This window comes from Talpa europaea, assembly GCF_964194135.1.
Source record: "Talpa europaea genome assembly, chromosome: 9".
Taxonomy (NCBI): domain Eukaryota; kingdom Metazoa; phylum Chordata; class Mammalia; order Eulipotyphla; family Talpidae; genus Talpa; species Talpa europaea.
The window spans coordinates 61,252,039-61,394,296 of record NC_140076.1 but is presented as its reverse complement, the minus strand read 5'-3'; the positions used below and the strand labels follow the sequence as shown (position 1 = coordinate 61,394,296).

The window sequence follows — 142,258 nt, the reverse complement described above, 5'->3', positions numbered from 1 at the left end:
ATCCAACAGCTAGATGAGAGCCAGAGTTTGTATAGTTGGAGGAGTGAGAGATACAAGCAAGACCAAAGAATTGAAGACAACCAGGAAATCCAGGGAAAAATCTGGTCCCAGTCTCTCCTTTCAGGTGTGAGAGCACAAATTATGTAACAGGTCACATGTGAGCAAGTCAGTTCATTTACAACAGTCACTGCCCTTTGTGTCCGTGTCCAGGCATTTCCTCCACTTGAATGCTCACTTAGTTCCCAGGCCTTTCTCACTGGGGCTGATGGGCTGGTGATGAGCATGGGAAGCAGTCACTCATGTCTTCAGCCAATGTTTCTTGAGCATTTTTTCTGTGCTAGATGTTCTTCTAGGCCCCGGGGGTTACGGTGATGAATTATATAGACACATTAAAAACAGACTGCTTTCATACTATTGGAAAAAAGAAGAAAAGTAACACTTGAATATACGGTATTATTTCTTGCAGCAATTATTATTGTATAAAATGAAGTAGAATAAGCGTATAGAGAGAGACATCATAGTGTTGGAGGAAGTGGCATATGAGAGGAGACTTAAATGAACTGAGGCAGTAAGCCATGTGCAGGTCATGGGGAAAGCATGCACCAAGCATTTCTGATGTGGTGAGCATTTGGGATTATGATCTGGTTTGAAAAATATCAAGGAGACCAGTGTGGCCAGAGTAAAGTCTAAGGGGTGGGGGGTAGTAGAAGATGAACTTGGTCATGTCACACAGAAATTGTACGCTAGAGGAAGGAATGTGGATTTAAATCTGGGAGAGACAGGAGGACTGGAGAGTTTCACGGAAGGAATATTGTGGGTGTCCATAGTTATGTTCACATTTATTTTGCTGCCTACCTGTGGTCACATGGCAGGGTTGCATTTCCAGCCCACTATTAAGTTAGACATGGCCAAGAAATGTGGGCAGAAGTGACATTTGTCACTTTCGGGGAAAAACTGTTATATTGATGTATAATATACAGATCCATAGATCTTTATATATGCATATAAAGGTATATATTTATATATTTTTTCTTAAAACTCCATTGAGAGCAGTTATATATATATATACAGCAGTTATATATATATAGTTATATACATATATACATATACATATATATATATATATATATATACACACCCCAGCACAGATGGAAGGGTAGACAAAAGCAGATAATAAAAAAGGAGAAATTTTAAAAAATGAAGAGCAAACAAAGGAACCCACCTTATTGCAAATGAACAAAATAACCTTACTGAAAGGGGAAAATAATCTATGTAATGTAAGAATGTAATACGCAACTACATACTCCCAGTCTTGGGTGGAGTGGGTGGGGAGAAAGAATCTTAAACTTTTGTCATAGTTTTACTATTTGGGGGTGAACAAAACAATTCCTGAAATATTTTAGATGCATTGTAAAATTGAGTCAATGAGTAAATAAGCTTCATTTGGGGAAACAATGATTCTCACTGTAAAACAAGATATACAAATAAGGAATGGAGAAAGGCATGAAAGAATCCAGTGGAGATGGATGAGAATTAGAGGAATCCATCTGTCCTCATGAACTCTAAGATACCTTAGAGGTATATGTATATATGTATGCACAAGTGTGCATATATGTATATCCAGTATATATAATGTATTTTTAGTATATTCTCTTTATATGTACATATGTGCATATATAGAATGTTTGGTTCATAAATAAATGGAATGTTCTATTTATAATGCATAAATATGTGCATTTCTAATATGTAAATAAAATAGCATATGTTATATATCACAATTGTGTGTGTATGTGTGGAGAAGGAAGGGCTCATGCTTCTAATAGAATGTTAAGTGCTAACTGGTGGATCTCAGCAAGTGCTAGAGCTGGAAAAATTTGCAATATCCTCATAATAAAGAATCATAAATGAATGCTACATAGATGCTGCTTTAATGAGGTGATATTTTAATGAGGAGCATGACCTTAAAGTATCTCTCCACTTAATGCTTTTTACTTGCAAAGGAAAAAAATGGCAACCTGAGAGTTGTGCAATATTCGAGCAAGTTATGGAAATGACTACAAAGATACTCTTTGCCTCTGAATTTGATACCCTCACAATGATGGAACATCACTTATGATGTTTTCAGGACTGGAACATACAAAGTTAATCTATGTGAAGTCTTTTAATGCCTTAAAAGTAAATGAAAGACTGTAGAAATATCCCAGCTTAAAGGAAACTAAAGGAAAGGTCATATGGGAAAAAAATGCTTTCACAAAAATATCTTGCTTGTATGTATCTAATATTTCTTCTGAACCATTTGAGGATAAAATTACATACATCATGACCCTATGCAACTTACATATATAATATAACTTATATTATACTTATATCATATAACGCATATATAGAGGTACAGACGCATATACACATATGTGTTATACATATACATACATGAGGACTGAGAGAGTGAGAAGGTTCAGATGACAAGAAAAAGGACAAATTGGGGGCCTCCCTGGTGGTGCAAGGGGTTAAGCACAGCACTATGAAGCTATCCGCAGCCATTGCAGCATGAGTTCTATCCCCTGCCTGCCAGGGAGCTACCCACATGGCGCAGCAGACCTCTCTTGCCTCGCCCGCTGCTCCCCTCAGCAGTGTATTTCAGTCAGTCTGCCTGTTCTGTTCCCCACTCTGTCTCTGGTGAATCCTCTCACCCCCTACACCTCTGGTCTGTACCCCAGTTCTTGTATGCATAAATAAATAAATCTTTAAAAAAATGACAAATTGGGCACAATGTAAACTGCAGGTAACTAGTTATAGCTATTCTATGAACTATTCTTATTATAACTTTTCTCTAAATTTGAAATTAATACCAAATAAAAGGAAAGGAGAAAAAATAACCCCCAATTTCTGCCGAGCTATTTATTTTGTGGGTCAGCACTGCCCATGGTCATATGTGAGTTTATATAGAATATTTCATACAAATTTGAAATTTTTTTTAAGATTTATTTACTTATGCACACAAGAACTGGGGGGCAGACCAGAGGTGGGTGTGTGTGTGTGAGAGGATTCACCAGAGACAGAGTGGGGAACAGAACAGGCAGGCTGACTGAAATACACTGCTGAGGAGAAGAGCAGGCGAGACAGGAGAGGTCTGCTGCACCAGGTGGGTAGCTCCCTGGCCAGCCGGGGATCAAACTCGTGTTGCAGAGATTGCGGACAGCTTCACAGTGCTGTGCTTAACACCTTGTGTCACCAGGGAGGTCCTGAATTTGAAATTGTTGTGCGTTCTGGAATATAATGAAGACAGGTGTGCTTTTCACCTATTGCTACATTTGATTTTATAACGAGGCATGTAGTATTTTACAAAGACCAGAAGACTGTATTCTTGATTGTTCGAGCTTATGGCTATGTTTTTGTCTTTTTATCCAAACTCATTTTAATAGGCAAAATAATTTGCAGGAACCACAGGCATTTTCTTTGCATTGGTGTGAGTCACTGCACAGGTTCTCTAAATGCTAATTAATTCCAGTTTTACCTGCTGTTTCAAAGGCTGGCAGCTTGTATTCATCATCTGCATGACAGCTGTTTCTGACCTCTTCTTCTCAAAACAAAATAGAAAATAAAAATTAAATTTAAAAGGAATGTAGCAGATCAAAACACTGCTGCAGACCCTCAAACCTTCTCTCCAGTGAGGGGTGGAGCCTTTATGTCCCCTCCGACCCTTGAATTGGGTAGCAGGTGGACAACTGAGCAGGGCCTGGTAATGGCGACTTCTGAATCTAGGTGATACAGCTTCTGCTTGGCTTGAAAACATTGTTCCTTTTGCTCTGATCCCCTAGTTAAGGAGTCCTACCAATCTCAGACTACCAAAGCCACTCATGTGGAGAGACCAGATGGAGAAGACAAAGATTACCTTGGGAGAAAATCCTGACTTACCCCCAATCACCTGAGACCCTCCACTGCCCTATTCCTGCCACGGAACTGTTTGCCTAAAATTGCATGACAGCCAGACATTCCTACCTGGGTGCTTCCAGAATTCCTGGCCCATAGAACTGTGAGAGAATATAAAATGATTGTTTTCGTTCGAATCTATGAAAGACAAGAAGACAGTATTAGCAGAGTGGAGAGAGCTGAGTAACTGGTCCTGCAGAAAGGGAGCCAAAAAATTCAATTCATATGACATGATTTGGCTTGTGTCTTTTGTAGTGTGTGTGTGTGCATGCGTGTGCGTGTGCGTGTGTGTGTGTGTGTAGGACTCAGGTGTAGGCCAGAGGTCCAAGGGGTGACAGGATTCACCAGAGACAGAATAGGGAACAGAATCGGCAGATATACTGAAATACACTGTTGAGGGGAACAGCAGGCAAATCAGGAGGGTTAGCTCCCTGGCTGGGGATCGAACTTATACCTCTAAAGTGATAGTGTTGAGACTTAACCCCTAGGCCACTAAAAATGTTCCTATTTGGCTTGCATTTTTAAAGAATAACTCTTCATGCCATGCGAAAAGACAATTAGTCTTATGGAGGGATGTAACGGAAACATGGAGCCAGCTGAAATCTATTGTATTAATCTAGGTGAACGACGATGAGAGTTGAGGACAGACTCATATTTGGAAGGTCACGAATAGGCCAGACTGAGCATAGATTTTATTTTGAGTCTTTGTGAGGCTTGCTGATAGCACAATGCGGAGGATATGAAAAAACAGAGGAGATGAGATCAAATTTTTGTCTTGATCAGCTGGTTTTCATTTTCTGAAAGGACATGGAACAACTTTGGAGTGGTGATGGTGGTGGGAAAGGAGCTCATTTTCGGAACTCCTAAATTTGAGATATTCTTATGCAAGTGAAGATACTGAGTAGGCGCTAGATGTCTGCAGTTCAGAGGAGAGGGGAAGGCCACAAAGATAAACTGGGAAATACCTGGTGTAGGTGGTACCTAAAGCTTGCTCTTTTCTTTTCTTTAACATCATCCAAAGGCCCTTTTGGTCAGTCTTACTGTCCTTCATGGAGCCTTGCTACATCCTGGGTACCCCCCAAATGTTTACTGTTTGCTTTAATTGAATCATCAGAGCAATCCTATGATATATTTTTTATTTCTACCGTTTCCAGTTTACAGGTCAGGAAACTGAGGCTCAAATAGATCATGCAATTGGTAAAAATGAATAAGTGGGAACTAAATACAAATCTGTTTGATGCCAAAGTCTATGTTTTTTTCTGCTTTATCACACTGATGACAGATATACTGTATGAAAAGCAAACACATAGTAAAAATGCTGGTGGTTGCTGGTGGGGACAAAATAGGTTTTGCTACGAAAAATTCAGGTGGGGCTGTTTAAAAACAAAACAAAACAAAATAAAACAAACAACCAAAAATTAGTAAAATCATCTTTGCAAAAATGTGAGTGCCAATGAAGCCTGGTTCTGATGTAACTGTCTTCACCCATCAACTGATTTGACTGAATTCACTGGGTAGGACACAGGCAAATAGCATACATTTTTATCCATATATTGTCACAAAAACCACCTATGGTTGATTTTGTAAAACTTTTTGGGCGGTTGTTTAGCATTGTGAAATCATGGCACTTATTCTCAGATACTGTCAGTGTGGGTGGTTGAAAGGACAGTAAATAAATCTTGAAAAAAATATTTTTAAAAATTAAAAAAAAAGGAAAAAAAGGACAAGCTCTTTAGATTAAGGAAATCTGAGCTCTTCAGGCAAAACTGTTCCCTGAAGCAATACTTCTGCAATTACAGTATATATGCACGCTTTCTCTTATTTCCTCCCATTGAAATGTGACCTTGGCCTGCTTCTCTGAACCAGCCAGCTTTTGAGAAGTTGTAGTTTTGTGGTTTAGGTTGAGAACTCCAGACATAAAAGCTTACACAAGTTTTAAGAATGAGCTGAGATAACGGCTAAAGAAAGCTCTTGCTGGAGGAGCCGCAAAGCCAGGAACAAATCTCCAGGCCATGTAATCACAAGGGGTTTATGCAAACCTCTTAGAGGTTTACACAAAAATACATCCAATTTCCTCTTTGGAAAGGGCTGTTCATTTCCAAGGAGTCAGTGTTTAGCAGAGCTTGGCAAAGCATGTGCCTGCCGGATGGAAAAAGATGAGATTTTTAAACTCGACCTATTCTTTAAAGGAGAAAATAACCCTTAAGCTGCATTAACAGGGCCTACTACGAGCAGCAGGGATGGGGATTCTGTTATCAAGGTATCTCCGGGCTGGTGTTTCCTTTCCAGGCTGACTCCATCTTTGCTTGTCTGCACCTGCCTTGTTATCTGCCTTCTGCAGACGAGACTGGCTTTGTGTGTGGAGTCTCTGAGCACATATCTGTGAGCAAGGCTCTGCTTTCTGGGCTTTAATTTTGAATGAGATGGAAAACACACTCAGCACAGCCTCTGCCTCCTGTGTCTAAGTTGTGGGGCAAAGTTCACTTCATGTTTCTATCCCATGAGAAGAAATGGGCTGGGTATTGGACATGGTGGGATTATGTTGTGACATATTTGTTTTAAGTATGGGGATTTTGGCCTTTTGGGGTAGTATCATACTAGTTTGTTGGCATTTTAATGTATCTGACTTCTGAATCTTTAGTGTCTTGAGATCAAGAGCAAAGACTCAACGTTTTCAATGCGTGTGAAAAGATGAACTGCCAGACCATCTACCAGCCCAGCTAGGTGTGCATGCCTCATATTCAGTTAGACCCTCATGTCATGGTATCACAAAACTTCTATTGCAAAAATAATTTGTCTCTGGGTGTCTGTTCTCCCTAATGAACAGAATGCGGACTACAAGTGATGCAGGTAACTGCACTCGTGGGGATCTATGAAAACATTAAAGGCAACAGAGTGGCCTCCCTGGTGGCCTCCCTGGGGTTAAGGCACAGCACTCTGAAGCTATCCACGCCTCTGCAGCACGAGTTCAGTTCGATCCCCAGGCCAGGTTGGTAACCCACATGACACATCAGACCTCTCCTGTCTCGCCTGCTGCTCCCCTCAGCAGTGTATTTCAGTAGAACTTCCTACTCTGCTCCCCACGCTGTTTCTGGTGAATCCACTCAACCCCACACCTCTGGCCTGTGCCCCAGTTCTTGCATGCATACATAAATAAATCTCACAAAAAATAGAGGCAACAGAGACAAATCAGAAATGGCTTGTTTGAAACCAGCACTATAGCCCTCAACACAAGGTTAGTGGATCTGTCTTCCCTCCCACCCCCCACCAATTTTTAAGAAAGATTTCCAAAGTAATTAAACAGGAGGTGGAACTGAATGGAATCAGATGAAAGAATAGGTAAGAATTTGACCACAGAGGCTTTTTATTATTCCCTTTCTCCTCTTTCTTGATACTGTCCTCTGTCGTGTCAAAGGGACTGTCTCACCACCCCTACTTCACTTCCATCCCCTCTTGGTCCCAGCTGTCTCCTACAAATAAAATTGAGCCCTCTTAGCAGAGGCAAGCCAGTGGGGTGCTTCCAGAGCCTGAGTTCCAGGGAGGAGAGATGGGGGTGGGAGAGGGAACAGCCTGACAGGAAACTGGTTTCTGGCTCTCACTGAAGAGGCCTCCTCCATGGGGATTCCCAGCTGAGCCACTGGGCACCCAGTTCTCTTCATCTGTCATTGGTTGCATGGATAGAATCTTGTGTGCAGTTCTATGGGCAGCGGCAGCACAGGCAGAGGATGGAGTTGCAGCGGTGGGGGCGCACAAAGACAGCGCTAGGAAGACAGGGCCTGCAGATAGGAAGAGGCAACTTTGAGGGAATCTCCCAGCTGCTCCATCCTAGGTTGTAACTCAGTGGCTTCTGCCAAAACTTCTATGTTCATAACCTTTTGAAATTATCAGGAGCTTTAATCAGAAAAAGATGATGTTCTATTGTTACAGGGCAACCCCAATGTGAAGTGGGTTGGCCTGACTGTGGGTCCTCACCCAAGTGCTTAAAAGGGACTTATTTTTTTTATAAATTTTATTTTTATATCCCCATACAATTTCAACCCCCTTATTTTGACCCCAATCCCTCCCCTCCCTTCTCCCCACCCCCCACGGAGTGTCTCTGGTTCATAGTTGTTTGTTGATTTTGATTTTCACTTTCTTACAGTTATTCATTTTCCTGGTCCCTTATTTAAGTTTTCTAGATTCCTGCTATGAGTGAGACCATCCGGTATTTTTCTTTTTCTTTCTGGCTTATTTCGCTGAGCATGATCCCTTCCAGCTCCATCCATGTTGCTGCAAATTGCATGTGTTTATCTTTTTTGAATGCTGAGTAATATTCCATGGTGTATATGTGCCACATCTTCTTGATCCAGTCATCTATTTTTGGGCATTGGGTTGATTCCAAAGCTTAGCTACTGTAAACAGTGCTGCTATAAACATAGGGGTGCAGGTGCTCTTTGGAATTGATGTTTCTGTGTCCTTTGGGTAAATACCTAGGAGTGGAATTGCTGGATCATATGGCAGCTCTATGTTTAGTAGGTCCAGAAATCTCCACACAGCTCTCCATAGCGGTTGGACCAGTTTGCACTCCCACCAACAGTGCAGGAATAAAAGGGACTTATAATGAAACTCAGCTGCAGACACACACAGAAAGGCTAATAAAGGGTTTATTTACAAAAAGGGGAAATGAATAAATGAATAACTCAGGGAGAAAGAGAGAACATTAAATTGGTGAATGTGTCCTACCAGTTCTGCTGGGCTGGGACCCCAATAGCATGCTGAAGTCTGGTGAAAAACCAAGAACCGCCAAGACCCACATGTCTGTTTATATACCAATCCTGCCTGCTTAACTCCACCCTCATTCCCAGCAATCCTCCCTGGTGGTGATGACATTATGGGATTCATAGTCCTTGGTGCCTTGGGTCTCTTTGGTCTGGGGTGGGGGTGGGGTCCATAAAACCTATTTGTGGAGTTTTTTCAGGACATTCTATCCTCTCCCCCAATACCATGACTCTATAATGAGCAATAAGACAACTGTAATTTTAGAGTTTGATTTCTATATGTAAGTTCCTTTTGTTATAAGGATGCTAAATAAAGGCAATAAAAAACAAACAACTCCATGTCTTTTGTTCACTCTAGGCTTGTTGAAGACTGACCTGTTAGCATGAAGGTAGAAAACCAGGAGGTCAACACTTTATCTACCGAGTACAACAGATGCTCAAAAAATGCTTGATAGAAGTTTGTTTCAGGGAAATGTTTTATAGTTACTACTTTACTATGAAAACCTAATAAGCCTGCGAGGTGGCCAGATTTCCACCAGAAATGGATCGGGTGATGACACTATGTTAGAGCTCTTTGAATGTTAGAACTGAAATAACCTCTGACCTTGGGTTGACAGCTCCTTGCCCAGAGGGTGAGAAAGGATTTTTCCAGTGACCCCCCCCCCCCCCAGTGAAGAAAGGAACAGTTGCTTATTTTGCCAGGCAAACCCTCAGGCAACATTGGCATAAAGCAGGAGAGTGGGACAGTGGTGGGTATCCCGGCGACTTGGAGAGTTGACTCAACTTGCTATCTGACCTCAGGTATTACTAGTCTGAGTTACTCCCCACAACTGCTACATCCTGCCCTAGTCCTTGTCCCTGTGGTCAGAGTTGGAAGGGTCTTTCCACTTCAGAATCTTGGGGCCTGGTCTAGCAACATATCTTCCTCTGTGTCTTTAGCACAGCTGAAAGGATGCTGGGGGTGGGAGGTTTAAATAAGGGTGTACTAAGGCCAGGAGACGTGGGTCACATTTGCCTCTTTCCTGATTGACATCAGAGAAGGAGGAGTCAGGCTTACCTAAGTGTCTCTAAGGGTAGCCCCCAACTGGAAAGGACCTGGTGGGACATTCAAGCCACAGATACAAAGATACAGCAGCAGCAGGGGTTGGGGAGGAGCGAGGGGGTGGGGGTGAGAGGCCTGGGTGGGCTTTTTTATTTTTTTCAACAGAGACACTCTCTTGCTTTCTCCTCCACTCTGATCTTGAGTTCATTTCCCGCAGATTTCTGTCTTTTTACACAAGAGGGCGCTGGAGCCCATGTTTCGGCGCTCTCCACTGGCTTGGGGAATCGGATCCAGCAAAACGCACAAAAGCGATGTGGGTGTGTTCCAGATGATGGCACCAGTCTGCCAGCTCCAGGCTCAGGGACTCCGGGTACTCCCTTTGAGGCAGTGACCGACCGGTAGCGAGCCTGGGGCAGTGCCCCCCATTGAGAGACATTAGGGGGCTCCCAGGGTGTCCTCCAAAAAATGGCTGTGCAAGAACCTACCTAGGGATTAAGCACCTTTCAGTTCAAGGAAAAGAAAATGGGTGTTGGGGGGAGGGGAGAACAATGGAACTGGCTCTGAATTTCTGAAAGGCTTCTGTTTGGCTTATTTTATGTGGCTTTAGCAGCAAAACTGAGGCTTACAGATAACATCTATGATGAAAGAGGTTGCAGCTCCACATAGGAAGAAATTTGAATGTGTGGAAGTCACCTTGGTTTAGGCTGTAGGCTTGTGGGCTGTGGATAGAGGCCTGAGCTCTCCTCTGGCCTGCCATTCCTGGCTGTGTGACTTGGGGAGGCCCTCCTTGACCTCAGCCTTCTTACTTGCAAAATGCAGCTAATAACGTCACCTTACAGGGTTGTTGTAGAAAGTCAATAATTTGAACACAATGTTCAGTATAGTGGCTAGCATGCATTTTTAAAAAGAAACTTCAATAAAGAAATCGTATTAGCTGACCTCGAACACTTAATCTGTGAAAACAACTGTGCCATCTCCCACCCATTATCTCTAAGCCCCCAAACATCCGGGGAGGTCAGCGTTGCTACTCTGGCTTTACAAATGAGGCCAGGAGGGTTCAGAGAGGGTAAGAGATTCGCCCACGGTCTCAGGCCCGTGCAGTTGCCACGCTGAGATCCCCAGCTTATCTTCGGAGCCGCTCTCCTGCCGGGACACCATGCTGCCTGCCTGTGTCAATGTGGGGTCTTCGCCCAGAGGGCCCCTGGGTCTGGCGAGCTGTTGGCGGGCTTATCTATCACGCACAATGATGCAGGGGCACATATGTTGTTCTGGCAAAGGCGAGGCACATTTTCCAATGTCGGTCGAAGCCGTGGATGAATAATACGGAGAGGGATCAACAGAAGGGGCAAGGGGAGGCCAGAGTCGCATCAATTCCCCTGCCCCCAACAGGGGCAGCAGAAGGTGCAGCTGGCGGGGCCCCAGAGTGGAGCCGCCAGCCCAATCATCTGGCCGCTGGGTTTTGCACAGCTTTCCTTCTCCATTCTTTCTCGTTTTTGACACTTGTGATTATTACCAATCCTGGTGGCGCTGACGCACGGGAGTGCAATGGTTACCATGGCATGCTTAATAGCGAGAGCAGATGTTTGGCAGGCTAACTCCATGCATTCTAAATACACAAGGCAAAAGTCGGTGGAGGGCGTAATTGATTTGCTGACTGCATTGGGAAGCCAGCCCATGCCCTCGTCGGGCCAGGGCACCTCACTGCATCCTCTCTCTAACACGGCACAGCCTCATCACAAGCTGACCCCTTGTAGGCCCTCCTGGCCTCACATGCTACTAATTCCCACCTGCTCTCTCCTCTTCTCAATGGCCCAGCACCTGCAGCTCCCAAACAAGCTGTGTTCGCTTTCCTGTCTGGGCCTGTGCACAAGCTGCAGCCTCTCCCCAGAACTCATCCGTGGGAAGTACCCACACACGTGCCCCTCTGTTCTCTGTGTGGACCTCACTCTCTAGCAGACTCCAGGAAGTCCCAGGTGGCACTGACCTCCTGTGTCTGCCATTTTTTCAAAAATTTTATTTTTTTGTGTGTAGAAGAACTGGGGTGTAGGCCAGAGGTGGGGGGTCAGTGAGAGGATTCACCAGAGACAGAGTAGGGAACAGACCAAGTGGATCTATTGAAATACACTGCTGAGGGGAGCAGCAGGTGAGACAGGAGAGGTCTGCTGTGCCATGTGGGTTAGGTCCCTGGCTGGGGATCAAACTCAGGCTACAGAAGTGAGAGTGTGAAGACATAATTCCTAGGGGCATCCCCGGTGGCAGTGGCACACCGGGTTGAGCGCAGCGCTGTGAAGCTGTCTGAGGCCTCTGCAGCACTGGTTTGATTCCCGGCTGGCCAGGGAGCTACCCACATGGCATGGCAGACCTCTCCTGTCTCGCCCCCTGCTCCCCTCAGCAGTGTATTTCAGTCAGTCTCCCTGTTCTGTTCCCCACTCTCTCTCTGGTGAATCCTCTCACCCTCCTGCTCCTCTGGCCTGTACCCCAGCTCTTGTATGAATAAATAAATCTTAAAAAAAAAAGACTTAATTCCTAGGCCCTGTGTCTGCCTTTTCATAGAACTCACTGCTATAATTGCTGGCTCAATAGCCTATCTTCCCAGCAGAAGTTGGGACCTGTAATGTGGACAAGAATAATTTGGACTAAATTTATATCCAAAATGACACCAAATAAAATGTTCATCCTTTACTATTAGTACCATGTTTCTTACAGAGGACTTCACATTGGTCATGACAGCCAGAGCCCATGTTCTTCTGAAAACAAGACAATAATAAATATCATCATTATGATCTTCAGGACACTTTCCTAGCTCTGGGCCTCAACTGGCAGCGTTCTTCCCATTTAAAAACCTGGCATCTTTCTCCCTTTCATCTTTTTTTAAATTTATTTATTTACTCTTTCACATTTTAAAAAGACAGTTTTATTAGGGAAGGAGAAAGGGAAAGAGAGACACCTGCACAGTCACAGGCAGGCAGGAGAGCCGCGCTCTCATTCATTTTTACCTTCTCAAATCCCGTTCATCAAGGAAGACACCTCTCAACTGCCACAGAATCTTCTTGGACACACCTTCCTCCAAGCACATGCGATTACTTCTATCCTTATGCCCCTTCCCTAACACCCCCATGTCCACCACAGGCTGAACCCCACCACACACCACTTTTCTGTATTCTTGACTTTCCAAGATGCAGCCAAGTGCAGTGGAGAGACCAGGTGTTGGCCTCACGCCCGAGTTCATCTCTTGGATCTGCCACTTATTTGTATGTATAACTGTGGACACGTTCAATGACCTCTCCCAGCTTCATTCCACTCTTTAATGAAATTATCATAATAAATACAGTCATTGGGCCTCCCTGGTGGCGTTAGGGGTTAAGCACAGTGCTGTGAAGCTATCTGCAGCCTCTGCAACACGAGTTTGATCCCTGGCCAGGGAGCAACCCACATGGCACAGCAGACCTCTCCTATCTTACCTGCTGCTTCTCTCAGCAGTTATTTCAGTTAATTTGCCTGTTCTGTTCCCCACTCTGTCTCTGGTGAATCCTCTCACCACCACCCCCCCCCCAACATCTCTGGTATATATACCCCAGCTCTTGTATGCATAAATACAATAAATCTTTAAAAAAAAATACATGTAGTCATATCTACCCTACTAGGGGTTGTATGGGTTAAATGAGATACTGAAGAGAAAAGAACATATAGAACCCAGTAGGAACTCATTGAATAGTTGCTGTGATTAAGTTACTATTTATACATTTTCCTGATGCCACCAGCGAGACTCTGTCTTCTCGAGGTGGTTGTCATCTTACCTGTGTGTACTCTGCAGCGTGGCCCAGACTCACAGGGGGCAGGAAGGACACCCCGAGGGCTCCATGTTCCTTGTCTATAAACTGAGATCATAAGATATTCAGGTATAGTGAATATTTGGCTATTTTTTTAAACTTCAAAGCTCTAAAACAGTTTGGGTCCATTTAAAAGGGCAAGTCAGAGAGGAAACCACAGGGCAGAGGCAGATCCTGTTTCTGCTTTTCTTTGAAGATGCTGGGACTCAAGGTTACCACCAGGTGATGAACGCTTTGTTGTCACCTGGCCAGAGTTCCTAGTCAGGTAAAGAAAGTGGTAGAGAAAGGAGAGGGATGTGCTTGTGTGTATGAGTGTATGCGTGTGTCTGTGTGTGTGCTTATGTGTGTGTATATGTTTGCATGTATATATTATTGGGGAGGGGGGAAGTAAATAGAAAGGAATTTTCAGGGACAGAATCACAGAAAATTTGCCTGGATCAAAAGAATACACTTGGTTATGATATTATTTCCCAATAATCACATTTAAAAGTAAAGAAATGACCAATTTTATGGTTGTGATTAAGATAAATTATTCAAGAAAAATACGTAAGTTTTAATCCTATGGTTTGGTGTAAGGTATTGACAAATGTGAACATTTATGAAGGTGTCTGAGCTGAACCACAGTTGGGGAGGGATTGTGGGATGAGGGGTGCCCTGTCACCTCAGTTATACTGAAGTGTTTCTTGTTGTTTTTCTGTCATAATGGAAATTTGTGATTAGAAAAAATAAATAAAATAAAAACCCCTTTCTATTTTGAAAGAAATGTAACTGTGGCCCAATACTTCTCAAGTTACATCACATTTTCAACATTGACAATTTTCCCCACTTTTGGAAAGTTACAAGGAGCACATGATCCCTGATTGCACCCCAACAGCCCAGAGCTTCCCTGAATCTGTGCTTATGTACAGGAAGCTCAGGTGTTTCTCAGGGTGGTGTAAGCTAGAGGTAGTCAGCTGGTTCCCACTGCCTCACTGTAGTCTCGTGAGGGCCATCAGTGAAATCTCTGATTATTGCCCCTCGAAACTATGAGGACTTTCCTGCCTTCCAGCATCCAGTGGCAGCCCCACACAATTCTGAGGTCTGGAGAGCTGGATTCTAAATAGAATTTGTTAGTAATTTGGATCACAGGAATATCTTTTCTCTATTTTGGGTCTTAGGCTTCTCTTCTGGAGAACATCGGTGTATATTCAGATCATCACAAAGGTTTTCCTTTTAGTCTGTTGATAGGGTGATTGCATTAACTTGTTTTTCAATCCTTGAACTAACCTTGCACTCCCAGGGCAAACCTCATCACATAGAATACTTTTAGTGTATAGATGCATTTGATTTGCTAATAATTGCTGGGTTTTTGAGCTTGTGTTCATATAGATTTCTCTGTAGATTTCTTTGCTTACAATGTCTTTGGTTTGGTATCTGAGCAATCTCCAAAAATGAATTGGACAGTGTTCCCTCCTCTTTTATATTCTGGAACAGCTTATGTAGAATTGATGTAATTTCTCCCTTAAATATTTGATATTATTTTCCAGTGGACTCCCTCACGTTGAAGGTTTTCTATTTTAGGCAACACCAGGATAACTCAGGGTCCACCCTGGAGAGAGTTTGGAGGGGACTTCCACCTCCGGCCCTAGGGAAGCAACCTGAGAACAGAGGAGCAGGTGAACCCCTTTTCTCTAGACCACACTTGCTGTGCTGTGCTGCCAACCTGCAGGCCCACAGTGGATTCTGAATGGTTTTTCACTTTTGGAAGGTAGTATGTGGCACAAATCCTTGGTGCCAGTACACACCTGTCTGGTAGCCTAAGTTCTGTATTCCAGACCCTCTGAGAGTTGCTATCCCTATAAGCAGGCAAAGATAATTAAGCTCATGAGACTTTTGCGAGTATTGAAGAAGATAATACATGAAAATGCCTGGCAGAGTAGGTTTTCAATAAACACTAGCCTCCTTCCTGAGAAAACAGGAAGACCATGTAACATTTTACTAAGAGGGTAGGACCATCTGGGTAAAAAGCCTATTTGCTTACCCCTGAATTTAGGAGGGAGTTTTTCTGAAGGGAGTCAGAAATGCAAAGACAGTGCTTGACTTTTTTTTTAACCATCTGTTCAACAAGACAAATGAGTTTACCTTGAGAACAGTCGCATTACAATGTGATTGCTGGATGGGAACGATTTGTTATAATGCTCCAATTCCACTGCTCTTTCCCAGTGGAGAGAATGCCCTCCTCAGTTGCTTAAGCTCTCCAGAGCCTTGCTTCCTAATGGGAAGTGGAGAAGAAGCATCTATTCAAATTCTAACTACAGCCTAGAAAGATAGTTCCTTTTGATTGAAAAAAGAAAGTCATGAGCCAGCTGTTTAGGAAAATGCTCGCTGATGCTATTAGTACATAGAAGCAATTTCATCAGTCTGGGGGGGCACTTTTTCAAGAGGCAAGAGTAGGAGGGCAGAAAGGATAGAATCGTGATCTGTCAGGTCTTGCTATTTCGGTTCTGGGCGGCAGAGGGAGCTGTGTCTCCCGCTCCTTGAAATCAAGATTTGGCAGGAAGGCCCTCATCAAGTAGTTTGGGGGAACTGTGTGGTCTCTCCCTATTGGCTGTTGCAGAGTTCCATGATTTACTTTTATTTGGTGGACTTTTTACACTTTCCTTGGAAGAATCAGATTCGTTTTGACACTGAAACACCCTGTACAGAACTTGCTGTGGGCTAGGCACTGTTGTAAGTATAATGAGCATATTAACTGAGTACATCCTCACAACGGCAGTATGAGGCAGGGAATAATATAACTATGCTCATTTTGGGGATGAGGAAACTGAGGCAGAGTGAGGTCAAGGTCACAAAGCTAATAATTGTCCTCTTAACCATTAATAACAATTTGCAATTGCACTTTTGATCTTATCCAATCTTACAAATAGTTCTATGATGTAAGTACATTTGATTACTGTTCTCTTATTTTTTTTAAAGATTTATTTATTTATTTTATACAAGAACTGGGGTACAGGTCAGGAGTGCGGGAGGGTGAGAGAATTCACCAGAGCCAGAGAGGGGAGCAGAACAAGCAGATGGACTGAAGACACTGCTGAGGGGAGCAGCGGGCGAGGCAGGAGAGGTCTGCTGCGCCATGTGGGGTTCTCCCTGGCTGGCGGGGAATCGAACCGGCACTACAGAGGCTGTGGACAGCTTCGCAGCGTGGCGCTCAACTGCTGCGCCACCAGGGAGGCCCTGATTTCTCTTATTCATGGAGAATCTGAGTTGGGAGTGTGTGTGAGAGAGAGAAAAACTTTGCAAACTTTGGGTCTGAAGTGTCCTAAAGACACATTCAGTGCTAATATTCTAGGTTCCATATGATTGGGCAGTAACACAGAGAGCAGGATTCAATCCCAAGTGTGACTCAAAGTTCTTTGCTTTTTATTGAACCCTTTTTCCTGCACACTTCTCTCCTCTGTGCATGACTATGTGGGGGTGAGGTGCCCTGGGATGAGAAAGCCTAGTCTAGATCTGGATTGTGCATTAGTTCAGGTCTCTGGATTATACTGACCTCCTCCTTGCTTGAGATTCTCATTCAGTGGCCCAGATGCAAGGAACGTAGTTCAGCGCTCTCACTCGTAGCCTGGTGACACTGACCTTGGATTTTTCAAATCAGTTTGGGGAAGTATGCTTTCAAGATGCAAAACTAAAGGGCAGTAAAGACAGAAATATCATTTCCAGCACTAGGTGGGAGATGGGAGCTAGATGCCCCTCTGTGGTTACTTTCATTAAGACAGGTATTTGGATCCCACACCCCCAAAAGTCGCTTTTGGGCTGATTTGTTCTGTGAAGCCACAAGGTTAGGGAAAACCTTAGCTGTGTTGTTTAATCTTGATCTGATGACAGACGACCTCCCAGCAAAGGAATGTTTTTAATGCAAAGTCTCAACAATGGCACCACTGGTATTTTGGGTTGGATGATTCCTTGTTGGGATTTCCTGCTGTTTAGTAGCATTCCTGCCTCTGCTCACGAGATGCCACTGTCACAACTTCCTTGAGGTTGTGACAATCAATATAAACCCCCGAATGGTGGAAAACAAACACTGTGGCAGACCATGAGGACAGATGCTTCAGGTTGCTGCTGATAATGATAATAAATAACATTTCTCCACTGCCTATTACAGGCCAGACCCTGTTCTCCACAGTCACGTGTATTTGCATTTCATTGTCGCAAACACCCTATGAGTTTAGTGTTGTAAACTCCATTTTATCAAAGAAGAAACTGAGGCACAGAGAGATTAAATGGGTTTGTTCAAGGTCGCACAAAGCTCATAAGCAATGAGCTGAGCCTGGATACTTCAGCACTTACACCACCTGCTTCCCTCCAGGTCGTTGAGGTAGCAAGAGTAGAGTCAGTGTGTGGTTTGCAGGATGGTATTGCTCTATGGACTGTTTGTTCTCATAGTCTGGAATCACATAAATCAGCTACACCATTAGTTCTGCTATATTTTTTTTTTTCCTAGTCAGAACATGAACTGACTCTTTGTTCTTGGAACTATGAACTGTGCATTACCAAACCCCGAAGCATGATGCTCAGGAGAGTGGAGGAGCCAAGCTGGAGAAGGTGGGCTCAGCTCTGAAAGACCTTGGTTCCCTGCAAGGACAGAGGGCAATAGGTTATGATGTGATGAAATGAGTATTTTGATTGCTCTGGGGTCACTTGGGGGAAAACTCTGAGACAAGAAGAGAGGTAGGAAGGACTCTTACATACTACTTGTGGGAGTGACTTAAGCGACTTGTAAATGTCACTTAATATCGTTGAGTTTCAGATTCAAGTGTAAAGTAGACTTTAAAGTACTTACTTTGTGGGATCATCCCAAGGGTTATGAAATCAAGATTTGGCAGGAAGGCCAAATCCTGTTTTAGGAAGGCATGGCTTTCTCCCAGATGAATTGTGCATTAGTGATAAAAAATTAGGTCTAAAAAATACAGTAGCTAACACTGAACAGATCTCATCAAATGGTCCCCTGCAAGGACATATATTTCATAATGTTCATGTTTTATAATAACCTGACCACAAAGATAAAGAAATTTGCAGTGAGAACAGCCTTTCTTAGGAAGGGCATGAGGGATAACAGCAGAACAGCTTCAAGGGAGCCATTGACACTGGCATACCCATGAGTAAATAATTTATGTGTTGGGCCATTTTTTAGAAGCCCCATTATTATTCCTACCCCCTGCTTCACAGTGATGCTGGTAGTCTCAGTGCATTAGTTAATTTCGGGCCCTGTTGTGAATCTTACAATATTTCATCCTCCTAATTCAAAATATTCCTTCCAAGTGGTTCCAACTTCACAAATAAATAATTCCTGTTGGAAAGTGGAGTTTTTCCATCTGCCCAGCCCATTTTCCATCTGTTCCTATGAGCTTATGGTCGATGAGAGCTGGGTCTTGGGGCCCTGTTGATGAGTCCTGATTTAGGAAGGAATGGCTTTCTCCCAGATGGATTGTGCATTAGTGCTAAAGATTACTTTTCAATGTTATTAGTTGCTATGTTCAGAGACAGTTTTAGAGATCGAGAGTAGATCAGAAACGACATGCGAGATAGAAGGAACACTGACTAAGTTCCTCCCATGCTTTTGACCTCCTTCTAGGCACTGAACACACATAATTAGAGCCCTGCAAACCAAAAGGCAGAAGTGAGTACATCCATCTGACAGATAAGGGAACTGAGGGATAGAGGGGCTTAAAAGGGTGCCTAAGGTCACATAATTTATAAATAAAGAAGCTAAGGCTGATTCTAAAACTCAGGGGCTTTCCATCACCAGAGAGTCAAAGAGCACTGTGGTTTTTGAATGGAAAGCACATTAGTCAGAGAATTGTGATTTTGTGTCTTTCTATAACCACATCATATTTAATAAGAGAGTATCCCAGGAAATATAGGTGCTCATTTTTAAGTCTTTATAATGACAGAGAGCCACTTTCATTATGACTAGCATATAGACGCCCTTCCTAGAAACAATAGTGGAACAGGAGTAAGGAAATTTGGACTCATACTGAATTCTCAACTTATTATCTTACCGATGTGGACAAATCTCTTAATTTTCTGTGCCTCAGTCTCCTCAACTGAAAAAATGACAGTGTTTATTTGGTCTCTTCAGTAAACCTCACAAGATCTGGCAAGGCATGTCTATTAGGAACTTATGAGAATATAGCAGGGAGCAGGATTGGTCAATGGTAAAGTTCTGCACAAACTTTAGATGGCATTTTCATTTCTGTGTCTGCTTGCAACAAAGCACCTGCCTGCAACAAGATAAGGGTCTTGTACTCTAAGCACAGTGGGCAGTTTTGCATGATGAACTGACGAATGAATGATGGATGAATGAATGGATGGATAAGAATGGCAATGCTCTCTCCTGAAGCATCTGTGTGGTATGATTGTGGTAATCATGATGGCTTTGGGTCAACAACCAAGATTTCCACATATGAATAAGTCATTAATGCCTCACCAGGATCCCAGAAATGACAGAGGGAAGCCATGGTGTTGGCTGTGTGGTGTTCTCAGTGTGAAGGACTGAGCTGGGAGAGAGGAGTATGGAGTGGACATGAATTTTCTGACCCACTAAGTGTCAAGGAGGGAAGCTACCAACAGACCAATTTCAGACCAAGGTCGCTATTGAAAGGAAATCCAAATCAGTCAGTGGTATTTGGACAAGAGCATTATTTAGAAAATCTGGAGCTACTTTAGGAAATCCATTTACATTGCTTACCAAGGCTTGACCAAAGTCCGTGATCAGTATATACTTGTTAGTCAAAAAGAAGACAGCACAGAGCTTGGCTCCTCTTTTCCGTCCTCAGACATAGGAGACCCGGCATAATTGGAAGCCCAGCAGCACTGAGGCCATTTCTGCCCCTTCCAGCTTGCCCAGATTGGGTGTAGGTACAGTCCCTGGGGCTGGCAAGGTCTGTGCTTAAATCACGACCCTGCCACTCTTTTCCTGAACTTTTGAACCTTAAGGATTTTCATTCATAAAATAGAAAGCATTCCCACATCTGGTTCACCGCATGTCAATACTAGGAGTTCCCTTCCCCTTTCCTCAGGTTCAGTGGCCCTTGGCACCGGGCAGCAGGAAGCAAGCTGCAAGCCACATTGGTGTGTGGGAACACAGTTGTTTTCACTCTGCCAGTCTGGCTCCAGGAATGGGGCAGACCTGGGCTGTCAGCTGGATCATAAGCCAGGATGGAATAGGACTGGCAGGCTGGCTAAGAGGAGCCAGCAACTGTGCTTATCTCTGTCTCCCTGCAAACTGAGCAATGTCACGGAGTTCTCTGAGTTTCAGCCTCCTCATCTGCAGGATGCTCACCATTCTTCGTGCATTGACGCCACCCCTGGCCCATCCTTGTATTTGTTCTGTGAATCGAGGGCATGCGTGGAAGCCTGCCTAGGCGCTGTCCCTCCAGGAGCTGGAGGAGTCTCAAATCTCTCTCCAGAGGCAGGTGTGGTCTGATCCACCTCTGGGAGCTCCCATTGTGCACGGGGCTGTATTTTAGGTCCACCTGGGAGACAGCAGGTGCCTAGTTAGACGAGGCCCTCTGGACCTGCGTCAGCTGAGCGAGATGTGGATGTGATTACAAAGTGATGATGGTTACAAAAGAGCGGCAGAGACGAACCCAATCTAGGGGCAGTGCTTCCTTCTCTCTCTTTTTCTGTCCTGGGGATGAGGTGGCCAAGACGGGACAACCTCTCAGATTTTCATGACCTAAATGCTCTAGTATCCAATATTTAAAAGGAGTCATTCATCTTTCCTATTGCTCATAGGTTTTCACCAACCTCAAACACTTCCGAGGGCAAAAAGATACTTATATTTTAGAGCAGCCTACTTCGTCGTCCATCCGTTCTGATTATTAGTTTCTTCTCTCAAATTGAATGAAAATCGACCTCCCTGTAACTTTCTTTTTATCCTTCCCTTTACTCTTGGAAGTAGCGGGAACAGAATACTTTACCTATCTTCCTTTCTGCTCCTCCACTCTCTCTCCCACATGCCGACTGAGGGCGGGGTGGCGGGGTGTCAGGAGCAGGAAGTGCTATGACTCCAGGTCATCCCTGGGGGCGCTATTCTAAGGTTGTGATAGCGCTGTTGGGATGGGCTGGTTATTCAGAGCTACACACATAGGTAGTTAACAATGAAGACAGGAGGTCAGGGTTTGGGTGATGGAAATTTTTAAAGTGAGGGACATTATGATTTTGATCCTGTAGAATATAAAAGAATTCAACAATTAAAAGTCAGTGAAAATAGTACTTTAAGATAATTGCATGTGCAGAGGCAAAAAATGACAAGCTTGCATAATATCTGTAGGGAGCAGTAAGTGGTCTATGTGGCTGAAATAAAGAGGGGGAAATCGTGGCTAATGAGGCGAGAGATGGGCAGTGGTAAGACAAAAGAATGTAAGAAATTGCTTATTTCTAGCAAGATATTAGCCAAGCTCTAGTTGGTCATATTTGGGGGGTAATGGTAATCACTTAGTTACTAGGCGGCTTTGTGACACCTTTTTCATTTATTCAAAACTATCTGTCTGATATCCCGTCTAGGCCATGCCCTATTTAGGGTCCCTGTATGTTAATAGCACGGGACCTGGGACATAGTATATGCTTTCTGCCAAACAAACATGTGTGGCAGATGGCTTGTAAAACTTAAGGTATTAGAACTTCATTTAGGACAGAATGTTTTAGAGTGTCTTGCATAGGCCTCTAGTTCTGAGGGATGTTAAAATGTTATTTGAAAATAAAAAGTACTTTGGTCAATTGAGTTGGGATTAAACAAGGGTAAGAGCATTATTTGTGTCAATTGCATATACATTGGTCACTCGGACTCACCATGGGAAGTTAACACATGGTGCTTCCCAAAATCACCTGTACGTAGAACACTCTCTGGAGGAGCACCACCTAGTCTTCGTGTTCCAGGGAGCATGTTATGAGACACATAGATCTATCGGTATCAGAAAGTAGGTAAAGGGGCAGAATGTTTTTAATCATGAAGAGCCACACAGAAGGGCAAGGATGTAGTGGAGGAACCCCAGTTGCTCCTTAATCTAACTAAGAAGGAATCCGCCTGACTTGAGTTCACATTCCATGCCTGAGGATTAGTCCTAAAGCCTGTTTGCAAGAAGGGCTGCAAAGTGTCTCTTCCAGCCAGCTGCTTTCTATCTGCAAGTCCCCACTGAGAAGGAGGAAGTAGTTCCAGTCTTGTGACTGTCAGAGGTAAAGCCCTGCTCTCCACACCCCTGGGGTCCTGTGCTCAAGACTCTCAAGGACAGCACCCGTGGTGAAGAAAGATCCCCAATGCTGGTTTATCGGGAGACAAGGGAAGAGTACATACCACTGAGGGTGTGTATGCATGCTGCAGGGGAGGGCAGCATGTCTTGAAAAGCTGTCGGATGGAAAAGAGACTAGATATGATTGTAAATGCTCTTCCCTTTCCTAGAAAGACCATCTCCCTTCACTCTCCTGAACAATCCAAGCCGACATCTCTCAGGTGTCCTCACTAAGCACAGTGTCTTTCCTCCAGGAAACTCTCCCGATCCACTCAGGTCTCAGAGACAGCTGATCCTTCTCTTGTGTCTCTTTTATTCCCTGGGCAAATCTACAAAAGTGCTTACCACACACATACAATTATTTTCTTGCTGTTGTGGGTTGCAGCATATCCCACATGAAAGCTATATTGGTAACTTAAGTCCCGGTCCTTCAGAAAGTGATCTTAGTTGGAACTAGGGTCTTTGCAGATACAATCAAGTTAAAATGGGCTCTAATTTAGTATGACTGGTGTTCTTATAAAAAGGGGGAATTTGGAGGCAAAGAGAGATATGCCCAGAAGAAGACTCCAAGGTGAAGATGAAGGTGGAGATCTGGCTGATAGATCTACCAGCGAAGGCACAGCAAAGACTGTCTGCAGACTGCTTGAAGCTCAGAGAGGCTCTGATGGATTCTCTCTCACAGTCCAAAGGCCCAATCCCGCAGACATGGGTTTGGGGTTCTCTCTGGAATGCTAATGCAACAGATTTCAGTTGTGTAGGTCACCCTATTTGTAGTGCTTGGCTACTGCAGTCTTAGCGATCCACTACACTTGCTTATGCATCTGTTCCCCAATTTCTGATTTCCTTCACCTCCTTTTAATTCCCGCCCCAACTTGAATCAGTTCTGGAGGAAACAGGTTTCCTTCCTCACTTCCCCTCCATCTCCTCTCTCTCTCTCTCTCTCTCTCTCTCTCTCTCTCTCTCTCTCTCTCCCACTCTCCCTCCCTCCCTCCTTCTCCCTCCCCACTCTCTCCTCTTCCTTCTTTCCGGACTTCTTACAAGGGCCAGGCACTGGGCTAGTGCCTTCATTATTACAATGATTGATCCATTTTTATGTTCTCTTTTCTTTGACCGCTGGGGGGTAGCGGGGGGGGGGGGCGTAGACAAGGGAATAAAAGGAAAGACCACTTTTAGAAGAACAAATTGGAACTGTCTGACAGGAAAAGAAGACCAGTAATGCAGTCATCCCTGAAGGTGTTCAAACACAGGGAGACTGAAGGACACTGCTTAGAGCTGGTTCTATAGGAATAGCGAGAAACAGCTTTGTTGGTTGGAATTTTCCAGGGATTGGCTTATTGAGTGGTGCTTTGGAATTCCAGTGAGACAGAACCTGGGTGGCAGTTCCTTCATGGAACTGTTGGTTTGTGTGAGGAAAGAACAGGACATGTGCTCAGAGCAAGGGCTTGGTACAGAGTGCCGATTGCTTGCCACCAAATAAGTCTTTGTCGGAGCTCAATCTGCTTCTGAATTTGTCTGGAATCCATTCTCAGCAGCACCATCTGTCCACGATTGTCCTGCCATCTGACCATTTACCCTCTGTCCAACTCCCTCCTCTGGGCACTCCTTGTGTGAGAGTCCACCCATTGTCCAACCTGGATAAACTGAGGCTGAGGAGACTGGACATGGGAGGTGGGAGTCCTTCCAGTGTGTTGGCATTCAGGGCCAAGATGTGTCTGGGGAGACCCACCCAGCCTCACACAGAACCAGGGGAGAGACCATGTGGCTGAGCCAGAGCCAGATTGTGCCCCAGGCAATGTGATGGCTTCACAAATAATATTGATGCCTTTTGTTTGGAAACTCTTTGTGGAGGCTTCCCACTTCCCAATGAGCCACGCTAAACTCCCCCAAGCCACTTGGCCTTTCGCTCAGTCCTGCAGCCAACTGTGCAAGCAGATGAGGGGCTCTGAATGCTAATGACAGGAGCGGCTGGCATTCCTGAGGCACCCCGGCTCTGGGAACCCCGCCTTTGTTGCTAAGGAGTGTTGGAACTGTAGCTGAAAGGCTCTCAGAGACGAGGGAGTGAAGAGAGGGCGAGAAGAAAGACGAGCATTTGTTTTCAGAGCTTCACAGTTCTCTGGCCAGTTCCAAAGCTGTCCGATTTCTGATCCAAATTAGAATATCAAACATCGTTATTGTTTCTCTTAATGATCTTGGGAAATTCCTCTCAAGAGTCAGCAAGCTCTTAGCAAACTCTTTGGACAGCACGATCTGTGCAGTTGGGTTTCGACTTACAGCCACAAGTCCTTTATCCCCGGACCCAGTGGGGCTGGGAGAACTAGAACAGGGCAAAAAGCTAGAGGGTCATCAAAATATTCATGTGGGGGTTCCATTGCTCAGATTTTTTCTAGGTGCCCACTTGGTGGCGAATCTGGGCTCTGTGCTGGGGACCAAAATCAGGAACACCTTGGTCCTGCCTTGTTGTGACCTCTAGACTTGCTGAGAGTGAGCATACAGCTTCCTGCAGGTGACTGTTGGCCTGGAAGTTGTGTACTGGATTTTAATCCTGGCTCAGTCACTCACTACGTGAGTGTAAATCCTTTGGCAGGTACGTTTACCATCTGAAACTCAGCTTCTCATCTGTAGAATGGGCACAGTCACTCCAACTTTGTGGGTTCTGTGAGGAGTAGGTGCAGGTGAGACAATGGTCTCTCCGCCCTCCAGGACCACACAATCAGTGAGCCAGCTGTTGGCTGGAAGGTGCCTTTACCTCCAACAGTCACTTAATGATTTAATTATTGATGGGTAATCAAAAATGCTATATAAGACTAAATTAGTAAGCCAGTTTCCCCTTGTGGTGCAAGTCTATGTGTTGGGGATAATGCCAGGCAATTTGCACCTACTATCTTCTCTAACAGGCGCGCCCCCTATGGGGTAGGTGTTGAATTGCTGGGTCACACATCAGGGAGTCTGCCTGCCGAGCTGGGGAGCTCCAGCCTCTCTAACATTGGCAGTGCTCTTTCCATCCTTAGATGCTAAGGCTTTTGGGCAATTGGGGCGGGCACAGTTGACACCAAGTCTTTACAGGGCGTACTGGAGGTTAACCAGTTTACTGCACACAGACACCCATTGAGAGAAGATCTCCTGGAGAAAGCCGGCCAAGACCACAGACGCTGGACTTGCTCTGCCAGTGTTTATGAGAAGTTCACAATGACACTGCCATAGCTCCCTGCAAAACACCACTGATCCGAGAAAAAGAGCCAGAAAAGTAGCAGATTTCCCATAAGCAAAGCACATAGAAACGCCAGCACAGAGGTCATAACGATATTCTGAAGCACAATGACCTCAGAGCATTTTTCTGTTTTTGTCCAGTGGTCTGCCTCCTGGCCAGGCATAATATAACCTCTACTGCCCTATGGTCACCTTGGAATCTAAGCTTTTCTCTAAGTTGAATTTGATTTTCAATATTTACTCAGAGGAAAAACAACTGAGTATTGACTTCTGCAATGTACACATATTGCAAATGCACACACACACACACACACACGCATCCTAAGAGTAAAGCAATGGAGAACTCCAGAAAGATGATCCAGTAGCAATTGTCATTTGGCCCTAGACAGCACATGTCTCAGTATTTGCTTCTATGGTAGTGTAGCCAGACCTCCCTGTGTCATCCCACATGGACCACCATTTAAGCTAAAGCTCAGCCACAAAGGGAAGGCGCAGAAGCATGGTCCCCACCTCCTATGGGCAAGGGACTCCCCAGAGCTGTTGTTTCTAGTGTTCATAACACTCCCACAAATGCGTATGATCACTCCTGTTTTATAGATGAAGAAACTGAAGCTCAGGGAGATCAAACCACTTGCCAGCACTACCACCTATGAAGTGCCAAGCTGGGTTTTGGCTGGTTCTGAAGTCTACTGTTTTTTCTCTTCTCTGTTGAAGTGTGGGTGGTAGTGGGGTGACTGTGGTTCCAGGACTGGCTATGGTTGGTTCAGGCCAAGGAGGATTCATTCAGCTAACACCACAGGAACACAGGGCAGTTGACACCTTCAGGCTGTATTCTCCAGGACCCCTTCACGCTGTATTCTACCTTGGCGGAGACCTTCTACTTGTGTGGTTCAGTGGGTGCTCTCGTGCTAGAGAAGATGTTGGACCCCGAGGACTGGGCAAAGTATAAGCATTGCTCTTCAGGAGTTTATGATGTAGTCGAATAATCACAGTTTCATACTTAGGACCTCGCTTCACCTCACCTCCTTGTCCAATCCAATTCCCCACAGAGATGTAGGCTCTGCCAGGACATTCTTAATAGCTTCTGGTTGGTGCTTTCCAGAAGGTCCTGTCCCTCTGGCATTAAACTATCAAAAAGCTAGTTATCTGACCAATTTTCCATTTACTTCTCCGAACCTCTATTTTCTCCACCTGTGAAATGGAGCTGAAAAATCTGTCTTTTGTTTTTTTAAAGATTTATTTATGCATACAAGAACTGGGGTACAGGCTAGAGGTGCAGGGGGTGAGAGGATTCACCAGAGACAGAGTGGGAAGCAGAACAGGCAGATTCACGGAAAATAGACTGCTGAGGGGAGAAGCAGGGGAGACAGGAGAGGTCTGCTGCGCCATCCCTGGCTGGGGATCCAACTTGTGCTGCAGTGGCTCTGATTAGCTTCACAGTGCTGTGCATAACCCCTTGCACCACCAGGGAGGCCCCTGAAAAACCTGTCTTATTGAGGTGTTCAAGTTGGATGAAACAAAATATGTCAGATTCTTGGCACACAGTGCTTGCCCAATACATAATGAATTATTTGACACAGTCTAATTTTTCTCGTCTTGCATTTTTTTTTTAGCAAGTTATGTCTGTTTGTTTCCTTCTCTGACCTAAACAGCAATTGGCAAGGCCAAGTTTCTAGAATGTTTGGGAGGTGGTCAACCTGCCTCAAGAGGCATTTTTCTGGGCAGCTCAAGAATTATAAAAACTAAAGTAGGTCCATCTAAAAGAGATCATTTATTTTAGTTGACCAAGTTACTTTTTCCATAAGGTTTTGTTCCTAAGATATGAGACACCCCATTAAAGAATGTTGATAAAAGGAGATGCTAAGGGACTTTATTCCAGGAATCTCTTCTCAAAACTTGCATCCAGTACTCTGGGAAAATGTCCCTGGAGACAGTGCAATGTCATCTAGTTGCAGAAGGAAAATATTGAATTTGTTCAGAAAAACTCACTTGGAATTCTGCTTCTACTGCTTAGAGTTAAGATAACAAATTGTCAATACTTTTGTTTGCTTTATGATGTGAAAATCCTTCCTAGAATAGTCACTAGAGAAAGGACTGACTTATTCATCCCAAACAATGTTTTAGGTCTGCTATGTGCCAGGCATTTCTGGGAGTTGACAACATCTGCCTGTTTTCACTATGTGGACTATTAGGATTTGCAAAAATGATTTGATCAGCAATACAGAATTACATATATATATACACACACATATAAATAGGTACATATATAGAATATAGAATCATGTGATAGCAATAACAAGCTTTATTAGAACAGAAGGGGATTTTAAGTAATTGGGTTCTTGCCACCTCAGAAGAGAAAACCTGATCTCTCTGAGCTGCTCAAGAGTGACTATCATGGCCAGAAACCAAGTGCAAGTCCGAAGCGTCTACAATAGCTGCATCAGCCTCAACTCTGACAGTGCCTCCTCCATTACACTCGGGCTGGGGAGAAACACATGTCTGGGTAAAAAAGGAGATAAAGGAAACATCTGTTCTCACAATATGGGCTTGTTATCATAGCTCCTTTAAGTACCGAAGTGCTGGCTCCAAGAGCATATTTTCTCCCGCACGGAATCTGCGCAAGGCCTGGTCGATTTTCCGAGGGCTCAGGGACAGGTTGTAAATGAGATTGTAGTTGTGAATGAGGCGCTTGGCTCGTTCCTTCTCCAGGACTCCTGTGATTGGGTTGGGGTGGGAAGTTTTCGAAAGAGGAAGGAGGGTGGGGGAGGAAGAAGGCAAGATATTAGCCTGAAGGACTTTGGACTAAACATGAAATGCTAATATTTTGAAACTGTAAGTTTCATGAAATTAAGAGACACAGTAAAAACACCTGGCTACGCATCAGAGGTATCACGAGGAATTTGATGGTGATTTTGAGGAGAGGAGATGGGTCCAATAAAACCCATAGATAGACTCTAAAGCAATTTAAGCTTGGTCTTTGTAGCCATAAAACTTCAAAGGCTAATTTTTGAAACAGGTGGGGTGCCTGCTAAAAACAATTCCTAATTGTTCTGGTTTATTTTTATCTTATTGATATATCCAAACATGTTCCTAAACAAGCAGGATTTAAACACGCCTTTTTATGTGCTTCTGGAATGTATTTGCTGTGACTCCCTCTGGCTTTCAGTGTGATCACAGGTAAACGATCTAACTTGTCATGGTTCAGTCTAAGTTTGTGTCATAAAGATGGCAGTAGGGTAGACACTGTTGCCCATGTGTTATATATACCAGTGCCAGAGCCAATGTCAACGTACTTCCATGTTATTGTAGGCAATGGTGCTTTGGGAGTAGAGTTTAAGTGTTGAACATGGCACCAGCAAAGTTCGATAACTCATTCTTCAATCCCTAATTGCAAGTCTTCTTGTGTCAAATACTGTGCTTGGAAGGACAGGGGATTTAGAAAAATGTTCTATTACTTCAGGAAGCTCCCCTACCAGTTGGGGCCATAAGGTACAGGATATTAACTAAAGTGCACTCAACAATAACAACTGATAGTTAGATAGAAAATTTGACATGATTTAGGCAGCACTCCAAGCACTTTACTAACATTAACTCATGTAATCTTTACAACACTTCATTTTACAGAGGGAGAAACTGAGGCAAGAGATGGTAAGTCCTTGCCCAAGGGTTCTTGAGCTTATGCATTGAACCACTATACTATGCTACAGAAGGAGGGGAAAGAGATTTTTTTAACGTAGGGCTCATATTGCTCCCTAAACACGTTACTTTGAATTATGACGGTCTACACCACAGGTAGCAATGAGAAGCTTTTAAAATCCCTCATAGGGATGAAGGGCATCTTGCTTGCATCTTGCCCTTCTAATCTATACTGTGAGGACTGTAGTAATGACTGTGAAATCTTTTTTCAAGGATTCCAGAGTTGGTCCCCTGGTCATTCTGTAGAAAGCCATTACCAATCCTTCAGAGTTGGGTTCTTGGATACTTGTTTCTGCTTGGGCTACCAAGTGCTGTTCATATTTTAAAAGTATGAGGCTTGTTGAGCATGATGTTCCCTTCTGAATTACTTCCTAATGGATGCTTTTAACAGTGGAGTACACAGTGGTGAGGTCCTATTGTAATTTTTTCCATTCTATTCTATTCTATTCTATTCTATTCTATTCTATTCTATTCTATTCTATTCTATTCTATTCTATTCTATTCCATTCCATCCCATCCCATCCCATCCCATCCCATCCCATCCCATCCCATCCCATCCCATCCCAGTTTATTTACTGTTTCTTCCTTTAAAAAAATATTTATTTATTTATGCATACAAGAACTGGGGTCCAGGCCAGAGGTGTGGGGGGTGAGCGTATTCACCAGAGATAGAGTGGGGAACAGAACAGGCAGACTAACTGAAATACACTGCTGAGGGGAGTAGCGGGCGAGTCAGGAGATGTCTGCTGCGCCACTTGGGTCACCTCCGTGGCCAGGGACTGAACTCGTGCTGCAGTGGCTGTGGATAGCTTCATAGGTTGCGGCTTAACCCCTTGTGTAACCAGGGAGGTCCCATTTACTGTTTATTCTATTCAAGTTTGTCTATAGCTCATCTCTCCTATCAGAATATTGGTTCTTTCCTGCACAGAATTCTGTCTCTAGGTAGACTAAATTGTATCTCTGCAGTTCACTGAATTGGGTGATGGCTCTTGGTATGGCCTAGGTTTGATTCCTCAGGACATTTCCTACTATTCTACCTTTGAAAATGTAAGTCATAAGCTTTGGAGAAAGTGAGGAATTTAATATACTGAGCCCTGGTTTCCTCAACTTTGAAACAGGGACAATTAAATTGTATAAAAATCAATAAAATAACAAGCCATTAGAATAGTGCCCCAAACTAGTAAGCACGCATTAATACAGGTATTATGATAGAATATTATCACAGTTCTATATTATTTTATATTATTTAAAATATAAGAATGTATTTTAATAAGAAATGATGAAAATACATTATTTAGCTTCTATGTTAATTAAAAATTAAAAGTAATGCCAGAAATCCATCTAGGAATCACCACTAGTGTGTAGGAGCTATTGTCTGCCATCTTATAAACTTTACCATTGGAAGGGATTCCTAGTATCAAACAAAAGTCCACCACCCTGAAATTTGTATCTGTCTCATTTACTGTCATCAGGGGATAGCAGGGTAGCTGCAGAAAATAACCCTGACAATCCACCTACATGTTGGAAAGTCTGTCCTTGTCCAACAGAACCAGGATGAAATAAATAAATAAAAGAACTTCTTTAATATTTATTTCATTTTACAGCGTGCAAAAGCCTTGAAAATCTTATTTGTCCTTTCTCAAATCTAGGAGGTATGTTTTATTGTCAGTCCTATTTTACAGATGAGAAAACGGACTTGGAGAATATAAGTGACTGGCTTTCAGGACTTAGTAGTTGGTAAAGATTGGACTTCAATCTAAGTCTTCCGTGAAACAACAACCACCACCAACAAAGCAACAAGCAAAACCTCATACTCCTTCTGGAATGTCGTGTGGCAATGGGAAGTATAGTTATGGTGTAGTGGGAAGTCCAATAGAACTGTTTTTCCAATAGCTGTTACTTTATTACTTTGAACTTGGCTTTCTCCTCTGTAAGTAAGGACAGTAATCCCTTCAGTATGTCGTTGATGTGAGCAGTTAGTGATGCAGTGTATGTAAGGTCTGGAACCATGCAGAGAATGTCCTTGAAGGCTCTCATGGCCTCTGCCTCCTTGAGCTCTAAAATATTTTCTAGTTCACTGGGAAAATTCCAAATCTACCATTTACCCAAACATTTATCTCAACCACCCTTATTTCTTTAGAAATCATGACAAGTACTCATAGTCATTCCTTATTCTTTCTCCTCAAGGATATTTTCTTGACAATCCCCATTAGAAAATAAGCACAGAGTAGGTTCCCAGAAATGCTAATTTGATGATGGATGGTCTGCCTTCACCCTGGATGAAGAACACCCTGGCCTACATATTTCCTTGCACATAATAAAGAACAGTGATTCATCAATGGGCAAAGTAGGTATCATCTGCTCTGTGTCTAGAAGAGGGCTGTGGTGGTCTGCTAAATACTGTGGTTAATAAACCACCAAAATGACCTCAGTTAATCCTCTTTCCTCATTAAAGATTGTTACAGATGTCCCAAGACTGGCTGACACATTCCTTGGCTGTTAAGGAACTAATGAATTTCATAGAAACAGAGAAAACAAGCATAAATAGTGAAGAGGCCATGAGAAAGGCATTCCAAATCTGCAGAAATCTGCCTCCAAAATCAACAAAACTCCACTTTTCCTCAGAACAGTTCAGGAGTATGAGAAAGGTCCCAGTCAGTGGGGAGTCTCTTAGCAACTAAGTTTATGATCCATCATCCATCACTGCAATTCAGCATTTATTTTTTTGGAATTGTCTTTTCTCTCTATTCAGTTTCTTGTTTTGTTTTTGTTTGTAACTCCATCACTGCTCTCAGTGAATGGCTACCTAGACTCATGAATATTTCAATAGCTTTTTGATCCCCTATTCTTCAGTATCTTCCCTAGTTTATCCATCTTAGCTTCCATTTTATTCTCCTTTGGTGAACCTTTCACAAACACAAGGTAGAGAAATGAAGCCTCAGGATTCATAATAGGGTCTCAACTTCACTTTCCAATCCAACTCCCAGTCTTGTTTTTCTCATTTTTCCCCTCATCATACTTATTGCCACCATCTAACCTTTGCAGAAGATGGTTTCAAGCTAGGGATGACCTATCCAACTATCCAAAGTCTACCTTTCCTCAAAGGTTCAGCTCAAACCCTCTTTTCCATGGAGTGCATTCTGAGTTCCCCAGTTCACATTAGATGATGAGCTTCTTTTATCTCTTCACTCTTTCATTTGAACTCTCTCACTTGTTACTTTGATTATAATACCTGCCTTATTTCTTTTTATTGGTGTTGACTTATCACCTGTCTCTGTATCTTACTGAAAAACACCCTTAGGTCAGTGAACAAGTTACATCCTATCTGGCTTACCTCCCACACAAAGCAGGACTCATAACAGATGTTCAATAAATGACTTCCCTATTCAGCAAGATGAATTTTTCATTAAAACTTTTCACTTTCTACTCTCTTTGGTGTAATTATTACAAGTTTGGTTATTTTAGGATAGTTATACTTGATGTAGTTTAGAATTAAGTTGCTTTGGAAATTCAGAAAAAAAAAACAAACAAAAAAAAAACCAAAATCAGAAACACAGGATAGAGGGCTTCCTTTGGTGGCACAGGCGGTTGAGTGCTGTACTATGAAGCTATCGGCAGCCTCTGCAGCGCCAGTTTGATCCTGGCCAGCCAGCGAGGGTCCCACATGGCGGGGCAGACCTCTCCTGTCTCACCTGCTGCTCCCCTCAGCAGTGTGTTTCAGTCAGTCTGCCTGTTCTGTTCCCCACTCTGTCTCTGGTGAGTCCTCTCACCCTCCCGCGAATCTGGCCTGTACCTCGGTTCTTGTATAATTAAATAAATAAATCTTTTTTAAAAAAAAACACACACACAGAACAGAAAGACAGATATTGCTATTGTTATACTATCACTCCTAGACAGTACTAAAGTCTATACTAGATTTGTTAAAATTATTAATTTTTTCCAGTTTTTTTGAGATAAAATGGACATATAACATTGTGTAGGTTAAAGGTGTACAATGTGATGATTTGATACACCTATATTGCATAATGTTTACTAAAATAAGGTTAGTTAACACATATTTTATTTCACACAATTATTCTTTCGTTGTTATGGTAAGAACATTTAAGTTCTACTCTTACAGCAACTTTAGAATATGCAATATGATATTGATAATTAGAGTCACCATGTCCTGTATTATATCCTTAGAATTTGTTTATCCTATAATTGAAAGTTTGTGCCCTTTCACTAGTATAATCCTCCCCACCCCCTCGGCAACCACCATTACACTCTCTGTTTGTACGAGTGTGACGTTAAGTTTCCACATATAATACATTAAACTCTTCTTGAACTGCAGCATGTGATTAAACAATTTCAGTCCCAGTGCTTTTGTATCTCTTTTCTATTCCCCAGATCTCTGACCTAGTCCTGGAATGAATTCTTTCTTACTTGGACAGTATCCCTTTTCTTGCTTTATCATACCCCTGCCTTGTTTAGAAGCACTCAGTGGTATTCACCCTCTTTGAATTAATTTCAAATTCTCTGACCTGGCATTTAAGTACTTTCATGATCTAGCCCCATACAGTATGTCTACCTTTATAATTTAATATTTCAAATAACCATATATTCTAGCCAGACCACAATTCTTGTATTTAAGTTTCACATAGGACATGATGTATGGCCAATTTGCACCTTTGCCAGAAAGGGCCTTCTATGTTATACCTTTGTAAAGAACTCCCTGATTTATTTTAAATGATCAATCTTATATTAATATATCCTCTCCTATCCACCTCACTAGGAAGGGATTCTCCTCTTTCTAAATGCCCACAGAATATGCTCAAACACTATTTTCCACCCTCCATGTTGAATTTAGTACATAGTTATTTATGTATACTCATTTGTAATATATTCTATGGAGAGATGGTGATAAACTCCCAATTAAAGAAATGCAATATATCAGCTATGATAATGGGTGCTAAAAATCTCTGTGAACCCATAAAAGGTTGGTCTCCAGCTGTCAGGGGAAATAAGAGCAGTCTCAGAGGAGTTGAGCTTGGCTTCTACCATAAAAGATGTTTGGGCATTGATTAACCAGATGTACAAAATGGAGAGTTAGGCAGAGAAAGGGCAGAAAGTTTCTCAGAAGGCTCAGGTGGAGGGTAGAGGGTCAGAAAAGGCACCACCACTGAAGAAAGCAAGGCACAGTTGAGGAAAGCAAATTATTCTTTATGACAAGGCAGGATATGCTGACACAGTAACAAGCAAAGCAAGAGACCAGTCAGGAGGACAGAGACTAGTTTTGCCTTGCTTAGGAGTCTGGAGTTCAGCCTGTGAGTTGGCAATGCTAACAATCAGCAGAATTACAATGCTGGACCATGGGTTAGACTTAGGCAATAGAGGAGAGGAAGGATTGGAGTCACAGAGAAACTGTAAGCTGGGGATTCATGTAAGATTTGACTTTGTATTTTCCTATTGTGCTGAACATAGTACAGAGCACATGGTTTACAGAAAAGTTGCATTTGTTAATAAATGAAAGACAACAAGGTATCCATTTTTGGATGAGAATACAAATAGAAGGATGTATCAGCTTTAATTTCCATACTTCACCTGTATGGCTCAGATCACACAGGTAGAGGGCATTTTCTAGCTTCCTGAACCTGTCGATCCATGCTTCACTTTCTTCAGACTCATTCTTCATCACTGGTGTCATGAAAGGTTGGGAGACTGGCCTGATCTTCAGAGACGCGTTCAGAGGTTCTTTGAGTGTTGAAGTCTCAGCAGGAGGGTTTTCTGGCTCCAGCAGCTCCTCTGGTGTTTCCTATTGAAATGACACAGACCTCTTACTGGCAACACCTTCACCACTCAGAGCTCCTCCTGTCCCTTAGCCAAAGCTGAGGCCACACAACTAGCAAAATTTATTGATGGTCTGGTTTAGTAGAGTTGGGAGGGTGAGTTTCAATCCTCAGTGCCATAAGACCGCATCTGCTAAGTCTTGCAGGACATAAACTATTATACTGAATTTGTTTTAAAAGAGAAAGGTGAAATCACGATTTTTGTTCAGTTTACTATTCTGATGAAACAAAGGTGTTTGTAACTGGCTGACTTTTCGTGATGTGCTACTCTGTATTATACCAGTGGAATCCACAGAGGATGATCTTTAGACAATACTTGTATGGTCTTATATTGTCTCAACGTCTTGTTGGAAAAACCTCTGGATCATGAGTGTGAGGTTCTTGAAAAAGAGTGAATGAAAGAATAATGAGATTAGCTCAGGCTCATGGGCTTTTACAGGGGCCATAAAGCACCTCTCATTTTGCCTTTCTGGTTCATTTAACAAAAGATGCTGTAGCCCAGTAAGAGGAAGTTATTTACTAAGACCAGACAATGAATGACAGGCACAAAACTAGAACCACAGTGTGGAGGTTAGTTCTAGCTCATAACTCCATGTTCAGTACAAAATAAAAAGATTTTAGAACAAATAGACAAATGAGTTGCAGCAGAGTGATGAAAGACATCCTGTCACCTACCCAGTCAAGAGAGGACATCTATTGTTTGTTCTACCCAACTCCACTTTTCCAGGAATTGTCCCTCCTTCTGAGTCACGTGGCTACTGAGAGAACACTGTGCTCTAAAAGCATAGTGTAGGACTGGGCACCTAGTGCAAAAAACGGGTCAAAATCCATTATCCAGGAATTTTGGAAAGATATGCGAGAAAAAGACTAAGGTAGGCAAATGTAGGTCATTTCACGTGGTTCTGAGTGAGAAGTTAAAACTCTAGCATATAGTGTTTTACACTGTGATTCAAAAATGAGAGGAAGCTACTCTGAAGAGAGAGAGAAAGGAGAGAGGGAGTAGGAAGAGGAAATGGAGAAGGAGGAGGAGGAGGAAAGGAGGCAGGGAATGAGAATATGAAGCTGACAGCAGAGAACAGAAAAGACAGAGGAAGTCATGTTGATGACCGAGTGTCTGATTTTAGTTCACTGTGACGTCTGTCCTTAGGTAGCCTGCATGCTACTCTGTTTTTCCAATAAATTAGGTTTGCAGAGTTTCTTTTGTTAAATGCAACCCTAATAACCCTAACTAACCTAACTAATATGCCATAAAATTATGCCTCTAATTTTTGTTTACCAGCTATGCTCCCTTAACTTTCAAACACCCGAGCTTCTCCAGTTTTGTAACTTTGTCTCACACTTCTCACATTTAAGCTGTGAAAAACCCATAGTGTTAAGGAATGGTAATTATAATTAGAAGCTAAACTTTCAGTTTGTTAACAAACATGGATTAAGTTGCTGCTGGGGAATATTAAATATTCTTTTGTTTGAAATAATAGAATGCTGTTTGAAAATATACCCACATGGGTGAACAGCAACCAGTAACTTTTAAGAGATTTATACAATATAATTCTACATGGAAAAAATCAATTTTGGGAAAAGCTGAAAGTTTTTATAAAATACTGATTCTGATACATTTTACAACTTTGGACTACTTTAGATATTTGAGGAACACTTTAGATAATCTACCCAGGCAAATGAATTTTTGCATTAATTTTGATGGATTGATTTTAAAGAGTTCCAAGATATCTTGGATTTAAGAAATTGACACTAAGTAGATTCACATTTCTTTAAATAGTTCAATACTCTTTGACCATGAAAGACAAGAAAAGGGAGCATTTATATGGACATGAATTAGGCTCAACTAAACAGGTAAGTAACTAACTCACTAACTAATTGACTGACTGATTGACTAACTAACATTCCCTATATTGTTTATGTACCATTCTGTTTGGATGAAATACAAATGCCTTGCCTCACATGTAAGACTATTCAAGTTCCTGTTCTTAGTTATATTTTTTCAATCGCATCTATAAGTCTTTTTCCTCTACATAAACCAGAAAATGGGGCTGTTTTATGCCTTTGGGCAATTCTCTGTATTGTTAAAGTCCTTCTTGTCACCTATGCTTTGATTGGGTGGGCTCCTTCTTATGCCCCAAGACCCAATTTATATTTCATTTCTTGGAAGAAGTTTTACCCAACAACCCAACGCTGGTTTAGAGATGATTCACCATATAGTTTCTTTATCTGTCACAGCAGCGATTACTGATACTATAATTACCTACTGGAAAAGCTCTCTTCTCTACTGAGCTCTGCAGATTGGGCCTGTGAGATAGCCATTTATATATGTTCTAGGTTTAGTTACTGGCTGGCACATAGTAGGTTATCAAGACATGTTTACTGAATGAAAAAAAAATGAGTGAATGAATGATTTTTTTGTGGGATAATAAGAAACCTCTGCTTTAATTCTCCTTTTGAAAAAGTGGGACAATGAATGCTAATTGTACAGGAATGTGAGAAAAATCAATTATTGCAGGGATGGAGTAAAATCCTTAAACAAGAGGCAAAATAAAAGAGCAAAGTATATTTTTTATAATCTTATTCACAACAGACTTAACACTCAAGGAGAAAAGCATTTGCTGTTGTTTCTTGCATGGCAAGAGGCTTGCCAAAATGGATACTATTTTCTAAAATATTTCGAAGTGTGAAGTGCATGAAGAAGCCTCCCATCATTTTAAGATGAATTATGCTCTAATCCGGGCATTTAAAAAACAACAACAACAGAAAAACTCAGGCTGTTTTTCAATTCTGTCTGCATCTTCTCCTGGCTGAGTGCTGGGAATATTAAAACGATTTTAACTGCTTGCCAATTTTTTTTTTAAAACCAAAAAGCCCATTACATTTTAAAATGTGATGTCTGGAGAAAAGGTCACCCTCAGTTTCTGGAAGCTGGACTTAAAATAAGTCTCATAACCAAACTTTATTTTGAAGCAGCCTGGGGATCAGTCACAGGCTTTTGGAAGACAACTATATTTATGCCACAAGTCAGTTTCTTGGGGCAGGTGGTGAACCCATTCCCAAGAGGTTTCTGGAGGCAGAAACCAGCTGGGGAGGCCTCCCAGGTGGCACAGTGGATTGAGCACAGTGGGTTGAGCACAGCCCTGGGAAGCTCTCCGCAGCCTCTGCAGTGCTGGTTCGATCCCGGCTGGCCGGCGAGGATCCCACATGGCGGGGCAGACCTCTCCTGTCGCACCCGCTGCTCCCCTCAGCAGTGTATTTCGTCAGTCTGCCTGTTCTGTTCCCCACTCTGTCTCTGGTGAATCCTCTCACGCTCCCGCAACTCTAAATAAATCTTTAAAAAAAAAAAAAAAAACAGCTGGGGAAGGAAAGAAACAGCACTCTATGAGTTGTTCTGTTTCCCTTTTCTGTGGAAGGAGAGTCTCCCAGTCAAAGCAAGTCTGATGTCAAGGCAATGAGTGAAACCAAAAACCCCAAATGTCGTGTCCCCCAACCTAGCCCGTCCCCAATCTCAACAGGCCCGGTGCATACCATATGTCCAGTTCTGCTCTGAGACATCTCAGGAACTTCAGCTGGCACTGGAGTGGCAGTGATCTCCTTTGATTTCTTTCCTGACAAGAAAGAAAAACACAGAAGGATTTAGTTGGTTCTTATTAGTTAAACACATACACATATACACACCCAGGCAAAGAAAATGTTAAAACTCTGGCTATGAGGTTGGCACCGTGTTGGATGATGGGGACACCCATCACCCATTTTGGTGGACAAGGTGGACAAGAAAGATTTGGTTCCTGCCCTAATAGAGCTCACAAAGGGGAGGTAGGTGTTAAATAACTACTCCAAATTATTATTTAATTGCAGACTACCACAAGTACAACAAAGGAAAAAATAAAAATATTTTAACCTATTTTGGGGATGGTAGGATGGCAAGGAATCAGGGAAGGCCTCTGAGGAAGTGGCACATCACTGACAACCTGGCTAGGTTTTTCCAGGCAAAGGTGATGCTGGGGTGTGCAGCACAGAGTGTTCTAGATAAGCAGAGATAACCCTGTGGTTGACCTTGAAAGTGCTCCTGCAGTTTGAGGAGTGGAAGCAGGCATCTCTCGCCGTGGTTCTGACTCTTAACAGAGAAGCAGACATTGCTGTCCCTTTGGCCACACAGTGTGCACTTGAAGGAAATGGCAACACCTTTATCTTCTCGCTTTCTTTCTCCTTTCAGTGATGAGAGCTCTTGAATGGAAAGAGGTTTGAACATCCTTCCTAAGCCAGGGATTCTACCGCCCAGGCTGCTGCCCTCATGAATAGAAGACATTTTTTTAAGATACAAGAGAAAGACATGAAGACCTGCTGAAATCTTCTAGGGCTTATTATGGATGTCATTCACTCACCATTCAGTACCTTCCACAGGATGTGGCACTTTTATTAATTTATTTTGCAAATTTGTGTGATGAGCACACAGCACAGTATTCTGGGAGCTTCAGCTTCAGAATTTAGCACAGCTCAAATATACCATCAGCAAATACATATTGGATCTCATTACTTTTAATAAAAATTGTTCAATGAATAAATTTTAAACAGAAGGTGGAGGGTGGAATGTAACATTGTGGTGGAGAGTAGAGGCTCTGAAGTCAGATATCTTGGGTTTGAGTACTGACTCCTTAGCTGCAGGACCTTGGGCAAGCAACTTGTTTTTGTGTCTGTTTCCATTTCTGCGAAACAGGGATAATGCCCCCTATAAGTCATTGTGAGGATTAAATGGAGTAGAAAATGTAAAGCAAATATGTGGAACATAGCAATTGCTCAATTGTTAGTGCTTAAGAATGTCGCTGGTTTAAGAATGTTTATATAACTACATCAGGGTAAAAAATCTTCTGTTAAACTTTTAACATTGCATCCCTGAATGATTATGATTTTTTTCCTATTTTTTGACAGAGAAGACAATGTGATTTCATATTCTTCTCTGCAGTCTCTGCATCCAGCATTGGAATAAGTACTCAGTGCATACTTCTTGACTAAATGGATGACCATGTGCTCTAATTTGGAGTTTAGAAAATAGAGTCACTGAGTATATAATTGTGTTTCTCCAATTCCTTTTCAGGTCCTTGGAGATGAGGGATTTTTCTCAGCACTTCTTGATCTTCCTGTACCTACCCCAGATGCTACATAGAGTAAAACTTAATAGATGCTTAATGAGGACCATGATGACAGTGAGTTAGGACAGTCCCTTCCAGGCAAAACCAAATTAATCCGCTGAAAATTAGTTGTCATGGGAACCCATCATCACCCAGTAGCACTGGCCCTTGTTTATTTCACCCTGTGTATGAAAGAAAAGCTCTTTACTACACATGAAAAAGGTTGAAGTTACTCTGAATCAGAATTTGAGAATTAAAGGGTTTCAAAAGGCAGAGTATAGCATAGAGGTAGGAGGTCCTGATTCTTCCCTTTACTGGTTATAAATTTTTAGATCCTGATTTTGTCAACTGTGAAAAGGGGATGATACCAGCTACTTGCGATTATGTTGTAGAGATTTAAAAGAAATTACCTACATAAAATACATCATACAAGGAAGATGTTTAATTCAAGAAAATATTCATTATTGTGTTATTATGACTCCTATTATAATATGACCCAGAGCAAATCTAGTTTCCCCAGAGAAGTTAATATTAATTACAATGTGACAGAAATTTTTGGGGACCCTTTTAGAGTAAAATCTGAAATGTAGACTTTTTACTAGTCTACTTTTCTCTACTGTTTGCATTTCTAAAAGTCTCATTAAGGGAAAATATATGCTAGTCTCCTGGTCTCTTTTAAGCTTCCCTTTCTCCGTCCTAATACCTATAAGCATAGAGAAAGGTAATGGTTTGCACATGTAAAAATTGTTTGAGAAACCCAAAGCAGATCTAATTTTTTTTTTCTTCCTAACTTGCCAGAAAGAATAAATAATAACCATCTGTCTAGTCTGTCAGTTGAAGATTTCTACTGGAGGGAGGAAAAAAAAAAAAACAAGCTGGCTTCTAGAGATTTCCAGGTGTTGGAAGGACCAGGTTTTACAGGATTTCCAGTGGATTCTGATAGTTAGGCAGGCAGCCCTCTCTTTCCCTTCCTCCTTCCCAATGACTTGAAAGCAGTGGTCTTCAGAGCTGGCTACATGGCCTGGGGAACTTTAAAACTGTCAATAGTTAGGCACCAATTAACTCAGATCAGACCAATTAACTCAGAATCTTATAGGTGAGAACCCAACTCAGCACTTGTAAAGAATTCCTTAGGTAATTCTAAAGTGAAGCCAAGGTATAGGTAACAAGTGATTTAAGTAAATAACTTATCTTATTAGAATTAATGAATGAAACATCTGTGAGAAGGAAATTAATGTAGGTCAAATATTTATATATGCCAGGCATTTCTCATGTTTTCTTACTTAATCTAAACAATAACTTCATGAGGTAGAAATTATCTCTACTTGGCAGATGAGGAAACTGAGGCAATGAAAGCTTCAGTCACCTACTAAGAACAGAAGTAGGATTCAGTCTGGAGTTTGAACTCATTTATTCAACAAACATTTGAATGTTTTTTCTAGATACTATGATATAACAACGAACAAGACAGACTCTTCTCACACAGTATGTGCATTGCAGTGTTGAGGTCACACAAACAGATATGTAAAACAATGCCAGTAGTGGAAAGAGATATAAACATAACTAAAGACAATTTTAAGACGGAAAGAAATGGCGAGTTACTATTTTAGATATGGAATTCACTGAAGGACTCTCTGAAATAACATATAAACAGAGCCCTGAGTGAAGAAATAAAGGGGAAAGTCTGAGGAAAGAGCATTTCAGGAAAATGAGCCAGGGCAAAGGCCTTGAGGAGGAATGTTGGGTACATTCAAACAAGAGCTGAGAGGAGAGCTTAGCTGATGCAGGATAAAAAAGAGGGAGAAGTGGGTTGAGTGTTCACAGAGCTAAAGTGCCTTCTGGACCATGCCATGTGACTTGCGTAGGTGAGCTGCATGCATCTTAAAGAATTATCATGAGAGACTGCTTCTTGATATAATAAAACTTAGAGATTTACGCCTTTTAAGACTCAACTGGCCTAAAAGAATAGCCTTTAAAGCAATTTTTACCGCTAACAGTGAAGTTAAGCCCTTTACATTTTTGGGATCAACCAGATGAAACCTGAGAAGCAAACTATTCAAGCTAGGAAGGACAGTCAACAGTAGATCTGGGCTATGAGCCTTCTCCAGTAAGAAAATAACTGAACTAACCTGTCGGCGTATCAGATGACAAGTCAGAGGAAGCTCTGTTCAGCAACTCAATAAATCTCTGCCATCTGTGCAAGAAAAGGAAATATAATATTGGTGATCAATATCATTGTTCTGGAAGAGTGTGCAATAAAGTTAAAAGTTTATGTTGCTAGTGATAGTGAAGTAGCTTTTTGATACCTGTATCATTTAGGGGTGTTATGCAGGAAACAGAAACCTCTAAAGTATCTCCACTAGAAAGGGATTTAATATAGGGGATTATGTGCCCAACAGACTTTTGCAAGGTCCAGCAGAATGGATGTTGGTATCTGCTCTGAGGCTCAAGGTCAAGCCTCAGCAGATATCTAGGCACCCAGGGAACTACAAGGGATTCAGGCTTATATCTTGATTGCTCTGACCATGAGGTTGATGACTAATCAGTATAAAGTGTATTTTGGCTACTAGAAAAATTGATGCTTGCCAGGGTCCAGAGCATCTCACTGATAGACCTTAAATCAATCCCAGAAGCTCAGCATTAAGGGAGTTTTGGGAAGCCTATTTAACTTTCTCAAGTGCAAGAAATACCACAACACAAGAAAGTACACAGAGGGGGATAGAAATGGGTGCTTACTGCAAACAGGGAATATTTAGTGAAGTCTGTAAGTAGAGATTACTTTGAGTTAGTGCATGGGAAAATCACAGAGTCACTTAAAGTTTACAAGTACTTTAAGAAAACTTTTATAGTGAAAATGACATATTTACATGCATCATCTCTATGAACCTAGGCTTTTACCTAGGATAATGAACTCTAATTTCCTATACCCTTCCCTAGCCTATGTTGTAACACACCTTGTCTAATTAATCTCAATCTATCACTTTCTTCATTAATCTCTTCTTTCCTGCTCCTCCTTCTACTCTCTGTTTCTATCTCCATGTCTCTTTTTTTTTTTTTTTTTAAATTTTTTTTTTTTTTTTTAATAGAGGCATGCTTTTATTTATTTGTTTGCTGGTTTGTTTGTTTGTTTGTTTATACATGCACTGGGTACAGTCAGAAGCGCGGGAGGGTGAGAGAATTCACCAGAGCCAGAGCGGGGAGCAGAGCAGGCAGAAGGACCGAAGTACACTGCTGAGGGGAGCAGCGGGCGGCAGGAGAGGTCTGCGCGCCATGTGGGACCCTCCTCCGGTGGCCGGGGAGCAGCCGGGGATCGAACCGGCGCCGCAGAGGCCGCGGGCAGCTTCGCAACCCAGCGCTCAACCGCTGCGCCACCGGGGAGGCCCCTCTCCATGTCTCTTACTAGTTTTTGGTTTTGGTACTTCTGGAAGTTTTATTTTGCCCCATATCCTTTTAAAATATTTAGTTTTGCTTATGGTAGTAAAAAAAAAAAAAAAGGCTTCTGTTGCTTGAAACAAAACTGCAGCTCATAATGATTTTTATCTCCTTTATCCATCAGAAGTCAAGCAAATATAAGGAACAAGTTGTGAGAGATATGGCCTTGGTTTTTGAAGATTTCTAATGTCACATGATTTTGTTCTATTTAAATAAAAATTATTCATTAGCTACGTAAGATACGTAACTAGTTTGTTTTGCCTTTACCTCACAAAACTTTTCTTCTACATTACATTACAAATCAGAAAATACAGAAATTGGTCACTATGGAAGATATGAAAATGTGGGCATAAGTCATGTCCCTTTTGGAAGAAGAATGGGGAAGGCATAGGTGTGCAGAACCACAGAGCAGATAAGCTGATGCCTCTATCAGCTGATGAAGACCCAGGCAAGGGTAAGAAAGTTGAAAAAGTAGTCCTCTCAAGAAATGTTAATAATCATTTAAAGATCTGCTATTAGCATAGATCTGGAAATCAATTGTAGTAGAAGTATTTACTGTCTTCTATACTTTGTGCAGATTCTTCCAGAATATCTTAGGAGGATTAGGCTCTTGCCTACAGCACCTCTGGCCCTTGAAAATAACAACAAATAGACAAGGGGCGGAGCAACATGGCGGCGAGGAGACGCTGCGAGTAAGATCTCCCATTAAAAAAAGTTAATAGGGAGGAAAAGCGGCAGGTCCCAGTGAGAACTGGGACACGGAAGATAAACGGGTGACCCCAGCAAACTACCCGAAGAAGAAAGTGGCCATAAAAGAGGACCAGAAGGGAGGGAAGCGCAGAACCCTGCTCCCCTCCCCTGCCCACAAAGTCGGCACTCTCCGACCGGCAGAGAGGAGGGAAACAACAAACCAAAACGGCCAACAAGAAAAACGGACGCAGCAAGTGGGACTGTGAGTGGAAAGGAACTATTTCAGCCACCACACCCCGTGAACGGGAGCTGTGGAGAACCCTGCAGGATCCGCCGCGGAGGTGAGCTCCAGGCGCCATTAAAGAGAGCCCCGCCCCCCAGGAGGAGACCAGCACCAGGACACAGCCCCGGCCGCCCAGTAAGCTTGCCCAGAAAGCGGCACGCTGATCCGGATCGGATCGCAGCTGCCCAGGTCCCCGCGCCTGTGACCTAGGCTTGCGGGGAGACCGCGGAGGCCCTCCCTGAGTGAGCAGGAACAAGGGGCGCCCAGGCAGGGAAGCGGGATTCAAAAGGCGCCATTCCCGTGCCACTGATCTGGGCTACAGCCCACGTCCTGGAACTGAGGGCTTTGGAACTGAGACCCGGGGCACGAAATTAGGGGCGTGGGTTCCCCACGACGGTGGGGCACAAGGCACACACAGCACCCCAAAGCCGTTGAGGTGTACCCTACCATCCCCGCTCTGCTCCCTGTCCCACGGGGTGGAAAATCAGCTCCCCAAGGGCTCTAGGAGAGATCTCTGGCGCCACCTAGCGACTTGAAGCCAGCAGAGGCTCCTGAAGGAGCTAGTGGCCAGCTGGGGAGTTAGCCCACACCGGGCCCCTTCCGAACAAGTAGTCTGAGCCCACAGGGAGAGCGAGCACCCACAGCCGGGGCAGACCAGGCGCGCAGAAGAGTGTGCCTGAGACCAGACGCGCAGGGAGTGTGTCCCACATCACCATTTTAGAACAGGGACATTTCTTCAGTAAAGACTACCTGCAGAAGGCTTCCTCAGGAGCCAGAGGTGAGCGGGGGAAGTTCGCCCACGCCAGACCCCCTCTGGCATGCAGTCCAAGCCCAGAGGGGGAGCAGGAACCCACCACCGGGGCAGACCAGGCGCACAGGGGAGTGTGTCCCCACATCGGCATTTTAGAACAGGGACCTTTCTCCAGTAAAGACTGCTTGAAACTGACAGATGACTCCTGGAGGAACCAGAGGGGAGCAGAGAAGCCCACCCAAGATGCCGGCCAGTCCCAACAACACAGTGTCCCAACGCATACGGCAAATTAGAAAACAGACAGTAGGGAGGAGAAGAACCACACGCAATCTAGCAACTCTCCAGAGGAAAAGCACACCACAAAAAGAAAACCAGCCTTCAGATTGCAACGACAATAACTTGGAAGAATTTCTGAGCCTGGCAGAAAGAGAATTTAAAATTGCCGTGATTAAAAAACTGACAGAAGTCATAAAGGAAAACAATGATAAGGGAAAATAATCAAAGATCAGAAGAATGCAATTGAGTCCCTAGAGAGGGAAAACAATGGTCAGAAGAAAGAAATTGAGTCCCTAAAGAGGGAAGTAAAAGAAATGCAGGAGATCAAAGAATTAATGGAAGAACTAAAGAATGCTGGGAAAAGCAATGAAAGCAGAATAGATGAAATGGAAGAACGAATAAGTAATCTTGAAGACGCAGAAATAAAAAGAACCAAAACAGAAAAGGAAAGAGAAGTACGAAGGAAAAAGAACGAGGAAAGACTTCGGGAACTATCTGACTCCATGAGGAAAGGAAATATAAGAGTTATAGGAATACCAGAAGGAGAGGAGAGAGATGTAGGAACAGAGAAAATATTCAAAGAGATAATTGAAGAGAACTTCCCAAATGTGAAGAAGGAGCTGAAAACTGATATACAAGAAGCAAGAAGAACACCAAACTTCCACGACGAAAGGAAAAATACAGCAAGACACATAATAGTAAAGCTCCCAAGAATCCAGGACAAGGAAAAAATAATGAAGCTGACAAGAGGGAAGAAACAGATAACATTCAAAGGAAAACCAATCAGGCTGACATCAGACTTCTCCGAAGAAACACTACGGGCAAGGAGAGAGTGGAGGGACATAGTCAACAGACTCCAAGAAAACAGATGCCAACCAAGAATACTCTATCCCGCAAAGCTCTCCTTCCTCTTTGAAGAAAGAATATGGACCTTCCCAGACAAACAGAAACTCCGGAATTTCATTGCAACTAAACCCCCACTCCAAAAAATACTACAAGGAGTCCTAAAGCCAGAACCTCAGAGGGACGAATAACAATGAAAGAAGGCCAAAAAAAAAATTATTAAAAGAATAAATAAATAAAATCAAAGGAAAGACAAACACAATGGCAAATACAGATGTTAACATATCAATATTAACTCTAAATGTAAATGGACTAAACTCTTCAATAAAAAGACACAGATGTGCAGCCTGGATTAAGAAACAAAACCCAACCTTTTGCTGTCTCCAGGAAACACATTTAGCTACAAAAGATAAAAATAGGCTCAAAGTTAAAGGATGGAAAACAATCCTACAAGCAAATGGACCAAAAAAGAAAGCAGGAACAGCTATACTTATATCAGATAAAACAGATTTCAAACTCAGAAAGATAAAAAGAGACCCCAATGGTCACTACATTATGATCAAGGGGACAATACTTCAAGAAGAAATAACACTCATTAACATATACTCACCAAACGAAGGAGCACCAAAATATATCAGACAACTGTTGTCCTCTCTGAAAACAGACATCAGAGAAAACACATACGTAGTGGGGGACTTCAACACACCACTATCAACAATGGATAGATCAACAAGACAAAAAATAAGTAAAGAAACCAAAGCTCTAAATAAGGACCTAGAGCAATTGGGCTTAACAGACATCTATAGAACACTAAACCCCCAAAAAACGGAGTACACATTTTTCTCAAGCGCACACGGATCATTCTCCAGGATCGATCACATACTGGGGCACAAGACAAACATCAACAGATACACCAAGATTGAAATCATATCAACCATCTTTTCTGACCATGAAGGCATCAAACTAGAAATAAACCATAAAAAGAAGGCAAGGAACTTTCCTACCTCATGGAGATTAAAAACCACACTACTGGAAGACCATTGGACTAATGAGGAGATCAAAGAAGAAATTAAAAAATTTTTTGAATTGAACGACAAGGAGGACACCAATATCCTAAATGTATGGGATGCAGCAAAAGCAGTAATAAGAGGAAAATATATAGCAATAGAAGCTCACATCAAGAAACAAGAAAGAACGCAAAGAAACAACCTAATCTCGAAGCTCAAAGATCTAGAAAAAGAACAACAAAAAAACCCCAAAACCAGTAGAAGAAAAGAAATAATAAAAACCAAAGCAGAAATAAATGAAATTGAAACTAAAAAAACAATCCAAAAGATCAATGAAACCAAGAGCTCGTTCTTTGAAAAAATAAATAAAATAGACAAACCCCTAGCCAGGCTCACAAAGGAAAAAAGGGAGAAAGCACAAATAAACAGGATCATCAATGAAAGAGGAGAAATCACAACGGACACAGCAGAAATCAAAAGAATAATCAGTAACTACTATGAACAGTTATATGGAAACAAGTTTAACAATCTAGAGGAGATGGACAAATTCCTACAACTCTACAATCACCCAAAGCTAGATAAAGAAGAAATAGAACACCTAAACAGACCAATTACAAGCAGCGAAATTGAAATGGTAATCAAAAACCTCCCCAAAAACAAAAGCCCAGGACCTGATGGATTTACAAATGAATTCTACCAAACATTCAGAGACGAATTAGTGCCTATCCTTCACAAACTCTTCCAAAAAATTGAGAAGGAAGGGACAATACCAAACACGTTTTATGAAGCCAACATTACACTAATACCAAAACCGAACAAGGACAACACAAAAAAGGAAAACTACAGGCCAATCTCCCTAATGAACACTGATGCAAAAATCCTCAATAAAATTTTAGCTATCAGAATCCAACAATGTATCCATAAGATAATTCACCACGACCAAGTAGGATTCATTCCAGGGACACAAGGATGGTTTAACATCCGAAAATCAATCAACGTTATCCAACACATCAACAAAAAATGAAATATAAAAACCATATGATAATATCAATAGATGCTGAGAAAGCTTTCGACAAAGTGCAACACCCATTCATGATAAAAATTCATGAAATTCTTGGGATACAAGGAACATACCTCAACATCATAAAGGCCATCTATGACAAGCCAACAGCCAGTATCATTCTCAATGGTGAAAAGCTGAAAGCAATTCCATTAAGATCTGGAACAAGACAAGGATGTCCACTCTCAACACTGCTTTTCAATATAATACTGGAAGTCCTAGCCAGGGCAATAAGACAAGAGAAAGACATCCAAGGAATCCAAATAGGAAAAGAAGAAGTCAAACTATCACTATTTGCAGACGATATGATATTATACATAGAGAACCCCAAAAACTCCACAGAAAAGCTAATTCAACTCATCAATCAGTTCAGTAAAGTGGCAGGATACAAAATCAACACGCAAAAGTCAGTAGCCTTTCTATACACAAACAATAAATCTGAAGAAGAAGAAATCAAAAAAACCATCCCTTTTGTTATTGAAACAAAAAAAATCAAATATTTGGGAATAAATCTAACAAAAGAGGTAAAGGACCTATACAAAGAAAACTATAAAACACTGTTAAAAGAAATAGAAGAAGACACAAAGAAATGGAGAGACATCCCCTGCTCATGGATTGGAAGAATAAACATTATTAAAATGGCCATCCTTCCAAAAGCAATATACAGATTCAATGCTATTCCAATCAAAATTTCAATGTCATTCTTCAAAGAAATAGAACAATTATTGATGAAATTCATATGGAATCACAAAAAACCCCGAATAGCCAAAGCTCTCCTGAAAAAAAAAGAAGGGAATGGAGGCATCACACTCCCAGACTTCAAACTATACTACAAAGCCATAGTCATCAAAACTGCATGGTATTGGAACAAGAACAGACATACAGACCAATGGAATCGAATAGAAAATCCAGAAATAAACCCACAGATTTATGGTCAACTAATCTTTGACAAAGGAGCAAAGAATATGCATTGGAGCAAAGAAAGTCTGTTCAATAAATGGTGCTGGGAAAACTGGGTCGCTACATGCAAAAGAATGAAGCTTGACCACTACCTCACACCATACACAAAAATCAACTCAAAATGGATTAAAGAACTAGACATAAGACCTGAAACCATAAAATATATAGAAGGAAATATAGGCAAAACACTACGTGATTTGCACATCAAAGACATCTTTACAGACACATCACCCAAAGCAGTGATAGTGAAGTCAAAGATAAACAGCTGGGACTACATCAAATTAAAGAGCTTTTGCACAGCAAAAGAGACAATAACAAAAACAAAGAGAAACCCCACCAACTGGGAGAACATTTTTGCACCCAACACTAATGATAAAGGACTGATCACAAAAATCTGCAAAGAGCTGATGAGACTCAACAACAACAAAGAAAATAATCCAGTCAAAAAATGGGCAGAAGAGCTAAAAAGAAACTTCTCTGAAGAGGAAATGCAAATGGCCAACAGGCATATGAAAAAATGTTCAACATCACTTGTCATCAGGGAAATGCAAATCAAAACTACCATGAGATACCATCTTACACCAGTGAGAATGGCACATATTAAAAAAACTAGCAACAACAAATGTTGGCGAGGGTGTGGAGAAAAAGGAACTCTTCTGCACTGTTGGTGGGAGTGCAAACTGGTCCAACCACTGTGGAAAGCTGTGTGGAGATTTCTGGACCTACTAAACATAGAGCTTCCATATGATCCAGCAATTCCACTCCTAGGTATTTACCCAAAGGACACAGAAACATCAATTCCAAAGAACACCTGCACCCCTATGTTTATAGCAGCACTGTTTACAATAGCTAAGCTTTGGAAACAACCCAAATGCCCAAAAATAGATGACTGGATCAAGAAGATGTGGTACATATATACCATGGAATATTACCCAGCATTCAAAAAAGATAAACACATGCAATTTGCAGCAACATGGATGGCGCTGGAAGGGATCATGCTCAGCGAAATAAGCCAAAAAGAAAAAGAAAAATACCGGATGGTCTCACTTATAGCAGGAATCTAGAAAACTTAAATAAGGGACCAGGAAAATGAATATAAGAAAGTGAAAATCAAAATCAACAAAAAACTATGAACCAGAGACACTTTTAGGGGGGCGGGGGTGGGAGGGGAGGGATTGGGGTCAGAATGGGGGGGCTGCAATTGTATGGGGAATATAACAATAAAATTTATAAAAAAAAAATAAATAAAACCTCAAAAAAAAAAAAAGAAAATAACAACAAATAAACCAGATTCACTGATATTTACACAGTGTGCATTTTTTCAGAGCTGTTAGGAGTTATCAAATGGGAGAAAGCCCTGCAGATATAACAGCACTAGAAACTCTTGCCCCTTGTGCTGATAGTTGGGGAAGGATACTGTGGGAAAATTTTCTAAGTATTACACTTGGACACTGCCTGATTGAAATGGTTACGTGATGTAGGTGACCAATAAAATCCTTAAGATCCTTTTAATAAAATATTTTCTTTCCTCCATATTCTTCATATTACCCTAGGACCTTCAAAAAGCCACTGAGATCTGAAATGGTTTCTAGTTGCTATGAACAGCATTATAATCTTAAGTACAGACACTGGTGTAAAACTCCCCAAAAGTCAGGGCGTTTAGGACCTGAGGACCAGCGCAGGAGTTGCACGTTCAGGCTGAGCAGAGTTCAAATTCCAACTTCAGCTGTACTGAAAAGTTGACCGGCCCTTAGCTCTGAATTTCTTTGTATTTATTATCTCATTTAATTGAAACAACATTCTTATGAGACATGTAAATAGCTTCCCCAAGTACATCTATCAGTGGGAGGCAGGATGTAGACCCAGTCAAACTCTAAATCCTGACTCTGCACAATGTGCTTTATGGCCTTATGTAGAACTTGGCTCCAGCTGTATTTTACCCCTTTGTAATTTCATGAAAATGACTCCGTATCTTCTCTCATTTATTATTTCAGAAGTTTGAGGACAGTCTAATTTTGTTACTTTATAATTAATTTTTTTTACTTCATTTACTTTCTGTTTATTTTGTCTCTATCTGGATCCTTAAGTAATTTTCTTTGCTTGTATAACACAGAAGTTTTGTCATAATACACATGGATACATATTTTCTCAATATAGCTTCAATCATAGCAAAGACTTCCAGTCTCTACAGAGTATCTTTTCTCCTTCTCAGTTGTTTTTGTTTTAGCTTCTTGCCTAATTTTTCTGGGGTTGTAGCCCACAATACCCAGCCTCTTAGGTTCAATCTCTATTCTTAATCTCCTCTGTCTACTGTCCTTTCTCATTTTCTTTGTTCTTTTTTTCTCTAGATTTTGTGGAAACCTCTCAGGTTTAGATTTTCTCTGGTGTTAATGTTGATTTTTATGAATTCCTCTTTTCCTTGCAAATGATTTTTTAATATTGTATTTTACATAATTCTTACATCACTTTTCATTTTTGCACAATGTATGCATTTTCATTTTGGTTATATTCCCCATACAATTCCAACCCCCTTATTTTGACCCTAATCCCACTTCTTCCCCACCCCTAGTGTGTCAAATGATGTTTTATTGGAGCACAGCCACAGCTGTGTGTTCTGTGTTTTTCATGGCAGTTTTCAGGCTAAAATAACATGGTGGAGTAGTTGAGACAATGTAGACCCACAAAGTCTAAACCACTTATTTGTTGGCCCTTTATAGAAAAGGTTTGTTGACCTAAAATTTCAATAATAAATCAGTTATCTAGCATTTCTCAGAATTTCATGACTGCTTTCTAATGCACTGTGTAGATTTCCTTTCATATGGGCCTCCCCGGTGGCGCAGCAGTTGAGCGCTGGGTTGCGAAGCTGCCCGTAGCCTCTGCAGCGCCGGTTCGATCCCCGGCTGCTCCCCAGCCACCAGAGGAGGGTCCCACATGGCACGCGGACCTCTCCTGCCGCCCCGCTGCTCCCCTTAGCAGTGTGCTTCGGTCCTTCTGCCTGCTCTGCTCCCCGCTCTGTCTCTGGTGAATTCTCTCACCTTCCCGCGCTTCTAACTGTACCCGGTGCTTGTTTAAATAAATAAATAAATAAATAAATAATTTTTTAAAAAAAGAAGAAGATATAATTGACATATAGCATTGTATTAGTTTCAGATGTACAACATAATGATTTTACATATATTTATCTCAAAATGATGACAAGAGGTCTACTCAACATCCCTCACCACAGAGTTACAATCCTGTTACTCCTTAATTTTGCTGTAGTTCTTGTTTCCTGTCACTATTTTTTGCTTTTTAAATTTCATATTGATAACCTTTTAATTTTAATATGCTTATTACTTTCCAATGCATTTCAATAGAGGGCATGGCTTTTTATGTCCTATAGGGATCACCCATGGTTTTCTGGTTTCCAGAGTAAATCATTTTCAAGAGGCAGTTATTTGGAGCCTAAAGGATTATTATTCCCTAAGTTTTGCAGTATTTAAAAAAAAAAGCAGAACTTATATGCTGGGATTTCTCTTTATTCAATCTAAGATTTGGCATAAGATGCACTGTGTAGATTTCCTTGTGTCCTACCCACTTCTCCTCTAGCTCTGAGGTCAAGGGGTGGGTGGTGACCCCCCACTGATGCTGGTGACTGTCAGTTCAGGTGCAGGCCTCTTGGCTGGACACAGGTGGAATTTTGTCACTACACTAAACACTTCTCAATGTCCACAATCACCGGGAATCTCCCTGTCTCTGCTCCAACCTGCACAACTTTATTTTCAGGAGCCACACCCACCAGATGCAAACGCCACAGCCAGAGGTTCTTCCCATGTCCTCACTCCAACTTTCTTTTCTGTCACCCCTGGAGCTGTGTTCTTTGAGTAAGTACCAAGAAGTGGTGTATTTGCCTCCTTGGGTAGGGGAAGAGCCGAAGGAGTAGGGGCAACAACACTCATTTTTGTCTGGTTTAGACTTGGGATCTACAAATAAGGGAAAGACTGAGGTGTGGGGACAAAATATCTTCCATCTTCTGCACTTCTAATGGGTAGGCAGGGCAAAGCTTGGGGCAGACAACTTACTGATTTTCCTAAATTCTATTTACTTATCATTAGTGGAAAGTCCTGCAGGATTCTGATACAAGAGTGCCCATTACTCACTTTTTGGTATTTTTTTTCTATTTGCTCAGAGAAATTTTAGTTATGGGTGGTTAAGCAGATGCCATTTTTTGCCCTTCAACACCAAACCAATCCAAAACATATTCAACACACCAAAAAAATGTGGTGTTTTCTAGAAACATTCTTGTCACCATGATGAAGTCAGTTAAAAGTGCTGTGTGTCTCAGAGCTTCATAAGGCAGAAAGCAGAAGCATCCCGGTCCTTACCTTTCTCCACCTTGGGAAACGTATGCTATGCCGCAGAAACCGTTGTGCTTTTGTTTGCTTTTTGTCTTGGCACATTCTGCTCTTCTCTGTCTTAAGTGCTCTTCCCATCCCTCAGCTGGTTAGTTCCTACAGACTCCACCAGGCTCGGCCGAGACACAGCACAGATTCGGTTGAAGAGCCAGCTCTGTGCAGACTGCCAGAATCATAGGTTAAGTCCTATGATTTGAAGAATTCAATCACTCGATTCATTCCCTTGAGAGTCCCATAATTTTTTTACTCCAGTTGAGGCGTACAAAGTATGCTTAAAGGAGAGGCAGCAGGAGGAGACTACAGAGGACAGTGTTACCCTGTAGGGGCTGCGTTAATTTGTTAGGGGCTGCAGGACAAAATGCCACAGACTGGTGACTTGGCAGAAATTTATTTTCTTATTTCTTTATTTTCTGGTGCTATGGCTTTTTTTTTTTTTTTTTTTTAGTTGGTTGGTTGTTTTTTATTTTATCTGGCTTTCTCCTAGGGCCTAGAGGAAAGGCAAGAGATACTGAGCTCTTCAAATCCAGGGCTGTGGTTAGCAATAAGTCCATTTTTTTTTTTTTTTTTTACACTTCAAGGTGTTGGCAGATTTGGCCTCTTTCGAACTTTCTGTTTTTGGCTTGCACAGAGCCTCCTCCTTGCTGTGCCTTCACATGGTCAATCTGTTAGCAAGTGGGCTGAGGGGCATCCCAGGATCCCTAAACCTGCCTGCTCGAAATGAGTTCTGCCGTCTACCACATAAAGACAAAGTATACTTAGTGCATAATACCTTCAATAGAAAAGAACTTTAATACAATTAGTGTGCAGAAAATAGAAAATAAAGTTAAAACAGTTTCAAACACCCAAAGTTACCCATTACTGTGTGGGTAAATGCCCAGTCAAACAGAGTTGGCCCAAACAGGAGCAACTGAGGACCAAAAGCTTGCCACAGTGAGTCTAAGGCACCTTCTGGTGGACCCACAGAAAAGGGGCAGAAGGAGCCAGACAAGTCTAGAAGGAAAAGAGAAAAATTGAAATACAAGTCAAGATAGAGGCTGCCATTGCCAGCTTCCCCATGGATCTTTCACCCATGTCTCTCTTTCAAGTGTCTCCTTCCAAGTCCCCCAAGTCTCTGGTACAAGTCCAAGACCAAGAAACAAGTGTGGCTGCTTCGTGACATGTCTCTCTGCATCTTGTGTCTCCTCTAGGGTCTTTCCTTCATTTTCTGTCCTTTTTTTCCTTCCCCAAGTCCTTCACCCAGTCTTTTCTAGCTGCTCCTCAGTGCTAAGCTTTACCCTTCCTTGGGTGGGGCAGGGAATCTGGAAGAACCTTCCCCTTCTATGGGGATCACACTGTTCCATTTCCTCTGTGTGAGAGCATTCTTGGTGTCTGTGTGTCCAGATTTCCTCTTCTTATATGGACATAAGTCAGATTGGATTAGTGCCCACCCTAATGGCCTCATTTTAATTTAACATTTTTGAAATGCAACATCTCCATGGTCACATTCTTAAGTGCTGGTTGAGGGTGGGAGAGACTAAGGTTTTAACACATGAATTTGGGACAATGTAGTACAGTCGTTAGTAGCAGAAAGATTCAAATAAGCCCAACTTTTAGGACAATTTCCTCAAGGTCTCTGAACCTCAATTTACTCAGCTATGAAGTGGGTATAAAAAACATAATTCTTGGGTCTGCTGGAAATAAGAAATGAGACAGCCATGCAGAACAGCTATTTCCATGCCTGGGAAATATTGGATACACATGTGTAACATCCTTGATCAGCAGGTTATTTTGACTACGCAATTTAACTCAACTGCTGTGCATTCAACTGCACCATTTTCCTTTGCTTTCACCTCTTGTTCATGTAGTCTAAGTTGTAAAGCTGTGTTCTTCTTCCCTTCCAGTTAACAGTGAGAAGCACAGCACTACCCTGACACACAGGCAGTAAATTCTCAAATCCAGATAAAAGGATTGTTTTCCACTTGACAGATAAGAAAATTAAGGTTAAGAGAAATCAATTACTTGCTCAAGTTCCCAAAGACAGTGAATTGTAGAACCAGGATGTCCATCTATGCCCATGTGATTCCAGAGTTCACGCTGACTTTCTGTGATGTTGGGGATAACGGGGTAGTAATTGTGCTACACCAGTAAGAATTCACCTCCCAAACCCGTGCTCCTCTGGATTACACCTGCCCCTGGAACTTAAAAGCTCCTATTTTTTCTTACCTGAATCTGTCTTAAGTCCTGAAGGAATGGGTAGAAGATACCAAACTATTCAAATCAAGAGCTGTCCTCAGCAGTAAGTGCAAGGTGGACCCAGATGATCAACTCAGGAAGTTTGCCTAAAGCACCTCTGTCTAGTTGGTACTCTATAAGCTTCTGAATTTCATAGAACTTTTGGGAGGGCCAGTATAGTATATTGAAAGCCAACACTATGAAGCTAGAGAGTTTGCATTTGACTTAGCCTTGTTGAAGAATTATCAATTGCAGATTGGTCTAAGCATCTCTGTGACTCAGTTTCCTCACCTGAAAAACAATAGTACCTTTCTCATGGGGAACTTACAAAGATTGAGAGAGTTAATATTTATAAGGCACTTAGAACATTGCCTGGAAAACAGTAAACTATATAAATTTGACTATTGCTGCTTTTTATTATTGCTATTATTACTATTATTATTCTCACCCCATATGAATGATGGGGTTCTGCAAGAGAAGATTGGAATCAATGAACTTTCAAATGCCAGGTCTGGTGTCTAAGTTCCAGCCACTGGGAAGTTCCATATCACATCTCTCATAGCTTACTGCTAACAATTTTCCTACTCCCATTAAAAAGTAATTGCTGAATCAGACACCTCCTGCTTCCTTTATCTCTTAAAATCCTCTGGTTGTCCCTGGGATTATCAAACCTATCTTTTTCAACCTAATTGCATTGTGAATAATGGGCCAGATGTGTGTGATAAGTCATACTTGAGGCTATGTCAATTGCTCCACTCTATTTACGAAGCTTCCATAGCAGCTTCATTATTTATCCCTCCCCCCAACACACAATTTGGCTTGTGCGCCTGTATTTTAAGCTGGGTTTGAAGCATTTAATTTTGCCAATACAATTTTAGAGTATTAGTTTGCCTCCTGTTCTCTTTCTGCCCTCCTTAATTACCATTTATTGCAAAGTCACACAGAAACATTAAATGCTAATTCTGACTTACATGTTCCTGGCCAAGAACAGGGATAATAATTTCCCTCCACCACAACCTGAACTCATTTTACATAAGGGTGATTCAGAGTAGAGATTTGAAATCGTAATCAAGTCTTTCTCAAAATCGTCTTACCCTGGCAGTGATTCACTAATGTCTCTCTCTGCTAATTGGTAGGCAAATGGCAAAAAACAAAATCTCAATGTTAAAAAACACAACAACTTTGCTACAGTGTTCAGGAAATTGTTCCTCTCATCAGCACTTGCAACGTGACAGTTTAAAAAGGGAACACAACTCATTGTATTTGGTTAGATGGGGCTAATCCCACATCACCATAATCCCTCCTGATGTTTTATTGATTCTAAAGGACATTTAATCAGGAAGCAGCTCAGCACTAGAATCCTGCTAATTAGCAAGCAGCCACATTCCAAATGGGTTCCCAATTGAACAGCAGATTAATGGACAATATGTACTAAAATAATGATTCGTGCATTCACTCCTAAAATGTGTGTCTAAATTGCATCTTCAATTTCTTAAGGATGTAGGTTTGCATACAAAGCCCTTAACAGAAAGGATTTCATTTAACTGAAGCTTTAGCCAGTGACTGACTGTTTAAGGATGAAGCAGGTTATAAATGTTACTCATCATTGGATCTCATGGTTTTGATGTTCTTGAATGTTTAAAGACCTAAGTTAATAAAAAAAAAATTGGTGTGTTTTTCGGATTTGCACATAAAACAGTGGGAGATTGAGAACATTGATACAATTATAAGTAACCTAATTCCATTCACTCTAATTCTCATTTCTCTCATTCCTGGAATCTTAGTTCTGAACCCCAACTTTTAATCAACATATACGTACTTGCACCTTCACTCTATCAGCTAGAATATGAGCTCTGATACTAACTTGCCTTTTCTCTACTTTAGATTGATGCCTTTAGGGGATTCCCAATTTTAGCTTATTGCTTTTCTACTCAGCTATCAAGTCACTTTTCTGCATTTGTTCCTTAGTCCTCCTCACCCAACAACCCTCAAGGTTTTCGAGAAAGGAAACTGCCACAACCAGAGCTGTCATAGAGGAAATTCACTGGCTAGGATCAACCTGGTAGCATCATTTATTTATCGATCGATGGTTCCTACAACCTCTATTCTTCCTTATTTTTCTGTATTGCACTTAATCACCATGAGATATATTACATATTCTAGTTTATTTATCCTCTTCTCTATTAAAATATAAGCTTCATGAGGGAGGGTTTTGTTTTATCCATCCCTAAATCCCCAGTGAGTAGAGTAGTGCTTGGTACACAGTAGGTACTTAATAAATAGTTGTTAAATGGCTGACTTCATCAGTTGATAGTTCACCTAATATGTGCCAAATACTGGAGTGCAAGATACTAGAATAGAATGTGAGGGAAAACAGGGTTTGTCTTAATATTTCTTTCAGGGCTGGTCTGTAGGTTATGAATTGTTTCATTTTTACATGTGAAAAAAGTTTTATTTCATGTTAGCTTCTGAAAGAGTTTTGTGAAATTTTAGATTTATATTTTTCTTCTTTCAAGACTTGAAAAATATTGTTCTACTTTGCTAGGACCACATTGTTACAGTGAGAAGTCTGCTGTAATTTTTAATTTTGTTGTTCTGTATGTTTTTTTCTTTAGCACCAGTTAAAACAATTTGGTTATAATGAAACTTGGTATGGTTTATCTCAAATTCCTTGTATTTGAGGTTCACTAAGCTTCTTGTATTCATCTTTATAATTTTCTCAAAAATTGGAAAATTGCAGTCATTATTTTTTCAATATTCTTTTCTTTCTTTTCTCTCTTTTCCTTAGAAGACTCCAATTTACCATGCATTCAGTCTGTTAAGATTTTGTTGATATTCTCTGTTAAGTTTTTGTTGATATTTTTTTCACACTGAGTTTTATTTTGGATAGTGGTTATTTCTTTGTTTTTAAGTTCACTTTCACGCTGCAATGTCTAATAGGCTCTTCCTCATAAGCATTTGATTTCAGACATTTTGCATTTAAAATAAACTTTAACTTTCTAATAGTTTAGAAAAAAATGAAAGATAGTATAGAGAATTCCTATATGCCTCACTTAGTGGCCCCTTTTATCAACATCTTATATTAGTGTGGAAACTTCATTAAAAGTAATTAACCAATATTGACACATTACTCATAACTGAAGTCCATGCTTTATTCCAATATCATTAATTTTTACATAAATGTTCTATTTTTTGTTTGCTTGTTTCAGATTCCACCTAGTCTACCACATTTTGGTCTTTATGTCTCCTTATTTCTTCTTGGCCATGACATTTTCTCAGATTTCCCTTATTATTAATAGTCTTCACAGTTTTGAAGATTACTGGTCAGATATTTCGTATAGTGTCTGCTGTGATTTGTCTAAACTTTCCCTCACCTTTTCCCTCATTGTATTTTTTCATCTCAAGAGTTTCACTTGGGTCTCTCTATCTGGGTCTGCAGCTATCAATCCCATACCTCTCATTATGCTCAAGCTTTCCCTATACTAAATTAAAAATATGAAGTATAATTACAATGACTTTTTAATGTGTTTGTCTACTATATCTATCACTAATAATCTACTTTTATTAACTGCTTTTTTCCCTAACAATATATTGTAATTTTCCTGTCTGTAATTTTTATATGGATGCCAGAGATTGTGAATTTTACATTTTCTATTGTTTGAGAATTTTCATTTCTTTAGAAAATTTAGGGTTTTGTTCTTGGATAGAGTCAAGAAACCTAGAAAGAGGGCTATGTGATATTAATAAATACCAACTTACTTTATTTCATCATGGTAACCCAACTCTTGATGGCTAAGCAATGTTTCTAAGAGGCTCAAAGTCAGATATAATCCATGCTTCCCACATATAGCTCTGATCTGAAAATAAGAAGGGATTTGAAGTGTCACTATAATGAAATTAAATTTTAATTTCCCTCCCATAATTAGAATTAACATAATTTTGACAAAGCAGTAATACACAGGAAAGCATTCTACCATTAGGATATCTTTCAGGATAAGAATTTCCCCCTGAATATTTACCAACAGTGAACCATTTATTTGGTTGACACAGTGGTAACATTTCATCACTCAGAAGTCACTGAGCTTTAAAATATTAATCTTGCATTTTGTCAGCCATAAAATGGGTGATCATTGCCTAGAAGCTATATACACTTGGGATGGGTGTGGCCAAATCAGGTAAAGGTAGTCAATAGTACGATTTTGTATAGAAGGGGGAGAAGCTAAAGGACCAGAGAGGAAAGAAGAAAGGAAGAAGGAAAGAACTATGTCTCATACAGTTTTTAGACTAAATAATAGTAGCTACTAGTACTAGAAAGTAGCTACTGTCATTTGCTTTGAGAGAAATTTGTATATAGTGACGGTATCAAGCATGTCTTTTTATTCTGATGCTTTGACTTCTTGGGAGTCTGCTGACCCAGGAGAGACTGCCCCTCCCAGTGCCAGTCAGTTCCTGGAGACAGTAAGGGATTGCTTTCAAAGTGTACTTTTCATATGCAAACCATCTACTCTTTTACTGGGGCTCTCACACTGGGGCCACAGTTTCTTTGCAGTAGTACTGGGCAGTCAGGGATTGTTCTTATGTCACAGAAATTATCCAAACTAGCCAATTCTAACCCTTCTTACCTTGCCTCATCCAATCCACAATGAAAGCCCTTGCCCACATTTTCTCACATTCTCTCTGCCCTCCTGACAGACCCTGGTGCATCCCCATGTGGCCTGAATGATATGCTCTAGCCTTTCCTCTTGGGTACTAAAGTAACGATCTCTCTTTTCAGTGGCAATCATATGAAATGTTGGTCTGACTGTACCCAAATAATAATAAAATCAATATTCAAAAACAGTGATATAACTGTATTCATGGAATGAAACAAACAGCAAATATAAATTCAAAACTTGCATTGGTATAGAGGATCAATGTTAAGGAAACTTAAAACAGAAAAAAGTAATCAATCAATTTTAAACAAGTAAGATTAGAGGTTGTGGAGAACTCCAGGCAGAAGAAAGAGCATGGTGCTTTTAAGAAACTGTATGTATTTTGGCATTATTCACTCTACGATAGTCCTAAACGCGACTAAGCAGTAATCATCTGTTAATTGGAGTTTTTCTACAAGGTTGTGGCCTATTTGTAGGGTGGAATTATGTTTCATTCATTTCCCTATGACCATAACATAGCATAGTGTTGAAAAATGAAGGATCAATAATTGTTGAATAAATGAATACACAGATGAATAAGGGAATGAATGAATGATTTGAAGACACTGAAGAGTGGAGTATGTATGGGCAAAGGCTGGTAAAAAATAAATTTTGAGAAATAGAAATTAGTCATGTTATGCCATTTTACTCCATAAATATGAATTGAATAATCCTCATGATTAAAGCATATTGATGTATTTTTAAACATCAATATTAGGAGGTTATTCTAAAAACAGTTCATTTACTTCTGGCAACACTGATTTTGCTCTAGGCTAAAATGAACAGCAGATTAGAAATAGTACATCAGGGTTCCTAGAAGCAGATTGATTGATAGCTGCTAAGAACTGATTGCTGACAGTTGTAAAGGAGCAATAGAAACATCTAAAAAAATCTTAGCAATTTAGTATTATTCAGGATTATTATTAAAATATTTTCAAGCATGAATATTCATAATAATGACCCTTGTTCAGTAAGAAAAATTTGATTATGTGTCATTTCTTCTCTTTAATACAGAAATTTTTAATTAAATATACCTATGTGCTATTTTAAAATGACATGTGAAATAAATATTCATTTCCCCAAATTGCTCCTTGATAGAGTGGTGCACAGATGCTCACTCAACTTGCTCTCTTCTCATTTATGGATCCATTTGCATTTTACCCCATCACTCGAGTTAAACTGCAATTTCTAAGTCACTAGTCACCTCCATGGCTTTGAATTTAACCAATACTTTTCAGTCCTAATTATAGATGGTATCGTTCTATCACCTCTCAAGGCTGATCCTGCCAATCTTTCATACATCTTCTCTTTCCTTTCTTGATTATGCCTAATTCTCTTGATTATTTTTAGTTTCCTTTGTTGGTTTCTCTTCATCTACCTACTCTTTCACAATGGGTATGCTTCACAATGAGAATCCTGTGCTTCTTACTGTCTTTTTTTTTTTAACATTTATTCATTTATACATACAAGAACTGAGGTACAGGCCAGAGGTGTGGGAGTTGGGAAGATTCACCCAGAGACAGAGTGGGGAGCAGAATAGACAGACTGAAATACACTGCTGAGGGGAGCAGCAGGAGAGACAGGAGAGGTCTGCTGCACCATGTGGGTCAGCTCCCTGGCCGGGAATCAAACTCATGCTGCTTTAGTTGCAGATAGCTTCACAGTGGTGAGACTTAACTCCTTGCACCACCAGGGAGGCCTCAATTCTCACTTTCTATTAGCCCTCAGGTAATCCTAACTGCTCCCATGGCTTCAAACCCATGTTGAAGACTCTTAAATCATCATGTAGGTTTAATCTCTCAACCCAAATCAACATGCTCAAAACTGAACTCATCATCCCTTCTTCTACTCCTCCAAATTACTCCTTTTCTGTCTCCTGTGTCAGAGAATGGTACAACAGATCATCAATTTGCCAAATACATAACCTAGGGGAGTCATTTTTGATTCCTCCTAATTCAGGATCCACAAACAATTAATCACCAATACCTACTTTTCTATCTCCTTAGTATCTCCCATGCCTCTCATTACTGCCCTGGTAGAAACCCTCATACTTTCTTGTTGGCACTCTTCAAGTAGCCCTTCCTCTAATTCTCCAAGTCCTATTAGAATGCTCTTTAAAAACTTCAGATTTGTCATATCTTTCACTTGTTTAATATCCTTTGATCATCCCCTTGGGTGTTCAGGATAAAGTTCACAGCCCTTAGAAAAAAGATTATTAAATTGGCTCTTACTTTCCATTCTAACCTCAACTTGCAAAGCATCTCCCCCTGCAGCCAACCAACATTCATTCTCTGCTTATAGGAATAACTTACAGTTCCATGAACTAACCTATAATTCTCATTTCAGATTGCTCTTTTTACCTAGAACACCTACCCCATCTCTTTTTTTGCTCTCTTCCTGTGCCCCATTCTTTGCCAAATTCACCTCTGCTGTGCTTTAGCATTTGTGTCAATGTCTCTGGAGGTTTTTTTTTTTTTTTTTTTTTTTTTTTGGTTAGTCTGGGCTGGTGTTTCTTCTCTCTGTTCAAAGTTACTGCCCTCATTGTATTTGTCATACAGTATTGTGACAACATGTTGAAAGCATTGCCTTTCCCTTGAGCTCCTGGAGAACTTAGGGACTGAAATCACAATTGTCCTCAAAAGTCCTATTGTCCTCAGTGCCTTATCACAGTGCTCAGGACACACTGAGTCATCAACATGTCAAAGAATGGATTAAACATGCCATATTTATCAGAAAGATGATTAATGCATCAGAGAAAGGGATAATTTGATGTCTGTGGAAATAATTTTATAGCTGTAGAGAAGAGTATACTGATGTAGAAACAACTAAATACAAAAGGAGGCTAATAAACTGCAGGAGAATGTCTTATTGCCCTGGTCATTAGGTAACTAGTGTCACAGCTACAGAATGAACTTCATGTTCACAAATCCTGCTTTCTTCTGCAACAGAACTCTCTCTTGATGATGATGAGGAAGTGCATGAAACAAAGCAAAGTGTGATTAGAGGTAGATCTATATGTGTTTTAGCTAGGTCCGAGAATAGGTTGGGATGGGCTTTGGGTACTGATAAAGAAAGTGAGTTAATGAGGTAAGAAATATAGATCATGTATAAAAGGGTTAACTGAGCCTGTATGCTTGGGACTGTCTTAACTTGAATCTATGCCCAGGTCAGCACAGTTAGTAAATAAGTAAATGTATGTGGATCCATGTTGCCTTAGTATTTTTGCCAGAAGCCGTCACTGCAGAAAAGATACATTAGAGGAGTAGAGTGAGTCCACAGAAGAAGGATGATAGATGTTTTATATGTTTGTTTTTGTTCTTTGAGAATTATCAACATTTCATTGATTTGAGTGACAAAACTCATAGATTATCCTTCAAGACTGCACATATCTGAGAAACTACAGATGATCTGATGAATGCTCTGAAATGTTAGGTGTGAGGATACTTCCCCCACACTTTGGGGACAGGCTATGTAGATTTCATGAGAAGTTAAAAGATCTGTGATTTTTTTCTCTCTACCCTAATGATATTAAGGATTTTTGCCCAAAAAGAAAAGCCCTCAATTGGGATGGCCTTTTTCTTGTCTACCCTGTCATCCTGTGACCAAGAGCAAGAATACTGGGGTGCAGGTCTTGCTGTGTTCTATATCCAATGTCCCTTGGGTCTCAATTTGTCTCACATTCTGAGGAAACAGGATCTATTTTACATGCCTACCAGAACTGTAATATACTTTGAGTGAGTTCCAGATGTCTTAAAAGATGCCAGATGGCTCACGAGAGGCAGACCAGCTTCAAGGAAAACGTGCCCTATTTCCTTAGATATCAACCACAAATTTAAGCTTTCAGAACCAGCTGTGGGTGAAGACGGTCAAGGTTTGCTCTGACAGTCACTGCTAAGTGCCCTCATATACTTATCTTGTTTATTCTCACAGCAGACACAGGAGGGAAAGCCCTGTTTTTCTAGATGAATAACCTAAGGCTCAAAGAGTTTGTTTTTCTTTTTTAAGATTGATTTATTTATGCATTCAAAAGCTGGAGTACAGGCTAGAGGTGTGGGGGGTGAGAGGATTCATCAGAGCCAGAGAGGGGAACAGAACAGGCAGACTGAAATACACTGCTGAGGGGAGCAGCGGGCGAGTCAGGAGAGGTCTGCTATGCATGTGGGTTGTTCCCTGGTTGGCCAGGGGATTGAACTTGTGCGGCAGAGGCTGCAGACAGCTTCACAGGTTGCATCTAAACCCCTTGCGCCACCAGGGAGTTTCCTCAAAGAGTTTTATATCATTTTTGTTCCATTCTATGACTATCATCTGAGAACATTCAAGCTTCAGTGGTAATGTTATGTACTTTTCAATCTAACCAGAAATGATATTAGTATATTTCCTGCAGATTTTCTTGTAAACATAGTAAAGTCCATTTGTGATGAGTAGAATCTTTTCTGGTGTTCTCTTTCATGTGAAACATGCTTGTGAGTGTAATATTTATATACACATATGCACATACACTAATGTGAGCTTTGATTTGCATGTTTACTTCATTGTAAATATGAAAGCATAGAGAAATCTGCTTCTGTTCCATAATAAGAACCCACTTTTACATACCATGTCTTTGCTTCCTTAGTAAACATTATTTATTCTTTTAATTTTCTAACTCTCTCAATTCTAATCTCTGTCTACCTAAAAGAAAGTTATTTTCTAATCTTTCAGACTAACATTTTTTCCCTCCCTATAATTTCCAATATCTTTTGTTCCTCTGGAATTAGAACTCTTGCATCCTGGGCTCAAAGGAACTTCCAGAGAGCTTCTGCCAAATGGAGTTCCAATTCTAGCTCTCTATTGCCAATACTCCATTATACATTGAACCCCAGCTCTATCACTTGCTAAATGTGGCCCTTGGGTGATTCAACTGACCTCTCTGAGATTCAGATATTTTCATTTATTAAATGGGCCTTATATTATGTACCTGGATTTCATGGTTATTATAAGTAATTAACTAAGTGTTAAGTGAGATAATATAAGTAAAGCACAGTACTTGGCACTTTGTAAGAACTCAATAAAGATTGGTGGTGACATGCTGTTTTAATGAAACTGTAGTAATAGTGCTTATTATTTTTCTATATCAAAGGTGGTATTATTTCTTTGACTATAGATGATGTGAATTAATATGGTTCTGGATCCTTTTATGAAACTCATCTGCACTGTTAATTAATGCTTTAAAATAACACGCTAATCTTTATCAGCAATACATCACATCATTCCCTAAAATACAGTGTTCCTAAGAATGGGATATTACATACTAACCTCATTGGAAGCTAGTAGAAGATGGGAGAAATGTGCATTTGTTCTTGGAAAAATATTTGTTTTTTACTGTGATATATGGGTACTGCTATATTCTCTATTGTTAATATAAAACTTACCTCAATGTAAGTAATGCCTTGATCAATTCTGCTTATTTTACAAATATTTTTCTATTTTGTTTTTCTCTTTTGGGAAAACAAATTTTTAATGTAACCCACAGGCACAATAGAGAACATCACTATATCTTAACTCTAAGCTTGATGCCTTTTAGAGATGAACAAACATGATGAAATGCAATTTTGGTTACCTTGGGTGGGGGCAGGCACCCAGAGAATGAGCGGTCTTCTTTTCGAAAACTCAGATTGAGGTTCTCTATGTTGAGTTTGCCATTGGTGGTCCTAAGTGCCATCTTCAAGATCTCCAACAGGCTCTGCTTTGTGTCTAACTGTGAGTCAGAGTCTTGGGGAGCCGTACTGCTTGGAAGGGCAAGGGAAATAGTGAAAGGGTGGTCTGCTCAAGCAACAGTGTGTTTTCACACAACATCTCTCACTCCTGATATACATCGTGGAATTAGAACCCACTCAGTGCCTCAGACGTCTCTGTACACTAGTCATGTGACTGCATGTGGAGATTTCATAGATTCAAACCTGTTCCATTCCCATGAGTGCTACAGCCTCTTCTCTAGGAGGTACCGATTGATTTCACTAGACCAGTGACACAAATTTGTAATCCAGTTTTTAAACTCTTATTCCAGGTTGCTAGAACAACTGAGAAAGTGACTTTACTTGCTTGATCTTACTTTTCTTAAATTCAGATAATTATTCATGGTAAATCAAATTCCCAAATCATTCATAGCCACAAGCAAAGCAGAGTAAAACAGATCTTGCCAGGTCTCTGTAAATTAGGGGACCTGTAAAGAAGGAAGACCTGAGCAAGGTGAACTTTCTGCATCTCCTTGCCGCTGCTCTTTGTATCTGGAGAAAATGTTTGGAAGTTGTTATTTACCTACTGTCTTGCATACAAATGTAGGTTAATTACTGAGATGATCTCTATAACTGACTATTGTTATTTTAAATAACAGGTAAAAGCCAGGGTGATAGAAGGTTGGAGTCATTTATTTTATGAAGCTAGTTTACTAGCTTTTTTTTTTTTTTAAAGATTTATTTATTTATTTATACAACCACCGGGTACAGTCAGAAGCGAGGGAGGGCGAGAGAATTCACCAGAGCCAGAGTAGGGAGCAGAACAGGCAGAAGGACCGAAGTACACTGCTGAGGGGAGCAGCGGGTGGCAGGAGAGGTCTGCGCGCCATGTGGGACCCTCAGCTGGGGATAGAACCGGCGCTTCAGAGGCTAAGGGCAGCTTCTCAGCCCAGCGCTCAACTGCTCTGCCACCAGGGGAGGCCCAGTTTACTAGCTTTTTAACTCTTTTAACATTTACTCTTTTTAACATTCAAAGGTGTTTGCCTATCAAGATCCAGGGGATCTTTTACCTTCTCCGCAGTAAAACTTTTGCTAGTTTCTACTATCTTGAATTAAGTGCCACTTTCATAGAGGGACCTTTTATGACATCCCCCAATGTCCACTCCTGTAAATGAGCTTCCTTTCAGTGCTGTGTTTGTAAATCCTGAGCAGCCAGCTTTCCCAGATAAAGCGCTGATTTGTAGTATGCCACATTTTCATGAGTAAATAGTCCCACTATGGTAAATTTCACACTATCAATATAATGTCATTGAATAAGGAGTTGGGAACTGATGTTCATAATTGCTCTTCCCACCCAGCTCGAGCACCTCCCTGTTTGGTGTACCCTTTCATAGCTCTTTGTTCTTTTCCTTTATAAGTCTCCTCGAGTTACAATCACAACTTTATTTCCCTAGTTACTATTCTGTGCCTGAATTCCCTAGCAGATTGCTCCTTCAGAGGAGGGTTGAATCTATTTTGTTCCTTACTATTTCCTGGGGATCTTGCAGAGTACCTGGAATGGACTATTTTTTAGATGTCTATAACTTTTCCTAAATGTCGTATTGTATCTTCTCTTTCCTCTGTGCCTTTTGAGTTTTGAGTCAAAACGATACCACTGAACTACTCAAGAACCCCTAATATTTTCTGAAAGCGTGGTTCAGGAGAGGGGTGGCTATGTGTTTTGTTTTGGTCACCGAACTCTTGCACCCTCCTCTTATTCTGGGGGTTTTCTACCTCAGGAGTCTGCCTCTTACTCTGGCAGAGAAAAATGCCAGTTATTGCTCTACCAGCCTCTTTCTGCTGCGAGGGCACATGACCCTGCCCATGCCAATCAGATGGATCTGTCCAAGATTTGAATCAGAAGTTTTCCTTTTTCTTTTCTTTTTTTGCGTGCCAGTTCCTGAGGGTAGGGATTCATGGGGCTTTGGCTCCCAGCTCAGTACACTGAGTGCTGAATGGGCAGGTGTTGTATGGAACCCATTTACTGCAGCTGCTGGGGTTTCTTAGAAAACCTGCTGCGGGAGTTTATTTCATCTGGTCCAACTTAGGTGATGAAAGCTCTTGCCATTCCTGCTGCCGTTCGTGATGCCAGAGGCTTTTTAAACATCACAGAGCTGCCTCATTAAAGGTTCTACCTGACAGAACATGGGAGGGCCTTTTCCTGAGCAGCACATTAATTAACAAAGAGCCTGGATTCATTGTGGGCCATCAGTCCTGCACTTCCTCAAATACACTGTCTGGTTTGTATAAAGCAGCACCTTCTCTGATGAGTTCTAAATGATCTCTCTATGTACTTTTTTAATAGAGACCCAGATGTCCCTGAAAGTGAAGTGATGCAAGCTTTGTGAATAATTAGAGGCCCAATTACATTCACCAAATATTTATTGAGCATCTCCCCTGTGCCAGGAACTAGCTAGAACTATGCTAGACACTGATTAGGCCATGACGGATACTAATCCTAACCTCAAATGTCAAATAAGTAATTACAATGTTAATGATATTATAAAGAAAGAGGATTATGGGGCCACTGAGCAAAGAAATAAAACTAGTCTAGGGCTAAGGAGAGGTTTCCTGTCTAGGATTCCTAAGACCCATATCTGCCAATTAGTGGCTTGGTCATGTGTTCTATGTCATAGTCTATAACCTCTCAGGGAAAAAACTCACCATCTATACTAATGAACTGCAGTCACTGATGATTAAGAAATTCTAGGACTTTATGACTCTCAGTAAGACAGTGGCTCCTGGAGAGATATTTAACTGGTAGACCCACATGGCTGTCTCTCTCTCTTTGAATCTTGAACCCCTGAAAGAGAGCCTAGACCTTGCCAAACTCTGAATTCACTGTGCCCAGCAAGTGGGCGTAGCAAGCAGCTGGTATTCAATGAATGTTTGTTGAATGAAGTATAACTGCCAAAAAGAACAAGTGGTAGAAGGAAATCAAGTCTAACACATGGATCAGGGACATATTTATGGAAAGCCCTACCTTCTTCCTATAGTGAAGCAATGAACTCCAATGCCCTGACTCTTCCACTGTGTCATGTTATTTGTAACTGAGAAGAGTGTCTTCTGGAAACACTGCTTAAAAATATAATAAAACTTATATATAGCACTTATCATATGCCAGGCACTCCTTTTAAGAACTTCACATTAATTAACTCACAAATCTTTGAAATGCAGGGAAGACCATTATTATTCTCATTTTGCAGTTGGAGAATGAAAGCACAGAGAGGTATATTAACTAAGCAAGATTCCAGACCCACAAAATGGCAAAGGAAGGAAATGAGCTCAGGTTTCTGGCAATGGGGGTTATGCTCTTAACCATCACATGTTGTCATTTTTTTCACCTTGTCATTTTTCTGAGGGAAGACAGGGACTATCATCCTTTATTGTGCCTTATCTCTCACAATATCCCTCACACCAGTTTTTACTTAGAGTTATTGCTTTCCCTTGAGATTATGGGAAAGGATTCTTGATTTCTGCTGTACCTCAATTCTTTCTTAGCTAGTGCCTGTAACCCAGGAGTTCACCAACCAAACATATTTCTGAAATCACAGCTTATAGATGAGTGCTGCGCCAGTACATAGTCATTTCTTAATTCATGATGAGGTTTTCCATTTTCACACAGCAACTTCATAAAAAAGACACAGTCTTGATGTTAAGAAAGATATGTAATTACTGCACATAACTCGCTATGCTGGCCTATGAGAGGGAGAAAACCATAAGCATAAGCCAAGTATTAGTGAACAGAGTGATCCCATATTGTGTGAGCTTTTAGGGTCTAGAGCTAAGACCCCTGCCAGCTCTAGACGTCTAAAAACAAGGTGACCACAAAAATCGGGGAAAGTACCTTTGGCACTGATGGTTACAACTCTGAATTTTCCTCAGCTTGCTGTCCACAACTCTTTCGCTTTGCTGTGGCTCATCTGATGATGCAACTTTTAAAAACCAGAGTACTTTTCCGTAATTCACCTGAAAATTAAATATAAAACTGAACATTTTCAATTCATTTACATGTGAGGGAAACAGGTCTCTAAGATAAAATGTAAGTGGAAAATTTTTGTCAGCAAACGGTTTTAAAAGAGCTTTAAATATAAGGTGGTATAATTATTAGTGCTTTTTACCAAATATTACTATTACTCACCCATCTAGATAAATGATAAACTTATACTTCCTGGTTGCCTTGCCATGGGATAGAGCCATGTGACCTGTTCTGGCCAATGAACTGTGAGCAAGACTGACACGCCACTTCCGGGTTGAGCATTAAACGGTTAACATGTGATCGGCAGGATCTCTTTTTCTTCCCTCTGCCATCATGTCCAAAAATATTGCAGAGTGACAGTTTCATTAGCCTGGATTTTGGAGCTAAGATAGTGACAGTACTGAGAGTAGCCTGTTTCTGGCTCTTTATGGAAATGTAATATACACAAAAAATAAATGTTTATTGTTTTAACCCACTAAGATTTTGTGATTATTTGTTACTATAGCATAATTGACCCTCTAATCTTTTTCTCTACAGCTCTTGCTTTCTCTCTCTCTCCCTCAAATCTCTTATATATTTATTATATTTATTATATGTCTATACATAGATATATTTAGATATATAAATAATTCAAATTTATTTGCAAATTAGGCCTTACTAAGCAAAGTGAAAAATTTCAAGACCTTTTTAATTGGAAAGGGCTGAAGGAATGTCGTCTATTTCCATTGCTGGGTTAGATGGCATTATAGGGCCTCTGTAGTGGGCGACAATTCCAGTGAAGTCAGGGACACAGTAGAGAGGGAGGGAAGCTATAATAAGGAGCTTTATATAAACTAGGTCTCAGACCAGAAAACTTTATTGAACAAAAATTGATAACAGGTTCTACTAACTTATTGACACTGCATTGCTAAATACTTCTCATAAATATACATTGAATTGTATATTTTCAGGTTAGAGATAGCAGGAGACAACCAAAACTAAGTAGGAGGTAAAAGATCAGGTAATTTGTACTTATCATATTGCTAAATCCTTAGAATACCTCTCTGAGATTGATTGGCCTGTTTTTTTATTGATAAATGTTCACTAATTTTTTGCCTATTGCTATAATTTCTTATTTTAGGGTATTTTTCTTTAGCTCATTAAATTTGATTGCACTTGGACCATTCTTTATATTCACCCCACAAGTGTGAGCATGGAAAGTGTAGTTCTCAGAAAAAGAACCCTGGTCTTATCAATAGAGAAACTTTATCTCAGCCCTGGCTTGCTATGAATTCTCAGGATGTTCTAAGTAAGTTCCTTGCTACTTCTAGGTCTCAGCTTCCTTGTAAATCAGTGGTGGTGAGTTTTGTTTTAGATACCGTCCACCTCATGTCATGACACAGGACATCTTAGTTGTGTTCTGCATTCTTACCTTGGAGCCTGCATACTGGCTCTGCTTGTAGGTGAACTCAAGAGGGCCCATTTTATTGAATCTGTAACTTTCCCTATGATGTTGAGAGCAGACAATGAAAGATGGTACAGGAAAACCATTTAAGGAGAAATTAAACAGGGCTAGGAGACCTAAATCTATTTTCTATTCTCATTTCTGGTCTACTCTGCCTGGAATTTGCCAGATATGAATATAAGAAAGGACACAACATTAAATTGTAAAGGTTATTTTTCATGATAGGTACCAAACTTCCATTCTATTACTTGGGTGGATACAAGTCAAACAAAAGAATTCCATACTTAAAATAGGAAGATGTCCATACCATTTCAGGGGATCCCTGCTGAGAAAATCTCTGACACAAGATCTTGATTGTTGGTAACTGTAGAGGAACTTCATGCTTCAAGAAGAGGTGGCTCAGCTGAGATTGAAGGAGAAATCCTGAAGAGATAGGATCTAGGATCTTCAGCTCTTTCTGAAGCTTGTCTACTAAGACAGAACTCAAAGGACATGACTTGAGTTCTCTTTGGATCAGGGTAAGAAGGAACGTGTCTTCTCTTGTTGTTCCACTTGGCCTCTGGCCAATATCCTGAAATCACAATTAAAAAAAAAAAATTAACCTGGCACTGAAACAGGATACAAAGAAGTACTCACCTTCTGACCTTCTGGGATTGGTATCAGAGCATCTGCTTTCAAACTACCTAGAACAGGACAAGTTAATAACACCCAATGTAAATATTCAATCTGTTGTATTTATGAGTTTGTGATGCCTCAGGGCTTTTTCCGTCAGGAGAAGAAAGTAAATCATTTTAGAGTACATACGCTCTTAGAAGACTCCTTAATATATATCATCTGTCTTTTGCATAATAACTTTTTTCATCATATGAAAATTTAGAATGAAATATCTAGAAAATTTAGAATAAAATATCTGGGAGGAGAAAGGCAAAAGGAATATGAGTTCGGTAGATACATGTGAGGCTTGCTTATATATTTGCCAGGGAAGCTTCCTGGAAGTCTGATTAAGCATTATAGGGTCCACCATCTATCCTCAGATTGTTTTATCATTTGTTCCACACCAAAACATACAGTTAAAAAACAATTCCCTTTACCCACAATGGAAAACAACTCAATAAGTCTTAGTATATGCACCTTAGGTTGGTCAGAATTGCTTCTCTCCATCTGCTCCAAGGACCAGTCTCTAAAATTTCTCCTGGGAAGGCCGTGGATGTAGGATAGAGACTGGTCTCCACCTGGTACAGAGCTACAGTGGACACTTGCTTGGCCATGGATCTTAAAGAAACAAAGACAAGTTTTAGTAAGACAAAAGAGGCAGAAGAGGGGTGGCTGACTAGAAAGAGCAAGGGAGAGAATCCCAATGAGTTAGCCAATTTCTAAAAGCACAGGCCCACAAGTGAACTGCAACCCCCACAGTCAGTGTCATTGAGTCCCCAAAGAGGAATACTTCCTCACTATCAATTTCATCAATATGCTATTAAGATGTGAGGCAAATATCTTAACAATTAGATATGGGTTCCTTTGTTCAAGGAAGGGGTCTGTGACAGACACACAAAAAATTAGAATAAAAGGCATTATGGATTAAGTAAGGACTACACTTGATCATTGGATTCAAAGTTCCTCCTAAAAGTGTAGCATATTAGTGTTGTGATTTGGCCAAGGGGTGGTTATTGGATATGAAACAAAGACATTAAATGTACTTGTGGTTGAGTAATGTGTGTGTTTGAGTTTATCCTCTAGAAATGTTTCCATCACCTGAAACAAATCTACAGTCTAGATCCAATTCTAGGAGTCAAACTGAAGTAAGTAAATCCTGATTTAACTATCAGTAGATGTAAGTATGATTGTAATAAACCGCTGATAGTGGGGTAATTTATTACACAGCAGTGTTATTGTAATAGTTGTCTATAACAGAGAAGAAAACACAGAAATAGGAAAGCCGGTTTGAAGATAAAAATTTTCCTGCTGAAAATGGTGGTCTACTGGGAAGATGGCAGAAGGAAGAGAACATTTTTGAGAGATGTAAAGGATGTAGAATTTAAAGAGCTCAGTGATTAACTAGATATCAGAGTTAGGGAGAGAGAGGAAGAAAGCATGACTGGTGCAACTGGGAAAGTGGTGGACCATTTTATGAGACACAGACCACAGGAAGAAGAGCAGGGTCAAAGGTTCTGCTTTGAACATGTTGAAGCTAAGCTTGAATGTACAGCCAAGCAGAATGTTCCTGACCTTTGTCCATTAATCTATACTATCATGTGCCTCTACCAACCTCACAAGGGTGTCCAGTGAGAACAAACAACATAAAATACGCAAAGGGCCTCTGAAAAGAACACACTACAAATCATCTGTGGTAATTATTAAAATTAAAGCACTAACACTTTCATTTTCATTCTGCCAGATGCAAAAGGCACACTAGAATTTTATTTTTGTAACTGTGCTACTAAGTTTGTTGCTAGCCACACATTCATTTTCTGAGAAAAGGCAGAGCTGATGCTTCTGAGACACAATATAGACAATATCTACATTTTCAAAGACTGAGAAGGAAGAGAATTTTGAGACAACAGAACCTAAGGCTGGCAGTGAGAAGAGCCAGTCTCCATACTTGTGAGTTCTTGACCTAGTCATTTAAATTCTCTGACCCTTTCATTCTCAGTTGTGAAATGAAGACTTGTTCTTATTGATTTCTAGAACATTTTACTGCACTCAGATACATAAAACAAAGGAGTCTCTAAACATTTTCAGCATACTTACCTACTACTAACGTTCTTCAAATTTAAAAGAGTTTCACTCTTGCATATCCTCACCCATGGTAGCTCAGTCTTTATTAGATTTGTCTTTTGGAGCAAATTCAGTTACTCCAGCTCCAGATTGTGTATTATGTTCCAGGCAACAAAGTTTATTTTCCTTTTGTGTGAGGAATATGGATCTAGAAGGGATTCTGATTGGCTTGCTTCTTTTACTACAGCGGGATTCCAGTACCACTCAGTCAAGGTGGTAATGAGGGTCTCTGTACCAGGAACTGTGGTTGCCATCTGGCAGGCCAACACCGGCAGACAGAACCAATTAGTCAGGCCCCACACCTCCCATGAGGCCTTACTGTGTTTGGTGGCTGCTGAGTCCCCCACAAGAAACCCCACTGAGTTCAGGGAGGAGAGGTGCAAATCATTTCCCTCTAGTACTACAGAGCTAGCAAGGAATATCCCAAATGTCCAAGAACAACTTATCCAAATAACACACTGCCTATTATAATAGCTAATGTGGAGTCAGTACCAGGAATAGGAAGCTTGATGTGGCAGGGAAAGTGTGAAGAAGAAAATTTTCATTTATAAGAGAAAAATTATGAAAGATTTAAATGCCCATCAGTAAGGGAGTTATTAAATGATCATGTCCTATCCAGAGAAAGGAATGTATGCTCTGCTAAATAAGATCCTAGAATCTGGGCTACTTCTCAGCCTTATGAACTGGGCAAGACACTTGTCATCTTTGTGTTGTCACCTACAAATTGAAGATAATAGTCTTAACTCAAAGAGGTTAGAATAATGCTTGGCACAGAGTAAATGCTATTCAAGTATTAGTTCAAGATGATGCTTAGAATGAACTTTGTGAAGCCAGGGGAAGAATACCAGAAATGAAGTGAGGTGAAGAGGGTAACGATTCTCAATTTATATCTATGCATAGAGGACACAAAGGAAGAAATACACCACTACTTTTCTTCAGTGGAACTGTATTTTCCTCTTATGTTTTTCCATTTTCTAAAATTTCTACATGATTATGTAACATTTCATAATTAGAAAGAGAAATAAAATTTTAAATAAAGAAGAAAGAAAACTTGGGTACACACCTTATTGGCACACATTTGAGTCACATCAACTTTACTGAGTCTCAGTTTTACTATCCATCTAAAGCACCTAGCTCACAGGGCTAACTTCAAGGAACAAATGATCAAATTTATAAAATGCAATTTGTCCATAATAAAATATTTTATAACTATAATAGTAACTAGGCCATATTGGTGAGCAACAATTAAATACATTAAACTCAGAGTCACAATTAGTGAAAACTCAGAGGTCTCTAGAACTTCATAATAGGATACTGCAGCTTTGCAAATGGATCATTTCCTGTTCCAAAAGGCCATGAGCTGAAGTACTCATCATGGTAAAACTAGAGCATTCACTGAAGATGAGGAGATGAGTTCCAGTGTAGGTTCTGTCACTGACATGTTGGGCAAGTCACTTTCAGTTCTGGGTCCATGTTCAACTAAACCATGCGGAGTATGGTCCGAAGCCCTCTAGACTGTTAACCACTCCAAATTATATTCTTTGCAGAGTTCTTATGAGCTAACGATCACAAATCCATAGGCTTTTATTTTCCCATAAGACTACAGACTAGCTAGTATCCAAGTGATTCAGTAAAGACTATTAAAATTATAAACTAAAAATAATGATGTTAGAGTTTACTGCAGACTAATTCAGTACTCTACTAAAATATCTGGCTGTCACTTAATGCTTGGCAGCACTGCAAAACTCCCACTCTATGTATCTGCTTAATTGCAATTTCAGCAGTTTTTGGAAATGTACTTTGTTATCAATGAAACATTAACTTTGTCTTGATTTGGATCCAGTTTTCAATTGCTGCTATTCTTGCTTTTTAATTACAAATTACTAATCATTGAGATTTATCATTATCAACTTACTCTGCTGTGGATTGTTTGGTTAACAGAGTGCAGTGATATATATTTCTATCAAGAGGGTTTTGGGATAATAATATTTGATATCTAGACTTGGTTGCAGTGGATTTTGAAAATAAATGATCAATTTCTGTAAATATTTCTTAAATCTTATCTCTTAAGGCAGACAAACCCTCTCCTTGCAATCCATTCCACATTTGTATACAGGGTGGCACCTATTGCTGTACAGCCATCTCTGAATTAGCCATAGGTAGAGCAGGTTGACCATCTCAACTGGCAGCCAACAAAGATGAGATGTACCTCAAAATTCACTTTCAGACTAAAAAAATTTTTCTAATGCTGTCTTATCAATGACCACTTGCAAGTGTGTGCTTCTGTGAATCTGTTCCCATTCTAACTCTATATTTTCCTAGTCAGTTACCAAGAAAAGCTTTAGTACTTGCCACTTACTTTACCATCCAGAAATCTGTTCCTGTTAATACTGTGCACCTCTGTTTGGAGTTGCTGGTTGTTCTCTGGTTTCTGGTTATTCTCTGGGTGCTTGCTCTCTTTCACATCATTTGAGACATGTTTAATTTGAGGATCAGTGGGGTTAGTAGTAACTGGAGGGTCTCTGTTCATGGTGCCTGCACTATCAGTCACAAATTTCTGGAGCACTTTTGCAGGTTCTGCTTTCAAATTCTCATGATCCCTGCTGTGAAGAAACAGTTTTGCACTTATAAGGCAAACTCTTGACATACCAGGTTGGCACAGGAAATGAAAGGTTTTCATCTGATGGTGTGAACAGCAGGAGCTCAGCATGGTGAAATGAAGAAGTAAACATTGGTTATTTGTCTATGGATTATTTACCATAGAAAGACCATGTTATTATCTTCCTAGCTATTATCTTCCCCTACTCTTTCCTCATACTTGTAAACATAATATAGCCATCTGCTCTGAAACCCTTTGGAACCCTTTCTATAAGTAAGGGTAGTGTCAGAAACAAACCCTAGGGATTATCACATGGATCCTATTTACAAGTCTAACAGGTATTCTCAATCTTTGCAATGAGAAACGGAAGAAAGTCAAGGCAGTTTTCCAATTCCAGGTCTGTTTTATATTTCTCAGTTACCTCACCCTCAAGCTTCTTTATCAAGCAGTTCTCCATTTACATTTAATATTAAATAGAAAAAAAGGAAAGGGGGAGAAACTATAGAAATAATTCAAAGGAATGGAAATAATAAAATTGAAAAATTATGGAACCTAGTTTAATCAGTAAAAACTTTCAAGTCAAAACAATGACAAGGCACCATTTTTAAATATGGAGGACTTCTTTGAAAATAGAAACTCAATGCTAATGATCACATAAATAGATAAAATTAACATAGAAGGTAAACTAACAAAATGTATTAAAAGCCAAGAAGTTGAAACTCTAACCTAGGAAACTAAGTTTTAAGAATATGTATCATGAGAAAGCAATACAGAAGAAGAAAAATTAAAAACTCTATTCAGCAACAGGTGTTTGAATTTAATATTTCATTCTATGTTCATATGATAAATGTACAGCACCATTAAAATAGTTAAGAACAATTGTAGTGACACAAGAAAATGTAGAGTTTTGTACAAGAAAATTACAAATTAGTGAAAAAATTTAATTATCTCAGCTATGTAAAATGCATGCATATTATATGTTTACATATATACATGTATACATGTATATGTGTACAGTGCTAGCAGTGAATAAGAACCTCAGGGTAGTAGAATTCAGGATATACCATCACACTCCGTTACATGTAATATCATATAATACCTTATAAACTACTATTATAAATTTTCTACATGAGCAAATATTATTTTATAATCAGGAAAAATAAATTCAAAATAGCTATGCCTTTTTGCCTGGGAGGCATTCAATAAAGTCTAGCTGTTATTACTAATGCGGTGGAAAGGGTTCATTTTGAAGCACATTATCTCCACATAAAGCAACTGCTCCAATACTTGTTGATTTGAATAAAGCCAAACTGTAGGCAATGATTTTAATTATGTATATTTTTTTACAGTAATCTTTTTGGTGGTGTGCAGCATGAGAAGAAAAGACAGCCTAGGAAAGAACTCCGAACAATATCGGTATTTACAGAGGGAAGAATCACCCTGAAAGGTTTTAGAATTCCCAGTAAGGTAGAGGGGAACCAGGAGAGTGGGGTCTTGACAACAAACTGAAGATTAAGTTTCCAGAGAGAGGATACATTAACAGTGTCAAGTGCTGCTGAAAAAAGGTAAGTTCTGAAAAGCATCCATTGAGTTCAGCCATAACGATGTTGGCAGGAAGGTTGGTAAAGGAGCTTCAGTGAGGAAGTGGAGAAAAATGCTAGACTGAAGTGAGCTGAGGAAGGAGAGGGAGCAAGCAAGTGAAGACAAGAAGAATAAAGACCCCTGTGAAGGGTTTGGGTATAAGAGAGGACAGAGATGGTGCAGTGACAGGAGGGCACTGTCAGTTCTTGATGGGGCATAGTTATGATCATGTTTAAAGTCAGTGAGAACTCTGACACATTTAAAAGCAATGGCGGGGCCTCCCTGGTGCACTAGGGGTTAAGTCTCAGCACTATCACTGCTGTGGCCTGAGTTCAATCCTGGCCAAGGAGATAAGCCATGTATGGCACAGCAGACCTCTCCTGTCTTGCCTGTTGCTCCCTTTGGTATTGTATTTCAGTGGATCTGCCTGTTCTGCTCTCCACTCTGTCTCTGGTGAGCACGCTCACTCCCCACACCTTTGTCCTACACCCTGGTTCTTCTATGTATAAATAAATCTTAAAAAAAAAATAAATGCAATTGCAAAGTGCCCCGTGAGCCAGAGAATAGGAAAGGATATCACTGATGAAATAAAAGGAATCCTGACAAGGTGAAATGAGGTGTCATTGTGAGAAACAGAGTTAGAGTAAGGGGGCAGTGAGTGAGGCAGGTGCAGGTATGGAGGTGTCAGGAGGTACTCCCCAAATGACATGGATATGCAAACTAGCAGCAAATCAATAAAACTTGAATAAGCAAACAAACCAACCCGAAGTGCAGAGTAGTAGCTAGTAGGATGGAAGTAAATTTGTACAGTTGATGGCAAGAGATCGATCAAATTGCTGACAACTTGAACTTTGTTTTTGACATGCAAGACAAGAGTTATGGTTTGGAAACCTGGGGGAATGTGCTGGGGTAAGGATTCTGAATTAAGGGCTATGGGTGAAATAACTTCTATGAAGAGTAGAAAAGAGCTTATCAGAGAAAGAAAGGTTGGTCCAGCACCTTAAATGCCCAAAGAGGGTTGGAGACCATAGATTTTGTGGCGTCAATCCGTTAGGATTGTCCACTCATGTTCATGGAAAAGCAAAGAAGGTCAACAGAGGGGCATCATCCAGGCTGGGGTCTTGTCATATGGGTTCAGTTCAATGGCAACAGGGCAAGATGGGAATATTAGAATATGAGTATTTATTTAACAAATCATTCTTGTAGTGAGAGAAGATAGATCACATGTGGTCCTTGACCTCAAGAAATTTAATTTCATTGGGTTTTCCCAACATAGCACAAATATTAAAATTAGTAACTGTTATAAACTTACTTCTAGAAATCAGGATAATGGTTATCTTTTCAAAGAGGTATAGTATACAGAAAGATATCTAGGAGTTTTCTGGGATGGGGGACTCTTCTATTTTTTGTATGGGTGTTTATTGGATGGCTATATCATGCTTGTGATTATTCAGTGGGGTAGTACATTTACTGAGTATACAATGTACACATACATGTATTTAAATTGTTAGGAGAAATTGGTATAAAATATATGGAACATTCCTAATTAGCATATAAATAAATGTCAAGTGAATGGTGCAAAGACTTGATGCTATTTGAAGTTCATGAGAGAGATAACTGTGGTAAGTAATGGCAGCAAAAACAATAGTATTCAGGAGCATTGACGTTCATAAGAGCCACACAGTAACCATTCATATACATTCATTTATTTACTCTTCTGATAAACCCTAAAGGCAGGTACTTATGTTATTCTCATTTTAGAATGAAGAAGTTAAGAAGATTTAAGTGATCTGTTTAGTTCTACATGACTTTTCAGTAGAGGGGCCAGGAATAAACCAAAGTTGAGTAGATTGCACCTAAATTCCTACCCCAGCAGAGTCAGGAGAGGACCTGTGGAGGTTTGGGATTATGTGAAGAACACAAGGGCATGAGAAGGCACTAGAAGCAGAACATGCAGGATTGCAAGGTAACCATGGCCACAGGGCAGAGCATTAATTCTTTTGAATGAAGCAAGGGACATACATCATCTTTGTTTTTATCACCTTCGAAATCCTTTTGTGGGCAGTTTTAGGACATAATTGCCTGAGAAATGTATCTGCCTGTCTGTTAAAACAGTCTCAGTAAATGTAAAACCAAAAATAACCTGTTAAATCTGTTCAAAGTAAAAGCTGTTTTTAAAAAAGGATACATAGCACTTTAAAATGATCATGAAAATGACTCCCCAGCTGAGAAACCGCGTGTGTCTGTTGTTAGCACAAACAATTTGTCAACACACATTGGTCGTTATGCTGTTCACAAACTCAAAGCTCTTTCTTCTAGCTTGTGTGCTGCCTACCTGCAGTACTGAAAATAGAAATTTGCCATTTCAAAAGAAGGGGTAAGAATTTCATCAATACCCTCTTGGAAGCAAGACACAGTTAGCTTCTGCATATGTACTTCTGACCTCAGCTGCTGCTCTCAGGGATGCTGTGAAGAGTTTAGTGTCATCCAGGAACTATGGCAATTAGGGAGGATTACTGAATTGCAAGGTGATAAATAAATGATGAGAAAACTGTTCAATTTGTCCAATTGTTCCCTCTCTCACACTGGGCTTTTCTTGCAATCCAGCCCTTTAGTACCCTCCTTTACTAGAGTCTAGAGTCTCAGGGTTAGAAAGAAACATTGTCAGGGTGTCTCCTTGCATCCTCTGCCCAAAGCAATGTAGAGCCCCCTGTTGGCCCCACCTCCTATGTAACTCCAACTCACCAGATCTCACATTTGATTTGGATTACACCCCTGCCGAGAACATCAAATCTCAAATGGAGGACCCAGGGGGCTCTGCAAAAAGGTCAACAGATGCCATCTTAAAGGTCTGCCAGCCTTGGCAGTGACTCAATGCCACCAATTTCCAACTGTGTGCCATCTAACAGGCCCCAACCCTCTGGAGAAGACAGCCCAGAGTGTGCCAGCACAGTGAATGGGGATCTAATTTCAGTAAATGAAAGCATGTTCTTATTTGGAAGTAATAACAGATAATCAACACAACCAGACTTTGCTTAAGAAAAAAAAAAAAAAAAGACAACACCAAAATAAAAAATAAAATGAGACTGGGGAGGGGAGTGCAGCTGAAAATCTCACCAGACTCCATGGGGAGGCCGAGACGGGAGGCCTGTGCTAACGTAGCAACGGTTATTGTGATGAAGTGTGAGGGTTCTCTTCTAATGCCATGGAGTCACATTATGCATTATGAGCATAGAAATCCCATCTTCAGAAGGCATTTAAAAGTACTCTAACTCGCTCAAACTCCCTAAGATGAATCATTTCTTCATCGCTGTAATTATAGTATAGTATGTTCTAAATGCTTGTATGTGTCAGTCACCACTCACAAATTCATATGAATTCTTTCCTGTTATCCTAATTATCCTGAAAAGCAGGCATTTTATCATCACTATATAGATGAGAAAATGAGTGATTAGGGAAGTTTAGCAAATTGTTCAAGGTCACCTTGCAAAGCAGAAAAGGAGGACTCATACCCAGGTCTTTATCACCCCAAAGTCTCTTTGCCTTGCTCTAACTCATCAACTGTACACCCCAAATATACAGTCTATTTAGAAAATATTAAAATGTTAGTAAGACTAATAGATAGAGAGGTATCTAGCTCATTTAACCACTGAGGCCTGAAATCCCTACACTCTGTCATTCAGTTTTGGTATCTAATCTTCTTACATACAGGAACTCATTACTTTCTTTCTTTCTTTTTTTTTTTTTTTTTAGCAGTTTATTTTTTTTTATTTATTTTTTATTAAATAATAAATTTTATTTTTATATTCCCCCATACAACTGCACATGCCCCATTCTGACCCCAATCCCTCCCCTCCCAGCCCCCACCCCCCAAAAAGTGTCTCTAGTTCATAGTTTTTGTTGATTTTGATTTTCACTTTCTTACAGTTATTCTTTTTCCTAGGAACTCATTACTTTCTCAAAGTTATTCACAACCTATCCCAATTCTTTCCATAGAACATTGAGCCAATTCTTACATCAATGGAGATTACCCAAATTTATATTTTATGGCATCTGCATCATACAATTTCACAGAAGAAAAGCAAAGGGCCATTTTAGTTGCAAAATTAGCAATCAATTTGACCAGCAATTGTCCTTTAGCATGATTTACTTTCAATCTCTGAGAAATTATAACCCAGCATATTTACTTTTTTGCGATGTTATTTTTTCTTTACTGATATGCAATTTGCAGCATTAGATATGTTTCCACCATGGCATATTTCTTTTCTTTGACTTGTTCCTTAGTTTTGCCTTGTTAATTTCTTAGTCAAGGTAGTAGTGGGAATGCAAACTACTGATTGTCTTCAGACAGTATTGTCTTCCTTCAAAGATCTCACAGGTCAGTAGGGGAAGCAGACATTTACACTGAAAATTATAGTGTGATAATTAAAAAAATATATAGAATTATGTAAAAAGACATATAGAATCATGGGAGAGTTTCAAGCTGAATCTGCTTAATGGAACTGAGGCCATAAAGGGATTGACATAGGGCAGCTGACAAGAGAAAATCAGAGCTGTGAAAAATATTTCTGGTAGGTGAAGGACTTGTTATTGTAGAAAATGACAATTACCTTTACCCTCTGAATCTCAGAACACCTGAGGTGGGTCACAACCAGGTAGGACACAGCATTATAAAGATACTTTAATCACTCAGAACTTCCTAAATTGGAATTTCTAAAAAATAGAATAAGAAAATTTGTGTTCCTAACACATTCCTAGTGCAAAACATTTTAGATGTGTTCCATGTACACTAAAGTCTAAGAAACAACAGCACAGAGAGTGAAAAAGGAAGACTTTTTCCAAAATTGTGCAAAATTTACCCATTATTTCAGGCAGTATAGTACACTTATTAATGTTCTGATTAGATCTGCAAAGACAAAATGATAGTGGGGGACATTTGTGGTGTCACTTGGTACAGGCTGACCTGGTGGGTGAGGAAGCAGCAACTTATGTGGGGTCTGATCTCTGGGGATTGTTATGCAAGGTTGGGAGGATGATCTACTCTTTATAAAGCAAGCAGAGGTGGCCTGTACAAAAACATCTGCTTGGGCTCTAGGGGTTAACTGGGATTCCACCTGTTTGTAGCAGTTGCTGGGATAGTCAATGTACAATATCCAGAGAACTTGGAACCTGCTGGAAATTGAAGTCTCTTTTTTGGGGGGCAGGAGAGTGAAATAGAAACTACTAGCTTATGGGAATCTGGAATCTGGTGGGTCACATCACTTTGATAGTCTGAGGAAGCCTTGGTTTGCTCACAGCTAGCCAACCGTGAATAACCCTCATGGGATAATTAGGACTGCTTGTCTCTGCACAGTCTTAGCTCAAACGCCACTTGCTCAGAGAGGCCTTCTGAGAACATCCTTGTGGACTGATAGGATTTTATGATCCTCTTCTATGTTTCCTCACTGTGCTTTCCTCATTCTAGTCATTGTTTACCAATTGTGTGTTTTCCATCACTAGAACTTTAGCTACACTGCCTATATTCCCAAGAATTGGCACTCGGTAGGTGCTCACATACATGTTAGTTTCTAAAATTGTCAACAATACCTTAAAAAAAGTTAAAGACAAGTCAAAAAAGAATGTATTAATACGAAGGACTCTGAGGGATTAAAGATGAGAGTGTGGCCCCAGGAGAGTCACATGGGAAAATATTAGACCCTTTTATTTCTTAACTATAGATAGCAATTATTACATATTACACTATTTCAAATAATTTGCTTCCTTTTCCCATAAAAACTTATAGTCAGCTTCTCCTGTACTTAACAATGCTGTACCAACAGTGATGTAATTATGGAATGAAATGCTTTGGGTCATTGATTCTTGGCACTAAAAGGAACACCAGAGGCCAACTTTATTCACTGGAAGCATCTCTAGTTAGTTACAGGAGTTACTTGAAATAGACCAAATTTCTCTTCTATTTAACAACTCAATCCCCAGATCCTGTAAATGTACTCCTAGGCCACGCTTCACAATCTGGGTCTTCCATAATGTTATACCTGTAGTTCCTACTCCTTTGACATGATCCGAAAATCAATCAATGTTATCCAACACATCAACAAAAAGAAATATAAAAACCATATGATAATATCAATAGATGCTGAGAAAGCTTTCGACAAAGTGCAACACCCATTCATGATAAAAGCCCTTGAAATTCTTGGGATACAAGGAACATACCTCAACATCATAAAGGCCATCTATGACAAGCCAACAGCCAGTATCATTCTCAATGGTGAAAAGCTGAAAGCAATTCCATTAAGATCTGGAACAAGACAAGGATGTCCACTCTCACCACTGCTTTTCAATATAATACTGGAAGTCCTAGCCAGAGCAATAAGACAAGAGAAAGACATCCAAGGAATCCAAATAGGAAAAGAAGAAGTCAAACTATCACTATTTGCAGATGATATGATAATATACATAGAGAACCCCAAAATCTCCACAGAAAAACTAATTCAACTCATCAATCAATTCAGTAAAGTGGCAGGATACAAAATCAACACGCAAAAGTCAGTAGCCTTCCTATACACAAACAATAAATCTGAAGAAGAAGAAATCAAAAAAACCACCCCTTTTATTATCGAAACAAAAAAAATCAAATATTTGGGAATAAATCTAACAAAAGAGGTAAAGGACCTATACAAAGAAAACTATAAAACACTGTTAAAAGAAATAGAAGAAGACACAAAGAAATGGAAAGACATCCCCTGCTCATGGATTGGAAGAATAAACATTATTAAAATGGCCATCCTACCAAAAGCAATATACAGATTCAATGCTATTCCAATCAAAATCTCAATGGCATTCTTCAAAGAAATAGAACAATTATTGATGAAATTCATATGGAATCACCAAAAACCCCGAATAGCCAAAGCTCTACTGAAAAAAAAAGAAGGAAATGGAGGCATCACACTCCCAGACTTCAAACTATACTACAAAGCCATAATCATCAAAGCTGCATGGTATTGGAACAAGAACAGACATACTGACCAATGGAATCGAATAGAAAATCCAGAAATAAACCCACAGATTTATGGTCAACTAATCTTTGACAAAGGAGCAAAGACTATGCATTGGAGCAAAGAAAGTTTGTTCAATAAATGGTGCTGGGAAAACTGGGTCGCTACATGCAAAAGAATGAAGCTTGACCCCTACCTCACACCATACACAAAAACAAACTCAAAATGGATTAAAGAACTAGACATAAGACCTGAAACCATAAAATACATAGAAGGAAATATAGGCAAAACACTACGGGATTTGCACATCAAAGACATCTTTACAGACACATCACCCAAAGCAGTGATAGTGAAGGCAAAGATAAACAGCTGGGACTACATCAAATTAAAGAGCTTCTGCACAGCAAAAGAGACAATAACAAAAACAAAGAGAAACCCCACCAACTGGGAGAACATTTTTGCACCCAACACTAATGATATAGGACTGATCAAAAAATCTGCAAAGAGCTGATGAGACTCAGCAACAACAAAGAAAATAATCCAGTCAAAAAATGGGCAGAAGAGCTAAAAAGAAACTTCTCTGAAGAGGAAATGCAAATGGCCAACAGACATATGAAAAAATGTTCAACATCACTTGTAATCAGGGAAATGCAAATCAAAATTACCATGAGATACCATTTCACACCAGTGAGAATGGCACATATTAAAAAAACTAGCAACAACAAATGTTGGCGAGGGTGTGGAGAAAAAGGAACTCTTCTGCACTGTTGTTGGGAGTGCAAACTGGTCCAACCACTATGGAGAGCTGTGTGGAGATTTCTGGACCTACTAAACATAGAGCTTCCATATGATCCAGCAATTCCACTCCTAGGTATTTACCCAAAGGACACAGAAACATCAATTCCAAAGAGCACCTGCACCCCTATGTTTATAGCAGCACTGTTTACAATAGCTAAGCTTTGGAAACAACCCAAATGCCCAAAAATAGATGACTGGATCAAGAAGATGTGGTACATATATACCATGGAATATTACTCAGCATTCAAAAAAGATAAACACATGCAATTTGCAGCAACATGGATGGCGCTGGAAGGGATCATGCTCAGCAAAATAAGCCAAAAAGAAAAAGAAAAATACCGGATGGTCTCTCTCATAGCAGGAATCTAGAAAACTTAAATAAGGGACCAGGAAAATGAATATAAGAAAGTGAAAATCAAAGTCAACAAAAAACTATGAACCAGAGACACTTTTTGGGGGGTGGGTGGCGGGAGGGGAAGGATTGGGGTCAGAATGGGGCGTTTGCAATTGTATGGGGGAATATAAAAATAAAATTTATTATTTAAAAAAAATAAAATAAAAGGTAGTATCCAGAAGGACACACAGCACTGCACTGGTGACACATCCAGTTATGAGTCCAGTGGGCTTCCCTCATATCTCTTTCTGGGTATTCTTGACTCATACTGAGCCCAAACCAAGAGTATAGAGTATGGGGTATATGCTCCTTTTTTATTCACCAGTCTATTCTCTACTAGTTGAGACTGAAGACTTTTGGTCACTGATTGTGTAGAATTTTTCTCCCCTATGATGCAATTCTCCTACACTAGGTGGGTGTCCTATAGTTCACCTCAGTTCAGAGTTAGTGCTGACCTCACATTTTCAGGGTTTGCTTTCACAAGACTATCTCATGCCCTTCAGATGTCAATCACAAGTCTCAGCTATTACCTCTACTTCCAACCTACACAGATTTAGTTGTAAATCTGTGTTGCTGGGATAGTCAATGTACAATATCTAGAGAGCTTGGCACCTGCTGGGAATTGAGGTCTCTTTTTTCTGGAGCATGGGAGCGAAATAGAAACTACTAATTTATGGGAATCTGGTGGGTCACATCACTTTGATAGTCTGAGTAAGCCAAAGATTTAGTTGTAAATCTGTGTTCCTGTGACTATCTTCATGGATTGATTAATTTGCTGGAGTGACTCACAGAACTCACAAAAACAGCTTACTTACTAGACGGATGGTTTATTGTAAAATGATTTAACCCATGAACCAATAAATGGAAGAGATGCACTTTAGCAGGGGGCGCAGGAAGGGGCAGGGAATGTCCTGCCTTTCTCCAAAATACCACCCTTGTAGGGCACAGATGTGGTTGAGCAACCAGGAAGCTCTCTGAGCCCCATACTTTTGGAAGCATAATATCATTAACTCAATATTTAGCTCTTCTCCCCTGCCTGATGGATGAGAGGAGGTAGGGCTGAAAATTCCAAGTTTTTAGTCATGGCTTGGTTTTTCTGGGGACTAGCTTTCATCCTGAAGCTACCTGAGAGCCCACTGAGAGTATCACATTGGAACAAAAGACACCTCATCACAAGGAAATTCCAAATGATTTATAAGTTCTGAGTCAAGAACTAGGGTCAAAGATGAAATATTAGAACAGAATTTGCTCCAGGTGCTGTTATCATTTAGAAAATTACAAGGGTTTCAGGAACTCTGCCAAGAACTGGAAGAAGAGAAAATGTATACACATATTTTCTATTGTTTCATACAAGTAAAACCCAAACATTAATCCCACATAATCATTCATATGCACGCTTATCCAAATACAGTATTTGCATATATCTCTGTTGATTTGATGTTAATGGTTTTAGTTCATTTTCTTGCCAAGGCTTCCCAACATTCTGCTACCTACATTTTTACTAAAGTGATTTGTCTTTTTTCCTTTAGTTGTGAGTGAAAAATGTTGACTAAGAACAGGGTCACACAAAAATCCTCTCAACCTCTCCACTTTGAAATCTCTCTGGACTGGCAATAATGATGGTGAGAAATAGAACTTCTTTGCTCTCCTAAAACTGTATTCCATAATGGTGGTCCTGACAGCTCACTTTCAGGATCAGAATCTCTATTCTGATTCAATAAGCCTTGGGTTACACCCCTAATCTTTTTGCTTAAGGACTCTTCAGGGAATTCTGATAATGGCCAGGTTTGGAATTCATTGCTTCCTGCATCTTAATGTTCAGTGAAGTAAGATCGTTTTTGTCTATTTGTTTGATCTGTGCATTTCTGAAATAGAGGAAAGAGCTAAGGAAATAATCTTAGGCAGGAAAGGCAACTCTTGCCTAGCTTCTATTCATGGAATGGCTTCTAGCTGAAAGGCAGGCTTAGTACTTGTTTTCTTCTTGTGAACCAACTCTCCGAAAGAAAAACAAGTCATATTCCTTTGTGCCAAACATCTAATGAGTTTTAGAGATATAGTGTTGTCCTCCTTTAAATGTGGCGAGCTTGGAAGGAAGATGGACATCTTGGTTACTCTCTGAGAAGCCCCTGCTTAGAGAAGTACAGACTACGAGCAAGAGAAAATGAAGATCTTATAATTTGTGATTCATTATTAATCCCATTTTTTTTAATTCATAACAAATTAACTAATAACATTCCTTCCCACTCCTTTGCAAAAATTACTATATGTGGTAGATTACAAACCTGATGAGGAGAAGCAGCAATACTCCATTAAAATTTATAAACCTCTCAATGCTTATATTTCCCATCTATTTGGAAAATCAGCCCAAGTAATTAAGGAGTATGGGGAATTATAAAGATGAAAAATAACAGAAAAACATTGTACGTGGAAGTTGTCAACACTATTCTGCTTCTACTCTTACATATTAATGACTTAATTTTCGATGGATGACATTTTTAAAATGTAAATTTTTAGATTAAAAAACACCCCAAACTTCATTATTATCCAAGCAAAACAGATATTTTTCAAACAGTAAACTTACTTCTTTGGCTTCTCTACCAGGTATCGAAAATGTTTACTTCCAATGATTTTCACCACCATTTCAGGCATTGCATCTGACCCATGAGGTGCCTTCCAAACTGAAGACATGATTCTTCTCAAAAATCTCTTCAAATCCTTAGACTTGGGGGAAAAAGCAAATCACTTTTCTTTGATTTTGCACTTGGCAACTGTAATGTTTTTGACAACAATAACAACAGGAGGCCCAAAACTTCATTTATATTCTCCTGGCATTCCTAATAAAGGCACAAGATACTCTTAATGACTATTATCTTTCTAGCATAATGTTGCTATCAAACTTAGTATCACATAGACCAGGATTTAGCAAAGTTGAGAACCCCACCTCAGAGGTCTGCAAAACTGATATAATGAAGCAGTGGCACTACCTTCCTGTGCTACAAGAGATCAGAGGGGATTCTTGGGAGGTCAGAGAGGAAGCCAGGATTTATAGGGACACATGAAAAATGCAAATTCAGTTCTGAAGCTCAGTCTCCCCAGTGATTCTACTTTTACTTTAGGGGACTTAGGTGAATCCAATGAGATAATGTATCTGAAAGAACATCTCCCATAGTAATAAGAGATTTTTACTGCTATTGATAATCTGTTTCTGCAACAATCCAGTGAGCTGGAAATGTGATCCTACATTAGATAATCCCTGATAACAACCGAAACTTAAAAGTTCTGCAAATCTGGCCCCAGGCTGACCACTCCCTTTCAGAGCCTCTCAGAGTTTGAAAGGTCTTAAGAAATCATTCTAATCTAAAAGTTTGCTTTACAGATTGGGAAATCCATGCCCAGAGAGGGGGTGTTATTTAACAAGGTCACCTAACATAGGAGAGCACACCAATAATGTCTGACAACACTAGGAAGAGATCTGCAGGGTAGCTCCATTTAGCCAGACCTGCAACCTCTTTGAAACTGTGTGGAAATTTTAAAGACCAGGCTTTGTGATAGTGGGGGCGCTGTCTCTGCCCAGCTTCTGGGTGTCAGTCCTGAGCCCATTCCCAGGAGAGAGCAGAAGGGCGCCCTTACCGCTGAGGTGGCTATTCCGCAGACAAGCAGTTCAGAGGTGCGCAGTCCGGTGCCTCTCCCAAGGAACCCGACCCACCCAGGCCTTCAGGGACCTGGTGGGGCGGGGGTGTTGCAGCCTCAGAGTCGGGCCAATCACAGACATGCCTTGCTGGCAGAGGCCACTCCCTCCAGGTTGGGTCGCTAAGGACGCAGAGGGCTGTTGCTGGGCGGGGAACAGGTTTCCACCTACCTGCTGGAGGCAGCGGACCTCCTGCAAAGTGCCTAAGGTGTGGCTGCTGACAGGTTATGTGTCTAATGTGCCCCGGTGTTCTCAAATCTGTGCTTTGGATAGTTGAATAAAATTCTGTCGGCGTCCTTCGTGAAGCCCATCTCGCTCTTCTGTGGGGTCCAGTTTGTCCTACTCTTTCTCCTAGCTTCATTTCCCTTCATGGAATTTGCCCAGAGTTGGGAATCTCACCCTTGTTGGTTCAAATCCAGGCATTTCCATAGTAGGACTTTGGATAAATCTGTTCTTTTCCCTGCATTTCAGTTTCTTCATCTTTAAAATGAAGTTATAACATAAAACTAAATTTAATTAATGGCTAAATGGAGTAAGAACATAAACAAAACAATAAATTTGAGTGTCATCTATATGCCAGATACCAGATATTTGAGCCAGATACCTATTACCTTATAATGTTACAATTACCAATGAAATAATTCTATTTCTATTTTAAAGACATATTAAATAAGATGTGGGTTTGGAGAAATTAACTAAGATCCCACAGAGGCAATTGACAGAACCAAGATTTAAATATACATCTCCATTTCTCAAGTTTCCAGGCACTTTTTCTTTTGCTGAAAGACTTCAGCAAATGTGGTAAAGGTGCTTTCAGTTGTCTTCTAAGCACTGTTATCATTTCCATCTGCAGGGCAGCTCCAGATCCTACCCCCTGCCTTCTGCCCTCTGGCTGTGCTGTTTGGCAGTTTACTGTATCATCCGCTGGTACTTGCAGCCAGAGATGGAAGACACACTCTGCTCCCTCTAGGATTTTCTCTCTTATGTGCAAGACACACAGCACGCCTGATGATCTACAAGTGCCGTGTGAGTATTTGACACCCCCACCTTCCCCCTCCAGCACAGTCCTCATATTAGTCTTCCCAAACTGCAACTCTGACAAGCTACCTCCTCTAGTCAAATGTCTCACAGGGCATCCCTTGAGCTTGTCTATGGTTTCAAAGTCTTCCATGTCTGGCCTCAAACTTGAATTCCCACTGCTGTTCCAGTCTTGGCATATACCATCTAACCCAGACAAGGCACCACCTAAATCTGGGTTTCATTTTCCTGGTCTGGTGCTTTGGTTCATTCTGTTTCTCTATCTACAATATCCTTCCATTTCTTCATTGTGTCAGCCTGCTCGCCATTCTTGAAGCTTCCTCTCAAATGTCCAGAGCACATGCCTGGGGATCAGACACCTCTGGTTAGAATCCTGAATTTGCTAGATCAATGTGATCATGGACAAGTCACTTAATATCTTTGTGCCTCAGTTTTCTCTTCTATAAAATGAGGGTGACTTTTTGTGAAGATTAATTGAGTTCTATATGTAAGGGCCTACAACAATGCTTGACACAAAACAAGTAATATAAATGTTTTCTATCATCATTATAAAAATCTGTCAAGCAGCCAAATGAGATCCCAGAAACTGAAAACAGCTTTTTCATTCTCTGTATAATTTGTTTTTTTTTTCCTCATAAAATGTGTTTTTTTTTTTTCTTTTTGCCTGATAGTAGGACTCTTTGTTGGCAATGGTAGTCAGACCTTCCTGGACTATGCTTGTAGTAGTGTTAGGGGGAAGTGATGTCCTGAGTTAATCCTATACAGGCTTTGTGGACTCCACCCCCACTCCAGACTAAAGACATCAAGACTCTGGGAAAGACAAATCCCATCACCACCAAGGGAGGGTGGCTGGGACCTGAGGGTGGAGTTGGGCAGCCAGGTTGGATATAAAAAACCAAACACGTGGGCCTTGGGCTCGCTCTCTGGCTCGCGATTGCTCGCCTCCTGGCTTCACCGCTCCTGGCTGGCGGCCAACTCTGAGAGCGCCATTTTGGGATTCCTAATCGGCAGATCGGGTAGGACTCATTTAAAACTTTGTCTCCCACTTTTCTCCCAGAGCTGTACATTTCCTCATTTCCCCATCCCTTTGTAAATAAACCTTTTATTAACCTTTCACGTGTGCCTGCAGTAGAGCATTGATAAGTCCTTTTAAGCGCGCGGGTGAGGACCCACAGTCAGTCACCCCGTTTTGTATCGGGGTTGCTCTACAACAGTAGTAGGCTAAAAAAGGTCTCCCTATTGTCCATGTCCTTGGAAATCTATTAATGTTACCTTCTGTGGCAAAAGGGATTTGCAGAAGAGATTGAGTTAGTGGTGTGGAGATGGAGAGATTTTCTAAGTGGGTCCAGAATCCAATCACAAGTGTCCTTAGGAAGGGAGGCAGAGGGAGGTTTGACAACAGAGGAGGAAGTAAGAGAAATGACCACAGAGCATAAGTGAGAGTCATGTGAAGAAATGGTTGTGAGCCAAGGAATATATGACCTCCAGAAGCTAAAAAGACAAGTGGATTCTCCTCTAGAGGCTCCACTAGGAACCAGACTCTGATAATTCCTTGTCTTATCAGTGAAAGTAATTTTGGGCATCTGGCCTCTAAAACTGTAAGAAAATAAATCTGTGTTGTTATAAATCACCACATTTGTGATAATTTATTACAGAAACCACAGAAAACTGATGCAATGCTACTGGAGGACCCACTTCTTCACAGAACTGACCATACTTTATGATAAGTAAGCCAAAAAAGTTCTTATCAATGATGAGTATATAGATATTAGAGGGAAAAGACATCTTCTCTCTAGTAGAATTACTAAACTGTGAGAATAAGGTGTTGAGGATGTTGGCAGATATCTATATCAACAAATCCTGCCTTTTTTTTTTCCATAGGAGAGGAGGAAGCCAACTGAGGGAAGCAGAGCTGGACATGAATCCGGAGTGGAAATGTGGATGAAAACAAATAACCTAGATCCAGCTATGCCTGAAACAAGTTCTAGAATTCACAAAGGAGTGATACCTTTTCCATTTACTTAAACTATTTCAAATGGCTTTCATTAATTCCAAGAGTCCTAACTAAAACAGAAGCTCTTAAATTTAGGTTACGAAGGTTTATATTTGAGGTGCAGTTACTTGTTTGAATTGCATTTCAAATTTCACTCTCATTGTATAACACTTGAGGAAGTGAACTGATTTTCGCCAAATCAGATAGTACAGTAAAGACTATCCTTAGACCTTATCTTGCCTTAAAGGTTTTTTAAATGCTGACTTGAGGAGGGTGGATCAACATGGTGGTGAGGAAACACTGCGAGTAAGATCTCCCATTAAAAAAAAGTTAATAGGGAGGAAAAGCGGCAGGTCCCAGTGAGAACTGGGACATGGAAGATAAACGGGCGACTCTGGCAAACTACCCGAAGAAGAAAGTTGCCATAAAAGAGGACTAGAAGGGAGGAAAGCTCAGAACCCTGCTACCCTCCCCCACTTACAAAGTCGGCACTCTCTGACCAACAGAAAGGAGGAAAAAACAAAAAAACTAAAACAACCAACAAGAACAAACTACACATCAAGCAGGACTGTGAGTGGAAAGGAACTATTTCAGCCACCACACCCCATGAACTGGAGCTGTGGAGAACCCTGCAGGATTCCCGAGGAGGTGAGCGAACGGCTCCAGGCACCATTACAGAAAAACAAAGACTCCCGGAGACCTACACACAGCCCCAGGCCAGTCGGTAAGCTTGTGTGGAAAAGCGGGTGCTTGAAAAGGATATGCGGATTGCGGCTGCCCAGGTCCCCGCACCTGCGACCTAGTCTTGCGGGGAGATGCACGGGGGCCCTCACTGAGGTGAATGTCCCTCACTGAGTAATCAGAAACCAAGCGCCTGGACATGGGAGTGGGGTGCAAAAGGCGCCATTTCTGCGGACACTGAACTGGGCTACAGCCTGCGTCCTGGACCTGAGGGCTTTGGAACTGAGACCCGGGGCACGAAATTCAGGGCGTGGGATCCCCATGATGGTGGGGCACAAGACAGACACAGCACCCCAAAGCCATTGAGGCTTTCCCCACCACTCCCACTCTGTTCCCCAGTCCCACCGGGTAAAAAAAAAACAGCTCCCCAAGGACACTAGGAGAGATCTCTGGCGCCACCTAGCGACCAGAAAAAATCACCAACACCCCATAGAATAGGGACCTTTCTTCAATAAAGACTGCTTGAAACCCGGAGAAGGCTCCCAGAGGAGTCAGAGGTGAGCTGGGAAGTTTGCCCAAGCCAGGCCCCTTCTGACCAGCAGTCTGAGCCCAGAGGGGGAGTGGGCACCCATGGCCAGGGCAGATCCAGCATGCAGGAGAGTGTGCCTGTCTCCAAATTGCCATTTTAGAATAGGGACCTTTCTTCAATAAAGACTGCTTGAAACCAGCAGAAGGCTCCCGCAGGAGCCAGAGGTGAACTGGGAAGTTTGCCCATGCCAGGCCCCTTCAGGCCAGCAGTCCGAACCCAGAGGGGGAGCGGGCACCCACGGCTGGTGCAGACCGGGTGCGTGGAAGAGTGTGCCTGTCTCCAAAGCACCAATTTAGAACAGGACTTTCTTCAATAAAGACTGCTTGAATCTGGCAGAAGGCTCGCCGTGGAGCCAGAGGGAGAAGGTTCCCTGCGCAGTCAGAGGTGAGCTGAAGGACCCCACAAGCCCGGTCCCACCTGGCAGGAAGTCAGAGCCCAGAGGAGGATCCAGAGATTTGGAACCCAGAGTGCAATCCAGCTGCCCCACCTCCAGGGAAGTCTGTAGGACTTCAAGATGCACATATGTAACTAAACACAGAAGGTGGAGAGATTCTGTGACAGTGACCATTAACATACTCAAAGTACCACTGCCTCACTAGACTTCAGGCATAACAGTTTTTGACTCGTTTGGATTGCCAGTTTCTGAAACTCCCGAAAAACACACCAAAAAGATGCCAGCCAGTACCAGCGGCACAGTGTCCCAATGCATAAGGCAAATTAGAAGACAGGCAGCAGGGAAAAGAAAAACTACAAGCAAAGGAGCAACGCCTCAGAAAAAAGACACACCACAAAAACAAACAAACAAACAAACAAACAAACAAACAAAAAAACAAAAAAAAACACTCACCAGCTTGCAACTATGGTGACTTGGAAGAACTTCTGAGCCTTCCAGAAAAAGAATTGAAAATTGCCGTGATGAAAAAAATGATGGAAGTCATTAAGGAAAATAATGCTTAGAAGAAAATGAAATTGAGTCCCGAAAGAGCGAAGTAAAAGAAATGCAGGAGATCAAAGAATTAATGGAGGCACTAAAGAACTCTGGGAAAAGCAATGAAAGCAGAATAGATGAAATGGAAGAACAAATAAGTACTCTTGAAGACACAGAAATAAAAAGAACCAAAACAGAAAAGGAAAGAGAAGTACAAAGGAAAAAGACTGAAGAAAGACTTCGGGAACTATCTGATTCCATGAGGAAAGGAAATATAAGAGTTATAGGAATTCCAGAAGGAGAGGAGAGAGATGTAGGAACAGAGAAAACATTCAAGGAGATAATTGAAGAGAACTTCCCAAATGTGAAGAAGGAGCTGAAAATTGATATACAAGAAGCAAGAAGAATACCCAACTTCCATGACTAAAGGAAAAACACAGCAAGACACATAATAGTAAAGCTCCCAAGAATCCAAGACAAGGAAAAAATAATGAAGCTGACAAGAGGGAAGAAACAGAAAACATTCAAAGGAAAACCAATCAGACTGACATCAGACTTCTCTGAAGAAACACTATGGGCAAGGAGAGAGTGGAGGGACATAGTCAACAGACTCCAAGTAAACAGATGCCAACCAAGAATACTCTATCCCGCAAAGCTCTCCTTCCTCTATGAAGAAAGAATAAGGACCTTCCCAGACAAACAGAAACTCTGGAATTTCATTACGACTAAACACCCACTTCAAAAAATACTACAAAGAGTCCTAAAGCCAGAACCTCAGAGGGACAAATAACAATGAAAGAAGGCCAAAAAAATTATTAAAAGAATAAATAAATAAAATCAAAGGAAAGACAAACACAATGGAAAATACAGATGCTCACATATCAATATTAACTCTAAATGTAAATGGCCTAAACTCTTCAATAAAAAGACACAGAGTCGCAGGCTGGATTAAGAAACAAAACCCAACATTTTGCTGTCTCCAGGAAACACATTTAGCTACAAATGTTAAAAATAGACTCAAAGTTAAAGGATGGAAAACAATCCTACAAGCAAATGGACCAAAAAAGAAAGCAGGAACAGCTATACTTATATCAGATAAAACAGATTTCAAACTCAAAAAGGTAAAAAGAGACCCTAATGGTCACTACATTATGATCAAGGGGACAATACTTTAAGAAGAAATAACACTCATTAACATATATTCACCAAACGAAGGAGCACCAAAATATATCAGACAACTATTATCATCTTTGAAACAGACATCAGCGAAAACATATATGTAGTGGGAGACTTCAACACACCACTGTCAACAATGGATAGATCAACGAGACAAAAAATAAGTAAAGACACTAAAGCTCTAAATAAGGATTTAGAGCACTTGGGCTTTACAGATATCTATAGAACACTAAACCCAAAAAAAATCTGAGTACACATTTTTCTCAAGCGCACACGGATCATTCTCCAGGATCGATCACATACTGGAACCCAATACAAACATCAACATATACACCAAGATTGAAATCATACCAACCATCTTTTCTGACCATGAAGTCATCAAATTAGAAATAAACCATAAAAAGAAGGCAAGGAAATCTCCTACCTCATAGAGATTGAAAACCAAATTACTGAAAGACCACTGGACTAATGAGGAGATCAAAGAAGAAATTAAAAAATTCTTTGAATTGAATGACAAGGAGGACACCAATTTCCTAAATGTATGGGATGCAGCAAAAGCAGTAATAAGAGGAAAATATAAAGCAATAAAGGCTCACATCAAGAATCAAGAAAGAACTCAAAGAAACAACCTAATCTCGAAGCTCAAAGATCCAGAAAAAGAACAACAACAACAAAAAAAACCCAAAACCAGTAGAAGAAAAGAAATAATAAAAACCAAAGCAGAAATAAATGAAATTGAAACTAAAAAATAAAAAAACAAGATCAATGAAACCAAGAGCTGGTTCTTTGAAAAAATAAATAAAATAGACAAACCCCTAAACAGGCTAACAAAGGAAAAAAGGGAGAAAGCACAAATAAACAGGATCATAAATGAAAGAGGAGAAATCACAACAGACACAGCAGAAATCAAAAGAATAATCAGAAACAGTTATATGGAACTGTATAACATATACGGTTTGTCTTGGGACCCAAGACAAACATCAACAGATACACCAAGATTGAAATCATACCAACCATCGTTTCTGACCATGAAGGCATCAAACTAGAAATAAACCATAAAAAGAACATATGAACATATAACATATGAACAGTTATATGGTTATATGGAAATAAGTTCAACAATCTAGAAGATATGGACAAATTCCTACAACTCTACAATCACCCAGAGCTAGATAAAGAAGAAATAGAACACCTAAACAGACAAATTACAAGCAGTGAAACTGAAATGGTAATCAAAAACCTCCCCCAAAACAAAAGCCCAGGACCTGATGGATTTACAAATGAATTGTACCAAACGTTCAGAAATGAATTATCCTTCACAAACTCTTCCAAAAAATTGAGAAGTAAAGGATAATACCAAACACATTCTATGAAGCCAACATTACACTAATACCAAAACCGAACAAGGACATCACACAAAAAGGAAAACTACAGACCAATCTCCCTAATGAACACGGATGCAAAAATCTTCAATAAAATTTTAGCTATCAGAATCCAACAATGTATCCATAAGATAATTCACCACGACCAAGTAGGATTCATTCCAGGGACACAAGGATGTTTCAACATCCGAAAATCAGTCAACGTTACCCAACACATCAACAAGAAGAAATATAAAAACCATATGATAATATCAATAGATGCCGAGAAAGCTTTCGACAAAGTGCAACACCCATTCATGATAAAAGCCCTTGAAATTCTTGGGATACAAGGAACATACCTCAACATCATAAAGGCCATCTATGACAAGCCAACAGCCAGTATCATTCTCAATGGCGAAAAGCTGAAAGCATTTCCATTAAGATCTGGAACAAGACAAGGATGTCCATTCTCACCATTGCTTTTCAACATAATACTGGAAGTCCTAGCCAGAGCAATAAGACAAGAGAAAGACATACAAGGAATCCAAATAGGTAAAGAAGAAGTCAAACTATCACTATTTGCAGATGATATGATAATATACATAGAGAACCCCAAAAACTCCACAGAAAAACTAATTCAACTAATCAATCAGTTCAGTAAAGTGGCAGGATACAAAATCAACACACAAAAATCAGGGCCTTCCTATACACAAACAATAAATCTGAAGAAGAAGAAATTTAAAAAAAAAAACATCCCTTTTATTATCGAAACAAAAAAAATCAAATGCTTGGGAATAAATCTAACAAAAGAGGTAAAGGACCTATAAAAAGAAAGCCATAAAACACTGTTAAAAGAAATAGAAGAAGACACAAAGAAATGGAAAGACATCCCCTGCTCATGGATTGGAAGAATAAACATTATTAAAATGGCCATCCTATCAAAAGCAATATACAGATTCAATGCTATTCCAATAAAAATTTCAATGTCATTCTTCAAAGAAATAGAACAATTATTGATGAAATTCATATGGAATCACCAAAAACCCCAAATAGCCAAAGCTCTCCTGAAAAAAAAAAAAAAAAAAAAGAAGGGAATGGAGGCATCACACGCCCAGACTTCAAACTATACTACAAAGCCATAATCATCAAAACTGCATGGTATTGGAACAAGAACAGACATACAGACCAATGGAATCGAATAGAAAATCCAGAAATAAACCCACAGATTTATGGTCAACTAATCTTCGACAAAGGAGCAAAGAATATACATTGGAGCAAAGAAAGTTTGTTCAATAAATGGTGCTGGGAAAACTGGGTTGCTACAAGCAAAAGAATGAAGCTTGACTACTACCTAACACCATGCACAAAAACAAACTCAAAATGGATTAAAGAACTAGACATAAGACCTGACACCATAAAATACATAGAAGGAAATATAGGCGAAACACTACATGATATGCACATCAAAGACATCTTTACAGACACATCACCCAAAGCAGTGACAGTGAAGGCAAAGATAAACAGCTGGGACTACATCAAATTAAAGAGCTTCTGCACAGCAAAAGAGACAATAACCAAAACAAAGAGAAACCCCACCAACCAGGAGAATATTTTTGCACACAACACTAATGAGAAAGGACTGATCACAAAAATCTACAAAGAGCTGATGAGACGATCAGAATATTGAGATGTTGGGGGGGGGGAGCAACATGGCGGCGAGGAGAAGCTGCGAGTAAGATCTCCCATTAAAAAAAGTTAATAGGGAGGAAAAGCGGCAGGTCCCAGTGAGAACTGGGACACGGAAGATAAACGGGTGACCCCAGCAAACTACCCGAAGAAGAAAGTGGCCATAAAAGAGGACTAGAAGGGAGGGAAGCGCAGAACCCTGCTCCCCTCCCCCGCCCACAGAGGCGGCCCTCTCCAACCGGCAGAGAGGAGGAAAACAACAAACCAAAAAGGCCAACAAGAACAAACCACGCAGCAAGCAGGACTGTGAGTGGAAAGGAACTATTGCAGCCACCACATCCCGTGAATGGGAGCTGAGGCAAACCCTGCAGGATTCGCCGCGGTGGTGAGCGAACGGCTCCAGGCACCATTAGAGAAGAACAAAGACCCCGGGAGACGCGCACACAGCCCGGGCTGCCGGTAAGCTTGCGCGGAAAAGCGGTGCGCTTGGCGCGCTTGAAAAGCAAATGCAGACCTGGATCGCGGCTGCCCAAGTACCCGCGCCTGTGACCTAGGCTTGCGGGGAGACGCGCGGAGGTCCTCACTGAGGTGAAGGTCCCTCCCTGAGTAAGCAGGAACCAGGTGCCCAGGCACCGGAGCGGTGCAAAAGGCGCCATTCCCACGCCACTGAACTGGGCTACAGCCCGCGTCCTGGAACTGAGGGCTTTGAACTGAGACCCGGGGCACGAAAATTCGGTGCGTGGGTTCTCCACGACGGTGGGGCACAAGGCAGACACAGCACCCCAAAGCTGTTGAGGTGTACCCTACCATTCCCGCTCTGTTCCCTGTCCCACGGGGTGGGGGGAGGCGAAAAACAGCCCCCCAAGGACAATAGGAGAGATCTCTGGTGCCACCTAGCGACCAGGAAAAAAAAGTCACTAACACCCCATAGAACAGGAAATTTCTTAAGACTGCTTGAAAAGGGCAGAAGGCTTCTGGAGGACCCAGTGGCCAGCCGGGAAGTTAGCCCACGCCAGGCCCCTTCCGACCAGCAGTCTGAGCCCACAGAGGGAGCAGGCACCCACGTCCGGGGCAGACCGGGTGCGCAGAAGAGTGTGCCTGAAACCGGAGGCGCAGGGACTGCATCCCGCTTCGCCATTTTAGAACAGGGACATTTCTTCAGTAAAAACTGCCTAAAACCAGCAGAAAGCTCCCCCAGAAGACAGAGATGGCTCCTGGAAGAGCCAGAGGGGAGCGGAGAAGTCACCCAAGATGCCAGTCAGTCCGAGCAACACAGTGTCCCAACGCATACGACAAATTAGAAAACAGACAGTAGGGAGTAGAAGAACCACACGCAACCTAACAACTCCTCAGGAAAGAAGCACACCACAAAAAGAAAACCACTCCCCAGATTGCAACGACAGCAACTTGGAAGAACTTCTGAGCCTTCCAGAAAGAGAATTTAAAATTGCCATGATTAAAAAAGTGATAGATCAGAAGAAGGAAATTGAGTCCCTAAAGAGGGAAGTAAAAGAAATGCAGGAGATCAAAGAATTAATGGAGGAACTAAAGAACTCTGGGAAAAGCAATGAAAGCAGAATAGATGAAATGGAAGAACAAATAAGTACTCTTGAAGACACAGAAATAAAAAGAACCAAAACAGAAAAGGAAAGAGAAGTACGAAGGAAAAAGAATGAAGAAAGACTTCGGGAACTATCTGACTCCATGAGGAAAGGAAATATAAGAGATATAGGAATTCCAGAAGGAGAGGAGAGAGATGTAGGAACAGAGAAAATATTCAAGGAGATAATTGAAGAGAACTTCCCAAATGCGAAGAAGGAGCTGAAAATTGATATACAAGAAGCAAGAAGAACACCAAACTTCCATGACGAAAGGAAAAACACAGCAAGACACATAATAGTAAAGCTCCCAAGAATCCAAGACAAGGAAAAAATAATGAAGCTGACAAGAGGGAAGAAACAGATAACATTCAAAGGAAAACCAATCAGGCTGACATCAGACTTCTCTGAAGAAACACTACGGGCAAGGAGAGAGTGGAGGGACATAGTCAACAGACTCCAAGTAAACAGATGCCAACCAAGAATACTCTATCCCGCAAAGCTCTCTTTCCTCCATGAAGAAAGAATATGGACCTTCCCAGACAAAGAGAAACTCCGGAATTTCATTATGAATAAACCCCCACTCCAAAAAATACTACAAGGAATCCTAAAGCCAGAACCTCAGAGGGACGAATAACAACGAAAGAAGACCAAAAAAAAAAAAGTTATTAAAAGAATAAATAAAATCAAAGGAAAGACAAACATAATGGCAAATGCAGATGCTAACATATCAATATTAACTCTAAATGTAAATGGACTAAACTCTTCAATAAAAAGACACAGAGTTGCAGCCTGGATTAAGAAACAAAACCCAACCTTTTGCTGTCTCCAGGAAACACATTTAGCTACAAAAGATAAAAATAGGCTCAAAGTCAAAGGATGGAAAACAATCCTACAAGCAAATGGGCCAAAAAAGAAAGCAGGAACAGCTATACTTATATCAGATAAAACAGACTTCAAACTCAAAAAAATAAAAAAGAGACCCCAATGTTCTCTACATTATGATTAAGGGGACAATACTTCAAGAAGAAATAACACTCATTAACATATACTCACCAAACGAAAGAGCACCAAAATATATCAGACAACTGTTGTCCTCTCTGAAAACAGACATCAGAGAAAACACATACGTAGTGGGAGACTTCAACACACCACTATCAACAATGGATAGATCAACAAGACAAAAAATAAGTAAAGAAACTAAAGCTCTAAATAAGGACCTAGAGCATTTGGGCTTAACAGACATTTATAGAACACCAATCCCAAAAAAAACGGAGTACACATTTTTCTCAAGCGCACACGGATCATTCTCCAGGTTTGATCACATACTGGGGCACAAGACAAACATCAACAGATACACCAAGATTGAAATCATACCAACCATCTTTTCTGACTATGAAGGCATCAAACTAGAAATAAATCATAAAAAGAAGGCAAGGAACTATCCTACCTCATGGAGATTAAAAGCCACACTACTGGAAGACCACTGGACTAACGAGGAGATCAAAGAAGAAATTAAAAAATTCTTTGAATTGAATGACAAGGAGGACACCAATACCCTAAATGTATGGGATGCAGCAAAAGCAGTAATAAGAGGAAAATATATAGCAATAGAAGCTCACATCAAAAAACAAGAAAGAACTCAAAGAAACAACCTAATCTCGAAGCTCAAAGATCTAGAAAAAGAACAACAAAAAAACCCCAAAACCAGTAGAAGAAAAGAAATAATACAAACCAAAGCAGAAATAAATGAAATTGAAACTAAAAAAACAATCCAAAAGATCAATGTAACCAAGAGCTTGTTCTTTGAAAAAATAAATAAAATAGACAAACCCCTAAACAGGCTAACAAAGGAAAAAAGGGAGAAAGCACAAATACACAGGATCATAAATGAAAGAGGAGAAATCACAACGGACACAGCAGAAATCAAAAGAATAATCAGTAACTACTATGAACAGTTATATGGAAACAAGTTCAACAATCTAGAGGAGATGGACAAATTCCTACAACTCTACAATCACCCAAAGCTAGATAAAGAAGAAATAGAACACCTAAACAGGCCAATTACAAGCAGCGAAATTAAAATGGTAATCAAAAACCTCCCCAAAAACAAAAGCCCAGGACCTGATGGATTTACAAATGAATTCTACCAAACATTCAGAGACGAATTAGTGCCTATCCTTCACAAACTCTTCCAAAAAATTGAGAAGGAAGGGACAATACCAAACACGTTCTATGAAGCCAATATTACACTAATACCAAAACCGAATAAGGACAACACAAAAAAGGAAAACTATAGGCCAATCTCCCTAATGAACACTGATGCAAAAATCCTCAATAAAATTTTAGCTATCAGAATCCAACAATGTATCCATAAGATAATTCATCACGACCAAGTTGGATTCATTCCAGGGGCACAAGGATAGTTTAACATCCGAAAATCAATCAACGTTATCCAACACATCATCAAAAAGAAATATAAAAACCATATGATAATATCAATAGATGCTGAGAAAGCTTTCGACAAAGTGCAACACCCATTCATGATAAAAGCCCTTGAAATTCTTGGGATACAAGGAACATACCTCAACATCATAAAGGCCATCTATGACAAGCCAACAGCCAGTATCATTCTCAATGGTGAAAAGCTGAAAGCAATTCCATTAAGATCTGGAACAAGACAAGGATGTCCACTCTCACCACTGCTTTTCAATATAATACTGGAAGTCCTAGCCAGAGCAATAAGACAAGAGAAAGACATCCAAGGAATCCAAATAGGAAAAGAAGAAGTCAAACTATCACTATTTGCAGATGATATGATAATATACATAGAGAACCCCAAAATCTCCACAGAAAAACTAATTCAACTCATCAATCAATTCAGTAAAGTGGCAGGATACAAAATCAACACGCAAAAGTCAGTAGCCTTCCTATACACAAACAATAAATCTGAAGAAGAAGAAATCAAAAAAACCACCCCTTTTATTATCGAAACAAAAAAAATCAAATATTTGGGAATAAATCTAACAAAAGAGGTAAAGGACCTATACAAAGAAAACTATAAAACACTGTTAAAAGAAATAGAAGAAGACACAAAGAAATGGAAAGACATCCCCTGCTCATGGATTGGAAGAATAAACATTATTAAAATGGCCATCCTACCAAAAGCAATATACAGATTCAATGCTATTCCAATCAAAATCTCAATGGCATTCTTCAAAGAAATAGAACAATTATTGATGAAATTCATATGGAATCACCAAAAACCCCGAATAGCCAAAGCTCTACTGAAAAAAAAAGAAGGAAATGGAGGCATCACACTCCCAGACTTCAAACTATACTACAAAGCCATAATCATCAAAGCTGCATGGTATTGGAACAAGAACAGACATACTGACCAATGGAATCAAATAGAAAATCCAGAAATAAACCCACAGATTTATGGTCAACTAATCTTTGACAAAGGAGCAAAGACTATGCATTGGAGCAAAGAAAGTTTGTTCAATAAATGGTGGTGGGAAAACTGGGTCGCTACATGCAAAAGAATGAAGCTTGACCCCTACCTCACACCATACACAAAAATCAACTCAAAATGGATTAAAGAACTAGACATAAGACCTGAAACCATAAAATACATAGAAGGAAATATAGGCAAAACACTACGGGATTTGCACATCAAAGACATCTTTACAGACACATCACCCAAAGCAGTGATAGTGAAGACAAACAGCTGGGACTACATCAAATTAAAGAGCTTCTGCACAGCAAAAGAGACAATAACAAAAACAAAGAGAAACCCCACCAACTGGGAGAACATTTTTGCACCCAACACTAATGATAAAGGACTGATCACAAAAATCTGCAAAGAGCTGATGAGACTCAGCAACAACAAAGAAAATAATCCAGTCAAAAAAATGGGCAGAAGAGCTAAAAAGAAACTTCTCTGAAGAGGAAATGCAAATGACCAACAGGCATATGAAAAAATGTTCAACATCACTTGTAATCAGGGAAATGCAAATCAAAACTACCATGAGATACCATCTCACACCAGTGAGAATGGCACATATTAAAAAAACCAGCAACAACAAATGTTGGCGAGGGTGTGGAGAAAAAGGAACTCTTCTGCACTGTTGGTGGGAGTGCAAACTGGTCCAACCACCATGGACAGCTGTGTGGAGATTTCTGGACCTACTAAACATAGAGCTTCCATATGATCCAGCAATTCCACTCCTAGGTATTTACCCAAAGGACACAGAAACATCAATTCCAAAGAGCACCTGCACCCCTATGTTTATAGCAGCACAATTTACAACAGCTAAGCTTTGGAAACAACCCAAATGCCCAAAAATAGATGACTGGATCAAGAAGATGTGGTACATAGACACCATGGAATATTACTCAGCATTCAAAAAAGATAAACACATGCAATTTGCAGCAACATGGATGGCGCTGGAAGGGATTTGCTCAGTGAAATAAGCCAGAAAGAAAAAGAAAAATACCGGATGGTCTCTCTCATAGCAGGAATCTAGGAAACTTAAATAAGGGACCAGGAAAAAGAATAACTATAAGAAAGAAAATATCAAAATCAACAAACAATTATGAACCAAAGACACTCTATGTGGGTGGGGGGCGGGAAGGGGAGGGCTTGGGGTCAAAATAAGGGGGTTGTAATTGTATGGGGAATATAAAAATAAAATTTAAATAAAAAAATGATTTCTTCAGGTCAAAAAAAAATGCTGACTTGAAACAATGACACTGGAGAGCAACGTTCTATTGTACAGTTTTTCTGTCAGTTTAGAGATGTTCAGAAGCAATTTGATATATTTTTTCAGACCTAGGTGAAACTCTGATTTGCCAAGAGACCCTGAACAAGCAATATAACTCTTTTATCTTTAGGGTAGGGACAAACAATAATTACTTCAAAGATTACATTCTACAGCCCCTGGCATATAGTAGTCTTCTGATCAATTGTTTTCTTGTTTAAAACAACAGCTGCTGCCAACATTTAGCGACTATTATGTGTCACACACTGTGCCAAGAATCTTTCATTCAATATTCCATTTAATCTTTACAACAATCTTATGAAATAAGGACTATAAATATCCCATTTTAGAGATAAGTAAACTGAGGCTTGGAGATAAATAACTGGTTCAATGGAACCTAGTTAGGAAGAGTCAAAGCTGCAATGAAATCCAGACAGGTAACCCATATACCCACTACTCTATACCTCCTCTTTGGGTATTAGCCGTTGTGGTTGTTGCTATTATTATCACTGTTATTTTTGTCATTATTATTATTGATGTCAATATTTTCACTGTCATTGTTGTAAGGGTATAGGTCCCACAAAGAATGCAGATTCTATGACAAAATTCATAAGGAGAATTGGCTTTTTCTTATGTGGGATTTTCTACTTCTCTTTCTGCTTTATGAAATGACATACCCAGGAGATATCTCTCCAGTGACTTACATTAAACAAGACAAAACAAAAAGCTATGCAATACATATCTCCATACGATTAAATACTACGGTTCAAACTGCTTTCCTTGAATTCAACAGCTTTAGATTATGAGTCACCAGAGAAAGATTCCAGAGAAACATCTCCCTCCCATGGTGGCAGCTCTTTTTTCCCCAAAGAAAGATGAACAGCTGTAATAAGTAAACCAAAGAATGTCCCCTCTTAAAACTTCATGATTTTGCATTTACCATCAAACAGTATACGGAAGGAAAAAAAGAGTCTCAAATATTTTGTTTATGCTTGTATAAGTCAAAGTAGAATGAGTTTATAAACAGGGATCAATAAAGCACTGCTCTTTTGAACAGCTTAATCACAGATCAGTAAAAAATGGGGCATTTTGCAGTGAAATCCCTGTTGAAAAGAGAAGGGACAAATCTTGATGTTAAACAGATACCCTGTGAAGGCTGTGGGGCATGACTTGCTTTTCCCTCCAAGAAATACACAGGACCTGAGTTAGTGATCTTTATGACTAATGGGAGACTTCAGGTGAGCAGCTGAGCAAGGGCAGGCTGATTTCAGAAAAGGATGCCAATATGGTCACTTCTCTCTCCTCCTTAAAATGCTTCTGGCTCTGGAAAAATGGTAGTGTACTTATTAGAAGGACTGATTTTAAATTTAACATAAGGACTGATTTTAAATTTAACGTAGAGACTTTGGGATCTATGTTAATTTAGTAGGGTTGCCATAGCAAAGGACTGTGAAGTGGATGGATTAAACAACAGAACCCTACTGTTGTACAATTGTGGAGAATTGATAAGCTTGTGAGGAAAGAGGGAAGTCTGCTGCATTTCCTAATTCTGTTTCCTGGTCTTAGAGAAACCCTGTGTAGATGCAGGACTTTTTAACGCCCAATATCCCCCATCCACTACTAGACATGTCCTCATTAGAATGATGCTCCCCATTTTTGGCAGGGAAGTAGAAGTTAGTTGAGAGAATACATGCTTCTAGACAGTGTCCACAATGGCTTTAATCGGCTGTGTGATAAAACTTAGTATTTTAGTATCAGTGATATATCTCTATTAAATATTTATTGAGTATAATTTTAAGGCACTGGGTTGAGTTGATGAGGGTATAATAATTAATCAAATTTGAATACCCCTCTAAAGATTACCAATAGGAGAGATAAAATATGCTCCTAAATAGTCATAATGCAGTATATAATGTAAGGAGTAACAAGAAGTAAATGGAAAAACCAATTACTTGGTTTGTCCTAATTCATTGAAGGAAAAAGCAATTACTTCAGAATAGCAGGATTAGGGAAAATTTCAAGCAAGAGTTACCATATGAGTTGAAACTTTTAAGGACAGGCAGTGATTTGATATGTGAAAAGGGAATAGGCAATGTGCTATGGAAGGGAAATCATGAGTGGGGATTAAAAAAAAAAGGAAAAAAACAAACTCTGGTCAAGGAAGAATGTCGTTTCATTTGGAGATCAGAGGGAGACAGGTTTGAGCCAGATCATAGAAGACCTTGAGTGCCAGATTAAAATACATATATTATTTTTCATTAGGAAGATGTGTGTGCTATTTTACATTATGACGGAAATTACCTCACCCTCAGTGTTAGTCAGGAGAGTCCAAGTTATGCTCTGGTGACAGAAAACATGTACATTTCAGTGGCTTAAGAGAATAAAAGTCTACTTTCATTAATGCAAATTCTGCTGTGGGTTTGCACAATCCTCCAGGACAGATGCCTTGTGTGTCAGCTCAGCAATCTATTCTCTGCGGTCCCAGTGGTTTTCATCGTGACTGTGGGAAAGGAAGAGAATTCTGTGGGAAAGAAAGATCATCAACCTGGAATATAGTACTCCATTCTAGAAGCCACACACACTGTTTCTGCTTGAGCTCATTAGCCACATGAGCATGGCCCTTCCTAATATTAAAGGGGACTGAGAAGTATGGTCTCTGTGTGCTCAGAAAGGGAGCAGTGGATACTAGTGGGCCCAAGCAATGTCTACCACACTCATGCTAGCAGAAAAATCGCTATCATTTGGAACAAGATTGTATTTACAAACAGAACAGATATACGTAAGGTTTCCAAAATACTATTAACAGAAATTTCCCATCTGTTGCCTTTACCACTTTCAAATGAAAGAAATGTTATGCTTTAGCCACCCACAGCACATAATGAAAGAAATATATCTACTATTTCTGTAATATTCCTGCTATCCTCTCTAGAATAGCATATAGAGGTGTATACTGAGAGTGATGTAGGCCCTGCAGATACAGAGCTCACACCTTGCTTGGCTTCAACTGCAAGCTGTAGTTTGTGTAGTCTTAACCAATCGAGACCATCTCTTAGAACATGATGAGAAAAACCTCTTCTTAAGGAACAAAGAACACCTATGTAACATGTATATACATAGTCTCTTTGATGTGATAGTAACATGTTATATGGACTAAAAAAATATCACTTGCATATAGAGTAGAGCATAGAGCTAGTATGGTTTAATGAAAAGTACCTGAGCTTTGGAGTCAGAGAGAGTTGAGTTAGAACTGTCAAGCTAGGAATGAATTGCTCTATTTCTTCATTTAAAAAATGGCATTGGTATATTGGCATTGAAAAATGCCATTGGCATTGAAATGAATGACATTGAAAAATCTATTAATAATAGCTAAATTGAGAACTTAGTGTGTGTCAAGAGTTTTACATGTGGTATCCTATTATCTACCTACCTACCTACCTATTATCTATGTATTGATTCCATTTATATGTGGTGGGAAGATGTGTTCCAGCTTGAGTGTAAATTGGAATTTAGAGTTATCAGTTGAACTGAACTGGTCAGTGAGGCTTCAGGTGGTGGGTTTGCAAGAGACATTTTTTCCAGGGGTGGATAGAAGCTGCTGAGGGAGAATAATAGTAATTTTATGTATTTTATAGAGAGCCTGAAATAAGATAGATGTTATAGTGCTTTTATGAATTTAGGTATACTGCCATGTGCTGAACTCTGCTGTAGCTAGAAGTAGACCATGAAGGAGATAATATTCATAGACTTGGAGACAAACAAGAAGCACTGTTTGGTGGACAGGTGACACATTATAACACAAAAGAGAAAAGAGAGGTTATTTGCCTCTATGTTGATAGGAGCCCTGTGAGATTTAGAATACAGCTCTGCTAGAGTCTCTCAGGGGTGTGATGCATTGAGTCAGTAATCAACATTCTCTTGGAGGGCACCCTCATCTGTGACAACGACAAGATTCTGCTAGCCTCAAGTGGTTTCCTGCCTGCTTCCCATTATTCCTCAAGGGAGAAAGATAAAATCCAAGAATGAAAGAAGGAACAGAGGATCAGCCCAATCCTCAAGTGAATGCTGTGTTTCTCATTGGGCATGGCATTGGTGTTCTGGGCGGAACACTATCCATTGTGCAGGCCCATATAGAGCATTGCAGAGTATTTGGCAACCCTAACCCATCAGCACTACATTCTAGGGATGTACTCCATCCTTTGTGGTCATGAAAATATATTTACATGCTCATTATGAGGATGCTACTTCCTCAAGTTGAAGATCATGGATCTAATGGGACTAAACATAGCTGGGCGGCTTGGGAGGCAGTATTTTTGTGGGAACCCACAGAGCCTCTGCAGAATAGGACATTTCTTCAGTTTTTACTGTTTTCTATACTCAGTGCTCTAGGCATCTTCTAGATAGGAATGCCACTCAATAGCCCATTGTGCTTGTCCTGTCAAGTCTGCCCAGGCCCTCCCAGTAGTCTCCTGAGGAGTCAATCCTGGCAATCAACTTCTTGATCCTGGTGTTCAGAAGACTAGAAGACACTTGCACGTCAACTGGTAGAGATTTTGGGATAAGGAGTCCATTGGGATTCAAAATATCACCGTTGCTAATGGTCTGATAGTTACTAAAAAGATCAGGGCTTTTTGGCAAAAATAGAATTTGGGATTTTTTTCTACCTCCAAGTTCAATAATAGAGCCTTCAGATTCTGGCTGGTATAGTATGTGTGCATATCAGTGTGAGTGTTTGTGTTGGGGGGTGGTAATGGAGCAGGAGAAAAGATGCCCATAAGGATCATTTGTTTTCATCTGATACTTAAAAATATAGGCATCCTCAAACTGCAGCAGCCAAACTGCCAGATTTAATATATATGCACCACTAGGTGGCAGTAAAACAAATGACTGTGAAGAAAGCAGAAATCCCTTTAGAATTATAATAAGTTTTATAGACCAAGACAACTGCAGTTGTAAAACATTATGGTGTATCAATTGGCATATTTGCTGATCAAATCTTTACAAGGTTCGAATAGGCTCATAAATACCGGGTTCTCTAGTTTGGCCCTTTCATGCTTCATGCTTCTGTTTAAGACATTTTGGAGGGCTGGAAATTCAGCAAATGGTTGAAATATCAAAGCAATATGCTACTGACAATTTGTTTTCCTGTGATTGAGGGAAAATATATATGCCTCGATTAGAAGCACCACCCAAACAAGCAGAAATCAAAGCTGAGCTCATTTCTCATGCAAAGCACAGCCCAGTCTGGAGTGAACCAACAGCTAAACTGTTTTGAGACTTGATTTTTATAAGTGAACTACAATTCCCTCACCAGTCCCACAAGAGGCTTATCATGCAGGGATGTTTCCATATTTTTTTTACAAGTGATAACAGCCTGATGATAAAATCAGGCATTATGATAAATGCATAAAATCACAGGTCAGGAAGTGACATCAAAACAACCTTTTATTAGTGTTGATCTCATGTGGGTAGTTGACAAGAAGAATGGAATAGTTTATGACTGCCAACATTTGGCAATGGGGAAACCGAGACCTTGGTGTTAAGTAACTGGCCGAAGACATCTGACTTGTGAGTGACTTAGCTAGACTGGGAAATCAGGCACTGAATGGGCTGTGAAACTGGTTACAGAGCCATTCAAGAATTCAAGAATTTCTGGCTACCAAAACAAGTTGAGCAGCTAAACTCCTCTCTGCTCTTGTTGTCGTATACACTGACCGATTGAGTAAAAAGGGTGAAATTTCTTGGAAAGACATCATCAATATGGTGGCTGCTGTCTTATACTATTAACTAAGAATCCTATTTCTTGCCAATAAGTTTCCATTGTTTTTGCCTTAGGGGGCACTTTTCAACTTCTTCCTCAACGCTAAAGCCTGTATATCTTGTGCTCTATCTAGAATCCTAGAATCTTCTACATCTGTTTTCACCTCTTCAAATTCTGTTGAGGCTGACTTTGGAGAACACTTTGGTGTTCTCCAGCTACCCTCCCTAACCCAGGAAGGAATAACCCTGTGCTACAATTGCCTAAACTTCCATCAGATGTGGAAGAGTAGACCACATCTGGTTTGCTAGTAGTTACATGAATGGAAGTGTTAGCACATAGAAGGTCCTTAATGATTATACAAATGAATAGAGTGATATTATTACTGGTTTTTACACTAATACTCTTCTTGAAGAGGGAATAATTATCCAAGAATTCAAACTAATAGCGTATGAAATGTTTAATGCATATTTTCCATATTAAATATTATATGCACTTGTAATAATTTTAAATAAATATGTTTAATTTTATCCCTATTATATATATAGTTATATCTATAATATCATTCATGTGCCTGTATGTATACATATTGATACTATTTAATTTTCAAATATAAATAGTTCAGGTGGTAAGAGGTTAGACAACTAGATGACTTGTCATGCACTCAGAATGTAGGAAAGCTGGATTCACATCCACACTTTCCTTAAAGGTCGACAGTAATTCACTCTCTGAAGTGAATGGACTCAAGAGAGCAGGTGTCACTTTTCTAATGTCCATGCTGAGTGGTAGAATCTGGGACTTTTGACCATGACCTCGGTGAGAACTCTCTTCTCTGTATCATCTCTCTACTTTGTATAATGAGAAAAGAAGGTAAGAACACGTTTTCATGCAGCTGGAGTAATTTGGCAGATTTCAAGATTTCACGAGGCCCAGACTTTCCATTGGTTCTGTTTACACTGAGAAATGCATTCATTTGGCAAGTGTCTGGGCCCATGTGAACAGCTGCTAACTTGTGGTGTTAGCTAGTTCACAGATTCCTAGGTTCTCCTGACTTAGACTTATGCAGAAGATCAGGATTGGGAAAGACAGATTTTGTAATTCATTTGTTTACATGCAAAAATGCATTCTCCAGCTCTCCCACTCTTAAGTAATTCTCTTCCTAAGTCTTCTTGCTGTGCATTTGTCAAGGAAATTTGTCATTTTAAATTTGGAGGCAATGATTTAAGTCAGAGAAAGCTAAGCACAAGAATTCACTGAAAAATATATTAGAAATAGTTTAAAAGTGGGAACGGCTGTATTTGCTCTATAACAAGCAGAACATTAAAAAAAATCAATAATAATAAGAACAACAACTAATGGTGATAATGTCTTCCCTGACTCATAGGGATATTTAAGAGTAAAATGATGTAATTGATGGGAAACACTTTGAAAAATAAAGCACCATGCAGCACAAGACATTATGATGATTATACAATTGTCCTTAAGCACAGCTAAAAGTGAGTCTTATCTCCCCCAGGAACAGATGTCATCATTGATAAATCACGTGTATAATTCCCAATGTGCAAAGAATGACTTCAGGGCTCCAGACTCTTGTACTTGTTATGATGTTTCCATCACGGAGTTCAATGGATAAGGTCAAGGGCAAGTCACAACCTCTCTGGGCCACTTTTTCCCCATGTCTTTGCAATGGGGATTAACATTATTACTTATGATCTTCAACTACAGAGCAATCCTCTGGCCAAGATACAAAGCACCTTGGGTATATCATTTCACATAATGCTTATAATGGTCGTATGAATTGCCTTATTTTGTCGATGAGGAAAATGAAGCAGAGAGTGAAATAGCCACCCTTCAATCTCTGCTATATTTTATATTTCATGCATTTTTGACAAAAGAACTTTAATCATGATATTACAGCTTCCTCTGTCATGACATCACACTATCATGCTGATAAATTTAATCATTTACCTTTCTTTAGATGGTACAATTCATGAGGGTAAGTAGCATGCTGCCAAAGAAGAAATAATTCTATCTAAATTTCTAGTTCTCACTCTAGTACCTGGCATGAAATGCTAAGGAAAGCTCTGACTAATAAATGCATGTATAAGTGAACCTGAATAATTATGATGCAATTCAATTACTAATCTTTTGGAGGCTACTGAAATATGCTAGTTTGATCCTCTACTTAGTCTTTGATTACTAAGGCTGTTGTGTTCCTGTGTGCTCTTTAGAGTTTCACACCTTCCTCTTTTTCAAGATTCCAGCTGTTTCTACCAGCCTACACGAGGGTCTTATTTAAGTAGTGAATAAGAAGATAGGTTTCTCATATCTGACAAATCTTGTATGTGTCCTTAATATCTGTGTGAACTTGAACACAAACCTTAACCTTTGGCCTTCACTGACCTCCTCTGGAAAATGGGAATACCAGTAACCTGCCTGAGATGTATGGTGAGGGTTAACTGAGATAAGTCCATACAAATCTCCCAGTAAGTATGCAACAAGCCTGCTTCTATTTTTATTTTTTAATATAATATATATATATTTTATATCATTGTTCATTTTTGTACAATGTTTGCTTTCTCCTCTCAGGTATAGTCTCCATAGAATTCCCACCAGTAATTCACTCATGCACCATCACCATAGTCCCCTGTGCATTCCCTTCCCCTATTTGGATCCTTTAAATGAAGTATTCAGAAAAGGAAGAGACTAAATGCCAAAGTTAAAGAGAGGGCAGCAAAAGCTGGAGCACTCCACTGTGAAAACAGTGGGTAGGGAAATGTGGAGGTCACCCAAAGTGCTCTGGGCTGGCCTTGACACTAGAGGTGTCAGGTCAGCCTGAAGTCAAGAGCAACTTGAGAATAAGGTCTTGATGGGAAGAAAACAATTGGCTCTGAGAGCAGAGGAATATTTTCTTTAGTAATGAAATCAGTACACATGTGGAAGCTCATTTTACAGCTCCACTGTCTTCACCTGCTAGCGCACACCCTGCATGCACTTCCAGTGTCCCAATTCCCGACAGCTTAGGAGGAAATCACATTACCATGTGATTGCTTTTCCTTTCCTAAGTAACATCTTCACTATTCATCAAAGTTAAAAGAAGATAAACACTGAGAAAATAGTGCAGAAAGCGGGAAATCCTTAGACCTCGTGATTTCCTTAGCTTTTTAAAAACATCTAAATAGGTAACTACTGACAAGAAGGGAGGGAAGCGCAGAACCCTGCTCCCCTCCCCCGCCCACAGAGGCGGCACTCTCCGACCGGCAGAGACGAGGGAAACAACGAACCAAAGCACCCAACAAGAAAAACGGATGCAGTAAGTGGGACTGTGAGTGGAAAGGAACTATTTCAGCCACCGCACCCCGTGAACGGGAGCTGGGGCGAACCCTGCAGGATCCGCCGCGGAGGTGAGCTCCGGGCGCCATTGAAGAGAGCCCCGCCCACCAGGAGGAGACCAGCACCAGCACACAGCCCCGGCCGCCCGGTAAGCTTGCGCGAAAGCAGTGCTCGGATTGCAGCTGCCCAGGGCCCTGCGCCTGCGACCTAGGCTTGCGGGGAGACGACAGAGGCCCTCCCTGAGTGAGCAGGAACAAGGTGCCCAGGCAGGGGAGCGGGATTCAAAAGGCGCCATTCCCGCGCCACTGATCTGGGCTACAGCCCGCGTCCTGGAACTGAGGGCTTTGGAACTGAGACCCGGGCAGAGGCCCTCCCTGAGTGAGCAGGAACAAGGCGCCCAGGCAGGGGAGCGGGATTCAAAAGGCGCCATTACTGCGCCACTGATCTGGGCTACAGCCCGCGTCCTGGAACTGAGGGCTTTGGAACTGAGACCCGGGCAGAGGCCCTCCCTGAGTGAGCAGGAACAAGGCGCCCAGGCAGGGTAGCGGGATTCAAAAGGCGCCATTCCCGCGCCACTGATCTGGGCTACAGCCCGCGTCCTGGAACTGAGGGCTTTGGAACTGAGACCCGGGGCACGAAATTAGGGGCGTGGGTTCCCCTCGACGGTGGGGCACAAGGCAGACACAGCACCCCAAAGCCGTTGAGGTGTACCCTACCATCCCCGCTCTGCTCCCTGTCCCACGGGGTGGAAAATCAGCTCCCCAAGGGCTCTAGGAAAGATCTCTGGTGCCACCTAGCGACTTGACCCCAGCACAGGCTACTGAAGGAGCTAGTGGCCAGCTGGGGAGTTAGCCCACACCGGGCCCCTTCTGAACAAGTAGTCTGAGCCCACAGGGAGAGCGAGCACCCACAGCCGGGGCACACCAGGCGCGCAGAATAGTGTGCCTGAGACCAGAAGCGCAGGGAGTGTGTCCCACATCACCATTTTAGAACAGGGACATTTCTACAGTAAAGACTACCTGCAGAAGGCTTCCTCAGGAGCCAGAGGTGAGCGGGGGAAGTTCGCCCACGCCAGACCCCCTCTGGCCTGCAGTCCAAGCCCAGAGGGGAGCAGGAACCCACCGCCGGGGCAGACCAGGTGCACAGGGGAGTGTGTCCCCACATCGGCATTTTAGAACAGGGACCTTTCTCCAGTAAAGGCTGCTTGAAACTGACAGATGACTCCTGGAAGAACCAGAGGGGAACAGAGAAGCCCACCCAAGATGCCGGCAAGTCCCAACAACACAGTGTCCCAACGCATACGGCAAATTAGAAAACAGACAGTAGGGAGGAGAAGAACCACACGCAACCTAGCAACTCTCCAGAGAAAAAGCACACCACAAAAAGAAAGCCAGCCCCCAGATTGCAACGACAATAACTTGGAAGAATTTCTGAGCCTTCCAGAAAGAGAATTTAAAATTGCCGTGATTAAAAAACTGACAGAAGTCATAAAGGAAAACAATGATAAGGGAAAAATAATCAACGATCAGAAGAATGCAATTGAGTCCCTAGAGAGGGAAAACAATGGTCAGAAGAAAGAAATTCAGTCCCTAAAGAGGGAAGTAAAAGAAATGCAGGAGATCAAAGAATTAATGGAAGAACTAAAGAATTCTGGGAAAAGCAATGAAAGCAGAATAGATGAAATGGAAGAACGAATAAGTAATCTTGAAGACACAGAAATAAAAAGAACCAAAACAGAAAAGGAAAGAGAAGTACGAAGGAAAAAGAACGAAGAAAGACTTCGGGAACTATCTGACTCCATGAGGAAAGGAAATATAAGAGTTATAGGAATACCAGAAGGAGAGGAGAGAGATGTAGGAACAGAGAAAATATTCAAAGAGATAATTGAAGAGAACTTCCCAAATGTGAAGAAGGAGCTGAAAATTGATATACAAGAAGCAAGAAGAACACCAAACTTCCACGACGAAAGGAAAAATACAGCAAGACACATAATAGTAAAGCTCCCAAGAATCCAGGACAAGGAAAAAATAATGAAGCTGGCAAGAGGGAAGAAACAGATAACATTCAAAGGAAAACCAATCAGGCTGACATCAGACTTCTCCGAAGAAACACTACGGGCAAGGAGAGAGTGGAGGGACATAGTCAACAGACTCCAAGAAAACAGATGCCAACCAAGAATACTCTATCCCGCAAAGCTCTCCTTCCTCTTTGAAGAAAGAATATGGACCTTCCCAGACAAACAGAAACTCCGGAATTTCATTGCAACTAAACCCCCACTCCAAAAAATACTACAAGGAGTCCTAAAGCCAGAACCACAGAGCGACGAATAACAATGAAAGAAGGCCAAAAAAAAAAAAAAGTTATTAAAAGAATAAATAAATAAAATCAAAGGAAAGACAAACACAATGGCAAATACAGATGTTAACATATCAATATTAACTCTAAATGTAAATGGACTAAACTCTTCAATAAAAAGACACAGAGTTGCAGCCTGGATTAAGAAACAAAACCCAACCTTTTGCTGTCTCCAGGAAACACATTTAGCTACAAAAGATAAAAATAGGCTCAAAGTTAAAGGATGGAAAACAATCCTACAAGCAAATGGACCAAAAAAGAAAGCAGGAACAGCTATACTTATATCAGATAAAACAGATTTCAAACTCAAAAAGATAAAAAGAGACCCCAATGGTCACTACATTATGATCAAGGGGACAATACTTCAAGAAGAAATAACACTCATTAACATATACTCACCAAACGAAGGAGCACCAAAATATATCAGACAACTGTTGTCCTCTCTGAAAACAGACATCAGAGAAAACACATACGTAGTGGGAGACTTCAACACACCACTATCAACAATGGATAGATCAACAAGACAAAAAATAAGTAAAGAAACCAAAGCTCTAAATAAAGACCTAGAGCAATTGGGCTTAACAGACATCTATAGAACACTAAACCCCAAAAAAACGGAGTACACATTTTTCTCAAGCGCACACGGATCATTCTCCAGGATCGATCACATACTGGGGCACAAGACAAACATCAACAGATACACCAAGATTGAAATCATATCAACCATCTTTTCTGACCATGAAGGCATCAAACTAGAAATAAACCATAAAAAGAAGGCAAGGAACTTTCCTACCTCATGGAGATTAAAAACCACACTACTGGAAGACCATTGGACTAATGAGGAGATCAAAGAAGAAATTAAAAAATTTTTTGAATTGAACGACAAGGAGGACACCAATATCCTAAATGTATGGGATGCAGCAAAAGCAGTAATAAGAGGAAAATATATAGCAATAGAAGCTCACATCAAGAAACAAGAAAGAACGCAAAGAAACAACCTAATCTCGAAGCTCAAAGATCTAGAAAAAGAACAACAAAAAAACCCCAAAACCAGTAGAAGAAAAGAAATAATAAAAACCAAAGCAGAAATAAATGAAATTGAAACTAAAAAAACAATCCAAAAGATCAATGAAACCAAGAGCTGGTTCTTTGAAAAAATCAATAAAATAGACAAACCCCTAGCCAGGCTCACAAAGGAAAAAAGGGAGAAAGCACAAATAAACAGGATCATCAATGAAAGAGGAGAAATCACAACGGACACAGCAGAAATCAAAAGAATAATCAGTAACTACTATGAACAGTTATATGGAAACAAGTTTAACAATCTAGAGGAGATGGACAAATTCCTACAACTCTACAATCACCCAAAGCTAGATAAAGAAGAAATAGAACACCTAAACAGACCAATTACAATTAGCGAAATTGAAATGGTAATCAAAAACCTCCCCAAAAACAAAAGCCCAGGACCTGATGGATTTACAAATGAATTCTACCAAACATTCAGAGACGAATTAGTGCCTATCCTTCACAAACTCTTCCAAAAAATTGAGAAGGAAGGGACAATACCAAACACGTTCTATGAAGCCAACATTACACTAATACCAAAACCGAACAAGGACAACACAAAAAAGGAAAACTACAGGCCAATCTCCCTAATGAACACTGATGCAAAAATCCTCAATAAAATTTTAGCTATCAGAATCCAACAATGTATCCATAAGATAATTCACCACGACCAAGTTGGATTCATTCCAGGGGCACAAGGATGGTTTAACATCCGAAAATCAATCAACGTTATCCAACACATCAACAAAAAGAAATATAAAAACCATATGATAATATCAATAGATGCTGAGAAAGCTTTCGACAAAGTGCAACACCCATTCATGATAAAAGCCCTTGAAATTCTTGGGATACAAGGAACATACCTCAACATCATAAAGGCCATCTATGACAAGCCAACAGCCAGTATCATTCTCAATGGTGAAAAGCTGAAAGCAATTCCATTAAGATCTGGAACAAGACAAGGATGTCCACTCTCACCATTGCTTTTCAATATAATACTGGAAGTCCTAGCCAGGGCAATAAGACAAGAGAAAGACATCCAAGGAATCCAAATAGGAAAAGAAGAAGTCAAACTATCACTATTTGCAGACGATATGATATTATACATAGAGAACCCCAAAAACTCCACAGAAAAGCTAATTCAACTCATCAATCAGTTCAGTAAAGTGGCAGGATACAAAATCAACACGCAAAAGTCAGTAGCCTTCCTATACACAAACACTAAATCTGAAGAAGAAGAAATCAAAAAGACCATCCCTTTTGTTATTGAAACAAAAAAAATCAAATATTTGGGAATAAATCTAACAAAAGAGGTAAAGGACCTATACAAAGAAAACTATAAAACACTGTTAAAAGAAATAGAAGAAGACACAAAGAAATGGAGAGACATCCCCTGCTCATGGATTGGAAGAATAAACATTATTAAAATGGCCATCCTTCCAAAAGCAATATACAGATTCAATGCTATTCCAATCAAAATTTCAATGTCATTCTTCAAAGAAATAGAACAATTATTGATGAAATTCATATGGAATCACCAAAAACCCCGGATAGCCAAAGCTCTCCTGAAAAAAAAAGAAGGGAATGGAGGCATCAGACTCCCAGACTTCAAACTATACTACAAAGCCATAATCATCAAAACTGCATGGTATTGGAACAAGAACAGACATACAGACCAATGGAATCGAATAGAAAATCCAGAAATAAACCCACAGATTTATGGTCAACTAATCTTTGACAAAGGAGCAAAGACTATGCATTGGAGCAAAGAAAGTTTGTTCAATAAATGGTGGTGGGAAAACTGGGTCGCTACATGCAAAAGAATGAAGCTTGACCACCACCTCACACCATACACAAAAATCAACTCAAAATGGATTAAAGAACTAGACATAAGACCTGAAACCATAAAATATATAGAAGGAAATATAGGCGAAACACTACGTGATTTGCACATCAAAGACATCTTTACAGACACATCACCCAAAGCAGTGATAGTGAAGGCAAAGATAAACAGCTGGGACTATATCAAATTAAAGAGCTTTTGCACAGCAAAAGAGACAATAACAAAAACAAAGAGAAACCCCACCAACTGGGAGAACATTTTTGCACCCAACACTAATGATAAAGGACTGATCACAAAAATCTGCAAAGAGCTGATGAGACTCAACAACAACAAAGAAAATAATCCAGTCAAAAAATGGGCAGAAGAGCTTAAAAGAAACTTCTCTGAAGAGGAAATGCAAATGGCCAACAGGCATATGAAAAAATGTTCAACATCACTTGTCATCAGGGAAATGCAAATCAAAACTACCATGAGATACCATCTTACACCAGTGAGAATGGCACATATTAAAAAAACTAGCAACAACAAATGTTGGCGAGGGTGTGGAGAAAAAGGAACTCTTCTGCACTGTTGGTGGGAGTGCAAACTGGTCCAACCACTGTGGAAAGCTGTGTGGAGATTTCTGGACCTACTAAACATAGAGCTTCCATATGACCCAGCAATTCCACTCCTAGGTATTTACCCAAAGGACACAGAAACATCAATTCCAAAGAACACCTGCACCCCTATGTTTATAGCAGCACTGTTTACAATAGCTAAGCTTTGGAAACAACCCAAATGCCCAAAAATAGATGACTGGATCAAGAAGATGTGGTACATATATACCATGGAATATTACTCAGCATTCAAAAAAGATAAACACATGCAATTTGCTGCAACATGGATGGCGCTGGAAGGGATCATGCTCAGCGAAATAAGCCAAAAAGAAAAAGAAAAATACCGGATGGTCTCACTCATAGCAGGAATCTAGAAAACTTAAATAAGGGACCAGGAAAATGAATAACTATAAGAAAGTGAAAATCAAAATCAACAAAAAACTATGAACCAGAGACACTTTTAGGGGGTCGGGGGCGGGAGGGGAGGGATTGGGGTCAGAATGGGGGGGCTGCAATTGTATGGGGAATATAACAATAAAATTTATAAAAAAAAAAAAAAATAGGTAACTACTGACTATTGTACTAGCAGTAGTTTTAATAAATCTGTGTTTACACCAAGTTGATGAGGGTATTTTATTTGATTTCTTCCAGAAGTTTTAATTCTCTTCTTTTCATATTTAGATCTACATTTCTTTGGGGAAGTTTGTGTTTAGGAGGGGCTTGAGATTCTACTTTTTTTCTATAATTATTTTCAATGGACTCAGTATTATCTATTATTGCAAAGGCCATTTCCCTACTTCACTGAAGAAAAGTATCTGTCAACATAAAGAGGCCGTATACAGAAAGATTCACTTTAGAACTCTCTTCTGTTAATGAATTTGTTTATCTGATCAACAATATTACAGTCTTGATTAATGTGATTTAAATAAATCGTGATATCTAGTAGGTAAATCTTCTGGAATAGTCTTTTTCAAGATGGTCCTGTCAACCTTTTGTATTTTCTATTTGTTACTGTATCATAAAAGCACAATTGTTTTATATTAATTTTGCTAATTCCATGTATTAATTTTAATTGTATATTATTTTAGATTGCTTCATTGAATATAATTATGTTTCGTCATTTGTGCCTATGGATGTTTTCATTTCTTCCATAGCAGTTCCGTTGCTTTTAACTTTTTTCTTCCATTTTGTCCTAGCCAAGTCTGGCATAATATTGAGTAAACATGGTAGTATCTGGCATTCTTGTCTGATTCTCAATTTCAGGGGAAATTTTTTCATATGTTGCTATTAACATACTTGATACGCTTTTAAAAGATAATATTTATCCAATTGAGAATGTCCACTCTATTCCAAGTTAGCTAGGAATTTTCTGAATTAAATGTGTTGGATTTTATCAAATGATTTCATCTGTTGAGATTATCAGGATTTTATTCTCTGTAAAATCTTACATTACATGGACTGAACTAAAAACAACTATATTGACCTTGGATATTATCATTTTTACATAATATTGGACTGGACTTATTAAATTTAGAATTTTAAGATGCTTTTGAGCATCTTCTGTAAGATCCTTGCTAGGTGATTGAATCAGTGTTTTGCTGTTCATAAAAAGGCACTATCACTTTTCTGTTATCTGGAAATATCTGTGTAATATTGATACTTTTTCCTTAAATATATATAGAGGAATTACCCAGTGAAACTTTGAGTCTAGAGACTTCTAATTTGGTGAAATGTTTAATAGATTTTACTTTTTATCTAAATAGATATATTTCACTCAGGTTTTATTTTTGTGTAAGTTTAGACAAGCTTTTTTTTTTTTTTTGAAACGGGGCAATCCCATTTATTTTTCTATTTTGGCAAAAGTTGTCCATAATATTCTTACATTATCTTTCTTTTTAAAGAATATCTGTAGGATATGTTGTTATATGCTCTTCTTTATACCTGGTTATCATCTCTCTTAATCTTTTTGCTCAGTCTTGCTAGAATTTATTCACTTGTTATTCTAATGATCACTGTTGCACTGTTCATATCCTCCCTTTTACTTTTACCATTTCATTATTCCATGTTCCTCATTTTCTTCCTTCTACTTTTTAGTAAATTATCTAAAATGTTGATTTGTGAATTTGCAAAATTTTTAATATATGCATTTAAGGCTATATATGTTCTTCTAAGCCTATAATTCAGCAGTATCCTGCAAGTTTTCATTTGATGTTATAGATACAGAATAATTTTATAATTATTCTATAGAATAATTTTATAATTCTGCACAAAATGCTTTCCAATTTCTATTGTGATTTATTCTTTGACTCACAGGCCATTTAGAAATTTTTTGCATAATCTTTAGCTTTAGGGATTTTTATGTACCTTTTTGTAATTTATTTCTAACTATAAGCCACTGTGTGCTATTTAGAGGATATAACCTGTATGTCTTTAATGATTTCCAAGGTGTTAAGACTTGTTTTATGATCTAGCATGTGGCCAATTTTTATAAATGTTCTATGTACACTTCAAAAATAATGTGTTTTCTATTTCTTTTGCTTTCACTTGCAGCATTCTGTATCTGTCAATTTAGTTTCAGTATGTTATTTGTATTTTTAGATTTTCTTTGACATTTTTGTCTATCTATCATATATTATGGGATACATGGTAATATTTTTACTGATGGTAGATATATTTTTTCTTTCATGTCCATATACATTTCTTATATTGTGAACCTGTGCAGTGCTCAATCTGCTATTTATCCTAAGCAAACAGTTCCTCTTATTCATTTCTATAATGTATCTCACCTTAAAGCCTATATTATCTAATGTGAGTATGGCCACACTAATTTTTTTTAAGTTAGTATTTGTGTGGTATACATTTTTTAATTGTGGCAGAAACTATTGGTGCCCTGCTCACATCTCAACACTCACTCTTTCAGGAAGTGCCAGTGCATCCTGATCCTGAAGATAGCTTTCACTCTTAACATTTTTATCCTTAACTCTTGGGGCAGGCAAGAAGTGCAGGGGAGTTAGTAGTTCTCCAGGCATCACACTCCATCAATAAGTTATGGGAGTTTAGGGATAAATACCTCAGATCCCTAACCCCTTGTTAGAACAACAGTGATATGTATTTTATACTATCTCTAGTCCAGAGCGGATTTCAGTTACAGTGACTCTAAGAATTAATTGTTTATTAATGCATCCAACATGCTTTCCTTTTCCTATTTTATTTTCTTACCCACATCTGGCCCTGGCATCAGGTAATATTCACTCTTTGCGCTCACATTCTTATGTTACGGTTTACTTTTGTGGAAATTCAGCCTACAAGTTATTATTTTACTTATAGATTGCTAATGTCTTTATATATATTTAAAGAATGTCTTTTATAATAAGTATACTGTTGTGATTTTGTTTTATTTCAGTCTAATAATCTTTGCCTTTTAATAAAAAATATTTAGTACACTTATACTTAATGTATTTACTCGCATTTTTGTGGGTTCTCTATTTGTTACTGTTTCTATATATTATTTCTCTTCTTTTAACTTATGAGTATACATTTTAGCTAAACTGTAAGAGGATATACTAGAAATTACAATAAGCATCCTCAATTAGTTACACAAACTATAAATTATATCTTTGAGCACTTCCCAGAATTGCTATGATTTATAGCATTTACACCCCATTATTTTCCAGATTTTTGTTATTTATGTCAAGCAAATTAACAAATATTTTAGAGTTCATAAGACATTTTCATAATTGTTTGCTATAGGTAATAGTCATTCATATTTTTATTGAGCAATGATTGACATAAAATTTTATTATTTTTATATGTATGACAAAATTCAAAATTTGAATATATTGCAAAATAAGTCTAATTAATATCTGCCACCATACATAATTATAATTTTTTCCTTTGATGAGAACTTTTAAGATTTGCTCTTTGGTAACTTTCAATATGCATCACAGTATTATTAACTACAGTCATCATGATGCTCATTATATCCCCATCACTTATTTATAACTGGAAAGTTTTATGTTAAATTAATGCAATATAACTATACAATAGATATGTAGATGTACCTACTTATCTACCTTTATCAGTTACTTTTAATTCTTTCTTGCATTTCAATTTTAAGTAGGATAATTTTGCTACTCTTTGGACAACTGCTTTTAGCATTTGTTTTAGTGTGATTCTGTTGACAACAAATTTTCTTTGGTTCTTTGCTTTGCTTATAAATGGAAATATTTTTATTGATTCTTTATAATTGTTCTATCTTCTTTAAAAAACACTGTCTTATTGAAGAATAATACAAATGCATTCAAAGGCACAAATTTTAAGGGTTCAGTATGGTGAATTTTTTACATTTGTAGTACCTGGATGAAGGTTTTAAACATATAGAGCACTTCAGAAAGTTTTCCTGTCCTCCTTCTCAGGCAATTCTCTTCTTATAGAAGTCATGACTGTTTTGTCCTCTAGCCACAAATTCGTTTTGTCTGTGTTTGAACTTCATATAAATGGAATCACATATACTTGTGTTTGTCTTCTTTCACTCAATGGCCATACTTATTGCTGTGTAGTATTCCATTGTGTAAATATACCAAGATGTATTTATCCATTCTACTATTGATGGACACTTGAGTTGTTTTTCATTTCTGGCTACATTTCCTTGTAGCATTAAAAAACATTTTTATAGCTTCTAAATTTTCTTCTGAAAAGTCAGCCATTAAGTCTTTTTGTTACCCATTTGAATAAACGTGATTTTTCTTCTAGCTACTTCTTAAATGATTTCAGTTTTGTTTTTCAGTAGGTTTATTATCATACGCTTTAATATGGTTTTCTTTGTATATATGCTGCTTTAATTTGTGATATGATGTCACTTTTTTATAATGTTTAGTTGTTAGCTTTCAAATATTGTCTGTTACCCTTTCTGTTCTACCTTCCTATGATTCCAAGCATACATATGTGATGGACTTTTTAATTATTTCTCAGTCATATCTAATATTCTCGAAATTTTCTATCATGTTTTGCTCTCATTCTGTTACCTTGAATAATTTCTATTGACCTAACTCATGTTTCACAGTTATGCCCATAGAGAATTCTGCATTTACATTATTATATTACTCAGTTCTAGAATTTTAATTTGATTTTTATAGGTATCAGTTCTCAGATAACATTCTCTATCTTATTCTCTACATTTTAAAACATGTTACTAAGAGTTACCTTAAAATTCACTTTGGGTCCTCCCCTGGTGGCTCAGCGGTTGAGCGCTGGGCTGCTAGGCTGCCTGCAGCCTCTGCAGCGCCAGTTTGTTCCCTGGTTGCCGCGAGTATCCCACAAAAAAAAAAAAAAAAAAAAACAAACACAACAATTCACTTCGGTTGACGCACCATACCAGGTCATCTCTAGTTCTCTTGCTATTATTTGTAGTTTTCTCTTAGTCTGGCTTGTTGATCTGTCCAATGTGTTTAATTGAATGCCAGCTATTGTGTATAAGACTTTATAGACTGGGCTTCTCTGGTGGCTCAAGGGGTTAAGACGCAGCACTATGAAATATCCTCAGCCACTGCAGCACAAGTTCAATCCCAGCCAGGGAGCTAACCCACATGGCGCAACAGGCCTCTCCTGTCTCGCCTGCTGCTCCTCTAAGCATGTATTTCAGTCGATCTGCTTGTTCTACTGCCCACTCTGTTTCTGGTGAATCCTCTCACCCCCCGCACCTCTGGCCTGTAGCCCAGTTCTTGTATGCATAAACAAATAAATATTTTTAAAAAAGACTTTATAGACTGATACTTTTCTCCAGAGCGAGTCACCAGATCTTCAAGAGTCAATACCGGGCAGATCCCCTTCGTACAGTCTGAGATAGAGAGATGACTTGCAGTGGGGCTGCAACTTTGATAAGGTTCCATTTACTTCTGGTCATTCCTTATCTAGATGTAGCCCTCCAGAGACATTTTTTGTCTGAGTCTTATATTGTATCAGGAAGAATTAAACATAAACATAGCTTAAACATAATAAGTTTTTCAACTAACCTAATGAGAAGTTCAGAGATAGGATGGTTCTTTAGCTATTAATTCATAATTTAATCCTGTAATTGATCTAACTTGGCTTTTCTCAAATTTTCTTGGCTTTATTCTTTCGGTCCCTATTTGGTGGCAACAATATGGCTAGTCTACGTAGATGAAACTATACTGAAGTGGGAAAATGAAGTTTGTCATTATGGGACTCTAAGTTAGAGTGAATAATCCACTTTTAAAGGGGCCTCCTAACCTAATGGTTTTCCCTTTATAAGTCTCTTTGACCAAAATTTTGTCACATGCCTATGCCGAAACCAAATTTTGTTAGAGTCAATGGAATGACTATATTACTAGATCAAACATGATTAACCACTTAGATCTGGAGAGGGGTCTTTTCTCTTAACTTTTAACCAGGGGTATATGAACATCTGAGCAAAATTGTGACCTGATTAACCAGGAAGAAGGGAATAAGAAGCATCTGTCAATGGAGAGACTTTATCTGTCACAACCAAAACTTCTATGAGAAGAATATTATTGCTATGTAGCCAGGCTTTATATGAGAATTCTGTGGTTCAGAAAGTTGAAATATTCTGTGCAATATCAAGTATTTAGTGATCATCTTTATTCAAATAAGTATCCTGTGATTCCAAATTCTATGCTCCTTTTAGTGTCCTGCTGTCTTCTGACTGGGATGCAAGTTGCTTGTTTTTAACTATCCCTACAATATGTTTACACATACAAATTGAGGTAGAAAACACCATTGCTTTGCCACTCCTGAGCTTAGCAGAGTATCACAAATGGACAATAAAGATGAGAATGTTGTGTGGATAATGTTAATCACCTATAGATCTAAGATTGTGTAAAACTTTAATTCACATATTTATGTGCCCATTCCTCAATAAGTAATGGATATAAGCCACATAGGATCTGAGCATTATAAGGTGGTACTATTCAAGCTGAAATCACAAGAGGCCAATTAGATTTTTCACTTCCATTAGCAAGTATGATTTGTGTCCACTCCCCACTGCCATTCATAATTTTGAATTCCACTCTACTTAAAATGTTCACTCTCAGTTTCAGTTGAATGATTTTCACAAGAATCTGTCTCTTTGGGAAGTACCCTTAGAGTGATAGATTAGCAGCACTGACAGCATTTGCTAAGTTGGGAGCACATTAGCCATTTCCATTTCTCTCCTCCTGAGTGGAGGTGGGGAGCCAAGAAGCTTTGCCTTCAGAAGAGTTGGGGAATAGACCGCTTCATGACAAAGCAGCTGGAACAACCACAATTGCAGCCCTTGAGAGCAGCTCACGCCATGGGGTCAGAGGAGCAGCGTTTTATGTTCCTTTGTAGAATAAACTGAATATTTTTATAAGAAACAAATCTTCCATCTATGATCCTATTCCCATTAGTGGGTCAAGGCAAGAGCAAACCAGAGAGGCTTAATTTACTTAGGGGACATTCAGTATAAATACTATATTCCCTTGTGTGATGTTCTTGCTCCGTTAGCTTTAATATGTGCAAACAAAGATGACTTACTCGAAGTTTTGATATGCCCAAAGACCATCCTTCTTATAACATGGTGTTTCTTTTCAGCTGGATGTCGAGAAGATCCAGAAAGTCTACAACAACACAGCATTTATTTTCCTTCCACTAAACTACCATGCAATCTGTAATCATTAACCCCACAAGTTTGAAAGTTTACCTTAACATTTGTGGGAAGCAGATGGTTTTCATACACTGCCAACCTGTTGTTACCAAAGTATTTCCCAAGAATTGTTTTCCAACCACGGTCACTAGCATAATTAACCTTCCTGTGGATTGAATAAACAAGAAAATGAGCACCAAAATGCATGAAAGCCAAATTTACCATTCAAGATTTTGCCTCCAAGCAAACTCTGGGATACATAAAACCACACACAGTGTGATAAGTGACCTACTTTTGGTTTGTTTTCTGGTGTCCACTATTATCTCCCTTACTTATGTCCTATCCATCATGCAGCCTCTCCTTCTAGTCCAATGTCTCCTATTACCTATTTCTACCTGCTGCCATGGGCCTGGCTGGGCCCTGACATATTTTTAACAGAGCTGTAACCAGGCAGGAGGTTTCTAGCTCTAAGAGAAAGTAGCCTGAGATCTGAGGCTTCAGGACTAGTGTTCCACAGCTGTTTATTTATCTACAGCCTTCACCCTGCATTTTCTATTAACTATGGATTTCCTATCCCCACTCATACCCTATCCCTCATTTTTCCCCTTCCTGGTCTTAGCCTTGTTTTCTGTTACTACTATATTGCCGATTTCTCCATCTCCTTCTCTGGCTTATATTCCATGGTTTCCCCTGACTTCATTTACTTTAGACTTTTTCATTTTGAAGCAATTATACATTTACAGGATCACAAAAAGATGTACAGAGAGGTACTTTTCACCTCGTGTTACCTAATGGTTATATCTTGTGTGACTATAGTCCAATATTCAAACCTGAAAGCTGACATCTATACAACTCACATAGCTTAAGTTACACCAGTTTAGAGGTAGTCATTCGTGTCCTCTTTTCTTTATACAGATGTAAGTGGGAGAAGCAAATGAAAGAGTGGAGATAACATCTTATAAAACTACTAAGTGTTATTCCTATAAGGTTATTAAGAATATGATGACTTCATGACAATATTTAGGCCACCTTTCAAGGAGGATACAAGACTGAAACCCCACTGGGAAGAGCAAACAAGTTAAAGTCTTTACCTGATGCTTCTGTAAGGGTTTTAATTCATCACGTCTTAGTGACATCTCTTACAGTAACAGGGCCTTTTCTGCACATGTAATTGCCACCATATGGCCTTTTTATATCGGTGGCATGGAGAACATAAGGAACATTACTCAAATCAAATTCAGTTTTCCAGCTACACTTGATCACTAAAGTAACCTGCATGAGGGTTTTTTTTTTTTTTAAATTAGATTTTTTTTTAAAGATTTATTTATTTATTTATACAAGCACTGGGTACAGTCAGAAGCACGGGAGGGTGAGAGAACTCACCAGAGCCAGAGTGGGGAGCTAACAGGCAGAAGGACCGAAGTACACTGCTGAGGGGAGCAGTGGGCATGGCAGGAGAGGTCTGCGCGCCATGTGGGACCCTCACCAGCGGCCGGGGATCAAACCGGCGCTGCAGAGGCTGCGGGCAGCTTCGTAGCCCAGCACTCAACCGCTGCGCTACCTGGGAGGCCCTGCATGAGGGTTTGATGGAAAGTCACCCATGCAGATTTTTGCTGGACAATAAGCTTGTGTTGGGAAAAGTGACATCAGGTGACTCTATAGGACTGCATGTAGACAAAAGTGGCCAGAATACTTTTTAACCAACTGGCTGATTATTCTATTTTCTCTCTATTTTTATTCAGCATATTTCTAGATCGAACTTTGGCTGGTGGCTTTTCCATGGGCTTGTAGCCTTCCTAATGGGGTTTTCCTATCTCTGAACCCTAAGTTAACTCTTATACATTGTTCTCATTGCAGCTCAGACATCATCTCTTCAGTCTTACCTCATCCCACAATTTAGTTGAGGCTTCTCTGTAATGGACTGCAATGCCCCCTTATGTGTTCACTACACTATATTTGTATAGTATCAGTCACAGTTAGTGAGGAGGAAAATATCCTCAACACTTCACTCAGACATAAAAGAAAATGCAGTTACTTCCTTTTGCATGAACCTCATACTTCCAAGGATGCAACCCTTCTTGCTTATCAGGAAAACACAACTATAGTTGATTAACCACAGTGTATAGGTTGTTGCCTGTGTGGAGCCTTTGATGTCATACACCCATGATTGGTTTTAATGCTGTTTTCTTTAATGCTGTTTTAATGCTGTTTTCCCTCATCTCCACACTTAAAATGGTGTTCAGACAGTTGAAGGGACAGATTAGAGTGACTTTATGACTTTGGAAAGAAGAAGGATCTCTGGTCAGGAGCTCAGTGCTAGCAGTCCTCTGAATATATTACACAGTGCCTGCTGGATGGTGTGTGAATAATAAGGTACAAACAATTCAGCTTCCTGCTTTTTTTTTTTAAAAGAAGAATGGTTAAGAATATTTGCTTCAGAGACTGATTTTAATTCCAGTTTCAACTCTGCCTTTTATTAATAGTATTCATGACCAGATACTTTACTACCCTAAGCCTAGTTTCTTTATCTTTATAACAGAGATATTAATAGCAAGCACTGGCATTGATTAAATATGCAGCACTATGCCAAATACATAATGAGTTCCTTTTTCCTTTGCTTTTTTTTTTTTTTTAGCTTCTTCCAGTTGCTATGTTTCTTTTAGGTAGGAAGTCCATTCTTGAATATCTGTCCTCCTTCCCCACCAAAATTTAGAAATCCTGGGTTCCAGTTACTTAAGGTCATTCTAAAAGTTATGCTTGGGATTGGAGTGAATGGCCCACTCATTCTTTCAGAAGTAGCATATTGCAATAAAATCAGTGCAAGTCTTGAAATCAAGAATTTGGTACTTGCAGAATTTCATGATTGTGTCTCACTTCCAGGAAACTTCCATCAAGGCAGCTTATTCCAGTACTCTTCACGAAAGAAGATGTAATAGAATGGCAATGGAAATGGGACAGTTCGCTGTCTGTGGCTCTAAATCAATTAGCTTGTCTGGCTCAGGAGGATAGTCCCTTGATCAACATAATATATAATGTCTGATGTGCATTTCAAAATATCTAATATCAGATGTTTCATATTTGCCAGCTGTGGTATGATTATTCGGTACCTTTCTCTAAGGTACTCAGCAATTTCCTTAGAGGGAAATTTGTCTCATTCCCTTTGAAAATAGTACAGAAAATATAACATTCTCTATTTTTCTCCACATCTGACATGACCATGGGGTTTGAAATTTCTCTAATTTCTACCGCAAAAGAAAGAAGAGGCCTTTAAATGATGTTGATGTGGTTATAAACACAAACTCAATGTGAAACTTGTCCCTGGAGAAGACAAACCGCTTGTTTGAAGATGAGATTGCTGAGGATCTGGGCCTTCTTTCTTTACGTTTTCTGAATCTGGGAATGTGGCATATTTATCAAAAGAAAATGAAAGGAGATATTTAAGTGGTGATAGTGGGGAGTCTGCTATTTGCCTTGATATTGGAAATACTTAAACAGTGATGGGATTGGTGGGTACAGATTTACTGAATGGAATTTTGTTTTTCTCTCCAATGGGGGGATACATTTTCAGTTTAGATCCAATTGGTCAGAAACCCTGACACAATAGAGCAGCATGAAGTCCAGAAGAGTTTAAATAATGACAGGGGAAAAGGACAGATATAATAGATCTCATTGGCTTAGCCATTTGACTATAAAGGTTTTCCCTAAAGCTTTGAAAAAGTTGAATAGTACATATATATCAGATTCCTATGGTACAGTATATACAAAGAATGCAAATTTTATTTTTGTTAACCATATTGCAACTATATATTCTTAGTCTATGCAGTAGGTTCAGCTGTCAAATGATATCTGTATAAGGTGACATGTAAAGGCTCTCTAGGTATTTTTGAAGACTGGAAAGTGCAAATAGGCACTCTTGCAATCCCAGTATATGCCATTTCTGACCTGTGCCCAGGATATTTTCAGGGTAGTTGATGTATTGAGGAGTAGTGAACTGTGGGGATCGGCTGGGAGATTGACATCTACACTTTGTAGGGCCTCTTGGAAAGTAAAGTTCCTTCCCCCTAGACAGCAGGGAGCAAATTACTAGGCAAAAAGAAGCCCAAACTTACAACAAAAGCTGTCAGGCACTCATTCACAGCAAATGTCAGACTCCAGACACCAACTGCTAATGTGTTAGAAAACGCTGATTAGGGATTACAGAAGCTGCCTAAAAACTTACTATTACCATTATTTAAAAAAGTCTGAAAATGACTTGATTCTAATTCTACCAAAATTTTGTTTTTCTTATAGGCTTCAAATCTATAAATGACAGCACTTAGAAAATGTAGATTGTGTGTGTGTAATGTATATATATAAATATGTGTAGGAACCGGGTACTTAATGAATATAAGCATCAATTTTAGATCATATATACTGCATTAATTTTTGAATTGATTTGTATAATATACATAAAATTCTCTTCTTCTAAACTAAGTCTCACAGAATTTTGTTTTGTGCATGCCATAATCTCTCAATAAATGTTGTGAATTACAGACCAGAAAATTAAAAAAAATACAACTATACAGATTGGAGGGTTTATATAGTTGTTATGGTTGGACAAGAAATTTGACTAAAGTTCCTAGAAGATAAAATGAAAATGAAATTATACTTGGTTATAGAGTTTATGTTGTCAAAGAGCAAAAGGATGTCAACCCTTTCAGAGGAAATTAAGGTTCCCCAAGGCTAAATTCTATAAGAAATTTCTAATGTAGAAATTCGTAAGAAGCAGCACTGAGTTTTTAGGGTGATTTTTTCATAGCAACTGTCAGTGAAATTGAGAGCATATTGTTAAAATTCAGCATATCAAAGATAATCAGAATGATTTAAAAATATTTTTTCTATGATAAGAGGGGAGGAGGTGGAAGGGGCACTAGGGAGTAAATATGTAAAATAATATAGACAGATTAAAAAAATCAGTTTCTTAGAAATACAAAATTGTTTTTCATTTGTCTTTTCAGCCATTTCCTGGTTGATTTTGTTTTAATCATTTACTCAGTCAGAATCAATTATTAATCACTTTTCATGCCTCAGTTGCTGTGACATGCTGAGGATACAAGATAAATTCAACATGGTCTTTTCTTTAGGGAATCTGAATCTGGTAAAGGAGGAAAACAGTCAATTGGTCATTATGGAAACTCTCTGTGAGTAAGGTCTCAGTGGTATGTGTGCAGACATAGAGGAGAGGCATCAAAGTTAACCTGGAGTCAAAATATTCTTTCCAGCATTGCAGGTCATAGAGCTGAGTTTGGAGATACTTTTGAGTTTACTGCACAAACAAGAGGCAGAAGACATTGTAGGGACATTGTCCTGGGAAACTGCAACTACTAGCTGGAGTGGAGGACAGTGTAGTAGAGTGAGACCTGTTTCTGGGGATTAAGGAGAAAGGAAGGCAGACGAGCAGAAAGAAAGCAGGTGATGAAGGGCCTTGTGGGTTAAAGAAGGAAATCTGAATCTTATCCAGAAAGCCATGGGCAGCCATGATCATTGGAAAAATGGGATCTTAGTGATTCCAAGACACTTTTAATTTAATGACTGTTGGTAATAATTTTTGTTAAAAAGGAATTTTAATGCTCCATTTGACTCTGAAAGATAGTAACAGTTCCTTCCATGTCAGATAGGCAGACAACTCCTCCTCTTAGATGTATCACAGGGCTCGAATAATCAGCTGGTCTATCCACACCATATTATAGAAAAGACCAAAGAACTCAAAATGGCTTGGCCAAGGATACCCAGGTACCAAGCATCAGAACCAGGATTCCAAACTTTTGGGGGGAAAACTGTTTATAATATGAGTGTAGAAATCCGAGTCAAAAAAAAACAAACAAAAAACCACCCCACTAATTTGAAGGGAAACTTGCATTCCTATGTTTACTTCAGCACTATTTACAATAGCTAAGATAAGGAAACAACCTAAATGCCCCAAAACAGATGAGTGGATCAAGAAGATGTGGTGTATGTATACACAATGGAATACTACTCAGCCATCAGAAAAGATACTCATGATATACTCATGCCATTTGCAGCAACATGGACAGAGCTGGGAGAGATTATGATCAATGAAATGTTAGAAGGAAAAAAGAAAATATCAGATGGTCTCACTTATAGGGGGAATATAGGGAAAGCAAAGAAAGAATCAGGAAACACAAAACTTGCAGGCAAACCACAGATCTAGGGCAAAGAGCAGGGAAGAAGGGAGCGGGGTCAAAAAAGGGAAGGAAAGAACACAAGGGACTGTGGTGATGGATCATGGGTGCTGTGGTGGTGGGAGAATTATGGGGACTACACATGAGAAGAGAAATCAAATATTGTATAAAGATGAACAACTATATACGTATAAAAACAACAGCAAAAAACAAAGTTCAACTCCAAAACAAGTTTGTGATCTGAAAGAAGTCATGGAAACTTTGAGTTTCAGTGGCCTTATTATAAAATCGAGCTAATAGTGGCTATCTTAAAATAGAGATCTCACTTTGAAATAATATGAAACACCCCTAGCTTATGTTGATGCTTCATCAATATTTGGTTCTGAAACTTAAATACAAGGATTTTGATTTGGGGGTTGTCTGCCCAGGACCTCTTTTGGAGGGTGATGTCTATATTACGGCCCTCTCTCTACTCTTTGTTTTTCGTTTACAATATTTCTATGCCTCTGGGCTCAAACTCTGGTCATATCCAAGTGTATCCTTTAAACCAGCACAACCTGGGTTTGTAGGGAGCTCCAGAGAACTTTCAGTCTAGGAGACTTTATCAGTAACTGGGATTTTAGAGCTAGTAGAAGAATCATGTGTTTCTCATTGAAACCTCTAGATAAGAACATTTCAAAGCTTAGCATAGCCAGGATTTGCCAGTGAATTTGTGGATTGAGTACTGAAATCATCCGGAACCTAAACTCTACACATTAATGATGAAAGTGTTATAAGAAAGTGCTTTGGGGTGGAGGGGGGTGGCTGTAACTTTAATACAGACATGGAAGCAGAGGCATATTTTTGAAATCAATTTTTCTTAAAATCGGCCCATCCAAACTAAGTCATTACAAAGCTAACCAAGGATAACAGCTCTATCAATCAAATCTTTTGCTTTCACAGTTGAGTGAAATCTTTTTCTTCCCTTTATAACTAAAACTGAGAGGGCAGTTTAATTTCCCAGTTCGAGGCAAAGTCTTTTCTTGACCCCTTGCTCTTCATCTTCACTGAATAGCTCACCCCATTTTTACGTTATGCTTTATCATTCATATTATTATTTTTGAAAATTATTCCCAGAGGAGGAAGAATATAATGAAAAGGTATCAGGCTTTTTATTTGAAGACCTAATCAGATTTTAGGAGGACACACCAGTGCACTGTGGGGTTTCTGGGCAGGAAGCTACAGTGATATCTCTCTCCCTCTGCCTCTCATGGTTCTGTGCACATTTAATGGAGAATGAGCTTTCTGGGCTTTAGAAGGAGAGCTCATAGAAGGATGTAGATGACCCTATTGTGTAGCAGCAGGAGGGATACTAGGGCCAATGCTAAGAATATTCCCTTTTGAAAAACTGAAAGATTATCCTAATAGCTGCATTGTATTAACTTTTCAGTCCCATCCCAGGAAGACACGCAGTCATTGTGGATGAAACCTGCCTCTGAAGAGGCCTACATCTCAGTCAAGATAGGTTGATTATGGCTCATGAATTACACATAACTGATTGCATTTCACAAAGCCCTAAGTATACAATAAAATGATACCAAGTCAGATTCAGTGACATGCTATAATCCTACTTAAAATGATAAGAAAAACCAACAGGGAAGAAGAGGTTTTCTATCTAGTATCACTCTGAATATTTAAGAAACTCCAAAATGTAGGGGACCTGTAATTGCTGAAGAAATACCATACCTTCAGGACTTGAAGGATCAAAGGAAATGGTTAATCTAGGATCTTTGTGGTGTAACTGAAGAATCAGAAACTAATGATGCCAAATAAATAATTTGCTATAAGTTACAGTGGCAATTAGGGCCAGAGACAGATGAGGAAATCAGGTCTTCCACTTTGCAGAGCTAGTTTCTTTTATACATTGCATTCCTCAGGAATTGTTCAGCTATTTGAGCTAAACTTGAGGTGTGGGGTAGAGAAGGAATCAAAAATGTTTTGAGCAGTTAACAAATACACAATGTGTGAGACTTATAAATTTAGCATCTCATTAAAAAAACAACAATCCTGTGAGATCAATATTATGCCTACTTTACCGATGCAGAAACTGAGGCTCAGAGAAGTTAACTTGGTCAAGGTACCAAAGGTAATATATTGAAATTGAAATTAGCTCAAGGTCAATTAGGTCTCCAAATTGTCACTACCAATGACTTAATACCAAGGCAGTATGAATTCATGAAATCATATATTCTCAGAGTTGAAATTGAATTAGGGACCAACAAATGCCAAGACTTTTCTCTACAGAATTCCTGACAGATACTCATCAGATTTTATTTAAGTATGTCCAATCATGAAGAACTTACTTCCTCACAAGATACTTAACCTTTAGAGATATATAGACTAAAATATTTCCCACATTTGATTTCTTAGTTTAGCCTTAGATCCTGTTATTCCATTCTGTATGATATACTCAATCATTCATTAATTAAAAAATATTTGTTGCATGTCTATCACATGCCAGGTATTATGTTGTATTCTGAGAATATGATGATGAATAAATCAAATATCCCTATCTTTGTAGGGTTTGTGTTGCTTAAACAAGGATTTGATTATAACTCATATTTGAGGAACTGGTAGAAGAGAGCATTAATAACAGAAGTCAGAGAATTTTTTTAAAAAAGATAATACAGACTTTCTAGTGCAACCTGCTCAGCCTTATAATAAAATGTTTATGTAGAAGGCAACTGACATGTCTTTGAGGATCACTTAAAAAACGAAATTTGAGGAGAATTTTTCCTCTGAGAAGGCAATGAAAAAATTTATGTAGAACATTTAAATGGTTCCTCAGAGATCTGACTGAGTTATGGATAATAACATACAGGAATCCCTGGCAGTCAGGGCTGGATGTTTGGCCACAGGCAAAGTGTCCTAGATGCTGGATTCCACACTGTGAGACTATTAATTCCAGAATTTGGTGTTAACAGGTTCATGGTCTGATCCTGAGGTGGTAGCTGCTTAGACTAAGTCTCAGAGGATTCATCAGGAACATCCAATTTGATCATAATAGATAGGAAGCAGGCCTGGGGATGGTTTTAAGGGGGTGCTACAGAGGAAATCCCTTCATCATGGCAAAATTGAAAAATCACTAAGTATTCTTGTATGTAGGACCTTTACATAGTTATCTCAGGTAATGCAACACCTCTCTGAAGAATTATTATCCCCTTAGTATAGATGAAGTAGACCAAGTCTCTGGGAGGTTAAGTCTCCTAAGATCACAACTAATAAGCAGAGGAACTGGAATTCCCACCCACCTAACTCTGACTCTCAGTTCTATGCATGTGCATCACACCATGCTGTTCTCTTCACATTTCTCTGAAAGCAACTGACAGAGTCCTTGAAACTCTGAGTTGAAGTTCAAGAAGAGACAGGTTGAAACTAGAAAAGCTGAAAGTTTCAGGGCCCTTCATTTGCATAGAACACGTTCAAGATCTTGGAATGACCAATAGCAATATGATCAGATATTTCTGAAAACTTTGCAATACTGAGATAGTATATATTCTTTTTCTGAGAGAACATCCAAATTGTAAAAGACTTTGCATAAAACCTGTGCCAAAGCTTTGTTTTGAGAAAAGTTTATCACTCAACAAATATTTCTTGAGTACTTAAGATATGCTAGTCACTTTGCTAGGTACTGGGGATAACAATGAACAACCCAAGATCATGTCCTCATAGATGGAATAACCTAGAGACCATGGACATTGGCTGGGTTTTGGTGTGAAATGGATGCCTCACCTAAACTGGATTCACAATTAAGTGAAGGGAAAATTTACCAAGGTATGTTTTGGGACAGGTAAACCACAAAGTATACTCTGTCAGTAACAGGAAAGAACTAACTTGATAGGTAAAACAAAATGAGAGAGAGGGGAAGTGATTAACCTGGAGGCAAAGATGACTGTATGAAGAGAACTGCAAGATACGGGGTGAGACCTTTGCTTGATGGCAACTATTCAATCCTAATGGAGGGAGCAGGGCACTAAACACTCAGCTCACTTGACTCTTGCCCTCTGACAAACCCTAGTTCAAAATTAGATATCAGGTTCATCCATGAGTAAAGTTCATACAGATCCGCCTCCTGGATCACAAGGTACAGTAGGGTGGAGAGTAGACCAGGAGGACAAACATGACATTCAACACATTATATGTGGTAAGCTCAACCCTTAGAACTCTGGTGAGGATATGATCTGGGGAGAAATTTACACAAAGTAGCTGGCCAATTCTCAAGTATTGATATAGTTTCTGAGAATACTATCACTACTACTACTACTATTACTATTGCTAGCACTAGCAAGAGAAGACATTTAATGTAAGTTAATGTTATAGACTTGAGCTGAAGGTTTTTAGCATTTGATATTATAAAAGCTCTTTCCCTTAAACAATATTCTAAAGGACTAGAATTTGGCCTTCTGCCAATTTTGAAGCATTTTTCCCACCAATAAAGGAAGAGTTAAACTTCCTGAGGGACTCTTTCATATCTTTCTATGTTTAATAGATTAGGTCTGTGGAAGAAAAAGAAAAACCATTGGGTAACTGTATATATGAAGAATTCACATTCAATCAGCCATAGGGAGGATAATAAAAGATTGAGAAGCACTAATAACTGAATCTGAATTGATACTCTTTTGCAAATGTCTTAGTAACCCCCAATTTTCTCTCAGATTAGGCACTTGCTAAAGGTCCATTGGACCTGGGAGGCAGAGAGTGAAAGACACAAAGCATTGAATAGTTCCCATTTCCTTCTTTACATATTCTTAAGCAGAAAGGCTATTCCCAAAGAGGATCGACAGGGACTAGCCCATTTATGAGAATGAACTGATATATCCTCCTGAGAGACACATTTCAAATAACTCAGGACACTGAGACTGGATATGCAAAAGAGTTCTTCCAGAGTTTTGCAAAGATACCCAAAGTAAACTTGGAAAAGCTAATACATTTCAACAAATAAATTTCATCAAAGTTAACAAATTTCAGTAAAGTTAACAATTATTTTTTCCACCCTCTGGGGATCAGATATCCATTAACCATAATTAATACCCAGGAAATCTAATCATCTTATTATTTTGGACTCCTTAAATGACAGTATCCCATAAGACTAAGAAAAGCTTCCCTGAACTGGTTAGGGAAGTTCATCCTGTCACTAAAAAGAGAAAGTCTGACTACTACAAAAAGGAGGAAGGCCTGGAGTCTGGAGGACTCTCTGGTGTCTTTTCCTATTTCCACATCTAGCAATGACAATGGTCAACTACTGAAAAATATTTGCATGAAGGCAGAACAACTAAGTACTCAAGTCCCTTAGAGATTAGTGTCAAGCTGACAGGCAGCAAGCAAATAATCCAAAGCAGCTAATATGCTAGACAAGGGTAAGGGGGATTTATGTTAGTAGCTGAGGAAGAAGTTGATAAATCTCAATTTTGTACTCTAAGCAAACTATAGCAGTAGGACTCTAGCTTGTTTTACAGTCTTTTGTCTTAGCGGTCGAGGATATTAATAGCTGGCCACTGTGTTGAGTATGAGTTATTGGATTTGTACCTCTCCTCTCAGAGATAGAAAGAGAATACCTTAGTAAAAAAAAAAATTAAAAATGGAGATATAAATGACATTTTGGAGCTTCTTTTGATTAGAGAGAAAAATGGGATCTGAGTGGTACAAGTGGCTGTGAGACACAAACTTAGCCACCTTGTGGAGTTCAATATTCCCCCAGATTTACCAGTCTAAATTTGAACTTTATCAATCTGTCTATGGTTTCATTGCTCCCTGCAGATCTTTGTGAATATCCTAGATGCTCTCAGAAAGTTCACACTATAATTAACCTCAGAGACAAAACCCAAGTCACTCTGGTTAGCTCACACTAATATTCAGTACACTAATCCATCCCAGTTACTGATAAATATATAACCTTGGCCTTAAATGATATTTTATTTATTTATTTATTTATTTATCTATTTATTTATTTATTTATTTATTTATACAAGCACTGGTTACAGTCAGAAGCGCGGGAGGGTGAGAGAATTCACCAGAGCCAGAGCAGGGAGCAGAGCAGGCAGAAGGACCGAAGTACACTGCTGAGGGGAGCAGCGGGCGGCAGGAGAGATCTGCGCGCCATGTGGGACCCTCTTCTGGTGGCCAGGGAACAGCCAGAGATCAAACCAGTGCTGCAGAGGCTGCGGGCAGCTTTGCAACCCAGCGCTCAACCACTGCGCCACTGGGGAATCCCCTTAAATGAGATTTAGAAATAAAATATCACAACCGAAAATGATATAAAACACTGATTTGCCTCATGGTGAATCACAGACATTTTATTAGTCAATTACTACATGCTTAAGATTGAATTATATAAATATATATA

The 142,258-nt window shown here is 39.9% G+C and overlaps 1 protein-coding gene across 1 annotated transcript; it reads right to left on the bottom strand.

Annotated features, from left to right (window-relative positions):
* Positions 1-28,588: 28,588 nt before the first annotated feature.
* Positions 28,589-90,337, bottom strand: LOC311176409 (uncharacterized protein C1orf87; the record flags this gene model as incomplete). Its single annotated transcript, XM_084241912.1, has 11 exons — positions 90,186-90,337; positions 77,593-77,840; positions 73,594-73,721; positions 72,770-73,033; positions 70,906-71,008; positions 66,886-67,088; positions 60,355-60,452; positions 42,818-42,882; positions 39,088-39,167; positions 35,315-35,525; positions 28,589-28,749 (listed from the first exon to the last, which is right to left on the bottom strand). The coding sequence occupies exons 1-11, from the start codon at positions 90,290-90,292 to the stop codon at positions 28,589-28,591; spliced, it is 1,668 nt and encodes a 555-aa protein (XP_084098038.1). The 5' UTR covers positions 90,293-90,337.
* Positions 90,338-142,258: the final 51,921 nt, after the last annotated feature.